Source organism: Canis aureus, chromosome 23 (assembly GCF_053574225.1).
Source record: "Canis aureus isolate CA01 chromosome 23, VMU_Caureus_v.1.0, whole genome shotgun sequence".
Lineage (NCBI taxonomy): Eukaryota > Metazoa > Chordata > Mammalia > Carnivora > Canidae > Canis > Canis aureus.
The window spans coordinates 44853348-44954834 of NC_135633.1; the positions used below are offsets into that span (position 1 = coordinate 44853348).

Genomic DNA, 101487 nt, shown 5'->3' on the forward strand with positions numbered 1-101487 from the left:
TATCTCTCTTAGAGGGTGTGAATGGGGAAGAACGAATTTAACATTTATTACTCACCAACTCTGTGCTGGGGGCCATGGTAGGCACCTTGCAGACATCTTTTTAAATATCTTCTTTTAACATAGACTTCATTTTTTAGAATGGTTGTGGGTTCCCAGCAATATTGAGCAAAAGGCACAGGGTTTTCCCACACACTTCCTGCCTCAACCCATGCTTAGCCTTCCCTATTACCCCCACCTTCCCTAATATCCCCTGCCATTATGGTACAGGTGTTACAACTGATGAACCTACACTGACATATCATCACCCAAAGTCCATAGTTTGCATTACAGTTACAGTTCACGTTTGGTGTTGTACATTCTATGGGTTTAGACAAATATAAAATGATGTATATCTACCAAAACAGTATCATATAGAGTAGTTTCATTGTCCTAAAAATCCTTTGTACTCACTAACTCCTCATAATCCCTGATCTTTTTTTTAATTATCCCCATAGTTTTGTCTTTCCCAGCAATTCATTTTGTTGGAATCATACAATATGTAGATTTTCAGATTGGCTTCTTTCACTTAGTACTATGCATTTAAATTTCTTCCATATCTTTTCATTGATTGCTAACTCATTTCCTTTTAATGCTGAATAATATTCCATTGTTTGGATGTACCATAGTTTATTTACTCACTAACTTACTGAAGGACATTTTGGTTGCTTTCAAGTTTGGACAATTATGAATAAAACTGCTATAAATATTCATGTGCAGGTTTTTGCCTGGATGGAAGTTTTCAAGTCCTTTGGGTAAATAACTAAGAGCATAATTGCTGTCGCTGTGGGAAGAGTATTTTTTTTAGTCTTAGTAAGGTATAATTGACAAATAAGATTATAAGATATTTAATGTGTGCCATATGTTTAGGTTTTAAAAAATCTTTTTGAATTTATTGAGATTTGTTTTATGTCCTAGCATGAAATCAATTTTGAAGAATGTTCCATTTGTTATGTTTAGTTTTGTAAGAAACTGCCAAACTATCTTCCTGAGGGGCTGTATCATTTTGCATCCCTACCAGTAATGAATGAATGTTCCTGTTGCTTCACATTCAGCATTTTGTGGTCAGCATTCCAGTCTTTGGTCATTGTGTAGTGGTATCTCATTGTTTTAATTTACATTTCCCTGATGACATATGATGTGGAGCATCTTTTCATGTGCTTATTTTCCATCTGTATTTCTTCTTTGATGAGATGTCTATTGAGGTCTCTCGCTCATTTTTTATTTATTTTTATTTTTTTTTATTTTTATTTTTTAGATTTTATTTATTTATTCATGATAGTCACACAGAGAGAGAGAGGCAGAGACACAGGCAGAGGGAGAAGCAGGCTCCATGCACCGGGAGCCCGACGTGGGATTCGATCCCGGGTCTCCAGGATCATGCCCTGGGCCAAAGGCAGGCGCCAAACCGCTGCGCCACCCAGGGATCCCTCTCGCTCATTTTTTAATCAGGCTGTTCGTTTTCTTATTGTTGAGTTTTAAAATTTCTTTGTAGGAGTACCTGTGTGGCTCAGTGGTTGAGCATCTGCCTTTGGCTCATGCCAAAGGTTGTGACTCTGGGGTCCTGAGGTCCTCTGCCTATGTCTCTGCCTCTCTCTGTGTCTCTCATGAATAAATAAATAAAATCTTTAAAAAAAAAGAAAAAAATTTTTGTATATTTTGGATAACAGTCCTTCATCAGTTATGTCTTTTGCAAAAATATTTTTCCAGTCTGTGCTTTCTGTTCTTGTTCACTTGACAGCATCTTTCATAGAGCAAGAATTTTTCATTTTTCATTTTTGAGTCCAGCTTAGCAGTTATTTCCATCATGGATTGTGACTTCGGTGTTGTATTGAAAAAGTCACCATCAAACCCACAATTGTCTGGGTTTGTTCTTGTGTGATCCTCTAAATCTTCTTAACAATCCCTCAATCCCCATTTTACAGATCTGGGCATAGGGATGGTAAGTGATTCTTCAATGTAATAAGTTAGTAAGTCGTGGGACTGGATTCAAACACAGGATGCTCTCTCTTTACAGCTGCTGCCTCAAGAGCAACTCTCAATGGCGATCAGATTGGCTCTTGTCCAGGGTTGGATGAGGTCTCTGTCAACACTGAGATTCTAGGTCACAGATTAGAGCACACAGAAAAACGAGTACTCCCTTCGCCTTTTTGACTCAAAGACCTGCTGTTGAATTTTATCTTCATGCGCCTGAAGGGTACTCCCGTGTCATTTTCATTCATCCTTACAGACAGCTCACAGAGCATGATGACCTCTAAGATTTTGGCTGAACTGGGCAACTGAATCCCTCATTTTTGCTGGTAGGATTTGAGAGAATTTGGGGGAGATGGTGCATGACCAAATGGAGAATTAGTGAGTTTTTATGATGTTGTTATAAACTTTATGATGTGAATTGATTGTTTCATGTAGCCTCATAAAACAAGTCAGAGATGGTGGAGGGTGATTACATCACTCCCTCTGCCCTCCCAACAGAGATGAAGCCTTCTTTAGGGCTCAAGAGCTTTCCTGATGCCCCACTCAGGCCAGCCCAGTTTCAGATCTTAATATGTTCCTGTAATAGGTGTGGAAAAAAATGAGGAAGAAGGGAGGAAACCCATTGGCCCAACTTGTTGCAATGCCATTCCTGGCAAAGATAAATGGCTAATGTCACAGGGAGAGCACCAAAACTTACAGAAACAGGTCTGTTTGGCCTGCATAGTAAATAAATAAGCCAGTTGCACATTTCTTGGATGGCCGGCAAAAAGTTTTGTTGTCATAGCAACTCCCCTCAGCATGTGCTTTGCTTATACAAGTTACAGCCTCTGTCCCAACCCCAAGCTACCTAAGGAGGAGGAGCTGGGCCTTGTTCATTCCTTATTTATAATTAGCTTCAAGTGAGGGGGAGGGACAGGCAGGGTTGCCTCCTGAGCAGGCTGCTTGCTTGAGTTACATCCACAAATGCCTCGGAAGCAGCAGGCTGACTGCATCGTTCTCTTCACATTCCTGGGTCTGTCTGGGCTGGTTGGTGCAGTTACCAGAACATACCACATTGGGATTGTGGAAGAATACTGGAACTATGTACCCCAAGGGAAGAATGTTGTTACTGGGGGAAGTTTTTCAGAAGACAAGTGAGTAAAGTTGGGGTTCCCACAGACTCCTGGGTTTGGTTTCTTTTTGATTCTACATGGAGAGGGTTATAGTCCTTGGGTCACTATAGTGGGGGTGACCTGATCTAAACCAAGTGGAGGGGTTTGTGTTTGTTTGGAGAGCCCACACAAGGGTGGGCATGTAATGTGGAAGAGAGATATTCTTGGCCCTACGTATTTGTTGAGCCATCTATGCACAGCCTTGTCTGTAAAGTGCTTTATACACAGCCAGGTGCCTTGAATAATAGCTTACTCTATAAAAGGACAATTTTCACTGAGCACCAGTAGGGACTTCTAGGGGGTTCTGGACTTAGTTTGTTTTTTAAAATACAAAACAAAAAACAAAACAAAACAAAACAAAACAAAAACCCCAAAAATGTAACTCTTGGGATGAGCATTTGAGAATTTTCAAGAATTCTTTACTGTTAAAAACCACTGTTTTCTCAGTTTTATTTTTGGAATGGAACTTCATAATTGGAAATAAGTATGCTGTAAGTAGTTATGTTTTGTTTTGGTTTAGCAATGCTTAAAGGGGGAACAGTTATAATAGATTTGACCGGTATTTCAACAGTTTTCCCAAGTACTCTTAGAAATGGCTTTTTCACTGGTAAGAAGATTGTTTCAACCACAATTTATTCAATCTGAGGGCAATGTTCTAGTCCCCAGGCCCATGGCATAGCTGGGTGAGATGGTGTCAGAGTGTTGTATGTCTCTGCTTTTTATTTTTTTTGCAGAAAACAACTCTTGCTCTCCCTTTCTCCCTCAGGGTCCAGTGTCTTATATCCCTTATTTGTTCCCTGGAGCTCGTACTAAAATCACCTCCTGGCGCCAGAAGCTGTAATGCATACTTCCAATTTTGTGGTTCTTAGAACATCTTTTGAGATGTTCTGGCAGCTACTATCAGATATTTGGATATCCTGGCTTCTTTCTGATAGACAGAACCCAGTTCATTCAACATCCAAGTTCCATTTTCTAAAAACAACGTTAGTTGCTAAGATTCAGGAATACCATGGGGTTTTCCAATGAGTCTTTAAGGATCCCACTGCCGTAGGGGAAGACCAAAGACCCAGTTGGCTTAGACACATAGTTTCCAGATTTCTAACAATACAAAGCTGGCATAGTCATGTTTGGTTATAGAAGGATGAAAATAGTGCCAGCCAGGCTGCCAAGAAACACTTCCTTAAGCTTTGTACCAGGAAACTTAATGTCCAGGGGGCACTTTCTGAAGAGAGCTCTGGACTTCTTTCGATCTCATATGTGACAAATGGAATGGGATTAAGAGGCTACCCTAACTGCCAGCATCATTCCCTAAGATTGAGTTCTGCTGTCCTCAAAAAGGGCTCAATAGAAAATAGTCATTGTGGGCAGCTACTGAACAAAAGACTGTTCAAGATGTGTATGCTGAGCATAATGAATAGTCTTTAAGCACAATGTGATATTGACTGCCTTTCCACATGGTTGAGTAAAAAGCTTAGAAGTCTATCTTTCTCCTAAAATGTCAGCATAGCTGTTTGTGAGCATTTATTCCGACCCAGGAGTTCCACCAGAGACTTTCAGTTCATTATTGTTTGCAGATGATCTTATTCCCACTTTACAAACCAGGAACTAGGGATCCCTGGGTGGCGCAGCGGTTTGGCGCCTGCCTTTGGCCCAGGGCACGATCCTGGAGACCCGGGATCGAATCCCACGTCGGGCTCCCGGTGCATGGAGCCTGCTTCTCTCTCTGCCTGTGTCTCTGCCTCTCTCTCTCTCTCTCTGTGACTATCATACATAAATAAAAAATTAAAAAAAAAAAACCCAGGAACTAAGACCCCCGAGATTAAGCACTTGTTGGAGTTTACAGAATAAAGGCAGCACCAAAATCACATTGCTACAGAGCCTGGGTTTTTTTTGCCATGTAACCTGTTTCTTGATGAAGGCGATGCTTTCCCACTGAATTAAACTCAGCTTTGATGGAAGCCAAGGGTTCTAGTAAAAAGAACTTTCTAGAAAGTCCCAATTCTTACCAAAGGTAGGTTTAGTCTCATGGGTCACTCTTCCCAGAAAGACGTTGGAATGATCCCTGGTGTCAGTGGCCAGACTGGTTACCTGGGTTCATTAAAAAACCCAAAGTATTTTAAATACTCAAATGCTACAATGCTTTTTCCACAAAGCTGAGTGAAGGAAGAAATTAGGGACTGTTAATTGTTTCAGCCAGAAGATGGTGCTTTGAAGAACATACAATAAAGTGTCTGAAAATATTTATGGTGAAAAAGAAAAAAAAAAAGAATAGGCATGACTAAGACACAGTTTGGTGTCAGCTTAGAATAGGGTGGTTTAATAAATGCTGTGGTCCCACCTGAGAGGACTCTTGCCCTGTAGGCACAGCTGGGGTTCTAGACATCATGCCCATAATGCCCAAGTCCCCAAATGTTTCCTTCCAGTGTGTAAAGGGATGGTGTTTGTGCAGGGATGCCTCCTGACTCTTAAAAGGGAAGCCTGGGTTATTTAGTGCATATTGGCTTTTATTAGCAATCATGTCTGGCAGTGCTACTGGTGCGGCAGGTGGTTCAGGGCAAGTCCCTAAGAAGGCACATTTGTAGTGGGCTGCTGACTCTTACTTGAAGAATACAGGACACAAGTCATGATTCACATGTGTCACAGCTGCCACAGGTGTCACAGGTGAAGATGCCACAATTGTGGGACTTATGGAGTTCAGTATGTGTAGTCTATCATGTGCCTTTTCCCCAGTAGCAAGGAATCATCTTGGATAATGTGACCATGCCTCTCATTAAGCCTCTGGGACTTCTTTTTTTTTTTTTTTTTTTTTTTTGCCTCTGGGACTTCTGAGGACAGGCTGCTGTTGAAGATATTCAGACCCAAACAACTGCCCGATATTTAGAGAGCCAGGTACCTAGTATCTCACTATGAGTGGGAAGAGCCTGAAATAGGAATCAAGAGAACTGATTTCAGTCCTTGCTCTGCCCTCAACTTGCTATGAAACCTTGAACATCTCATGCAGTGTCTCTGAACATCAATTTCCTTAATTTGTATTACAAGGGAGTTGAACTATAATCCCTAAAGTCACTTGAGAAGCATCATTCCAAGGATTCAAAAAACATTTTTGAAACAGAATGAAAAACTTACCTGATTCTCCAGTTCTAGAAAGATTTTTACAATGGTATGAGAGAGATGATTTGTAAATGTTCAGTCTAGGAATCCAACTTGGAGAAGATCTGAGAGTGGGGATATATGACAAATTTTGAAGTATTCTATATTTTTCTTTGCCAGTCCATTTTTCTCCTGTTCTTTAAGAATTATCTCCAATTCTTCATGCAAAAAGCATTTTCCCACAACTCTGGCTTATTCTGATCTGTTTCCTTCCTCACTGTTCATGGAGCTTGGCATCTTCCTTAAGCCTTAGACACAGCATTTTCCTCTCTCTACATTACTGTGTGGGTATTTGAGGTACACTGGTTGCCTCAGCAGCTGAAAGATAATCACTGTGTTGGCAGAGAGGGAGGCCCAGAGTATATTTAATCATGCCCTCTACCTGAGCTTTGACTGTGCCGATAATCCATGGAAGACTGAACACAAAGGTTTTCATTTAGAATCATTAAAAACCAATCACTTTGTCAATTTAGTTTTTCCTGTTGCCTAATCTTTGACTATGAGAATGGCAAAAATGAGGGGAACAGAATGGTGAGTGCCAAAGTTTCCGTGATGTAAAAATCTTGGAAACCAAAATTAGGCAGTGCCAAGAGCCTAATAAATCCAGATTCACACAGATTAGATAGGAAATAAATTGAGATCATTTTGCCAAGACTCCATAGCAGTCAGATGGTACAATTTGATTTTCCATCTTGGTACTTTTGCTTAATCACAGAGCTTAGAAATAGAATTTAAACTGTAAACACTAACATTTCCTAGAAAGCATGAAATTTAGGCATTATATCCTATTTAGAAATATTTTACCCAGATGAATATATTCCCCCATTCCCTACTGGGCCTAATGGGGACACTGGGCTCCTTTGATTTGCCTGGGGATGCTGTCAGCATTTGATCCATTCATGCCTATCCTGTTCTGGCTCATAAAGTGCTTAATTAAGGTGTGCCTGTGCTTCGGTGGTAAAGCCTAGTCTTTAATGGAACCAGAGTGCTGGGGTCACCTTATTTAAAGCTACAATTCTCATCAAAGACCTCATTAGGCAACCAACACACATGCAGGATTTTTCTTCCCAGTGAAATGCAGAGTTTTCACATGTGCTAACTAGAAACACCCTTGGACATGAGTGAGGCCAACCATTGCTCAAACCCCAAGTTTTAGGTCTGTTAAGGAGTTTACTTAACCATATCACTGTGTCAGCCCAGTTGATGGCAAAGGATTTTGGGTACCCCCTTGAAGCGGACCCTAGGATGGGCATAAGGGAGAGACCTATATATCTGTTTGGAACAATAACGGATTGAAGGGAAGCAGGTAGGGGAAGACAGAGTCTTCTGTAGGCTTTTAAATAAAGGGAAGGGTATCATCTCGTTTAGGCTTGATCTTAGAGGGTGACTTTCAAATTCCATCTTCTGTTGGATCAGCAGAGAAATCATGTGTTGGGTCTGATGCCATATGAATATCTCGGGGCTGCTGTTATTCCTCAGATTAGATAGTGATTGATTTGGGCTGCCTGGCAAGTGGAGACCAGAATAGAACAGCTTAAACAAGCTTCTGTATTCTCTCATAAAGGAATCCCAGAGATGAACAGTCCCAGGCTGGTGAGACAGGTAGTATGATAGGTTTTCGGGGGACTTCCATATTTTTGACCTATGATCCTTAGCATGTGACTTCACTCCTCAAGGAAGTTTATGGTCACAGTATGGCTGCTAGAACTTCAGCCCTCATGTCTATGTGCCAAGAAGTAAGAGGAAGGGAGAAGGTAGAAAGGTCTAAGTCCTGCGGCATTAGCCCATTGGCCTTCTAAAGGGCTCTCACGGAAACCCCCTACAACCAATTCTATGTATATCTCTCTGGATAATCAAAGCAACAAAAAGGAGGGGGTGGAAATATAGTCTTTTTGTGTTTTTGTTTCTGAGAAAAGTGGAATCTGATTCTGTTACTAAGAAAGAAGGGAACGTGAATATTGCAAGACAGCAGGCAGTCCCTCCCACCTTCCCCTACCTCAGTTCTCCCTGTTTCTCAACCTTCACAAACACCCTCTTAGTCTCCCTCTTCCTTTTTCCACCTCTAGAGAGTGGAGCCCCAAGTCCTAGTTAGTGGGATTTAAGAGAACTCACAGGCAGAATAACAGCTAAGTATCCCTGCGTCCTCACTCACTCTTGTTCCAGGCATTGTCATAAAAGCTTTCCATGCCAGGCAGGGGGTGAGAGATGTCCTGTCCCTGGGCAGGGGGGCCAGCAGGCCCAACGTGGGTTTCCTCAGCCAAGTGTAGCCCAGCAGTGGTCTAACAGAGATGCTACGGCAGCCTGATTGGCTAAGGAATGTAGGTGGGGGGCATCTCACATCAACTGACAAGCTTACAATTCTTGTTCTACCAACTGGGTAAGTAATTGAATCTCTTTTTGCCTCAATAAGCTCATGAGTAAAATGAGGATAATGATAGTACTTGCTTTGGGGATTTAAGAGTTTCCAGGGGCTGCCGTAACAAATTACCACAAACTGGGCAGCTTAAAACAACAGAAATTTATTCTGTTCCAGTTCTGGAGGCAGAAGCTTGAAATGAAGAGGTCGGCAGGGCCACATTCCCTCTTGGAGGCTTTAAGGGGGAATCTGTTTACTGACTCTTCCAGCTTCTGGTAGAAGCTGCTGGCAATCCTTGGTTCTGGTGGCATTGCTCTGGTGTCTGCCTGTATTTTCCTATCACCTTTTCTATGTGTGTCTGATCTTTTTCCTCATCTCAAAATCCTTAACTTAATAACATCTGCAGACCCTTTTTCCAAATAAGGGGATTAGGACTGGGAATTATCTTTGGAAGTCATTATCAGCCCACCCTCTGAGGGGATCAGGCGGCTCAGATGACACAGGATCTGTAAATGTGCCCAGATGCAGTGCCTGGCTCTGGGTTAGCATGCCAGAAATGTTAGTCATCATAATAGCTTTCCTATCACGAGGGGTCTCTGGACAGCAGGAGCTCTGTGGGAAAGAGACCACAAATGGTCACATTTCCATCTTTCTTTTTTTTTTCTTTCTTTTTTTTTTTTTTTTTTTTTACATTTCCATCTTTCTAATTAGAGCTTTGCCATAACTCCCACTGACTGAGCACTCACTCTCCCAGACGCTGTTCATGGGGCTTCCCACCGTCTTATTTACTCCTCATGATGGCCCTGTCATGGTCACCAGTTTTTAGCCAAGGAAACGGAGTTCAGAGATGTTACTTCTCCAGGATCTCACAGCATCAAGTAAGGAAGCTGGGATTCAAGTTCATTCTCTTTTCTATTTACTGTGTAAATTTGTTTTTAACCCCCCTGTGTGGGTTCTTATGGGCTTTTGTAGACATGAAGTGGGAGAAGGAAGAACTCAAGACCTGAGTGGTGCCAGGGGAATCAGGGCAAGAGACTGTGTAGAGGGATGCATTGCTTGGATGGCTTAAAATATATCAATCTAATTAGGGAGGGCATGGCTATGCCCAAGTACAACAGGTAATCACCGTCTCCGCCCTCTTTTTTCCAAGTAGCCCTTGCCCCAATCTAATCCTATTTTCTCAATGTCCCTTCTCAAGCTCAGGCAACAATGTGGCTTGTCCTTCTTGTGACCATGATGGTCTCACACATTTGCTCTGACCATAGCCTCTGCTGCTGCTTGCCTTCACACCATCTCACCTCTATACACTCAGACCTGCAGGATCTATATGGTGCAGTTGTCACAATATGGAAAACTTGGTGCTGCTATTTACTCTCCAATGTGATTGTTTTGTCTTCCCAGCCAGATGGTAAATCTCCTGAGTGCAGGGATTGACATTCATACATCTCGGCCCCATTTTCTAGTTTAAGGTCCCATATAGTGTAGAGGTTTAATAATTGCTCAGTGGTTGAATGGATGAGGAAAAGATCTGACTGAAAGATTCAGGTTGTGGGGGACAGCGGTGCTGGTGAGGTGCACACCCACTGTGAGCCACCAACTCCTTGGAATCTGACCCTGAAACCCATCTCTGCACTGGTTAGATGATTCTCATGGGAAGATTTCTTCTAACAATGGTCAGTCTCACCTGCTCTCAGGAGGCATCTTCCTTCATGGTATTGCCCTTGGCCTTGACAATGTAAATGTTCTACATCCTCATTCTGTCTTTAAAGCAGTTTCTAATATGGAAACTTTCCAGCCCAACTGGATTTCTTTACAGCATAAAATAGATACCTCCTCAGTTTGAGTCAAAATATTAGAATGTTGGTTGCGGTTGAACTTGAGGGGTACTGATTGCTCAGTCCCTCACAGGGGGGCAAGCCTGTGGCTACACTATAAATACTATGAAGCCCATGAACACAGGCATTCTAACAAGTGCTCTACAGCTATGTCAGAAGCTTTCTGTGGATGCCTTCCTTGAAGTCACCCACTTTTATTTCTTGGGCAAGGGTTGCATTTTCCAGTACTCACAGGAGATGGGGCTTCTGTCCCACTGTTACAAATGCATCATGTGTTCTTAGGAGTGATTTGCTGCGGAGACACTAAAAAGATGGATTTCTCTTACTTTCACCTATCCCTGTCTTTTCCGCTTTGGATAGTTCCTATGGTTTCAAATAGTGACTATGTTCTAGTTTCAAATAGCTACTATGGCTTTTGTTTTGTACTGAGTACTATGGAAAAGTGATTTCCTGACTTGCATGTACATTCAGCATTGTATTAGTTAGACCTGATTAGGTTGTGCTCTAGCAACAAACAACCCCTAGATATCAGAGCCCTATTTTTCACCCACCCAGGTTCATAGAGGGTCACATGACTCCAAGACAACTGGCCTTTTGAGACAACTATTAAACCAGGCTGCTGGGATCTTGAAGCTTCACTAACTTCACTGGAGGCTTTCCCTGAACCATAGGATGTTATGGGGTCTTGTAATGGCAATTAAATGTCCTGGCCCAGAAGTGACACATGTCGCTTGCCAAAATCCCATGGCTCCATCTATCTGCGAAAGCTCTTTGTTCTCCTTTCTGCTGGGAGGAAAGAAGAATCAGCATGGGTAAGCACAGGGAAACTCTCTGTAAGAATTATTTGGTGAATTTAGGGAAAATACAAATGCCATGCCAGAATGTCTGATTCAGTTGCCTGGGGCCTGGGAACATAAATCTTTGGCAAATGTCCCAAATAATTCTGATCTGGCCAATACATGGGTGGACATTTGGGAACATTTGTTTTAGACAATCTAATCTCTCGGGGTGACTATTGGCCGTCTATGTGGTAAGACTGAGACTCGTCCAGGAATGTGCAAAACAAGTCAATATATATAACTCAATGCTAACATATGCAGCATATGTAATAAGTGCTGTGGGAAGTCAACAAATATTTCTCTCCTTCTGATATGCTTGCCTCTTTGGGTGGCTCTGCCAGACAACTCATGTGTGATAAGGAACTCTTACTCAGCATGCATTTGCATGTGTGTTTATACATGCGTGCATGCGCGCACATATGCTGGGAGCTCAGAGCAGAGTGGTGCGGTGGAGACTCAGATGTCCATCTTTCCTGCAGAGCCATTAGAATGACAAGGCACTCCCTATGAATAACCTCATTTTAGTTTTTTATCCATCAGGCTGAGCCTAGAGAGACACCAGTGATTTTGAATCTAATCCTTCCCTTGTCATTGCCTTACCGAGTGGCCCAGCATCAGCTCTAAAGTCAGGTAACTCTGCTTGCTCTGGGGCTGCTTAGCCAGCCTGAGGATGACTCAGTTCTTCCTCTGCTTCTTCCTCCTCCTCCTTCTGAACAGCCTGTTCAATTAGGATTGTATTCAACTGCTAGTTAACAGAAGCCTGGAAAACACTGGCTCAAATGTATTTTTTGACTTATGCAAAAAGAAAGTCAGAGGTTGGCAATCTTCAGTGGCCCAGATTCCTTTGGCTTTCCACTTAACCATCCATAGGGTATAACCCTCTTCCCCCTTCTCTCAAGATGGCTGCTGAAGCTCATCATCAGATCTCCATTTCAGGCATGAATAAGGGGAAGAGCAAAAAACTACAAGGGTCTCTGCCAGCTGAGTCCAGACAAGTACCACTGAATGACACATGCATATATCCCATTGGCTAAAAGTGTGTTTCATGACCATCCAGGCCTCAAGTGAGGGTAAGAAACATAAGAGCTTCTATTAAGAAGCCTCAGTGTCAAGCTTCTGGACTTTTTATCCCATTGCACAGGGAAGTTTAGGCTTCTGCTTCACAGAGCAGAAGAGGCAAACTCTTGTTCCCGGGCAGACACACACAGGCTCAGTGGATATACAGAGGGAGGAGGTGGGGTGTGCACACACCCAAATATGCCCCAAGTCCTCAGTTCCGACACCTGAAAGTGGACTTGTCAAGCCAGAGGTTGAGCAGTGATTCTCTTCCCTCCAACTCAGGCCACAGGCACTATGCTACCTCCTCAGGGCGCCCAGCCCTGCACGGAGGAAAACTCACCCGAACAGCACGCTTTGCGGAGGGAGCTATGCTTTCAGAGGGAGAAGGCACACAACAAGAGAAATTTGGCCACTCAGTTGTCAAACAGCCTGGACCTTCTTTTCTAAATAAGATGTGAGCTTGTTTTTTATTGTGAAAGTAAATGAGGTACAGAATAAAACACTCCCAAGGACAGAAGAGGGTGAACTTCTCATTCCTTCTTGCTCCTGCCTGTGGCCTCAAGCCCATGACCCAGAGGTTATACTCTTATAGTTTCCATGGCCAGTTTCCAAATGTCTTATTTTCTTTGCATATATGTATATAAGCACATTGTTGAAAAAACACGGAAATGGGGCAGCCCCGGGGGTCCAGGGGCTTAGCATTGCCTGCGGCCCAGGGTGTGATCCTGGAGACCAGAGATCAAGTCCCGCATTGGGGTCCCTGCATGGAGCCTTCTTCTCCCTCTCCCTCTGCCTGTGTCTCTGCCTCTCTTTCTGTGTTTCTCATGAATAAATAAATAAAATCTTAAAAAAAAAACCCACAGAAATGGAATCATACTTTATATGCTAATCTGCAATTTGCAATTTTCCATGTAGTGTCTTGGTGATTGTACCATATTGTCACCTATAGAACTACCTCATTCTGTTGTGTGGCTATGTGGTATGAGGGTACCATAATTTACTTATCCAGCCACCAGTTGAAGAGAATTTTGGTCTTTCCAGGTTTTTGCTACCAAAATCATTTTTAATACTTCAACCCTTTTGTCAGGATTCCTGTCTTGTAAGTCCTATTATCTGGGTGCTGAATCTAGCAGGTTGGAAAGAAAGAGCTTTGCTACCTCTGGGAAGACTAGTACTGTGGTTCCTGGCTCCTCTGAGGGGAGCCTCAGCCCATGGTTTTCCCATTTGTTTTAGGAACCTCCTGCTTACTGACTCCACTCCAAGGGCAGGGCCAGGGTTGACACATGTGGGTGGCTGAGCAGCCAGTAATCTGGTGCTCTGGGAAAATAAATAATATTGGGGCTCCTTCAACTGATATTTGGAAAAATACTTGTTCAACTCTTATTTGGAGACAAGGCTGAGCCCTGAGGAGAGAAGGTGGCCTGGTGGTGGCAGTTTTTACCATCTCCTTGGTCACAAGAAGAAGCGATTTACTCTACAGCTCACTGGAACAATCCTTCTTGGAAGAGATTACAGTGACTACTTGCACACATCCCCTGAGGTCTCCTTCTTCCACCTCTCAAACCCCATTTGAGGAAGCTAATCCTTTCCAACCATATACAGTACTTGCCCTCAGAGAAGTTCCGGAAGTTGCGATTTTCTCCACTCCCAAAGTCATTTCCAGTTAATTTTATCCTCCCAGCAATGCCATCCAGCTCCCCGGTGATGTTGCAATGCCTTTTAGAGCTAAGGCCTAGCGGCTCCACATCTTAGTCTGGCTTAGCTGAGGACCCCCGGAAGTTCCCCTGTTTCTAAGGCCAAGGCCAGTCTCTTTAAAAGGGGCTTTATCGCTGACAAGGTTGACCATTGCCTGTGGTGGTCTGGAGTAGGCTGGATGCCCCAGCTGGTTCGAGCAAGGAAGTAATGATGTGAAGAAATCACTTCACAATTTGATTTTAAAACCATGCTACGTATGCTTAAATGTTTTTCTTTTAAATTTTGTTATACTGTGAGCTTCTGTTTATAAATTACAAAAAAGTAAGGCAGCTGCAAACCCTGTTTGTTAGCAAGGTCCCCGGGAGCAAGAAAAAAGTCTTTGGAAGGCAGGTCCAGCAATCAAATCTCATAAGGTCACAGGTTGGGTTTCAGGGAGGATCATTGGATATTTTCCAGTGTCCACCAGCTCTACCCTGGACCTAGCCATCATCAGATATAATGTCTTCTGTAGTTTGGTTACAAAGGGGACCTGACAAATGAACAGGAGTTCATTCCCTGTCTATTGCTGCTACGACACAACAACTTGGTGTATGGTCTTCCAGTACTGGTAGTACTATGTCATCCAGTTGTAGAGAAGGCCACACCCAGAGACCTCAAAGTAAGATGTTACCTGGCTGCCTGTGTAGAGGAAAGAGAGCAACTATGCACCAAGTATGCCTCCAACCCCACATCCACAGTAGACAACCTGAGTGTTTAATTCTTCCCTCTGACTGAACTCAAACTTGACTTTTTTTTCTAAGCAGTCACTACCAACCAGTCAGATTTGATGCACAAGTTAAAACCTATTTACCATCCTGGGCCTAGAAAATATTCAAAGTTGGGTATGACAACACAGACTTTTCTGCAAATATAGTCTGCAAAATTATCACTTGCCAATCTGGGATCAAATTCAAGGCTTTTCTTTTTCTTTATTCCAAAGTCACTAAGCACCAACACTTCCAGGCACTCAGCACTACAATAAAAAAGGTATTTGAGGGATTTTTGTCTTCAATTAGCTCACAAACCAGAGATATACATACCTTACTGTAACACGTTTTGGCAAGTATGTTATTAGTGCTTGATCTGTGTGCGTACGGAAGGGGAAAGGAGGAAGAGTTTGAACTGATCTGGAAGGGTGCTTGGCAGATAGAGAATGAGGGATACCATCTTGACACAGGAAAAGAATGTGTGCAAGTCTTGGAATGCTGAAAGGATGCAGCATGTTCTGGGAAGGCTGAGCATGATGCCTGATGGAAGGGTGAGGCCATGGGAGGTAGGCAAAGAGGGTATGAGGAAATGAGCCTGGAGAGATGTACCAAAGCTGGGCTAGATGCACCAAAGAAGATTGCTCCTGATCTGACTTGAGCACTGGATCCCTGTCCCCTGCTTGACCCAGGCACCCTCTCCTCCATCTGCCTGCACTTCTATCTTCTGCTCCATGGTGGGCTGCTTGTCTGGCCACTTGACACACTGCTCTTTTCATCCTGAAAAGTCTGTAGGGTGGGCAAAGCTGCCATTCATACTAGAGACTGCTGGGGAGCCTTGTAGCAGGAACTTCTTAGGAGCTTGTATCTGAGTCACTGGTATACAAACATTGGATAATCTCTTTGAGGAAATGAGGATGAGGCCCTGAAAATATCTTGTCTTTGGCTTTTTGATCTATAGTGCTTCCCCCAACCTTACTGAAGCAAACATAAATCCATTAGTCAATACAGAGCCTCTCAGACCTGGTGTGATTCTAGCAACTCAAATGGCACTTAATCATATACTGCTGTATGTCATTACCTAATTTTCCCACTAGGTCATAAACTCTTTTGTAGCCTTGTATAGCATGTAGCAAAGTGCTGGGATCGTGATAAAATACATGCTAAGTGTTTGTTGAATGAAAACGTGAAGGGGAATGTGTTGAATGAAAAGGGGTAAATGGACAGTGAGACTTTAGAGTATTCTGTTTAGCTTTGGTTTTGTTGTGAATACTCCTTGTGTCTTTTGGCTTGCCACTTAACTCTCTTAGCCTCAGGTTCCTTACCAATAAATTGAAGATAATCTCACCATCTCTACTGAGGTTACAGGGTTATTTCCAACACCAAATAAGAAATCATACATGCTAGCACTTTATGAACTGTTACAGTAAGCTATTAGGATTTTCTCTTAATGTCATATAATTATAAAATATTTCCTTCTTACTTTTAGGCTTGCAACCTTATTTCTCGAAAGAGGGCCCAACAGGATAGGTGGTCTTTACAAAAAGGCTGTTTACAGACATTATACAGATGAGACGTATTCCACAGAGATTCCCAAACCTCCCTGGCTCGGATTCCTGGGCCCTATCTTGAGGGCTGAAGTGGGTGATGTGATTGTCATTCATTTGAAGAACTTTGCTTCCCGACCCTACTCTTTGCATCCACATGGTGTTTTCTACAACAAAGATTCAGAAGGTAAATATCAATCCTCTATTATTGGTGTCTTGTCTCTATTTCATAAGGCAATTGTCAGCTACAGTTAAAGGGATCTAAGAGACAATGATTACAGATTTTCCTTTGTCTTTTCCCCATATCCTTCTCTCCTCATCTCCATCTGTTCCCCTGATAGAGAAAACTTCAACAACACTATCAACCACCTTGATCTAATTGGCATCTACAGAACATTCCAACTAATACACCTTCTTTTCAAGATTGTGTGGAACACTCCTCAGGATAGACAATAGACTGTGCATAAAATAAATCTAAAATTTAAAAGAATGGATAGGATGCAAAGTATATTCTCCAATCACAAAGGAATTCAATTTAATATAATCAGTAAAAGAAATCTTGCAAATTCTTGCAAACATTTGGAAATGAATAGGGCACTTCTAAATAACCTATCGGTCAAAGAAGAAATCACAAGATAAATTGTAAAATATTTTGAATTGAATAAAAATGGAGACAATCATACCGAAATTTATGGTATACAGCTAAAGAAGTAATTAAGAGGAGATTTAGAGCTTTGCATACTTATGTGAAGAGAGAAGAAAAGTCTCACACCAGTAACATAAGTTTCTACCTTAAGAAACTAGAAAGCAAAGAGGAAACGAAACCTAACGCAAGCAGAAAGAAGGAAATAATAGGATTGGAGCAGAAATTCAAAGAAGGAGAAAACAAATAATATAAAATAGATTAAACCAAAATTTGGCTCTTTGAAAATTAAAAATTTCCTTTGAAGAAAAGTCCAAGCTCAAATTATTTCATTTATAAATTCTATAAATGACTAAAATAATAATAATTCCAATCCTTTGCAAAATCTTTTGGGAAATAGAGGAATATTTCCAAATTCATCCTATGAGGCGAACGTTAAGACCAAAGCCAGATAGGGATCCCTGGGTGGTGCAGCGGTTTGGCGCCTGCCTTTGGCCCAGGGCGCGATCCTGGAGACCCGAGATCGAATCCCACGTCGGGCTCCCGGTGCATGGAGCCTGCTTCTCCCTCTGCCTGTGTCTCTGCCTCTCTCTCTCTCTCTCTCTCTCTCTCTCTGTGTGACTATCATAAATAAATAAATTAAAAAAATTAAAAAAAAAAAAAGACCAAAGCCAGATAAAGACATCACAACAAAACTACAGACCAGTATTCCTCATAAATGTAGACAAAATATTAGCAAAAAATTCCTAACAAAATATTAGCAAACAGAATTATAAGGAGAGCTATATACCAGGCGAATTATACACCATGACCTAATGGAATTTATCCTATGATTGGAAGGTTAGTTTAACACTAAAAAATAAATGCATCCTGGGGAGCCTTACCCAACTCCTTATTTTTCCGCTTAGGTCATGATCTTGGAGTTTTTGAGACTGATCTCTGGATCAGGCTCCACTCTGAGCATGGGTCCTGCTTAAGATTCTCTCCCCCTCTGCCCCTCTCGCCCACTGACAAGCTTTCTCTCTTTCTCAAAAATATGTAAATAAGTAAAACTAAATGAATGTAATGCAACATATTAATAGAATAAAGGACAAAAACCACATGACCATCTCAAAGGGTACAGAAGGGCATTTAACAAAATCTAGTATTTATCAAATTAAAAATTTCCAACTAACTAGGAATAGACAGGAAATTCCTTATCTTTCTAAAGGTTATCTAAGAAAAATCCACAGCTAATGCCATGCTTAATAGGACAGAGACTGAATGATCTCTTCATAAGATTAAGAGCAAGGCAAGAATGTCTGCTCTCACCACTATCGTTAAATATTATTCTGAAGATTCTAGCCAGTGCTAGACAATCTGCTAGCAAAAAACTCACTCAGCCTTTATTTATCTAGAACATCTTTACTAACCTTCCTTTTTGGAGGGATAGTTTGCTGGATAGGGTATTCTCCGTTTGCATTCCCCCCAGTCGCCCCAGCACTTTGAATGTATTATCTCACTGTCTTCTTGTCTCCATTCAGATGGGAAGTTGACTGTTAATCATGTCAATGCTCCCACAAATGTGATGAGTCTTTTTTCGCCCGCTTCCAATATTACCTCTTTGCCTTTTTTTCCTAACAATTTGACAACAATGTATCTATGTATAGATTCTTTGTATTTATCTTACTTGTGGTTCATTATGCTACTTTGGTGTGTGGATTAATGTTTTTCATTAAGTTTGGAAAACTTTGGGCCATTATTTCTTTAAACATTTTTTTCCTGTCCCGTTTTCTTTCTTTTCTCCTTTGGCAGGTTTCTATTGCACCTGTTAATAGACTTGATGTTGACCCACAGGCCTCTGAGATTATGCTTATTTTCTTCAAGCTTTCCCCCCCTTTTTCAGATAGCATAGTTCTATTGATCTATATTCAAGTTCACTGATTCTTTTGCCATCTTGAATTTGTTGTCAAGACTCTCTAGTGAATATTTTATATCATTTATTGCACTTTTCAATGCCAAAACTTCAACTTTGTTCTTTTTTATAATTTCTACCTCCTTGTTGAGATTTTTTCATTTGTTGAATCATTTTGTCCAATTTCTCTTTAATTATTTAAACATGATTTGTTTTAATTGCTTGAACATTTTTTTAAAAGATTTTATTTATTTATTCATGAGAATACATAGAGAGGAGAGAGATAGGCAGAGACACAGGCAGAGGGAGAAGCAGGCTCCATGCAGGGAGCCCAACATGGGACTCGATCCCAGGTCTCCAGGATCACACCCTGGGTTGAAGGCGGCGCTAAACCACTGAGCCACCCGGTCTGCCCTGCTTAAACATTTTTATAATAGCTGCTTTAAAGTCTATTTGTTAAATTTCACATCTAGAGACACTTTATGATAATGTGTATTGACTTTTCTTTGAGAATGGGTCATACTTTCTTGTTTCTTTATATGTCTCATTTTGTTGTTCTTGTTAAAAACTGGAAATTTTTGAGCATATGTTGAAACAACTCTGGATTCAGGTCCTTCCCTCATCCAAGGTTGTTTTTTTCTTGCTTTGATTTTTTAAAAAGGATTTTATTTATTTATTCATGAGACACACACAGAGACAGGCAGAGACATAGGCAGAGGGAGAAGCAGGCTCCCTGTGGGGAACCCGATACAGGACTTGATCTTGGACCCTGGGGTTCACACTCTGAGCCAAAGGCAGATTCTCAACCAGGCATCCCTTGGTTTGCTCTTTTGTTTAGTAACTTGCCTGGGCTAAATCCGTGAAATCTGTTTTCCCTGTAGTGCGAGGCTGCCAAGGTTTCTGCTCTTTTTTCTTCCTTGTGTTTATTTTGAAGGCTGGCTGCTAAGGGGTCAGCTCTAAATCTGATTAGCTTTGAAGTCAGCAGATGCTTGGACAGAGGTTGTGCTTAAGTATCATTAACTCCTCAGTTCTTTGGAGTTGGAATTGTGGGTAGATAGAGAACCCACTCAAAGTTTAGGTGGTTCTTGTCTGCCTTGGATTTTAGTTTTTGTTGGGCCCTTTGCTTCTCCTCTTTGCAAGCACACAGCATTAAAGTCAGCAGGAAAAGGCAAATAATTGATGTTCAGTAATTTTTCAAGCATAAACATTACTGGATGAATTTATTTAATTTCCAGGGCAATGGAATGGTTGGTATTTTTCAATTTCATTCAACTTTATGTTACTTTTGGGGGAGAGGATTTGCTGATGCCTTCGCTCTCTTTCGATGAATTTTTCTCTTCACTACCATTCCAAGTTTGCTAATCTGAAAGCCCCTGCTCAGTTCAACTTAGTGTTTACTATGAACTAGACTTATTGCTGGATACTGGGGCTGCAAAAATGAGTAAATACATAGTTGTTGCTTCCAAGATTTCACCTGAGAAGTGGTAGAGAATGAACTCAGAAGTTGGTAGGTAGAATTAACATTGATTAAACAGTCCCCAATTTGCTAATCCCTATGCTAGAGCTCTTACATACAATATCTCACTTAGTAATGGAATTAGTTGGTGCTTTTTTGATCTCCATATGAAATATAGTTATGTATTAGGACTATTTAAAAATAAATTTTATTGTTTTTTTTTAATTCAGAAAAGCATAAAGGGGTAAATGCCTCACATTCTGATTCCCTATATATCCACTAAAATGAGCTCAAAACAAAAGATTAAACAAAAAGTAGTATATGAACATAGAAAATTTTAAGAGTACAAAGATGTATAATAAGGAAAGTAAAAATTCTTCATACTTGTCTCTTACCAGAAAAGCAATTGCCTTTAAAAATGTCTCATAAATTTCTCTTAGAAAAATTCCTGTACCTATATGTGAATGTGTGTGGTTATGTGTATGTATATACTTGTTCATTTGTAAAAAAAAAAGAGATTATACTCTAAGGTTGTTATGTAGTCTCTTTTTTCATTTTTACTTCATGTTGGAGATTTTCTCACATTAGCACACATAGACCTTCTTTTAAAGTTGTGCAATATTCTATTGTATGAATGTACCAGTTTAGTACATTGATGATTATTGATGATTAATGATGATCATTTAGGTAGCTTTCAGTTTGGGGTTGATACCAGCAATTCTATAGTGAATTTTCCAGTACATTTATTTTGGAAAACATTTTCAAGAATGTTAAATTCTTAAAAGTAAAATTGCTGGTTATATTCATTTTCTTTCTTTTCTTTTCTTTTCTTTCTTTCTTTCTTTCTTCTTTCTTTCTTTCTTTCTTTCTTTCTTTCTTTCTTTCTTTCTTTCTTTCTTTCTTCTCTTAGGAATTGGCAAATTGTCCTCCAAAAAATTGCACATTTAGTATTCCACCTTTTGTTCATGAACTGGCCTGTTTCTCCTACAACTTCAACAATCCTCAATAGTCTCAAATCTGATGGGGTGAAAACTTGTATATTTTGATTTATAAAAGCCCACACATTCTAGAATACCAAATGAATGTTTTAAAAATATTCTCATATTGTTAATGTTACCATTGCTCAAAACCCTTGTCAAATCAAAATCCCTTCCTAAGAATAACTTTCAGAACAACTTAAAAAGCAACCCACCCCGAAATCACTTTTTACTTTATATCCACGTTTTATTTTGCATCCTAAATCATCTACCTCATCTTCAGTGGTGACACCAAGGATTTGTTTGGGGACTCCAGCCTTTCCTTTCAATAATAGCCATCAACACCCGCCAATAATAATGAGCAAAAACAAAGCACATAAATAAATTGTGAATAAAAGAGTCTCTAGAAAAATTGGTGTTTGTATTGATTTATATCATATAAGCAAAACAAAATGAGTGAACTCATCTTCATGAGTTGAAGCTTCTAGACAAATCCACTACCCACCCATCCTCCGCCAGCTACCGATACTCAGTCTCTCCATTTATAAGCTCAAAAGCTTCCAAGCCATGCATATTATTCACAGGACCTTGGTGTATGGTGTCATGTACAGTTGTGCCAGTCATTTATTATTTTATTCAACACATATGTGCTGAACATCTACAATACCAAGCACTGGGGTAGATCTTGCATATAAAATGAGCAGAAAGAAATCTGGTTTTGTGGAAATTACAGTCTAATGTGAGAGACAGACATTAATCAAACAATTATATACATAGTGTTATGCATATTTATCTAAAATCTTGGGCAGGTGCTATGAATGAATAATAACTGATGTTTTCTGCAAACTTACTATATACCAAGTGCTGTGATAAATGTATCATAGATCTTATGTCATGTAAGCCTCAGCAACTCTATGAGATAGGTGTGATAATTATCATGAAGCCAAGCCTCCTAAAAGAGAAGGAAATTGCCCAAGTCACAGCTAACAAGTGATAGAGATAGGATTTGATTCCAGGCAGTCTAACTTCAATGGCTGTGAACTTAGCTACTCCCTGGCTCTACCGCCCTAATTTGTGTGAATGCGTTTTAGAAAATTGATCTAGTCCAAGGGATTCAGGATTGTAGGTTTGTTGAATAAATTGGTGAACAAGTGAAAGAATGAAGAATGAACTTGGAGTGTATCCACATCCATCTCCTTGGACCCTCATTCTCCAGCCTTCTTCCCAGTGCTATCCAACTCCTCCCAGTCCTTCCAGGCCCCTACCTTCATCTAGGTGGTTATCAAATTAGTTTTAGCAGTAGACTTTCCTTAATTGAAAAATATGATGCAGGGCAGCCCTGGTGGCGCGGCAGTTTGGTGCTGCCTGCGGCCTGGGCTGTGATCCTGGGGACCCTGGATCAAGTCCCACGTCGGGCTTCCTGCATGGGGCCTGCTTCTCCCTCTGCCTGTGTCTCTGCCCCCCCACCTCCCGTGTCTCTATGAATAAATAAACAAAATCTTAAAAAAAAAAAAGAAAAATATGATTCAATCTTACTTCACAAAACAGAAAGAGAATGCCATGCCTATGTGCCCCTATCCTCTCTGTGGGACCCCCTCACCTAGTAAAACCCATTATGTTCAACACATCACCCTATTTTACTCTCCAGTTGTCCCATGTGCTAATAATTGCTATTCTGATCTGCTCAAACAAAACTGTAGTATCTCTGGAGGAAACCTGAAAGTCTTACTCTTCCTTCCTATCTTTCATGAGAACTCAAACAGGTACTGAATCTATAATAAGTGCCCAAGAATTTCATTATTTCTTCTACTGTTTCTATCCTTCTTCTTTTTTTTTTTTTTTTAAAGACTTTATTTATTTGAGAGAGAGAGAGAGAAAGCACAGGTGTGGGAAAGGGGCAGAAGGAGAGGGAGAAGTAGACTCCCCACTGAGCAGAGAGCCCAATGTGGGGCTCAATCCCAGGACTCTGAGATCATGACCTGAGCCAAAGTCAGATGCTTAACTGACTGAGCCATCCAGGGGCCCCTCTCCTTTCCTTCTTGAATTGATGTTAAGTAAGGTGGATTCAAATCTTCCTGATTGGTTACAAGAAGCCTATCAGAAGGGGTCCTTATGAACATTTATTAAGCATCCGGTTTTGTGCAGGATGCTTTGTGTACATTGTATAAGCTAGTTTTCACAACCCTGTGGGGTAGGTATCAAAGTTCTAGCTTCACTGGTAGAAAGCCAAGGTATTGAGAATTTAAGTAATTTGTCTCAATCCCGCAGGAAATAAATTTTGAATCATATATGTTTGATTCCAAAGCTCTACACTGACCAGTATAGCATGCAATCTCTGTATGTTAACTATGCTTTATCGTTTCTTGAAAGGAGCTCTATACCCAGATGGAACATCCGGAAGGAATAAGAATGATGATATGGTTCCTCCTGGCAAAAACTACACCTATGTCTGGCCAGTAAGAGAAGAATATGCCCCTGCTCCAGCAGACGCCAACTGTCTGACCTGGGTGTACCATTCACACATTGATGCTCCTAAGGATATCTGCTCTGGGTTAATTGGCCCGCTCCTGGTGTGCAAGGAAGGTAAGGAGCCCCTCCCTCCCAATACACACACACACAGACACACACAGAAGCTTATTCCCAGATGTGTTAAAAAGTGTTTTGCTTACCTCCCTTGTTCCATATGGAAGATGTCTCTCCTTCCAAGCATTCTGTAAGATTAGAAAGATTTTTCTAACATGGAAGATCCATCTGACACCACAAAAGGGTCAATAATTCAGACTTCTGTCAAAGAACCATCATCGTATTCCGAAGCTTATATGCTTTAAAAAAACCAAACCAGGGCCCTACCATATTGATAGCCACTCATGCCAGCTTGACACCACACATAAAGTAGAAAAATGTAGCCAAATGGCCAGGTTTACTTTTGCTTTAATATTTCACCCTCATGATCACTTTGTGATTTGTTCCCTATTAATCAAGGTAGTGTGTCTGTGCTGTCAGTAACACTGGCTCCCTTCAGGAGCAAGGTTTTCAAGTCTGGTTGTGAAGACTTCTGTTTTATGACTTTCCTCTTCTATGACTCTGTCATTTCTATTAAAATCCTTTGCTGCTGGGGATCCCTGGGTGGCGCAGCAGTTTAGCACCTGCCTTTGGCCCAGGGCGCGATCCTGGAGACCCGGGATCGAATCCCGCATCGGGCTCCTGGTGCATGGAGCCTGCTTCTCCCTCTGCCTATGTCACTGCCTCTCTCTCTCTCTCTCTGTGTGTGTGACTATCATAAATAAATTTAAAAAATTTTTTTAAAGTTCTTTTGCTGCTTTCATGTTGCAGTTACTTTTGTTCCTATAGTCTTTGGCAGATTTCAAACTTACCTAATACTATTGGCAAGAAGCAAAACTCATCTTGATTTAATTCACTTTGAACTTTTTCTCCACTCTTTTGGATGTCCCCCCTCCCTTGAATAGGTATCCTGAATAAATATACAGGCACAAGGACAGATGTGGACCGAGAGTTCATTATCATGTTTACTCTGGTGGATGAGAATCAAAGTTGGTACCTTGATGAAAATATCAGACATTTCTGCACCAACCCTGACTCAGTTGACAAAAAAGATGCTGTTTTCCAGAGAAGTAACAAAATGCATGGTGAGTGTCTGCCATGTTACCAAATATATATTGAATGCTTTTTTGTGGATCTGATACTATGAGGGATGAAAAAAAACCAGAAATGTCTAACCTGGCTTTCTACGATTTATAATTCAATGATAAGAATGGTTAGGAAGTGATATGAAACATCATACATGTCAGAATGTAAAACAATCTGAGAAGAGATGAAGCAAAATTGGGTATGACAAGCTATGGTATGGAAAATGGAAGGATTAATGTTATAACCAGGAAAGAATCAGGAGGTGAGCCTAGAGAGGATGAGTGGGTTTATATTGACACGAGAAAGGAGAATGAATCATCATTATGTAATAATCCAGTGGTTTGCAACCTTTTGCATTTATCCAGTAACCATTTTCTAAATGGCTGCTAAATTTCATAGTTTAAATACACATTTGTGAATTTTTTATGTTTCTCATTCTTTTTTAAAAATTAATTTTTAGAAATATTTTATTTATTTATTTATTTATTTATTTATTTATTTATTTATTTAAGAGAGAAAGAGAGAGAGCAGGAGCAGGGTGAGGAGCAGGCTCCCCACTGAACAAGGAGCCTGATGTAGGACTTGATCCCCGGACTCCAGGATCATGACCTAAGCTTAAGGCAGATGCTGACTGAGCCACCCAAGCACCCGAAATTAATTTTTTTGAAAAGAGAGACAGAGAGAAAGAGAATTTTAATCAGGCCCCATGCCCAGCACAGAGCCCGATGCAGGGCTCAATCTCATGAGCTGAGATGAAACCAAGAGTTGGATGCTTAACCGACTGAGCCATCCAGGTGCCTCTCCCAGAGATCTTTTCATCAACATTTATTGAGCATTTACTATGTGCCGGACCCCATATTTGAAAATATTGAATTTCTATAGTTATCCTTGCCATTGAGACAGACCACTTACCCATGTCTGTTTTGCAGAGTAGTGGCTTAATACAAAATTTTAGGACTTGAGAATTATTAGGTAGTCTCATTCCTCTGTTTACCCAGAAAGTTCTAATGAACATAAAAGACATCTTCAATGTAAACAAACACCTCATGTCATTCATTGATAATTTCCTCCATATCTGCTTGTCTCCCAGAATCATCCTAATCAAGGTAGCGTCAATGTAGTCATAAAGTCATAGAGAGGAGGAAAGAGCTAATGGTCATCTGACCTCCCCCATTTTACAGATGAAGAAACTGAAGTCTAAAGACCATCAATGATTTGTCTAAGGTCAAAGTGATCATTGGGCCGGAGTTTGCCTGAGAGAAGCTAAGAGGGAAGCCCCATATCAAATAAATGTTAGTTTGGTGGTGTTTGATTCCAAAGTGTGTTGAGGTGTGAGTGTCAGTATACTGACAATTTCCACTGCACTGCACACCCTCTCTGTTCTTTCTAGTAGTATTTCAGCAACTATGTGTGAGGCGGGTGTTTGGAAAATAGTTTAGAAGGGAAGAAGTAAAGGAGAAGGGAGGGACACAGGGAAGGAAGTGAAAGGTAGAATAAACAAAGACTTAAATTTGAAGCATTGCTGCGTCCAGTCCACTTTTATTCCTATGCTTTACAAAACGGTGGCAATGATCTCAAATCTTGCTGAAAACTACTAACTGTGATGGTTTACGACTCAGCTGCCCACATAATTCCTCTTACTCTTTCAAATGAAAATGGCCAACAAAAAGGAATCAATTACATAAGCAAATATAGACTGTATTTAAAATGAAGACTAGCCTGCGGGCACCTGGCTGGCTCAGTCGGTAGAGCATGCGACTCTTGATCTCAGAGTTGTTAAGTTTGAGCCCCACAGTGGTGTAGAGATGACTTAAAAATAAACTCTTAAAAAATAAAAAATATAGAGGTGGCTGGATGGCTCAGTTAAGTGTCCCGACTCTTTGTTTTAACTCAGGTCATGATCTCAGGATCGTGGGATTAAGCCCCTCATTGAGGTCCACACTCAGCTCAGAGTCGGCTTGATGTTTACTCTCTCTCTCCCTCCCTCTGACCTTCTTCCACTCACTCTCATAAAATAAATAAATAAGATCTTTTTAAAAAAATCAGCTGTATACAGAAATAGGTGTTTACAAACAATCTTTCTTTGAATTAGTAAAGGAGACCCAACCAAGAATTGAAAAAACATTAACTTAAAAAAAAACTAGTCAATAGAAGATGTTCAATCAGTATAAGATATATTAATAAATTCATTTAAGCTTACTAAAATTATTTAGAATCAACTGTGCTGTCTTAATAATTATTATCTTAGTAATAATTGCTTTTTTGAATTTAAAATGAATTTAAAATTTGAATTTCAATTTGAATTTAAGAAGTGATGTTATGACTCTTTAAAACCCTGAATCAAGTTCTCCTGCACTTGGTCAATTCCTGGCTCCCATTGAGATAATTCAAAAGACTAGGTTTCTGACTTCCAGCATAAGCTCAATCAAATAGATTCTGCCCCAGAAAGACCTAGTAAAAATGGGTTTTTTCCCTGCTTTTAAACTAAAAAAACTTTAGAGTAAACACGTCTCCTAGGTCCCTTCTAATCAGCATCTTTCATTTCCTTTTTTGCGGCTCACTTTAATTACTTAAATGAAGTAGCTACTATGTGCCAACTTTTCTGCTGGGTCCTGACAGCCCTGAAATGAAATGAGTAAGAGTAGATTTCTAATGTCAAGGGACAGAGTCTCCTATGGAAGTCAGGTATGAAAATGAAGGATCATGATAGAAAGGGGTTGAGCCACCTGGAAAGTCTGAGCAGTGCTCTTTTTACTCCTGATCTCATTATTGAGTTCACACAGCAGCTCCAAGGCTGCTTTCATGTGTGCTCATCTCCACGTTTATTGAGTGCTTTTCTCTTGAAAAACCTAATACCTTTCATTCTTTTCTGGAACTATAGTTTATGAAAGGAGCCATGGTTTCCTGCACAAAAAAATTACAACCAATGATCAGTGCTAATTTTTCAGCCATGCTAGAGTATGTGCTACCATTGCTTCTGGTCCTGCTCGCCTCTGCAGGAGAGTCTCTTCCACCAGTGTGTTTCTGTTTTTCAGCCCTCAATGGATATCTCTTTGGAAACCTCCCTGAGCCTGATATGTGTGTTGGTGAATCAGTGTCCTGGCACTTATTTGGGATGGGGAATGAGATAGACATCCATTCCATCTATTTCTATGGAAACACCTTCATCAGCAGAGGGCATCGGACTGATGTCGTCAACCTGTTCCCAGCCACCTTCCTGACAACAGAAATGGTGGTTGAGAATCCTGGGAAGTGGATGATAACTTGCCAAGTCAGTGATCACCTACAAGGTAAAAAGGGCAAAGACAAGCATGTAAATGTTTATTTTTATTTTATTTTTTTTTTAATTTTTATTTATGATAGTCACACAGAGAGAGAGAGAGAGAGAGAGAGGCAGAGACACAGGCAGAGGGAGAAGCAGGCTCCATGCACCGGGAGCCCGACGTGGGATTCGATCCCGGGTCTCCAGGATCGCGCCCTGGGCCAAAGGCAGGCGCCAAACCGCTGCGCCACCCAGGGATCCCTTGCATGTAAATGTTTAGAGTGGGACGATTATATCATGCTCTCAATGTTGCTCATTCAGCATCTGCTTTTAGATTGATTCTTGTGCTATATTTAATTAAATATTGAATATAGAGGAAGATGTACAATGCTTAATTACTTGGCATCCTATCAACAGATATTTATTGATCAATTCCATATGAAAAAGGTGGGAGATGAATGAAAGAAATAGTAAGACCATCAAGGAGCCTATGGTCCAGTAGCTAGACACAGACATTTACAAATGAATAAAATGTGAGGTGGAAAGATAATTGCTCTTTGTTTGCTATAGCCACTTCTCTGGGACAATCCGAGGTACTTCCTGAGGAGTTGGCTCCTAAGCTGAGTCTTGAAATATGGGTAGGAATTGAACAGATGAAGAAGGGAAGAAAGACTTTCCAGGCAGAGGAAGTACCAGGAACCAGGAAAAATACATGTACTATATAAGCAATTTTAAATAGAATAATAACATTTTAGCATTTGAGAGAAATTTATAGATAATCTGAACCAACCCCATATCCAATTCTTGAATTTCCTTTTGGATGTGTCTTTCAATTAATTGTAGCAGCCCATTTCCTCTCTGGGCTGCTCTGTTAGAATGTTCTTCCTTGTATTGAGACAAGATCCAATGATAGTTGCAAAATCCCATAGGTACATGATAAACATTATTTTACTTAAATGCCTGTTGAATGATTTAGTCTTGTTCCTTTGGGACCACATAAAATGGGTCCCTACTTAGCTGGACCACAGTCTTATACCAGAAGAGTGATAAGAGAGAAGCCTGCAGTCAGAGCCCAGTGGAAGGAGATTTGAAAGGCAAGGCTAAGGAGTCAGGACTGGAAGTCCATAATGAGTTCTTCTAGATTCTTAGGCATACCAGTGACATAATAGTGCAGCAATCTAGGAAGATGAATATGATACCTGTGTGCAGAAAGGATTTGACGGAGAGATTCTGGCTGCTGGATGCTAGTTAAGAAGCATTGACATTAGAGTTATGACATAGAAAAGGTCTGGCTTAAGATGGTGAAAACAAAATACAAAAAAAGTGTTAGAGGGATCCCTGGGTGGCGCAGCGGTTTGGCGCCTGCCTTTGGCCCAGGGCGTGATCCTGGAGGCCTGGGATCGAATCCCACGTCGGGCTCCCGGTGCATGGAGCCTGCTTCTCCCTCTGCCTGTGTCTCTGCCTCTCTCTCTCTCTGTATGACTATCATAAATAAATTTAAAAAAATGTTTAAAAAAAAAAGTGTTAGATACATTGACACAGAAGAAATAATGCATAATTAAATTTAAATACTGACTACATGTAGTCACCAGCAGGTACAGGGATGCAACTCTCCAGGACAGCTTTGATAACACATTCTTGTTCCCACCAATCTTAAGCAGCTAATCTTAACATTAGTCAGATAGGTTATTCCGATTAAATTCAACTCAACAAATGTTGAGTTGATCAGAAATATGTACCAGATACTATTATGGGAAGACAAAGATGATCAAGTCCTATTCTTATTTTCACCCAGTTTTACTGAAGTATAATTGACACATAGGAATTGCATATATTTAAGATGTGCAACTTGATGTTTTGATATATGCATACTATGAATTGATCACCACACTCAAGCTAATTAACATATCCATGACCTCACATAGTTAACTCTGTGTGTGTGTGTGCACGCAGGCACTCATACGTGCATGTGTGGTGGCACACATCCATGCTAGAAACACTTGAGATCTCAAGGAGCACAAAATTTCAGTTATACAAGATGAACGAGTTCTGGAGACCTAACGTATAGCATGGTGACTATGGTCAAAACTGTAGTGTCCTTGAAATTTCCTAGAAGGGTAGATATTAAGTGTTCTTGCCACAAGATCCTATTCTTACAGGGTCTCATGCTCTTAAAACTAGGAAGAAACTAGTTTTAAAATCAAGGCATTTGCAGCTATTTGAAGTCTCAAATTGAAGTAAGATGGCTAAGCATGGCCAGTGGTTGCAGACATAAGCTGGTGTTTGTACATTACTAAAATATAATATTTCCTATATTGTCCATATGCTCAGAAAAAATTATCATAAAAAATTAGAAAATACATTTAATTTTTAAATCAGCAATCCTGTTTTAGATTAATGGTGTATCCTCCTTCTATTTTCTAGACCTTTATACATAAGTGCATGTTATTTATAACATGAAATTAGTCTATTAATACATTGCCCCTTATCTTACTTTTCCCACTTATTAATATATCAGTAATATATTTTCATGTCAGTCAATATAGAGCTACTTCATCATTGTTAATCCTCCCGGGTTCCTTCCAAAGGCAATTATGACTTACCTAACCAATATTCTACTGCCTAACACTTGTATCTTCTCCCTTTTTTTGATTATCATAAACCATACTAAAAAACCTCAGTTTGCAGATACACTACACTTTTGTCTGGTCTTTCTTGAGGAAAACTCTTAGATTTAGAATTCTTGGGTCAAAGAGTCTGATTTTTCTCTAAAGCTATGGACAGGCTTGCATTGCCAAATTTCCTTTTACTCTTCACCCTTAGTGTGTGAGCATTTCTCATTCATCTGCCAACACTGAGAATTATTAGTGTTTCTAATCTTTACCAATCTGATAAATGAACAACAGTATCGCTTACTATTAAGGTTGAGCTCTTTTTTCATGTGTCTATAGGTTGACAAGTATTTAGATAGATTTTGTGAATAATGTATTGATGTCCTTTGTCCATTTTCCATTTTCTTGTCTGATTTCCTATGTGAGCATTTATACCCTGGCTTGTGGTTTTCTTCTGTTCTGCAGCTGGCATGTTGGGACAGTACAATGTTGGTAACTGCAAAGGTGATATTTCTCATCCCAAGATGAAGGGTCAGCAGAGACACTACTTTATAGCAGCCGAAAAAGTTCTTTGGGATTATGCTCCTCAAGGCTATAACAAATTCAGTGGTCTTCCCCTTAATGCCTCTGGCAGGTAAGCAATCTTTGCTGGTGTTTCTAAGACTCTCTTAGGAGAAGCATCTCTTAGACTTTTTCCTCTGACCTAACTTGAATTCCCAGCCCTTCTCCTATGAGGACATACTAGATGGCACGACACCACCACTAAGGGGTGGTAATGGACATATTGCTGAGAATTGGCAGAGTATTTATAGTTTCATGATTGGCTGGCTAAATCAAAGCACTAGATTCATTAATTCACCAAACATTTTCTTTAGCACGTACTATGTGCAAACTGCAGTTCTAAGTGCCATGAGTAGTACTAAGCTGACAGAGAATAGGATAAGGCCCTTGCACATGTAAAAGAGACACTTCTAAAGAGAGAATAAGACAGGGCTCTCTTTCAATGGAAGTAAACTGGCCAAGGAAAGTTTCCATTTTGGTTCAAGGACAGCCTCATAAGTTATGCCCCCTCTACGCAGAAGGTCCTTTCCTACCTATCCAGCAAAATGTTATTTTTCTTCAAAATCTAATTCTAATGTCATGCTTAAGTGAAGCCTCCCCTGACTCCTGAGTCATTGTTAATCATTTTGTCTCCATAGCATGTAGTATTTTTCAAACTGAATCTAACAATTCATTAAGTGGATATGGACTCTTATGACTTGTTATTATAGAATACTGTGCAATTATGCCTGTGAAAGCATTTTAAAATGTACAGTATGTGGGGCACTTTGGTGGCTCAGTTGGTTAAGCATCTGCCTTCAGTTCAGATCATGATCTTGAGGTCCCGGGATCGAGCTCCACGTTGGGCTCCCTGCTTAATGGGGAGTCTGCTTCCCCCTCTCCCTCTGTTCCTCTCCCCTTCTCATACTGTCTCCCTCATAAATAAATAAAAAATCTTTTAAAAGATAAAGAAAATGTACAGTATAATACTAAGAGTGATTGTTATTACCCTATGATCCCTTTTATAATCAAGATAATGTTTTAAAAATTCTTTGTAAAAAAGTAAAAATAAATAAAATAAATAAAAATTCTCTTTGTGATGGATAAGACACCTTCCATTTCTTTCATCATAAGTTCATTCATTCATTTTTTCCCACCAAACCAATGCCTTTGAATCCAGCCTAAAGGATTTATGTGAACCTTATTTGAACCTGCTTGATATTGACAGTCCCTATTGACCAGTATTTTTCCATAAACAGAATAATGAGAATTGGCATTGGGAATTTTGTCTTAGAAGCCTTCCAGATTCTGAAGCATCTTATGAAATATGGAATATTAAACTATCTTTAGCTGATACTTAATGTGATATATGAAAATACAACATTAAAAGTGACATGAGGGTTACAGGAAGGTCTAAACCAGCATTCCCACCCTCAGGTCAGAAAGAAACGGCATGCCCAGAAAAGAACTAACTTTGCAAGTTACAAATAAGATTAAAATGAGTTGTCCAGACAAGTGGGTTCTCTGGGCATTCAGAGAATGCTAAGACAGCCAGAGAACATTTCGCAGAGAAATGAAACTTAGTAGAGTCCTGAAGAATAGTGGAATTTATAGAAGTGAATAGTAAGGAGGGAGTGAGATCAAAATGATTGGAGTAGGGTATTTGCACAGGGGAGTGGATGTTTGCATAGAGCTATAGGGAGAGGATTGGGTAAACTGGGTATCAACCACAGAGATCCCATAATCCTTTTGAACTTTATCTGATTGGCAGTTTTAATTGAGTAAAAAGATGTTGGAGCAGGTAACTAGCTGTGGAAATTACCATCTTGATTAATGTTGTAGTAATGCATATGCTAAGGGAGAACCTGGACCAATCCAGGTGAGAGGGAGAGCGTAGAGTGTGCAGCTGGAGGCTCCGTAAAATGTTGCAAACACAGGGTGACGAGGGCAGGTATGGCAATAGTGGCAGTGGGGAGAAAGGCAAGGAAAAGGGGCAAAAGAGGCAAAAATTGTACAGAGAAGGAAGGCTGAACAAGATAAGGAGATGAGGAGAGAAAGAAGACAAAGTCAGCCTGTGAGACTGCAAGACTGGTGGCACCACGGGCAGAAATAAGGTTTCTAGAGATAATGCTAGTCAGAATTCATATCACTGTAGTTCACAACTTTAGACTCTGGTATTTCATGTATATGGTTTATACAATAACTCTCCATTGACTAAACTATTTGGTTAACTAGACACTCCATTCCTTAATCATGCCAGATATCAAAGAGCTTACTATATGCTGAGACTATTCATATTGACATCAGCAAGAGATAGAGGGATACTTATTCTGCAAAGAAACCAATTAGCTTTTTACTTTCCAGTTAGTTCTTTCCAGAACAGCATTCTGGAACTCCAGGGCTGGTAAGTAAAGAGTTCACTTGTGCTTTCTTTGGTTGCTGGACCTCTGGAGAAGACAAGTATGGTGGCTAAGAAAGGAATGAGCTTGACCATCATCCAAGGTCTTTCAAGGCTGCCTGACTATTCCTGGAAACTTGGTTGAAGACTGGGCCATCTTTCCTGGGGAGATGGGTGGGTGAATGAGCTAAAGCTAATACAAGGAAGCTCCATAATTAAGGCATCTGGTGGATATGTAGAGTTGTGCTCTCAGTCAGGTTCCTATTCTTTACACAGTGACTCCGAGCTCTACTTCACACAAGGGGACAACAGAATTGGAGGAAAATATTGGAAGGCTCAGTATATGGAGTATGTTGATGCAACTTTTACTCGAAGAAAGAGACTCTCTGAGGCAGAAGCCCATCTTGGAATTCTTGGTAGAATAAAACCATCTGTCATGTTTTGAATGGGGGGAGATGCTTTAGTGGGGCATATATGTACATGGAATGACTCCTCTCCTCCTGCCTATATTCACTTCCCTCTGCCCCTTTTCATCCTCTTCTCCCTCCTCCTCTTGATATTTTTCAGGCCCCGTCATCAGGGCAGAGGTGGGTGATACTCTGTTAGTGACCTTTGCCAACAAAGCCGACAAAGTCTACAGTATTTTGCCCCATGGTGTGATCTATGACAAGGCGTCTGATGCAGCCCCAAACATAGATGGTGAGTCTCAGCCTAGTCTCCGGGAGGAAAGAGGATGGGGGAACAGAAGACTTGGAATCAGATAGATTTGATTCAAATGCTGGCCCCTTTTACTACCAGCCCTGGGAACTTATGTGAGCTTGTGCCTTACTCTTCTCCCTACTAATGCAGATAGTTACACTCACCTCACAGGGCTTCAGAAGGAACTGGAGAGAATTTAGGGCAGGGTTTGCTCCACAGTAGGCACTTAGGAAGTGTTCATTCCAAAAAAAAAAAAAAGGAAATGTTAATTCCTTTCCTTTTCCTTCAATAATGTAATAAATGTCAAAGTGAGCTACTTTCACGGTTACCTCCGCTTCCCTAAGTCGGAGAGTTTTTCAGCCACAGGTTGCAAGGGATTCTGTGGGTGGAGGCTGAGAATAAAATCTGATTTGGTTAACATCAAAATCCTACACATAGTCTTTGCTTTGTCTCTGTGAACAAATATTTATTTATAATCAGTCTTATGCACTTACCATCATATTTGGCCTCTCTCTATCACAGAGTGGGTAGCACAGACTCTGTACATGTAAGAAGGAAGCTGCACCCAGTGGCTGCAGGAACTGTCCTTCCCCTCATGATACTGCTCTTTGGAACCTCTTAGTCTCCTTGGAAGTCTTTCCTATCACTGCAACAGACATGAGTGTCTGGGATACTTCATGCCCAAGGATGGAGCTAGGCCCAGTCCAGAGCAGGCTTTGAGATGATGGTAAGGCAACAGAGTAGGAAAGAATGGAGGGAGAACTCCCCCACCCCCACCCCCACCACCAGACCCATCATCATCCCTCCTCCTGCAGCAACATCTCTTTCACCTGTACTTTCTCCTTGGTCAAAATGCTCACAATGACTTTGTGTGTGTGTGTGTGTGTGTGTGTGTGTGTGTGTGCAGGAAGACCACCAGTGACAGCCCAAATGTCTATATTTTCTATTGTTTAACTTAGCAAATTTACTGGGCACCTTTTTGCAAAGCTCTGGACAAGGAGTCAAGAGTTTCTGGCCTCAGTCTGGCTGGAGACCCTCAACGAGTTCATCTGGCAATATAGTGTGCAGGTCCAGTGCCAAGTCTTTAGAATCAGACAGCCCTGAGTTTGAATCCTAGATCTGCCACTTACCACCTTTATCACCTTGTGTCTTCACTTACCTCCTCTATCTTATGGTTATTTGGGTTATTTCCTGGTTCAACTAGATTTCAAACTCTTTAAAGATAGGGCTCTTGCTTAACTTTTTGGGGTATCCTCCTCAGTGCTGATATAATGTATTCCACATCTGAAGGCACTCAATGATACTTGACTGATTTACATTTAATTGTGAGAAAGGTAATTATCACTCTTTATATTTGCTAAGCCCAGTATTTGAGTAGGAAATAGTATTTATGGAGACACTAAACGTAATCTCTGAAGAAGATAATTCTTTGATATAAGCTTCTATCTCATGAAACAGCCGACTGTGGCAGTGACCTCCCTGGTAGGGTACCTAAGTGGAAACAATTGTCCTTCTACAAAATACATCATGAGAGAGAGACCCTAGAGCTGGAAGATCCAGTCTGACAAATTTGATGTTCTTGGTCTTGCATTGAGAGTAACTGGATTTTTTTATCTGCTCAGGATTTCTGAAGCCAGGGGCGCATGTTAAGCCAGGTGAAACTTTCACATACAAGTGGACGGTGCCTGAGAGTGTAAGCCCGACAGCTGGTGATCCCCCCTGTCTGACCTATCTTTACTTCTCAGCGGTTGAACCAATCCAGGACACCAGCTCTGGCCTTGTGGGGCCTTTACTAGTCTGTAAAAAGGGCGTACTCAATGCTGATGGGACACAGGTAGGCCGTCAAAGGTCACTAAATTCTCCTCAGGGTTGTATGTGGGTAAGAGCAGTAATATGGCAAGGAATCAGGAAGTAATAAAGTGTCAGTTATGAAAAGTGGTTTTTCCTCCTTCCTCTTAAAATTGACTTAAAATACATAATGAGCATTTTATTCTATTTTTTTTTTATAAATTTAAGATCTGAACTTAAATTTAACGTGATTTTAATGTAACTTTAAGATCCGAAAGTTACAGATGCCTCCCCTCCCCTCCGAAACCCAGCATTTCTGCTTGTTGAGGCTGGAATTTGGTAGGTGCTTGTCCCTGTGCATTGCTTTGATTCTAGAAATCTTCAGAGATCTACATGGACTATGAATTGGGACCCTTTCTTCTTAGACAAGTTTTCTCAAATTGGCCACATGTTAGAATCATGTAGGGGACCTTTTAAACATCTTCCATTCTGGTGCTCCAGACCGATTAAATCAGAACCTCCATGCGTTTTCCAGTGGTTGAGAACCACTGTAACTTACCACTGCAAACCGCAAGTGAATCGCCGTGGACAAAGACACAAGAAAGCATATAGATAAATTCCTGCAAGTCCCGACTTGGAGGCTTTGCTGGTTGCACTGACTCATGTGGCAGAGCACACCATTTCAGGCTATGTCTATATGATATTAAATATATTGATGAAAGTAGGAAGACTGAATCATGTTAACCATTTTGATTTACTTCACCAATCAGAAATAGTAAGACTATTTATTTACATGGTATATTTTATAATGTTTGGCATTGTAAGCACCCACTTCTGGGCTCCAGGGAATTTCTAGGTAGAGGACACAAAGTGTCGTGATCCACTATAGATTTTCATTCCCCAGCATGAGGGTCCAATCTGAGAAATGTCTATTAGAGGTTCAGTATGTCCCTGGCACTCCAAATGGCTCCTCAATAATGCACGTGTACTAAGATTGAACAGTTACACTGTACCCTCAACCACCATATAAAGCAAAATAGAATGACTATCCCTATTTTAAAATTAAAGAAACTGGGCAGCCCCGGTGGCTCAGCGGTTTAACGCTGCCTTCCGCCCAGGGCATGATCCTGGGGACCTGGGATTGACTCCCTCATCGGGCTCCCTGCGTGGAGCCTGCTTCTCCCTCTGCCTGTGTCTCTGCTTCTCTCTCTCTCTCTCTCTGTCTCTCATGAATAAATAAATAAAATCTTAAAAAAAAAAAAAAAAAAAACTAAAGAAACTAATGCCCAGAGACATTGAATGAGATCCCGAGTAGTAAGTAGTGGAACTCAGCAGTAACAGGACTTTGAGCTTCCAACTTTGTTTGTTTTTCTAATATACTACCCTGCTTCCTAGAGCTAAATAAATACCTGAGCCCAGGAAATTGAATGCCAGAAAACTTCTGAAAGGTACTTCTGATTTTTCCCTGATTGTATCCATTTAATGGTAACTTGGACACTTGCTAGAAGCACCTCATAGTATGGGAAAGTTGTTGCCTGAACCGAACACCACTCATGGTCAGTCCATTTACATGAAGTTCATGAAAAAATTAATAGTAACCCGAAATACCCCACATTTGGGATTTCTAGAGAGAAATCCATTTGGCCAAAGTTATTTTCTTTTTTTCCAGTTATTTTTTAGAATTTAAATTCAATTTGCCAACATATAATATAACATCCAGTGTTCATCACGTTGTACACTTTCCTTAATGCCCATCACCCAATTACCCCATCCTCCTACCCACCTCTCCTTCAGCAACCCTCAGTTTGTTTCCCAGAGTTAAGAGTTTCTCATGGTTTGTCTTCCTCTCTGATTTTTCCCCATTCCATTTCCCCTGCTTCCCTTATTTTCAATGCAAAAAAATACTAATGAAACATAAACTAAACCAGGCCCTCTATAGGTCAAAGCTTAGGTCTCTCCAGCAGTTAGAGAACACCAAAGAGGTATTTGCCTCTCTTTCCAAAAAATTCTCCCAGAGGTGAATGGATGTCATAGAATCTAACCAGGTACTTTGCTAAAAGTCATGCCTTCTCCAATGGCCACTTAATCAGAATTCCCTTCACCCAGATTCCTCAAATATAAACATTTCTCCTCATTTGCTTTATTTGCTTTCTCTTTATTTTTCTGTTGTTTTCTTTTTCCTGACCTGTTTGAGGTAGGTTATAGATCTAATGTCTCTTTGGTGTGTTTCCCAAAAGCAAGGTCACTCTCTGACATAAACACAACATAATTATCCAGGTCAGGAAATTAGTCTTGATACTGTACTATTTTCAAATTCAAGCACCTTGAAAATTTTGCTGTCTTTCTAATAGCCTTCATAACAAAAGGAATATATGTTTTGCCTGGTCCAAGCTCTGATCTAGATCATGCATCATCCCCTCTTTGTGCCCCTATTTCTCCTGTGATCTCGTTCATCACAGGAAAACAATTGTGACTGTTCTAAAATGCAAATAAGATGAAGTAATATCCACGTTAAACATCCTCCAGTGGCTTCCTATCACACTTGGAATAAAAATCTACATTTCTTAGCCTAGACCTATATGCCCAGCCTCTGACTCCAACTTTGATAGAACTCCCATACTCCCTCGTACCTACTTCTTCATCCTTATAAGCCTTGCTGTTTCTTGAACAGGCCAACCTTATCCTTGTCTTAGGGCCTCTTTACTAGGCTCCCTCTGCTTGGAATGCCTTCCCCTGACCTTTGCATGGCTGACTCTTCCTGTCACCTCCTTAGAAAAGCCTTTCCTGATCACCAAGCTAAAGTCATACTCTATTACATCACCTGATTTTAATATCATTTACTACTGTAGGACATTTTCTTTGTTTATTTTTATATGTCTGGTATGTTTCTTTTAACAAGAATATAAGTAACATGGAGCAGGAAAGTTGTCTGTCTTATCTTCATTTCCCAGAACAATGCCTGGTACACACTCAACTGATATTTATGGTTAAATAAATGAAATACAGGATAAGCACTTCTATCTTCAAAATCATATTAAGAAGTTTAGGTAGCAGAAAATGTCACATTACACAACTCAAACATTAAATGTGTGGCCTGCAAGTAGACACTAAAAATTCCAGGACAACCTTATTTGCAAAATTCATTTCCCATATCCACATTTAAACACTCAGAGTTGTGCGATGGATCATGGTTCAGACCTCCCAGTTTCCTTGCTGCTATGGGAGCCTAAAACATACTGTTGTATGTAAGTGCTCTTCATAAAAGAGCTTTGTACTGTGGATACTAACCCTCACTAAGATGCATCCTATGCACAAGTGGCAGGGTGGATTAATCCAAGTTCTCCAGAGAAAGAGACCCATGAGGATGTACATATAAACACAAACAGACTTATTATAAGGAGTTGGCTTACATGGTTATGAAGGCTGACAAATTTCAGGATCTGCAGAGAGTTGGCAAGCAAGAGACCCAGGAGACAGAAAAGTCCAGCAGGCTCAGGATCCAAGAAGAGCCTATGTTTGAGTTTGAATATGAAGGCAGAAAAAAGTCAGTGTCCCATTTCAAAGGCAGGAGGAAATCCCTTTTACCTGTGGAAGGATCAGACATTTTGTTCCATTGAGACCTTCAACTGATTGGATGTGGCCCACCCACACTGGGAGAGCAATCTGCTTTATCCATCTATCAACTCCAAATGTTAATCTCATCCAAACACATCTTCATAGAAACACCCAGCACAATGTTTGACCTATTATTTGGGCACTGGAGCCCAGTCAAGTTGACACATAAAATTAACCATCACACAGGGTCCTATCACCTACTTTCCAACCTTTTCCTGGGTTAATTTCCCACCCACATAGACCCAGTTACCTTCCAAGTGAGGTTCTTCAACTCAACACCTTTTAGCAGTTCCTTCTTGTCTTATGGACAGTTGCAATCATAGCTAATAATCACAATCAACATTGAGCACTTTGGATTTTCCAGATGCTGTGTTGAGTGCTTTACCTATATTATCTAATTTAAACTTCACCAAAAAATAGGAAGTGATAACTACTCTTACTCTCCTTTTTGCAAAGGAGGGATTTAGGGCTTAGAGAGAGTAAATCGCTTGCCCCAGTTTCCACAGTGAATTAAGCAGAATGACATTAGAACCCATAGCCCATAATCTTTTAAAATATATTTGACCTTTTATTACTCCCCCAGTTTTTATATTTTACTTTTAGGCCCTCATTGTTTCTTTTCATAGCCCATGATCTTAAACTACTGCCTTCTAAAACACCACATGATAAATCGGTAAGTGTATATAAGGAATGGTATGAGAATAGAGCAAAGAGTACCCACATCTTGGATGATACATCAGGAAAGCATCACAGAGGCAGGACAGCTAAACTGGCCTTTGAGGGTGGTGGTGTTCAAGTTGAATGCATGAAAGATGGAGGCCTGCAGAACATAGCAAGTTTAGATTGCTGCAAGGAGCTTGGCCTCACTTCAGTCAGAGTGCCAGGAGGGAAGGGCCAAGAGATCAGGCTGGGCAGGTAGGCAAGGACTAGATCACTCTGAGTTTAGATTGGATTGTCCAGTTTCAGAGAAAGAGAGATATGATCAGTGGCATTGCTGGGGGTCCCTCCAGAGCAGGCAGTAGGGTAAAGGGTGGGTTGGAGGGGAGCACATTAGAAACAGGAAGATGGCTGAGGGACAGGAAATACAGTCACTTCTCTGGTTCAGCTTTAAAGAAAACCATATTTCAGCAACGCAAGATGTGGTGTGGTCAGACATGCTCAAATAGATAGATTAGGAATACATACAGTGAGAAGTAATCCATGGTCCCCTCAATTTCAACTTATGTTAACACAATCTAGCAAAGCCCCATGGGTTATATGAACCCATTACTTCATTCAAAAACATGTAGAGCACCTGCTTTTCCAGGCATTTTTTTCAAACTGGGGACACACTCACAAAGCTACAATGCAGTGGGACAATAAAAAAAATAAGTTCATAAATAAAATATAATTTTCCATGGAGACTAGTGCTATGAAGAGTACAGTGGGGGGTGAGTGAGTAAGTTTGCAGGCAAGGTGGAAGCCAGACGACCGTTTTAGACAGGGTGGTCAGGGAAGGGCCCTCAAAGGAGGTGACATTTGTGCAAAGAACTGAATGGAGTAAGGGAGTGAGCCAGGCAAGACCTGGGAGGAACTTTTGGCAATGGGAATGGCACATGAAAAGTCCTTGAGGCAGGAGTGAAGCTGAGTGATCATAGAAGAGCAAAGGACCAGGGTAGCTGGAGTGAGCAAGGGATGAGGACAAGGAGATGAAGCTGGAGAGAGAGGCCAGGGCATGGAAGCCCTGGTAAGCAGACTAAGAGAGTGATGACTAGGTTGAAAACAGGAGTCCCACAGTGTAGGAAAGCTTCTGAGCAAGGACTTATCACCTCTGAGCAAGTCTCATGGGGAGGAAGAAGGATATAATGAGAAAGATGAAATTATATAGGGCATGAAAAGAATTTATCAGAATCAGGGTCAACATCCTGATCGATAAAAGTAAATCCATGTTTGTCCTCAGTTACTTCGGGTTAACTCTGAAAGTGAAGTTGAATTAAGAATTCCTCCAAGGTGTACTTTTTAATACATTCATTTCTTTCTTCCCTGTAGAAAGGAATAGATAAGGAATTTTACCTACTGTTCACAGTCTTTGATGAGAATCTGAGCAGGTACCTTGACGAAAACATTCAGAGGTTTACATGGCGCCCCTTCAGTGTTGACAAAGAGGACAAGGATTTTGTGAAGTCCAACCGAATGCATGGTATGAAAAATTACTTTCTCTTCTGTAAGGGAAAGGTGTAATTGCATTTGAAGTGGAAATGATTAGAGTGTTTTAACTATCTTAATTTTGTTTTCTTGGATATTGTTCTTGGTCTTGTAAATCTTTTCATGACGTCATCTCAGAAGGGATGGTGAAACCTCCCTATCTCCCAAGGATGTTGTGAAATTTAATTAACACTTCTGAAATACTTCATTAGCTTGAGATGAAGCAACACAAAATATGAACTTGCAAAGATCACAGTACATTATAAAAGTAGAAAATTACTGACAGAATGCCCTCCCTTGGGTTTGTAATCACATCATTAAGTCTGATAATCCAGTGATCATTAGAGATAAACATTAAACAGCAAAGCATCTCTTATCAAGTGACATGAAGGAATGTCTAAAGTGCTAATTTTTAAAACACTACCCATTCCTATCCCAGATCTTATTTAGAAGGAATTATTTAATTCCCCTTCTCCGTATCTCTTATATCTGTTGTAACAGTGGCAAACCACCTTGTAATTGGTGTGACTAACACAGGATTCTCCTTGGTCTTGGGCACATTACCCAAAGTGACAGAATAATTAGCGAGAGTTCAAACTCAAACAATTATAAGAGTGCTGTCAACAAAGGGGCTAAACCAAGCACTCTAAGATAACAGGAGCCAAATTGCTTGCTTTAGGACCAAGGATAACAACTATTTATTGCCTTTGAGACATTACATGGAAATAACAAAATAGTCCCTACTCTCCCTTCCCCACAAGGAAGTCCAAAAAACTCCAAAGTTCCAAGTGACCCACAGCAGCCAGCTCACAGATCCCTATAGTCCCAAGTGTTCTATGCCAAAATCTCCTTTTGGACCAATGAAGAGCACAGAGTAACTCATTTTCAATACCATCTTCTACAAAATTGTGGTTATAACTAAATAATAAAATTTGTTTCTAACCTTCCTAGTAGCCAAAAAAAAAAAAAAAAAAAAAAAAAAGGAGAGGTGGGGGAGGAAATAAAGTAGAAATGAGGAAACATAGCAATTTCTTCATGGGAAACTCAATTGCAAAAGGAATTTATTGTAAGAGAGGCCTGTAAAGAGAAAGCATTAAACCCTAATGGATCTCATCACATCCATCCCCACCCTGGTTTGACAATGTGAAATACACTCTCATATTTTGGACAAGAAGAGTATGCCACCTTTAAAACAAAATGCAGGGAAAGAAATGTATTTTAATTTAAATTTTACATTAATTATAAATTAAATGCTATCTCTAGGCTTGCTTACCTGGAGTAAAAGGAAGAATGATGGCAACAGTACCAAAGAGAAAGTGCCTTACACAGTAGACAGTGCTTTACATTACTTTAGAGATAAACATTAGTCTATATTCAAAGGTGTTTGTTGATCTCTTTCCCTAGGGGGTATCCCCAACAGATCCCCAACGGCTTGTGAGCTGTCTTTGGGGATATTTTACGACAAAAAAAGAGGCCTACCTACAGTAGTTCTTGGCCTTGTCAACAAATATGGACTGTGTACACAAGAAGGCAGAACAGTGTAACTTCTTTACCTTATCATGGGCTTTGGCTACCTTTACCTGACACTATAACCAGCAATGACATCATTCTTTCTATAAATTTTTAGAGTACTATTAAAAAGCAAAACAAAACAGAAAACAAAAGTGTTTGTTGAATTCATGATGGATGGTCCAGAAAGAGAGGATTTGAACTAGAGTTCCAAAGCAAGAGAAGATTCTCTACCAGTCAGTCAAGGACTAAGTTATTAGCACCCCAATTTACAAAATCTCTCTAAAATTCAATGGGCAAGATTTATATAATTTGCAAAAAAGATAATTTATATAATTATCAAAGAGTTTTTTCAGAAGATACCATGTTCTTCTCAGAAGCCTCTAGGCTTCTTAGACTTTCTATTGAAAGTCCCAGATATTTGAGTAAAATTACCCAGTACTACTGGTTCTGCAAACACAGAAATAAAAAGTAATTTTATCTGATAATGGGATCATAAAAGAAGATCATTCATATGTATGATAGTTGTTCTTTTTAACTATGGGCACTAGTAAGGAGTAGGGTGTGGATAGAATTTTTATCTCTCCAAGGGACATCAAGCATGAGGCATAATTATGTATAGTCCCTCCTCAAACAGTGCTATTCGGTTAATATATTTATCCCTTATAGAGTGAGAATGTGGTTTCTAAATTCTTTTCAAGGCACTGTTCCAGGTAGTCACTATCAGTGGATTGAAGTTGATATAAAAGAGGAAACCAACTTTTGTTTCTGGAGATACAGGTCTTCATTATTAAGTCATCATTATTCAAAGTCCCTTCAGTTATTTTATCGAGGTAGGGAAATAAAAGTTATCAAAAGACAAAATTATTTCCTCAAAGACTAACCTCTCATAGACTTAGCACCCCTCTCCCCTGCAAAAAATCCCTCTCCACTGACCAGATGTGCAAATACAATGTCAATCAATTGCAAATCATTACAGGCATGAAATCAGTAAAGGGATATCTGGCAACTTCTGGAATCAAATGCAAATCCCTTGGCAGATGAAGATCTAACAAAATTAAATGATTTAACAATCTGAGGGAGAGACACTTAAGGGAGATAATAGGATAATAACCTCAAAAAATGATTTTCAAATCAAGAATTCTAGAGCAGGCTTTGGGGAAATGAATGAAGTTCATAAATATTTTTACAAGGATGATGCTTTAAAAAATCTGCAAAACTAAAATGTGAATTGCAGGATATCATATTACACTATCAAACAATTTTGTCAGAAAAAATTATGCCAGAAAACAACCTGATTTATTCCTTATTGATTCTTAGAACTTGTGCCCTTGCATATACATTGTTAAGTGTAACATCACAATTTTAGTGTGTTTTCATTATTCATTGTTCAATTTAGTCTCCAGTTGGATTGGTTCACTGTGTGACTTTTCTCCATTACTATTTTCTCTCTTGTAGTTAGAAGCTTCTGTAAACAGTTTGAACTTGAACACTTGAACAGCCTGCCCCCCCCCCACACACACACACTGATAATCCTCAACGAAAATGGTGCGTCTTCAGTACCTACGAAATTATAGTGGGCTCTATCTTTTTCCTTTCCTTAGCGATCAATGGCTATATGTATGGCAACCAACCAGGCCTAAGCATGTGCAAAAAAGATAGAGTTTCCTGGCATATGATTGGAATGGGCACCGACACTGATATGCATGGAGTTTATTTTCAAGGGAACACCATTCACCTACGAGGGACTCATCGCGACACCCTAGCCCTGTTTCCGCATACCTCTACAACGGTGTTCATGCAGCCGGACCACGCAGGTAAACTTGGCAGGACCATCTCAGGTGACCAAACTCCTATCTTTAGGCATATACTCTAGAAGAAATTGGTTGTATTTGAGCATTCCAAGGCCTGTAGCAGGACAAATAGCCTTGGTTCCAATCAGACAATCCCAACTATTTTATTCCAGACACACAATATAAAGAATAGAGGAGAAGTATCTAAAATGGCACAAAGGAGAAATGGAAGTTCTCTAAATGACCTTCTCATACAAATCTTAGGAGAGTGCTCTTAATTCATTCCCAGGAATGATTCAGCCCCAAGAAAGAGGATATTTCTTATTCCCTTTAAGCACCAACATTTGCACCACACACGGACAGCCCATAGATGCTTTCTGGTTATGGACATGACCTGGTTTCCCTTCTCTAGAGACTGATAGTAGCCTTTTGATAAGTTGTTTGGAGACTTCTCCATTTTCATTTTGTTGGGCACCTCTGGTTTCCCTAGAGGGTAAACTATATTAAGCTGCATTGGGTCTGAAGTCCAGGGAGGGCTCATTGAAGTGTCAGTACTCATTCCTTCTCTTAGAGATTTCCAAGCTAATTAGATAATTGGGAAATTTTTATAAAACATATGAAGCAATATGTGGCAGCATATGCTACCTGCCACATGAAAAATAAGGATTGCAGATGTTATGGGCATTCAAAATATTTCTCCAACCCAACTTTTTTTTATTAGTCTTAAAAAGAAACTGTTATGGGCCATGTGGGTGACTCAGTTAAGCATCCAACTGTTGATTTTGGCTCAGGTCATGATCTCAGGGTTGTGAGATCCAGCCCTTTTCTTGAAAGGGAGTCAGCTTGAGATTCTCTCTCTCCCTCTCCCTCTGCCTCTCCCCTCACATGCTCTCACTTGCTCTCTCTTTCCCGCTCTCAAATAAATAAATCTTTAAAAAAAAAGAAACCAATATTCTACCCAAGAGGAGTATTTACTTGCTGATTCTGTATCCTTTATGAATTGATGTTTAATTAATTCTCCACTTCACACTAGAAATGCAGTTTTGATGCCTCTCAGTGTCATTGGTTAAAAACTTAAGGCTTAGGCTTCAAACTGTGGAAGGAGCCTTGGTGTCTATTGAAAGATGAATGGATAAAGAAGATGTGGTCTATGTATACAATGGAATATTACTCAGCCATTAGAAACGACAAATACCCACCATTTGCTTCAATGTGGATGGAACTGGAGGGGATTATGCTGAGTGAAATAAGTCAATCGGAAAAAGACAAACATTATATGGTCTCATTCATTTGGGGAATATAAAAAATAGTGAAAGGGAATAAAGGGGAAAGGAGAAAAATGAGTGGGGAAATATCAGAAAGGGAGACAGAACATGAAAGACTCCTAACTCTGGGAAACAAACTAGGGGTGGTGGAAGGGGAGGTGGGGGGGGGGGTGACTGGGTGATGGGCACTGAGGTGGGCACTTGACAGGATGAGCACTGGGTGTTATTCTATATGTTGGCAAATTGAACACCAATAAAAAATAAATTTATAAAAAAAATAAAAAAATAAGGCTTGGGCTTCAAAACTTTTGTCCAAGAACTGCCTGAAACTAGGAGCTCCATTAACTCCTGCCTTAGAGACTCTGAGTACTTAACCTTTCTACATTAGTCTAATTGATCAATTATGAATCACCCTAACCAAGGTATGCCTTAAGCACGATGATTTTTTTTAAAAATATGTTCTTTAAGACCAAAGATGGGAGAGAAGGGAAACAGCCAGTTTTAATCCATAGAAACAGGCATTCAAAGCTACAGTTGGCTGGAATAATTTTAGGAACATGGGTAACTATTCCAGCACTTTGTGTATTACATATGTACCCTACAAGCTTCTAAGGAGCTTATGACAATGTTTACCAGTTTACATTTGGTGTTGAGTATAAATCTGTGACCGCTTAATAGCTTGGTCATTTTACCAATTCCTGTCCCATATCTATAGGCCAAAAAAAAGTTCCCCAAATGTGAGTAGATCCTAGGCTTCAACTCAAATATTTTTCTTTGTTTTTGTTTTTTAACCACTTTATTAAATAGATAATTAATATATATTTGTTTTGAACATCCTTTCAGGTGTCTGTTGACCATCTATATGTCTTCTTTGGAGAAATGTCTGTTTATATATTTTTTTAAATTTATTTTTTATTGATGTTCAATTTACCAACATACAGAATAACCCCCAGTGCCCGTCACCCATTCACTCCCACCCCCCGCCCTCCTCCCCTTCTACCACCCCTAGTTCGTTACCCAGAGTTAGCAGTCTTTACGTTCTGTCTCCCTTTCTGATATTTCCCACACATTTCTTCTCCCTTCCCTTATATTCCCTTTCACTATTATTTATATTCCCCAAATGAATGAGAACATATAATGTTTGTCCTTCTCCAACTGACTTACTTCACTCAGCATAATACCCTCCAGTTCCATCCACGTTGAAGCAAATGGTGGGTATTTGTCATTTCTTTTTTTTTTTCTTTTTCTTTTTTTTTTAAGATTTTATTTTTTATTTATTCATAGAGGCAGAGACAGAGAGAGAGAGGCAGTGACACAGGCAGAGGAAGAAGCAGGCACCACACAGAGAGCCTGACGTGGGACTCGATCCCCGGTCTCCAGGATCACGCCCCGGGCTGCAGGCGGCGCTAAACCACTGCGCCACCGGGGCTGCCCGTATTTGTCATTTCTAATAGCTGAGTAATATTCCATTGTATACATAAACCACATCTTCTTTATCCATTCATCTTTCGATGGACACTGAGGCTCCTTCCACAGTTTGGCTATTGTGGCCATTGCTGCTATAAACATTGGGGTGCAGGTGTCCCGGCGTTTCATTGCATCTGTATCTTTGGGGTAAATCCCCAGCAGTGCAATTGCTGGGTCATGGGGCATATTTTTAACTCTTTGAGGAACCTCCACACAGTTTTCCAGAGTGGCTGCACCAGTTCACATTCCCACCAACAGTGTATGAGGGTTCCCTTTTTTCCGCATCCTCTCCAACATTTCTTGTTTCCTGCCTTGTTAATTTGCTCCATTCTCACTGGTGTGAGGTGGTATCTCATTGTGGTTTTGATTTGTATTTCCCTGATGGCAAGTGAGGCAGAGCATTTTCTCATGTGCGTGTTGGCCATGTCTATGTCTTCCTCTGTGAGATTTCTCTTCATGTCTTTTGCCCATTTCATGATTGGATTGTTTGTTTCTTTGGTGTTGAGTTTAAGAAGTTCTTTATAGATCTTGGAAACTAGCCCTTTATCTGATACGTCATTTGCAAATATCTTCTCCCATTCTGTAGGTTGTCTTTTAGTTTTGTTGACTGTATCCTTTGCTGTGCAAAAGCTTCTTATCTTGATGAAGTCCCAATAGTTCATTTTTGCTTTTGTTTCTTTTGCCTTCGTGGATGTATTTTGCAAGAAGTTACTATGGCCGAGTTCAAAAAGGGTGTTGCCTGTGTTCTTCTCTAGGATTTTGATGAACTCTTGTCTCACATTTAGATCTTTCATCCATTTTGAGTTTATCTTTGTGTCTGGTGAAAGAGAGTGGTCTAGTTTCATTCTTCTGCATGTGGATGTCCAATTTTCCCAGCACCATTTATTGAAGAGCCTGTCTTTCTTCCAATGGGTAGTCTCTCCTCCTTTATCGAATATTAGTTTACCATAAAGTTCAGGGTCCACTTCTGGGTTCTCTATTCTGTTCCATTGATCTATGTGTCTGTTTTTGTGCCAGTACCACACTGTCTTGATGACCACAGCTTTGTAGTACAACCTGAAATCTGGCATTGTGATGCCCCCAAATATGGTTTTCTTTTTAAAAATTCCCCTGGCTAATCGGGGTCTTTTCTGATTCCACACAAATCTTAAAATAATTTGTTCTAACTCTCTGAAGAAAGTCCATGGTATTTTCATAGGGATTGCATTAAACATGTAAATTTCCCTGGGTAACATTGACATTTTCACAATATTAATTCTGCCAATCCATGAGCATGGAATATTTTTCCATCTCTTTGTGTCTTCCTCAATTTCTTTCAGAAGTATTCTATAGTTTTGAGGGTATAGATCCTTTACATCTTTGGTTAGGTTTATTCCTAGGTATCTTATGCTTTTGGGTGCAATTGTAAATGGGATTGACTCCTTAATTTCTCTTTCTTCAGTCTCATTGTTAGTGTATAGAAATACCATTGATTTCTGGGCATTGATTTTGTATCCTGCCATGCTACAAAATTGCTGTATGAGTTCTAGCAATCTTGGGGTGGAGGCTTTTGGGTTTTCTATGTAGAGTATCATGTCATCAGCGAAGAGGGAGAGTTTGACTTCTTCTTTGCCAATTTGAATGCCTTTAATGTCTTTTTGTTGTCTGATTGCTGAGGCTAGGACTTCCAGTACTATGTTAAATAGCAGTGGTGAGAGTGGACATCCCTGTCTTGTTCCTGATCTTAGGGGAAAGGCTCCCAGTGCTTCCCCATTGAGAATGATATTTGCTGTGGGCTTTTCGTAGATGGCTTTTAAGATGTTGAGGAATGTTCCCTCTATCCCTACACCCTGAAGAGTTTTGATCAGGAATGGATGCTGTATTTTGTCAAATGCTTTCTCTGCATCTAATGAGAGGATCATATGGTTCTTGGTTTTTCTCTTGCTGATATGATGAATCACATTGATTGTTTTACGGGTGTTGAACCAGCCTTGTGTCCCGGGGATAAATCCTACTTGGTCTTGGTGAATAATTTTCTTAATGTACTGTTGGATCCTATTGGCCAGTATCTTGTTGAGAATTTTTGCATCCATGTTCATCAGGGATATTGGTCTGTAATTCTCCTTTTTGGTGGGATCTTTGTCTGGTTTTGGAATTAAGGTGATGTTGGCCTCATAGAACGAATTTGGAAGTACTCCATCTCTTTCTATCTTTCCAAACAGCTTTAGTAGAATAGGTACTGTTTCTTCTTTAAACGTTTGATAGAATTCCCCTGGGAAGCCATGTGGCCCTGGACTCTTGTGTCTTGGGAGGTTTTTGATGACTGCTTCAATTTCCTCCCTGGTTATTGGCCTGTTCAGGTTTTCTATTTCTTCCTGTTCCAGTTTTGGTAGTTTGTGGCTTTCTAGGAATGCGTCCATTTCTTCTAGATTGCCTAATTTATTGGCGTATAGCTGTTCATAATATGTTTTTAAAATCGTTTGTATTTCCTTGGTGTTGGTAGTGATCTCTCCTTTCTCATTCATGATTTTATTAATTTGAGTCTTCTCTCTCTTCTTTTTAATAAGGCTGGCTAATGGTTTATCTATCTTATTAATTCTTTCAAAGAACCAACTCCTGGTTCTGTTGATCTGTTCCACAGTTCTTCTGGTCTCGATTTCGTTGGGTTCTGCTCGAATCTTTATTAACTCCCTTCTTCTCCTGGGTGTAGGATCTATTTGCTGTTTTTTCTCTAGCTCCTTTATGTGTAAGGTTAGCTTTTGTATTTGAGTTCTTTCCAGTTTTTGAATGGATGCTTGTATTGCGATGTATTTCCCCCTTAAGACTGCTTTTGCTGCATCCCAAAGATTTTGAATGGTTGTATCTTTATTCTCATTAGTTTCCATGAATCTTTTTAATTCTTCCTTAATTTCCTGGTTGACCCTTTCATCTTTTAGCAGGATGGTCCTTAACCTCCACGTGTTTGAGGTCCTTCCAAACTTCTTGTTGTGATTTAGCTCTAATTTCAAGGCATTATGGTCTGAGAATATGCAGGGGACAATCCCAATCTTTTGTTATCGGTTCAGACCCGATTTGTGACCCAATATGTGGTCTATTCTGGAGAAAGATCCATGTGCACTTGAGAAGAATGTGTATTCAGTTGAGTTTGGATGTAAAGTTCTGTAGATATCTGTGAAATCCATCTGGTCCAGTGTATCATTTAAAGCTCTCGTTTCTTTGGAAATGTTGTGCTTAGAAGACCTATCGAGTATAGAAAGAGCTAGATTGAAGCCACCAAGTATAAGTGTATTATTATCTAAGTATTTCTTCACTTTGGTTAATAATTGATTTATATATTTGGCAGCTCCCACATTCGGGGCATATATATTGAGGATTGTTAAGTCCTCTTGTTGAATAGATCCTTTAAGTATGATATAGTGTCCCTCTTCATCTCTCACTACAGTCTTTGGGGTAAATTTTAGTTTATCTGATATAAGGATGGCTACCCCTGCTTTCTTTTGAGGACCATTCAAATGGTAAATGGTTCTCCAACCTTTTATTTTCAGGCTGTAGGTGTCCTTCTGTCTAAAATGAGTCTCTTGTAGACAGCAAATAGATGGGTCCTGCTTTTTTATCCAGTCTGAAACCCTGCGCCTTTTGATGGGGTCATTAAGCCCGTTCACATTCAGAGTTACTATTGAGAGATAGGAGTTTAGTGTCATCATGATATCTCTTCAGTCCTTGTTTTTGTGGATTGTTCCACTGGACTTCTTCTTAAAGGGGAATTTTAAGAGTCCCCCTTAAAATTTCTTGTAGAGCTGGTTTGGAGGTCACATATTCTTTTAGTTGCTGCCTGTCTTGGAAGCTCTTTATCTCTCCTTCCATTTTGAATGAGAGCCTTGCTGGATAAAGGATTCTTGGTTGCATGTTCTTCTCATTTAGGACCCTGAATATATCCTGCCAGCCCTTTCTGGCCTGCCAGGTCTCTGTGGAGAGGTCTGCTGTTACCCTAATACTCCTCCCCATAAAAGTCAGGGATTTCTTGTCTCTTGCTGCTTTAAGGATCTTCTCTTTATCTTTGGAATTTGCAAGCTTCACTATTAGATGTCGAGGTGTTGAATGGTTTTTATTGATTTTAGGGGGGGAATCTCTCTATTTCCTGGATCTGAATGCCTGTTTCCCTTCCCAGATTAGGAAAGTTTTCAGCTAGAATTTGTTCAAATACATATTCTGGCCCTCTGGCCCTTTCGGCGCCCTCGGGAACACCAATTAAATGTAGGTTTTTCTTCCTCAGGCTGTCGTTTATTTCCCTTAATCTATCTTCATGGTCTTTTCATTGTTTGTCTCTTTTTTCCTCAGCTTCCCTCTTTGCCATCAACTTGTCTTCTATGTCACTCACTCGTTCTTCCACCTCGTTAACCCTCGTCGTTAGGACTTCTAGTTTGGATTGCATCTCATTCAATTGATTTTTAATTTCTACCTGATTAGCTCTAAGTTCTGCAGTCATGAAGTCTCTTGAGTCCTTTATGCTTTTTTCTAGAGCCTCCAGTAGCTGTATAATAGTGCTTCTGAATTGGCTTTCTGACATTGAATTGTAATCCAGATTTTGTAACTCTGTGGGAGAGAGGACTGTTTCTGATTCTTTCTTTTGACGTGAGGTTTTCCTTCTAGTCATTTTGCTCAGTGCAGAGTGGCCAAAAGCAAGTTGTATTGGGAAAAGGAGAAAAAGAGAGGAGAGAAAGAAGGAAAGAAAAGAGAAAGAGAAAAAAAAAGGAAGAAAAAGAAGAAGAAAAAGAGAAAGAAAAAGAAAGAAAGGGAAAAAAACGCGTGGGGGAAGGAAACAAATCAAAAAGCAAAACAAAACAAAACAAAACAACAACAAAAAAAAAGAAAGAAAGAAAGAACCAAGGGGGAGTATCTTCTGATTCTGTGCACTTTAAGTCCCTTGACTTCCCCTGGAACCTGTCCGTCTAGCTGGTCTTCTGGGGGAGGGGCCTGTTGTGCTGATTTCCAGGTGTTAGCACTTGGGGGAGCTGCTGTGCCCCTGCCTGTTGCAGGGCTCAGTGGGGGTTGTTTACCCCGTGAGGCCCCAGGAGGAACAACCGCAGTGTCAGGGCCAGCCCTAGAGCCCTGGAGTCAGCCCCCGCAGTAGCTCCGGAGCTCTCCGTCTGCAGGGCCTGGAGGCTCCAGGGCGGGGCCGCTGATCCGCTCAGCTCCGGGCAGGAGCGTCCTCGCTGTCCTGGGCCCTCCCGGCCTCTGCCTGTCCCGGGGGGAGGCCGGATCCCGGGCTGTGTCCCGGCGCCCTGTGCTCCAGGGCCCGCGCTGTTGGATTCGCGCTCCCGCCCCGCAGCCCCCTCCGCGGAGCCGCCCCCGAGCCCCCCGAGCTGCTCCCCCCCCGCAGCCCCCTCCGCGGAGCCGCCCCCGAGCCCCCCGAGCTGCTCCCGCCCCGCAGCCCCCTCCGCGGAGCCGCCCCCGAGCCCCCCGAGCTGCTCCGGGTCCCGCCGTGCGCGCTGCAGCCTTAGGGAGCTCGGGGCGCTCTCCCGGGGCGCAGGTGTCTGTCAGTGTCCCCGGGAGCCCGAGGGCATCCCCGCCCTCCTGGGTCCTGCTCCACCTCCCCGCGAGCCCCTTTCCCCCGGGAAGGTCGGTGCAGCTCCTGCTCCTCCGGGACGGGGCTCTCCTGTCCTGGGGACACTCGCCCCGGCCTCAGCCCGGCTCCTCGCGGGGCCCCTCCCCCTTGGAGGCCTTTTGTTCCTTTATTTCTTTTTCCCCGTCTTCCTACCTGATAGAAGCGCGAATTCTTCTCACTGTAGTGTTCCAGCTGGTCTCTCTTTAAATCTCAGGCCGAATTCATAGATTTTCAGGATAATTGGAAGGTTTTCTAGGTAATTTGATGGAGACAGGTGATTTGGAGACCCTACTCTTCCGCCGTCTTGCCCCTCCCCGGTTTATATTTTTGCCCATTCTTTAATTGGATTATTTATTTTTAGGGTATTGAGTTGTATCATTTCCTTATATATTGGATATGTCATTAGAAAATATCTTCTCCCAGGACAAACATTATATGGTTTCATTCATTGGGGGGGGGGGTATAAAAAATAGTGAATGCGATTAAAGGGGAAAGGAGAAAAAATGAGTGGGAAATACCAGAGAAGGTGACAGAACATGAAAGACTCCTAACTCTGGGAAACGAACAAGGGGTGGTGGAAAAGGAGATGGGTGGGTGGGGGATAGGCTGACTGGGTGCCGGACACTGAAGGGGGCACTGGACAGGATGAGCACTGGGTGTTATGCCATATGTTGGCAAATTGAACTCCAATAAAAAAATATACCAAAAAAAAAGAAAATGTCTTCTCCCATTCAATAGGTTAAGTATTATTGTTTTAGTTTTATTGTTTCTTTCACTGTACAGAAACTTCATTTTGATGTAGTCTTGGTAGTTTGTTTTTGCTTTTATTTCCCTTGCCTCAGGAGACATATCTAGAAAAATGTTGCAATGGCTAATGTCAGAGATATTAACTGCCTGTGCTCTCTTCAAGGATTTTTATGGGTTTAGATCCTACATTTAGGTCTTTAATCCATTTTGAGTTTATTTTTGTGTATGGTATAAGAAAGTGGTCCAGTTTCATTCTTTTGCGTGTTGCTGTCCAATTTTCATAACACTATTTGTTGAAGAGACTGTCTCTTTCCCATTGCATAATCATTTCTCCTTTGTTGAAAATTGACTGACCATATAATTGTGGGTTTATTTCTGGGTTTTATGTTCTATTCCATTGATTGATGTGTCTATTTTTATGCCAGTACTATACTGTTTTATTTACTACTGCTTTGTAATATAACTTGAAATCTGGGATTGAGATGCCTTCAATTTTTTCTTTTCAAGATTGCTTTGGCTATTTGAGGTCTTTTGTGGTTTCATATAAATTTTAGGATTGTTTGTGCTAGTTCTGTGAAAAATGCTGTTGGTCTTTTGATACAGGTTGCATTAAATCTAGATTGCTTAGAGTGATATAGACCTTTTAACGATATTTGTTGTTCCAACCCATGAGCATGGAATGTCTTTCCATTTCTTTGTATCATCTTGAATTTCTTTTATCAGTGTTTGATAGTCTTCAGAGTACAGGTATTTCACCTCTTTGGTTAAGTTTATTCCTAGATAATTTATTGTTTTTAGTGCATCTGTAAATGGGATTGTTTTCTTAATTTCCCTTTCTTCTGCTTCATTATTAGTGTATAGGAATGCAACAGATTTCTCTACATTGATTTTGCATCTTGAGACTTTACTGAATTCATTTATCAGTTCAAATAGTTTTTTGGTAGAATCTTAGGGTTTGCAAACCAAAACTACAATGAGATGTCACCTCACATCTATCAGAATGGCTAAAATAAAAAACATAAGAAACAAAAAGATTTGGCAAAGGTATGGAGAAAAAGGAACCTTAATGCACAGTTGGTGGGAATGCAAATTGGTGCAACCACTCTGGAAAACAGTATGGAGTTTCCTCAAAAAATTAAAAATAGAACTACCCTAAGATCCAGGAATTACACTACTGAGAATTTACCCCCAAAATACAAAAACACAAATTCAAAGGGATACATACACCTCTGTGTTTATAGCAGCATTATTTATAATATCCAAGATATGGAAGCAGCTCAAATGTGAATAAAGAAAATGTGGTAATATATACCATGGGATATTATTTAGTCATAAAAAGAATGAAATCTTGCCATTTACAACATGGACAGAGCTATAGAGAGCATAATGCTAAGTGAAATAAGTTAGTCAAGAGAAAGACAAATACCATATGATTTCACTCATATGTAGAATTTAAGAAACAAAACAAATGAGCAAAGGAAAAAAAAGGAAAGGATAACAAAAAGAGAGAGAGAGAGGAGAAAGAGAGAAAGAGAGAAATCAAGAAACAGATTCTTAGCTATAGGGCACAAACTGATGGTTACCAGAGGGGATGAAAACAAACAAAGAAAAAAGATAGAAAAAATAAGCAGATATTTATGCATGAAAAGAAAGAACAAATAGATGAGTCGGGAGTTAAGCATATATCCGTGAAGCCATCACCACAATCAAGGCCTTAAATTCCTCTTTGTTCTTAGAGAGGATAATTCCTTGGCTAGCAAAGAACATGATGAACACATGAATAACGGGCTGACTAGCAAACAACATACAGAGGGAGCTCTTTCCACGTCTGCCTTCAGAATGTCTTCTGTGTGGTTTCACAAAGAGACTTCCCCGCGAGGGTCCTGGTCAGTGCTGAGGCAGCTAAAGAACCCACTGAACCAATGAGTTTTTGTCATTCTCAAGGGGTAATTTGGCAATATTTAGATATGCATAATATGATAAAAGCTATCACTGTGCATTGTAGATGATAATGAGAATAATCACTCCTTGCTTGTCTCTAAGAACAGAGTCTACGAAAGGGAGGATTTATTGACCCAGTAATTCCACTGTCAGTTAATAACTTCCAATAATTTTATGTGATTTTATGGTGAGTTCAATTAAGATATAGCTACCTGATGCCAATCTAGAAAATTGCATCAGTTTATAAAAGTACATGATGTGATTGTTGGCATTGTATAGAGAAATCTAGTTGATTTTCTTTTTCTTTTCATCTGGTATAATGCAGACCTACCATTGGTAATGAGAACCTCCTTTGTTCCAAGGCTTAATAAAGTAATATGCCTTGCTTTAGTAATAATACCTTATGTGTATATTTCACTTTATATGGTTTATGAAACCCTTTAGGGCAAAACACATGGTTTCAGAAATGCGCCCTTATTTCATCTTTGTTTAGACTATTAATCTTATGGGTAATTAGTTCATTTTAAACTGGGCTGGGCTAAGATAATCATACGTATCAGTGATTTTCCAGGAGCAACTCTATTCTAACATGTGTGTACAATAGGGAAGACCCAGAGGAATTATTTCTTGGTAGCAACTTTGCAAGTTTTCATTTTCGATTACAGATGAATTTCAGGTGGTATTTTCTTCCCTGGTAAGTAAAAATATTCAAAGTAATTTATTCCTCTTGGAGTCCAGCTTTAAAATACTATATAAACCTGGTATTTTAAAAATCCACCTTACCGGTTATTTATTTGGGAACAAAGTGCTATAGATTGCTAGCAAACCAAAGCTACCAAAACTATCGAGTTCCGCACACAATGCCAAGTCATTCCTCTTTCAGGTATTTTCAGGGTGTTTTGTTACACCATGCACCACTTCGTGAGAGGCATGAATCAAATATATGAGGTCAACAGCTGTGGCAACAAGGACCCTTCTGAGCAGCCGTACGGGATGATAAGAACCTTTTACATCGCTGCTGAAGAGGTAGAATGGGATTATGCCCCTAACAAAAACTGGGAGTTCGAAAAGCAGCACTTGGACGCAGGAGGGGAAAGGTACCATGGGCCGAGCCACCAAGTCTCTTGGGTGGGATTGCACATGCTCTGTAGACATTTGTCAAGTGTGAAAACTTAACATTGCCCTGGTTTTGTATGCACAATTTTGGCAGAGACTGTTAGGATCAGCACAAGAGATGAAGGAAGCTGCCCATCTGCATCTGAGAGGGGAATCTGAAGTCACTTGGGGGCACGCCAGGCAGGTTCAATGCATCCTCACCCGTAGGGTGGCAGGTTTCATGTATGGCTGTCCTGAGAATGTGTGTGCCTTTGAGCAAGCACCTAGCATGAAAGGATTAGGGAAAGAGGCAGATTCCGGTGACAGGGGGACTGTGAAGACAAAATGGTACAGAGGGAGGCAGAGATGAGGTGTTACAGTGAGGTGAGCAGATGGGGTGCTGTAGATTGAGGACTGTAGGAAAAGAGCATCCATCCAGATGGAGGACAACCTAGGAGAGTGTAGGAGGCATTGTTTTGGCAGAGAATTGAGATGGAAAGAGCTGGTCTCTCTACTAGGCCCTGTACCCAGAAAGTCCCCAAGAGTGACCCTCCCATGAGAGTACTGTCAGCCAGTGCTAAGCACCAAAGAGTCAGCAAGGCTAGAGCCTGGTGCAGATATGTGAGCACTGGTCCCACACCCATACCTCCCCTTCCACCTGCGTAAACTGGGGTAGAGTCATACAGGTAGAGAGGCATCTGCCAGGGGCTGACCTATAGACTTCCTCCACTAAACAACAACATGCTGTGTGGATATTCCCTGTCCCCACATACAGACCAGGAGACTCAGTGCAGAGTTAAGGCTAACCCCAAGTCATGGGCACTGGAATTGAATAGACCTCTTACAGGACAAATCTGTGTTCTCAACACCAAGACATGTTAATTTGCATGTCTTTGGTCCTCTTTGTTCTGTATTATCAGCTCCAGCCACCACCGCTGCCCCCCATACTAATTCTCTCTGGCCATATTCACACAAATCCTCTATACTCAACTATTCCTAATCTTCACATGTCTTTTTTTTTCTCATCTTAATTGTTGGCCTGTTTTGAGGGTGTAGACTCCTGGAAAAGGGTATAACAGCGTCACCTTATGGATAAATGAAGAAACAAAAATCACTCCTTCATTTTAAAAAGATTTGCCTCAGGGACAGGATGATTTAAAATTTATTCCATGCCCCACCAGTCCATTTATTAAACCAGACATTCCTCTTCTGCAAAAGCAGTGCTATTGATACAAGCTAAAGACGGATACTGGGGCCATGGAAGATGAAATGAATGCTAATTCAGCCTTTTCTAAAATGATTATTTTTACTACAAGGCTGTTAGAACTAAAGAAATAATTGCGTAATAATCTTGTTCTATGCATATTCCTAGCTGTGAGAGTATAAGAAACATAGCTATCATAACTTTTCTTGGAACTCAGTGTGATTTCTGTTTTCAGGTCACCATCTCTCTGAGCTGGCAGGATGCTCTAGCCTCAGTCTTCTGGGACTGTTTCCCGGGTGAAACAGAGAGATGGGGTGCTGGGGTGTTTGTACTCTACCCTGCCACTCTGGATATTGCCCATAAATAAATGAAAGCAAAGTAAAATGAAAACGTGTTCACATATTCAATGTACCACCAATCTGTAGATAAAAACTCAGTACAGATGGAGATGACCAGTCCTCCTACTGGCACATCTGTGGTACCTCTGCAGGTGGGAGCCCAAGGACAAATGCCCCTTCTGCTCCCAATTGTTATGACTCTACCTTTTGAGACAAAGCTATGGCATGGGGCACATCTGATTTTCATTTTTTAAAAAAGATTTTATTTGTTTATTCATGAGAGACACAGAGAGAGGCAGAGACACCGGCAGAGGGAGAAACAGGCTCCCTGTGGGAAGCCTGATAAGGGACTTGATCCCAGGACCCAAGGATCACAACCTGAGCGGAAGGCAGATGCTCAACCACTGAGCCACCCAAGTGTCCCACATCTGGTTTTCAAACTACCTGTTGGTATGGGTCATCTCTGAGATATTTATTGTCCCAGTTAGCACAGACTCTCTGCCTCAACTTGGGATCCAGATACCCAGGGCTTTCTCAGAACACACTGAAAAGGCCTCAGGATCCCAGAAAAGCAACCAATGGGACCCATCAGTGCAATGCCAGGGTTTGTGCCAGGGAGAAAATGTGAAAACAGAGATAAATTAAGTTGCTCTAGGGAAATAAAGCTGTATTCTTAGTACTCCAGGGCTTGTGGACTGATATGCATTTAATTTAACCAACTTGGGATTTGAGACAACAACTGCCATGTATTGAGCAGCCACCATGCTCCGGGCATTCTGCTAGGGTCTTTAAGACCCTATCTGATAATGACCCTCACAATACACTTGACCTATCTGGTAAGCCTTGGCCCAGCAAATCACATGACCTGCCATCACAAGATGGTGATAGAGCAAGCACTTACATGGTGCTCAGTATGTGTGTGGCACAGTGCTTTACTGATCTTAACCCATAGAATCTTTGCACCAATTTAGGGAGGCAGATACATTGTGATCACTCCACTTTGCGAATAGGAAAGCTGATAAACAGTAACGTGTGGTTCCAGAGGTGTTGGGGTCACTATTACACATGTTACTAGGACTATTTGAAAGTGAAAGTAGAAGAAAAATCCTCTTCCCCTGGAGAGCATATGGTCTAGGTCAAAGATATACAGATGTTTGTTAGGCACCTATTGTGTGCTAGGCATTGTACCAAGTGCTGGTAAAATGGTGCTAACAAGGGCAGGCAAGGCCCTTTCCCACAGAATTCATGGCTCATGGGGAAGACATTAGAACAAGCATATGAGCAAGGCCATCACCATGAAAGGGGAAATGCAGGGCCCAGAGGAAGTTCACAGCAGGTGCACATGGCCCCAGCTGGGGGAGAACTTCGGGAGGAGTACACCAGTACACCATCAGGGAAAGCTTCTTAAGAGAAAGTGCCCTTAGCACAGGGAATAACAATGCATGGAAAGCCTGGAGGTGGGGAGGGCATGTGGAGTTCAAGAGAGAATGTTTATATGACCAGAGCGCAGAGTGTATGGGTGCCAGTGATAGGAAACAAGGTTTGGGAGGTTGGCAGATGCAGATAGTGAAGGAGCGATAGACTTTTTTCCCATTGTTTTGTGATCATCTGTCTTGGTGATGAATTAAATAGAGGTTGATCCTCATTATTTGCAGATTCCATGTTTGTGAATTTGCCTACTCACTGAAATTTGTTTGTAACACCAAAATCAATTTTTGTGGTCATTTACAGGAATGCATAAAGCAGCTGAGAATTTGTGTCACCCAATGCACACATTCCCAGCTGAGGTTAGACAAACAAGGCATCCCTGTCTTTTTTTTTAAAGATTATTATTTTTTATCAATTTGAAAAAGAGAGAGAGAGAGAGAGAGAGCGTGAGTGGAGGGACACACAGAATCCCTCTGCCTTCTTGTTTCAGCTTTACTGTAAACAAACATCCTCTTTGTGGTCTATTTAGTGCCACTTGTGTGTGTGTGTGTGTGTGTGTGTGTGTGTGTGTGTATGTGTGCTTTTTGTTGGTGACTTAACTGTTAAAATGCCCCCCAGAGTAGTGTTGCCTAGTGTTCTCAAGTGCAAAAAGGCTGTGATGTGACTTACAGAGGAAGTACATGCACTAGATAAGCTTCATTCAGGCATGAATTATAGTGCTATTGGCCATGAGTTCAAAGTTAATGAATTAGCTATAGATATTGAATAAGATATCTTTAAACAGAAACATACATAAACCAAGGATATTTATCTGTCGATGAAAATATTGTGACTGGAGGTTTGAAGAAACTGGGGGGTTTTGAGGGTTAGGGGAGGTGAGTTTTCCTCTACCGTTCAAATTCTTCTGGTTGGTCTAAGAATAAAATTGATGTGAGAAATCAAATTTGCTTACACAGGGAGAATCAACATAAACATGAGAGGTTCCAAAGACAGTCAAAATGAGATATATATGTCATCCTGAACTAAGAAAGGGGAAGGAATCTGGGACTTCAAAGGAAAGGAAAACAATTCATAGGAAGATGAAAAAGAGTATATGTTAGGTAAACAGATGTTGGCTGGGCCACTCAGAAAAAATGGGACAGAGAGAAGAATTTTAACAGACTTCGCTAAATTCCTCACTATCTCCCACCCCTATTTTATAATATACTATAGTTACCCCTGGTAATAGCCCCTTCCTGGAGCAGGTCCTCTACCCAAACTCTTTTAGGCAGTTGAGGGAAGGTCAAAGTTTATTCCTGAAACTTTTGGGTCTTGATTGTTTTCAGCTCAAAATGATCCACATGCCAAAGTGGCACATCTTGGGGCCATTCGTTGTCAACATCTACAAAACCTAACCTTGTATTTCCCCTAGGAACAATGGTTCAGTATTCATTATTTCAGTGTTCGAGGTGACTTTCTAGAACATGACTCCTGTGAATAACAAGAATCAACTATGCCTATATTTGTATATGAGTATATGCACAATATACAACCCAGACTCTTTCTTGAGATCTTTAAAGTGGAAAAGTAGAACAAGGTATGGAATGATACATACGATATCTGAAAGAATTCAGGGTGGTAGAGTGTGAGTGTGTGCCTGTGTGCATGCACGTGCATGTGTGTGAGGTTAGTTGGTCCCAAGAAGCAATGTGCCATCTCATGGGAGTCTCTAAATAATGTTGGCCCCATTCAGCACCCAACAGGGCTTTGCAGTGAGGGTCCCCAAGAAGTAAGACCTGGGCCAGTGCTGGCCTGCCCCAGTCAGAACCCCCTGAGGTGCTTTCAAATACAGATTCCCGGCCCCACTTCCAGAGAGCCTGGTGCAAAAGTCCAGCTCCACAGGGAGATCCTGATGGTGCCAGATTTGGGAAACACTGCTCTGGAGTACCTCGGAATCACTCCGAAGCACTCAAGTTTTCTCTATGTCCTGGCAACTTTAATTTCTGATGTTTCTGATTTACAGACATGGAGATATATTTATGAACCACACTGAAAACTGGATTGGCTCTCAGTACAAGAAGGTAGTTTACAGAGAATACACTGATGGAGAATTCGTGGAGATCAAGGCTCGACCACCACGAGAGAAGCACTTGGAACTCCTGGGTAGGGCACAGATTGCAGCCGTGCACTGCCAGCCCCAAGGGTGCATGAACATGCACACATATACTGTCACACTTACACCTAAGAAGAGGCAGCAGGGACAGAGTAGCCTGACTGCATTCATCCAAGTGTGACATCTTCCTGCCATCCCTTGTCAAGGGAGCATGCTGTGTGCTCAGCTCATTCAAACAACCAGATATTAGTCAACCAGATAACCAGATAACATGCAAACAGCAATCCATAACATCAGGTTGTCTAACCAACGTCTGTTGCCCTGAAGTTCCTTTTCCCCCTCTGCTGAGTGAGACATTTTAACTTGGAATAATTTGATGCCTCAGAAGGGCAGGCAAAGTATTTGCATAACTCCTTCAAGGTCCTGGATTATCCATGCACAGAGCCGTAAAAACACACCATAAAAATAATACAAGTAAAAGAGAAATCCCTTACAAGAGAGGAGCACTAAGGGTGGAAGGGGCATGCACTGAGCACTGAGGGTGTAAGGCATTTGGGACCTCCTGAACTTGGCCTTCTCAGAATCTCCTGGGCCTGTCTGATGCCCTGGGCTGCCTGACCTGACAATCAGATAAGCTCCTCTGGCTTTCCTTCCCTGCTTTCCCCTTGGGAGTAGCCAAATCTGATCTCATCCTGAAGATGAGATCTTTAGGCAGAGGGCTAATCTAGATGACTTTCTGAAATCCATTGCCTTTTTTTTTTTCTGTCCTCATTTTTAAATGTACAAGGTGACTTATATAAGTAGTATGACTTTACACAGTCCTTCTTAATATTAAAGAAGGCACCAGGACAGCTAAGTTGACAAATTATTAAATGCCCCCATCCACCTTTCCTGCACCCTCACTGTCTATTAACACTGGCATGCAAGCTTGATTGTGACATTTAGAGTCAGCCCCAGTGGGAACATTCCTTCTTTTGAGCTGTATATGTCAAGCAAGCTCCAGAAAAAAAGATACTGGTCCTGCCAACAGGGTGGATTGCCCCTCAAAAAGCCCTGATTTGGGTCCGCTCAGTAAAATGACACAAAGGAGTGACTCCTTCAGAGATAAGCCCAGCAGTGCTTCCCCCAGGAGAGCATAGGCCCATCCACTCATTTTTCTGAAGCTCAGGGACAAGCCTGTGCTCCTGAAGTTCCAAATGGCACAGGCCAGGCACATCTTTGTTCTTTCCTACTCCCACTGACATAGCAGGCCTCGAATCAGAAGACATTCACTCTTACTAGTACAACAAGTCATGTGGAATTGAAATGGTAATGAATTACAAAATAATGATTTTAATATATGTATACACATGCACCTATCTGTAACTATATCCAAATTTGCTGTTTAAAAACATGCATTCTTTTCTAGCTTTATCATTAAAAACAAAATAGTAGGGTTTTTTTTTTAGACACTTCCTGGATCATACTAAATATTTTCTTCCAAAGATAAAAATAGCCCAATAAATTTTAGATTCATTTAGGACTTTAGTGGTCTTCTCAGAAAAACAATTATTTTTTTTATTTTTATTTTTTTATAAATTTATGTTTTATTGGTGTTCAATTTGCCAACATATAGAATAACACCCAGTGCTCATCCCGTCAAGTGCCCCCCTCAGTGCCTGTCACCCACTCACCCCCACCCCCCGCCCACCTTCCCTTCCACCACCCCTAGTTCGTTTCCCAGAGTTAGGAGTCTTTCATGTTCTGTCTCCCTTTCTGATATTTCCCACTCATATAGAAAAACAATTATAACCATAGTTTGATTCAGTGAAGAGGGGATAGGTGTAGTCAGACCACCTACTGTGAGTCTATCTCTCTATGAATGTAGAATGCTGTGAACACCCAAGAATGCAAATAAATCCCCAGGGACCATAAGATCAGGTCTGAGGAGATTCCAAAATGGGAACCTGCTTCCATCCTCCTTGAAACAATGCTGCATGAAGACCTGTGTATATGGTACTCTGTCAATGTGGTACTCTGTGTATATGGTGCTCTGTCAATCTGAGCTAACTATATTTGTGCCACTCCTGATGCACTGATTGGTGAGAAATACCTGGTGTAGGCAAGAGGCACCCCGGATCATGCTGGCACAGGGCTTTCCAGCAGGATGTGAACCAATTTTCAGTGTCACAGAGGCTGATGGCTTCTAACAGAAATGCATATGTATGATTGCTGAGGAGCACATGTCTCATCAAGGTATCCAAGTACTGAGAAATAGCACTGGATGTGCATTAGTGAAATCACTGTATTGATCATAAATCATCACATAGATATTTTAATTTTATTCTTATCTTTCAAAACCCTTTTATGTTCAATATTTCATTGGATCTTCATTATGGTTATTATCATTAATATATCCACATACCAGATAATGAACAATTTCAGACTTACCAAAGGTTACATACAGAAGGATTACAAGTAGAAGCCACCATATCGTGTGGATATGGCTTTTCCCAGAGAATGTCTCAGCAGCAGTAAAATTTAAGCATTTACTGAGTACTTAGTATATTTCAATACATTGAAATAAGTACTTTACATACATTATCTTATTCAGTCCTCACTATATCCCTATGAGAAAGGTGATATTAAACTCATTTCATAGGTGAGGAAATTAAGAAGCAGACAGGTTACTTGACTTATCCAAGGCCTCTTTAATAACTGAAGGAAGCAGAACTTGAACCCAGGTTGGTCCAATTGCCAACACTACATGAGTATTTAATATTACTTATATTGCCCTCTAAAGGAAGTACGCTAATGAAAAAGCTAACCTTTGTTTTATTTTGCTAAAACCCACATACATATATATTACATCAGTGTTGAAAAGAGCAGTGATAATGCACACAGGCTTGTGTTTTGCCTTTAGGCCCAATGGTTCATGCTGAAGTGGGTGACTCCATCCTGATCATATTTAAGAACAAAGCCAAGCGGCCCTACTCCATCTCAGCCCATGGTATTGAAGACATGGATAGTGGGAAGCAACTCCATGTGCCCATCACAAAGCCAGGTAAGTTACGCCAGAGATCTATTCCATGCTGATAAGGACACTGGACTCTCTTTTGATCTTTTCTGATCTTTGAAGACTCTTGGAAAGTTCATCTTAATGTCAATACATTCCAGCCATTGCCTAATAACTCCTAATATGAGCTCATCATTTATCCAATGACCAAGTGGTTATGGTGTTTCTAGGCTTAATAGAGACCTAAAAGTGTAGTGAGACATAATAATAGCTAATACATATTGAATGTCCATCTTTTGCCAGGTGCTATGCTTTATATTTTTTAATAATCTCATTTTCCTCATAATAACCCAAAAAGGTAAAGATTAAACATTAACATATGTCATTGACTCTGATATTATTGATTAGAATACCCATCATTATTTTTATGTCACTAAAAGAAAGACCACATTGTCAGTTAAACCTTAACATGCTACTGATTGAAAGATGCATCTTGATTTCAGTTATGTTAAAATGTGAAAAGTGAACATCCTATAATTGAAATATGGTATTGTTTTTTCCATTTAATAAATGACTAAAGAACAGAGGGGTAAAGAACTTTACCAGGTCATACATTAGTAATGGTGGAACTTCAACTTGTTGGACTTTAGAACCTATGCTCTTAGCCATACATTTCTCTCAAGTTGTTCAAAATTAGTTTGGAAGAAAAAAAGATAAGACTAATCATTTCAGTAGTAATGTGAATTATACATAATGAAATTCTAAGTGGTGAAGGGTTTTAAGAATGTATCTGGGAGTGTTCATAAAAGTTTCAGAGAAAGAAAATCCATGAGGATTGATTGATTGATTTGGAACAAATAAAGAAAGGAGTAATTAGGGAAAGTTAGCATTGAAGGGAGAGAAAATATCATAACTTAAAGAGCTTCACATAACATTTACACAGTTGAGATGTGGTTGTAGTAAATGTCAAGAGTCTCTATGAACTTCAGTTATGAAATTGAGAGCAATCATAGGTATAATTACAAAGGAATTATATTCCATTTTACTTCATATGTGTATATATATGAATATATATGAACATATTTATGAATTCATATGTATATATGACTAAATATTATAGTAATTACAATAAAGGTCTTATAAACTTTTAAAATTTTAAAGATGCATAGAAGGAAGAAAAGAAAGCAATCTAATGGATCGCTAGAAAAAGTTAGCAAGGTATTCCTACAAGGATGGGACTGAGGAAAGGAAATCTTCACTGGCCCAATTCCAACCTCTCCTGCTGCTTCATACCCTACGTATCCCTAATTCAGAAGCCTGTGCTTTGCTGCTTCAAGAAATTTCTCATGAACGTTTTAAATGTCTATAGACATTTAGATACTTAAACATATTTTGGAATTTCCCTACAATGATCTATTACACAGCCATTAAATGATATTTAAGAAGGTTTTAATGACATGGGGAAAACTTGTGGCATCATATTAAGCAAAATACAAGTATAGAACAAAGATTAAAATGAAAATAAGCCAAAATGCTAATAATGGTTATATCTTTGGGGTAGTATTTTAAGTAATAACAGTGATACTCCTTCCAACTTCTTCACATTGTTTCTACTTTCAACATTTTCTGTAATGGATGTCTTGCTTTTATGAAGAGGGAGATTGTTTTAAATGGGTCAAAAAAGCAATTAGAGTTATTCATTTTTTTAAAGTCATTCATTTTTTTTTTAAAGTCATTCATTTTTGATAGTTAAAAGCAACTCTGGAAGGGGGAAGAAAAGTGTCAATCAGGCATGAGGAAGGGTTCTAACAAGGCTGTGGGCCAGCTGGGGTGAGCCCCACAGGCTGCTGTGCCCTGATGGTGAGGACTGGCAAGGGACATAGCTCTTCTGTGCTGACTGCCCTTCTTAGGGCCCTTGATGGAGTTTGGGGGGTGGGGTGGGCAGGTAGAGGGAACAATGATCAGAATGTGGCAAAGGGGCATTTTTCTCACTGGAACTCTGAAGGAGAGAATCCCCACAAGGATCTCTGACAAAGATGAAAGGCTTGGAAGAGCCCAGAGATTGAGGGTAGGAGCAAGAAATTAGTCTTGTACACAAAATCCAGAAAAGTTGAAGAAGAATGGTTAATCCAGGCATGCATGAGATTAGAAAAGCAAACCCTCTCAAATTTCTTCCCCTTCTTCTTTTCCATGATGCCACTGAACGAACATGTACGGAACATCTTTTATTTAGAGCTGTGCTCTCCACTGGGGTGAATAATGGATCATCCCAACTTTAATAACACCACCCCTTAGCCATTTGCATTTAGGAAGCTACGTATCAGCAATTTATTTTGATGTTAACAAGGAAGAGGGGCACTATAATGACAGGTAATGGAAACTAGACCTAAGTATATTAGGTCAAGTTAGTATATTGCTAACCTACTGGTGTATGAGCAAATGGAACAAGTTACATGTAAGCATCTTTTTTGTTTTGCCTTGTGGATTGCCTTCAGCTATAAGCTATATGTCCTGATGAGGTTGGGATGAGATCTAGATAGTCCAAAAGGAGATAATGTGGCTTTTATTTGAAACTTTTACAATGTGATTATTTTGCTAATTTGTGTAAATTTATCTGTGACACTTCTGCAAGACTCTGGGTCAGCCACAGGGAAAGCATAAATGTGATACCTGGCATTCATTTGTTATTAGCATATATAGAAATGAACATTCATGAACCGCCTTCATGAGAGGCACTAATGTAGGTATTTTATTTTATTTAATCTTTACAACAATCTGAAGAGTGGGATGACTAACCTACTTTACAAGTAAGGAGACTAAAAGTCAGTGAAGTTAAGCAGTTTGTCAAAAGTTAGGTAAATAGGAAGTGACAGGGTTGAGATTTGGAACTCAGTCTCTCTGATTTTCTCTGGTTCTAAGTAGATGTCACTTATCTGCACATTAGAATCACCTGAGAAGCTTTAAAAAAACACTGATGCCCTAGTCCTACGTTCCAGATATTTTAATTTCTTTGGCTTGAGATGAGACCTCAGCAGTAAAAGCTTACAAAGCTCCCTGATGGTTCAATCAGAAATCAGGTTTGAGTCCCACAGTAACTCAAGTGTGCTCAAGCCCACCTCTTGGGAGGGAGATATCAAATGTGAGGAGAAAAAATAGTGAGGAATACAGTAAGTCTTTATGTCTTGAATAAACATCTGTTGATAATAGAAAGGGCACATTAGAAAGAAAGTTGTAGTCTGGAATGAAAAATCTGCCATTTTGCAAATTCAGAAAATCAAGATGTAAGGTTAATCAGGACATTTTTAATGAATAACTCTCCCCAGCAATAAACATTAACCAAAATATATAACGATCTGTTTGTTATTTCTTCAGGTAAAACATCTAAAACAGAAGTAACACTAGTAAATTCTATTTCTTCTCCTTTTTTTCAGGAGAAATAAATACTTACAGGTGGAATGTCCCTAAAAGGTCTGGTCCAGGACCAAATGACCCAAATTGTATTCCATGGGTTTACTATTCAACAGTAAACTTTGTGAAGGTAAGATTGAGAGAGCAACCAAAATGCTTAAAGTAATATGACTTTAAATTAATTATTCAAGTTATCACATTGGTGAGTATATGTGAAGGGTGTAATGGTTGAGAGCAAGGATCTCAAACTATGGCCACACATATTTGTTAATATTGTCTATGGTTGAATTGAGTGGTATTAAGAAAACAGAATTCAACGGAGTGAATTTTAAAGATCTTATTGGCTTTACTCAACAATTCGTGTCTTGGGCAGCTCCTCATCTAGCAGATAGGAAGGTTCTCTGAAGAACTGTACAAAATGAGAGACTTTTATAGGCAGAAGGGGGCAAAACAAGGAAGTTACTAGCAAAGAGTGGATTATTTATGGCAAGGTCACCTTCTTTTTGGGGGTCTATCAAGCAGATTAACTCACTAATGCTAATGATTGACTAGTTTAAGATTCCATTCCTGCAAGAGAAACTGTAATTAATCTAGGAATTAAGTCTTGGTTTGATGATGCGAGCTTAGTATAGGTGACTTCATTTTGGATCCATTGTCTCTCTTTTTAAACAATTTCCCCCCTTTTGATCAGACTCTCATTATGACTGAGAGATGTGCTAAAAAAAAATTTAAGGCATTAGCACCTCTCCCAGCTACTGCTCTGAAACTCTCACAATTTTTTTGTTGTTGTTGTTGATCCTCTGTGTGGTATTCACAGGTCATGATGTTTTTTGTTGAAACTCTGTGGTATTCGTAGGTCACAATACCATGTTCACATTTCTTAGGTTAGTCATTCTCTCTTTTCTTTTTTCTTCTGGTATTCCAGTCTTAGCAAGATCATTTAGCAGCTATGAGCATGCATTTCAAGCTTTTGAAGGAATACAGTGCACCGGGGAGACTACTGTGATAATCCCCACTGTCTGGTGTGCATTTTGGAGCCATTATCCCCAAAGCACAAACCAATCCAAATCAAATAAGGCAAAGAAAGTCTACATTGAAGGAGTCATTTTCTTAAGCCAAGTGGCTTAATCAGGTTTTGTGTGTCTCAGCCTCAACTTCCCCACAAATGCTATTGAGGTGCAAGTGGTGTTGGCCACAGTACAGATTCTTCTTTGTTCAGCTAGAAGATAATAAAAGGCTATCCTATGATGCAGAACAATTTTTGCCTTGCAAAGATGGGTACTGCTATTAGATCTTTTTGTGATTGGGACAGGTCTGATTCAAATAATCATAAGAATGTAGAAGTGTAAATATACCATAACTTGCATAGGCATTTGTGTTTAACTAGACAAAGTACAGTCATAATTGGAGAAAGGTAAAAACAAGACATGGATATTCTGACCATAAAAATTGGGCTTTGTAATTGACTCCTAAATGGTAATGTGAAGGGTCGATTAAGAATAGAAGAAAAAGGGGATCCCTGGGTGGCGCAGCGGTTTGGTGCCTGCCTTTGGCCCAGGGTGTGATCCTGGAGACCCGGGATCGAGTCCCACGTTGGCTCCCGGTGCATGGAGCCTGCTTCTCCCTCTACCTGTGTCTCTGCCTCTCTCTCTCTCTCTCTCTCTGTGTATGACTATCATAAATAAAAAAAAGAAAAATAAGAATAGAAGAAAAATTGCTCAGAAGGAGGACCACAGGGTCTTTAGCATCATGGACAGAAGATTTGATAACAAATCTAGCGGTCTGAAAGGTTACTCCTCCTTAACCAGGGCCTGGGAGATATGGTTGATAGTGTTATCTTTCCAGACCAATGCCAGAATAAAGGAAAGAAAGAGAAGAAGGAAGGTTTCATTTTTAGTTAAAGTATGAAGCTTTGGTGTGGTATCTTGGATGGAAGCAATCTATCTCAATGTAGGCTATTTCTTTTCCTAGTCCATTTGATTGGAAAATCTCCAATGTTAATACAGGATGAGATGTCAGGTGGAGCCTTCTTCAGCCTTGAGACATACTCAAGATCTAGTTTACAGAAGTATCAGTGGTCAGGACCACTTGATAAGGCCCTTCCCATGAGTTTCACTCTTACAAAAATATCAGAGAAAAATAACTCTCTGTGAATAATAAAATACTTTAAAATTGTCCATAATTAAAGATCTAATAGGAATTCATTATCATGGAATTCACAAGGAAATTTGGTTATTTCTGTAACATGAACATTTTAAAATAATAACTGGAATTATGATTGATAACATTATATTAGGATATATCAAATTTCTAGGAATTTTATACAATTTCTAAAACATTTATAATATATATCTATATAAATATAAGGATATACTTCTTATTTCACAATGTTTCCCATGTAATTCAACATCAAATATACTTAGTTTAACATCTCTCTTTTAATAAGGAGAGAGAACAAATCTTTTTTTAAAAAAAGATTTATTTATTTATTTATTTGAGAAAGAGAGAGAGTGAAGGGGGGGGGCAGAGGGAATCCCAAGAAGTCTCCTTGCCAAGTTCAGAGCCTGAGGCAGGGCTTAATCTCATAACCCTGAGATCACAACCAGGGCTGAAACCAAGAGTTGGATGCTCAACTGACTGAGCCACCCAGGTGCTCTGAGAACAAATCTTTTGAAATCTTCCAGGGACCCTCTCAAAATATTCCAAAGTTGGTCCAAGGCCATAAAGACTTCATTTAGAATCTGCTTTTTGGGAAGTTTCTCAAAAATATCAAAAGATTTTAAAACACTTGGCCAAATAAGATCATAGGTCTCTGTGAAACAGTAAATAGTTATCCATGTAACCATAGTGATAAAGGCTTTACAAGGCAAATACAGAATGTTAAATAGTTCTAAAATAGTTTTAGCTCTTTTAGTGGAGAAGACTCAGTTCTCTTAAGTAAACAAAGACTTGATAAAGATGATATGAAACAGAAAATTATTTTGATAAGACAGAATTTTTGTTTTCTAGGCAGATTACTTAAAAGGTAACACATACACACACACACACACATACACACACACAAACTTTTATTATCTTTTGTCAAGAGTGAACCAATTATCCAAGAAAACTTTGTCTTTTTAACAGAGAAGAAATCAAATTCTAACTTTATACCAGTGTACTTTAAAAAAAAAGTATAATTAACATACTATTAGTTATAAGGATACAACATATTGACTCAACAATTCTATATATCACTCAATACTCACCACAATAAGTGTTAGTCATTGTCACCCTACAACATTATTACAATATTATTGACAATATTTCCTATGCTGTGCTTTTCATTCCCTAAATTAATTTATTGTATAACTAGAAGTTAGTACCCTATAATCTCCTTTATCTATTTAACCCACTCACCTACCCACTGCCTCTTTGGCAACCACCAGTTTGTTCTCTGTATTTAAGACTCTTGGTTTTGTTTGTTTGCTTGTTTGTTCTTTGTTTCTTTCTCTGTTCATTTTTAGGTTTTAGATTTTTTTCACTTTTTAGAAGTGAAATCATATGGTAATTTCCCTGTCTGATATATTTCACTTAGTGTACTATCCTCTAGGTCCATCCATGCTGTCACAAAGTCTCACAAATTCTTTTTTATAGATAATAATCATATATATATATACATTATAACATGATGGGTAATTGTCATATATATGTTATATATATTCATATATATATATATATCACTTCTTCTATATCCATTTCTCTATAAATGAACACTTGGGTTGCTTCCATATCTTGACTATTGTAATGATGCTGCAATAAACATAGGGATTCATATATCTTTTTGAATTAGTGGTTTTATTTTCCTTGGGTAATACCCAGTAGTTACTGGATCATATAGCATTTCTTTTTTTTAATTTTTTAGAAGATTTTATTTATTTATTTATTTATTTGAGAGAGAGAGAGAGACAGAAATGGTGAGAGAGAGCATGAGCAGGGAGGAGAGGGAGAAGTAGGTCCCCTGATGAGCAAGGAGCCCCAAGTGGGGCTCTATCCCAGGACCTGGGGATCATGACCTAAGCCGGAGGCAGATGCCAACCAACTGAGCCACCGGGGCTCCCCTGTTTTTAATTTTTTGAGTAATCTCCTTGCTGTTTTCCACAGTGGCTACACCAATTTACATTCCCATCATCAGTGAAAGAGGATTCCTTTTTCTCCACATCCTCACCAATATTTGTTATTTCTTATCTTTTTTATTCTAGTTCTTCTGATGAGTGGAAGGTGATATTTCATTGTGGTTTTGATTTGCATTTCCCTGATGACTAGTAAATTTGATCATCTTTTCATGTGTCTGTAGGTCATCTGTATATCTTCTTTGGAAAAATACCTATTCAAATCCCCTGCCCATTTTTAAATTTGGCTACTTGTGTTTTTTTGGTGTTGAATTTTATAAGTGCTTTATATATTTTTAATATTAATCGCTAATTGAAAAATCACTTGCAAGTATCTTCTCCCATTCATTAGGTTGCCTTTTCATTTTGTTACTGGTTTTGTTCATTGTCCAAAAGATTTTTAGTTTGGTGTAGTCACAATTGTTTATTTTTTGCTTTTGTTCCCTTGCCTGAGGAGATATATTTAGAAAAATGTTGCTAAGGCAGATGTCAAAGAGAGTCCTATCTGTTTTCTTCTAGGCATTTTATGGATTCAGGTATCACTTAGGTCTCTAATATATTTCCGTTCATTTTTGTGTATGGTGTAAGAAAGTGGCCCACTCAGTTTCATTCTTTTGCATTCAATTAGCTGTCCAATTTTCCCAGCATATTGAAGAGACTGTCTTTTCCTCACTGTATATTCTTGTCTCCTTTGCCATAGATTAATTAACTGTGTAATCATGAGTTTATTTCTAGTCTCTCTATTCTGTTCTATTGATCTGTGTGTCTATTTGTGTACCAGTATCATACTATTTTGATTACTACAGCTTTATAGTATATCAAGAAATCTGGGATTGTGATACCTACAGTTTTGTTCTTTCTCAACATTGCTTTGAAAATTTGCAATCTTGTGGTTACATACAAATTTTAGTATTATTACTTCTACCTCTGTAAAAAGTGCTGTTGGTATTTTGATAGAGATTGCATTGAATCTGTAGATTGCTTTGGGTAGTATAGACATTTTAACAACATTTATTCTTCCGATCCATAAGCATGGAATATCTTTCCATTGGTTTGTGTCATCTTCAGTTCCTTTCATCAATGCTTTATAGTTTTCAGAGTGCAGGTCTTACACCTCTTTGGTTAATTTTAGTTCTAAATATTTTGCTCTTTTGGGGGATTCCTGGGTGGCTCAGTGGCTTAGTGCCTGCCTTTGGCCCAGGGAGCGATCCTGGAGTCCAAGGATGGAGTCCGACCATCAGGCTCCCTGCATGGAGCCTGCTTCTCCCTCCTCCTGTGTCTCTGCCTCTCTCTCTTTCTCTCTCTCTATGTCTATCATAAATAAATAAATAAATCATAAATAAATAAATAAATAAATATTTTGCTCTTTTGGATGCAATTATAAAAGAATTATTTTCTTACTTTCTCTTTCTATACATCACTATTAGTGTATAGAAATGCAACAGTTTTCTGTACATTTATTTTGTATTCTGAAACTTTACTGAATTCATTTATAAGTTCTAATTGTTCTCTGGTGGGGTCTTTCAGGTTTTCTTTAGGACATGATGCTATCATCTTGTCATCTGCAATTAGTGACAGTTTTACATCTTCCTTACCAATTTGGATGACTTTTTTTTTTTTCCTCATCTCTTTGCTATGGCTAGGACTTCTGGTACTATGTTGAATAGAAATGGTGAGAGTGGACATTTTTGTCTTGTTCCTGATCACAGGTGAATCTCTCAGTTTTTTCACCATTGAAGATGATGTTAGCTGTGGGATTTTCATATATGGACTTTAATATGTTGAGATATATTCCTCCTAGACTCATTTTGTTGAGAGTTTTGATCATAAATGCATGTTGTATCTTGTCAATTGCTTTTTATGCATCTATTGAGATGATCATATGATTTTTATCTTTTCTCTTGTAATATGATATATCACATCGGTTTGCAAATATTGAACCACCCTTAAATCCCTAGAATAAATCCTGCTTGAATGTGATGAATGAATTTAACTGTAATGCTAAATTCTGTTTGCTAATATGTTGTTAAGGATTTTTGTATCTATGTTTATTAGAGATATTGGCTTATAGTTTGGGTTTTGATTTGTTTTTGTAGTGTCTTTATCTGTTTTGGTATCAGGATAACATGCTGATCTTTCCCCATCTATGAACCCATAGCAGCCTTAGACAGACCCTTCAATGGCACAGGGACCAAAGCCTGCCCAGTGCATCCACAGCAGGCAAAACAGATCATTATAACTCACTGCTCTGAAGGTAAGCACATCTTTGCCACAACAGTATGAGGCACACAACCCACATAAGGGACACCTCTGTATCACCTAGTTCTGGTGACCAGAGTGCAATGTGCTACAGGGTGCCACAGGACCTCTTCTACTAAGGCTAATACTTTCAAGAGCAGGAGATGTGGTTGATCTCCCTAATACATAAAAACAAACATAGAGAGACAAAATGAAGAGAGAGGGGAATATGTCTCAAATGAAAGTATAAGACACAATCACAGCAAAAGAGCTGAATGAAATGGAGATAAGCAATATGCCTAATAAACAATTCAAACTAATGGTCATAAAGATACTGGACTTAAGAGTTGATGAACTCAACAAACACTTCAACAAAGAGATAGAAAATACAAAACAAAAAACAAAAAACAAAACAAAACAAAAAACCAAACAAACCCAACCCAGTCAGAGATGAAGAATTCAATAACTGAAATTTAAAAAGCACACTACAGGGAGTCAACAGCAGATTATAGAATGCAGAAGAATGGATCAGTGATCTGGAAGACAGGATAATGGAAAGCAACCAAATAGAGAAATTAAAAAAAATAAAATCAAAAGAATAATTTAAAAATGAGGATACATAAAAGGAACTCAGTGACAATATCAAACATAATACCACTCACATTATAGGGGCCCCAGAGAAGATAGAGAAAGAGGAGAATAAAACTTAATTGAAGAAATAATAGCTGAAAACTTCCCAAATCTGGGGAAAAAAACAGATGTCCTGAGTCAGGAAGCACAGAAAGCTTCTAATAAGATTAACTCAAGGATATGCACACTAAGACACATAATAATTAAGATGGCAAAAAGTAATGATAAAGAGAGGATTTTAATAGCAGCAAGAGAAAAGAAAACAGTTACGTGCAAGGGAAACCTCATAAGGCTATCAGCTGATTTTTCAACAAGAACTTTCCAAGTCAGAAGGGAGTGACATAATATATTCAAAGTGTTGAAAGGCAAAAACCTGCAACCAAGAATACACTATGCAGTAAAGTTATCATTTATCATTCACAATAGGAAGAGAGATAAAGTGTTTTCCAGAAAAACAAAAGTTAAGTTTATCACCATTAAACCAGCCTTAGAAGAAATGTTAAAGGAAATTCTTTGAATGAAAAAAAGGCCATAGCAAGAAGAAAATTATGAAAGAATTTCACAGGCAAAAGCAAACATATAGCACAGGTAGTAGATTAATCACTTATAAAGCCAGTATGAAGGTTAAAACACAGAAGTAGTAAAAATCAATTATATCTACAAAAATTAGTCAAAGGAAACACAAGATAAAAAGATACAAAATATGAGATCACATGCATAAAATGTGGAAAGAAGTAGAAATTTAGTGCTTTTATAATATGTTTGAGCTTAAGCAACCTTTAACAACATAAACTGCTATACACATAAGATATAACATATAAATCGAATGGTAACCACAAATCAGAAACTTATAATAGATACACAAACAATGAAGAGAGAGGAATCCAAGCATAACACTAAAGAAAGCCATCAAACTGCAAGGGAAGAGAGCAAGAGAAGAAAGAATAGAGAAAATCCTAAAAACAAGCAGAAGACAATTAACAAAAGGGCAATAAATATATACTATCAATAATACTTCAAATATAAATGTAACAAATGCTACAATTAAAAGACATAGGGTGACTGAATGGTTAAAAATGCAGGACCCATCTATGTGCTACATATAAGACATTCACTTCACATATAAAGATACATACAGACTGAAAACAAAGAGCTAGAAAAATATAACAAGCAAACGGAAGTGAAAAAAAAGGGCAGGGTAGCAATACTTATATCAGACATATAGACTTTAAAAGAAAGGCTATGGCAAGAGGCAAAGAAAGGCATTACACAATGATAAAGGAAACAACAAGAGGATAAAATAATTGTAAATATCTATGCACCCAACATAGAGTACCTAAATAAATAAAGCAACAGACATAAAAGGAGAAATTGACATAATACAATAATAGTAGGGGACTTAAAAGAATGGATAGATCCAGACAGAAAATCAACAAGGAAACAATGGCTTTGACCTAACTGATATGTACAGAACATTTCATCCCCAAACAGCAGAATACACATTCTTTTCAAGTGCACATGGAACATTTTCCAGGACAGATCACGTTAGGCCACAAAACTTGTCTCAATAAATTTAAGAAGATTGAAATCATATCAAGCATCCTTTCTGACCACAACTATATGAAACTAGAAGCCAAGAACAGGAAAAAATCCTGAAAAGAGGCTAAACAACATGCTACCAAACGATAAATGGGTCCATCAAGAAATCAAAGGGAAAACAGAAACAATACATGGAGACAAAAGAAAATGAAAATACAATGGCCCCAAATCTTTGGGATGCAGCCATAGCAGTTTTAAGAGAGAAGTTTATGGCAATACCTCAAGAAGCAAGATAAATCTCAAATAATCTAGCGTACAGCTACAGGAGCTAGAAAATGAAGAACAGGGCCCAACAATAGTAGAAGAAAAGAAATAATAAAGGTCAGAGCAGAAAGAAGTGAAACAGAGACTAAAAAAAAAATAGATTAAAAAATACAGTAGACAAAATCAACAAACCCTTGAGCTGGTTCTTTGAAAAGATCAACAAAATTGATAAACCTTTAGACACATTAAGAAAAAAAGAGAGAGGACTCAAATAAAAATCAGAAATGAAAAAGGAGAAATAAACACTGACACCACAGAACTATAAAGGATTACATGAGAATTTATGAAAAATTATTGAACAAATTGGATGACCTAGAAGAAATGGATAAGTTCCCAGAAACATATAATATTCAAAAACTGGAAAAAAAAATAAAAGCAATAAAACAAACAAACAAAATATTCAAAAACTAAATCAGGAAAAAATAGCAAATTTTAACAGACCAATTGTTGGTAATGAAATTGAATCAGTAATCAAAATACTCCCACAAACAAGAGTTGAGGATCAGATTACTTCACAGGTAAATTCTATGATACATTTAAATAAGAATTAATATCTATTCTTCTCAAGCTATTCCAAAAATAAAAGTGGAAGGAAAACTTCCAAATTCATTCCATGAGGCCAGTGGAATTTCCCATATATCATATATTATATATCATATTTCCCATATATCAATGTACTCTCACTATTAAAATATTTTTAAATTTAAATTTATTATAGTCTTAGCCAGCTTTACCCACATAAAATTTCTTTCCCAAAATTCCTTCTTACAAACCTTCTACAACTTCCTTTCTTACCTCCAAATTTTGTCCTTGTTTTTCCTCATCCTAGTTTGAAATAACCAGCACCACCTAGGGCAAAATTACTTTCTTTTCTCTCAACAAAATGTATCCCCATTTCTCAGACCTTCTTTTATAAAAAACACACAGTCTAGTTTCCTTGCAAACAGAGTTGTGTCCCTTATTGTTTCTAGAAGCTTGCATATATTGAATTTTTAAAAATATTTTATTTATTCATGAAAGACACACACAGAGGCAGAGACACAGGCAGAGGGAGAAGCAGGCTCCATGCAGGGAGACTGATGGGGGACTCTATCCCAGGACCCCGGGATCATGCCCTGGGCCAAAGGCAGGCACTCAACTGCTGAGCCACGCAGGCATCCTGCATATATATTGAATTTTTAACACCTTAATTCCTAGTGAAAAAATTTAAAAAGCAAACAATTGTTAACTGTCTTCTACACTAGCATTGTGGTTTGCCAAATTTATACATACATTTTATGATTTGTGGAAATATGTTCTTCCTCACAGTAAATTTTTCATGTGGCATAAAACTTGTTTACTAATAGACCCAAATGTCTCAAATTTCCTGGTAATGAGAAATTAAAAAAAAAAAAGTAAGTAAACCCATGTTCAGTAATTAGCATTTCAGTATTTTATCTTATCTGGAAATGATCTAGATATTAAATTACTATTTATCATTTCATTTCACTTAGCAAAACTCAAAGGTTTTAAGTTACCAAAAAGATGTGGAAAGACTATTTAAGTAGACATTCCGTAAAATACCATTATTGTTGAAGGTATGAAACCACAAAGGCCCTGAATAGCCAAAGAAAATTTGAAAAAGAAGAGCAAACCTGGAGGTATCACAATTCCAGACTTCAAGCTATATTACAAAGCTGTGATCATTAAGACAGTATGGTACTGGCACAAATATAGACACATAGATCAGAGGATGGAATAAAAATACACAAATGAACCCACAACTATATGGTCAACTAATCTCTGACAAGGAAAGAATATCTAGTGGAAAAAAGACAGTCTCTTCAACAAATGGTGTTGGGAAAACTGGACAGTGATAAAAATAAAACTGGAAACTTTATTACATCATATACAAAATAAATTCAAAATGGATGAAAATGAGACAACCACCAAAATCCTAGAGGAGAACACAGGCAGCAGCCTCTTTGACATTGTAGCAACTTCTTACTAGATTCATCTCTGGAGGCAAGGGAAACAAAAGCAAAAACGAACTATTGGGATTTCATTAAGATAAAAAGCTTCTGGGGGTGCCTAGGTAGCTTAGTTGGTTAAGCATCTGACTCTTGATTTTGGATCAGGTCATGATCTCAAGGTCGTGAGATCTACCCCCCCCAAAATCAGGTTCTTTGTTCAGCACAGAGTCTGCTTGAGATTCTCTCTCTCCCTCTGGCCCCACCATCCTCTTACATATATAAATTAATTGATTAATTTTAAAAATCTCTTTTAAAAAAATCTGCACAGCAAAGGAAATAATCAATAAAACCTTTAAAAGGCAACCAACAGAATAGAAGATATTTGCAAATTGACATCTCTGGGTTATACCCAAAATATATATAAAAGCTTATATAACCTAACACCCCAAAATTAAATAATCTAGTTAAGAAATGCTCAGAAGACATGAATAGACATTTTTCCATAAAAGATATCCAGATGGCCAACAGAAACATGAAAAGATGCTCAACATCACTCATCATCAGGGAATACAAATCAAAACCACAATAAGATTCCACCTCACTACCTGTCAGAATGGTTAAAATTAACAACACAGGAAACCACAGATGTTGGCAAGGATGAATAAAAAGGGAAACCTTTTTACACTGTTGGTGGGAATGCAAACTGGTACAGTCACTCTGGAAAACAAGATGGAAGTTCCTTAAAAAGTTAAAAATAGAACTACCCTAGGATCCAGCAATTGCGCTACTAGGTATTTACCCAAAGGATATAAAAATATAAATTCAAAGGGGTGCATGCACCCTGATGTTCATAGCACCATGATCAACAATAGCCAAACTTGAGCCAAGCTCAAGTTTCCATTGATTGATTAATGAAGAATAAATGATGTGTGTGTGTGTAATGGAATATTACTCAGTCATCAAAAAGAATGAAATCTTGTCATATGTAATGATGTGGATGGAGTTAGAGAGTATTATGTTAAGGGAAATAAGTCAGTCAGAGAAAGACAAATATCATATGATTTCACTCATATGTGGAATTTAAGAAACAAAAGAGATGAACAAAGGGGAAGGAGGATAAAGACAGAGGGAAGCCAACCGTAAGAGAACAAACTGAGGACTGATGGAGGGAAGTGGAGGTGATGGGTTAGATGGTGAGGGTTTATTAAGGAGGGCACTTGTGATGAGCACTGGGTATTATGTGTAAGTGATGAATCACTTAATTCTGCTCCTGAAACTAGTATTACACTGTATATTAACTAACTAGAATTTAAATAAAAACCTCAAACATTAAAAAAAGTTCACCTAAAAACTCTAAGTCCAGTTACATCTAATTAATTCACTTGTTTTCAACAATTATGTTTAGATTAATTATAAAAACTTCATCATAAAAGTTATTTTTCTTGCTGACAAAATTTTTAACAGCGGTAATATGACTTATTTGACCAATAAAGCCAGGTAGAATAAAAGTTGGATAATGCAAAGTAGGTTTGCATTACATAATTCTAAAGACATGTACATTTTTTAATTAAGCCATCAGACTTAAATTAGCTTTAATACTGAATATTTTTCCAGATCACATAAACCCAAAAAGCAATTGGGTTAGCTTCTATTGTATTTTTGAGAATTTTATAAATACTTAATTCATGTAAGTACTTAATTTTCTATAAGTCAGTTAGAGCTCTTTTACAAATTTATTTTGGCAATACCATCCCCAGGTAGAAAATATCACACATCTATCACACACACACACACACACACACACACAGAGAGAGAGAGAGAGAGAGAGAGAGAGAGAGAGACCTTACAGATTCTGTTCTAATATTTTGCAATGATTCAAGCACAATAATACAAAATCCACTAGTATAAAAGAAGTTGGATCCAAATCCTGTTTCTGGTAGATGGAAGAAGTTAAAGTTACCTATTAGGATGGTCAAAGTTTTTTATTAATATTTGTGGAGAAGACAATTATGATTTTTCATTTGCCCAAGTTCCAAAGAAAGTCTTCACCTCCTTGTTTTTCTTTGATAAGAATTACCTCCATGAAGTTTGTATTTCAAGGAGATGGCTAGATAAGAGTTCCTAGTGAACGGCGTAAAATATTTACAATCTCAAAGGCACAGGGAAAGAATGCAAGGTCTTCCAAAAATACATTTGTTTCCTAAGGCTAGAATTTTTACAATATTTACAAGGCTTTTGCAATTAATAGGGGAGGTTTGAGGGAGTGGTAAATAGAATAGGTAGATTCTGAATTGTTTCCAGAGCTGCATTTTTGGTTTTGTCAAGGTATGTGAGATAAAGGTAGTTGCTGTAATTCCTCTAAGAATTGGATTGCAGCCTAAATAATACCAAGAGGCTGATTTACTCACCTAACATCATTATCTTCAATTTGCTTTTTAAAATATATATCAGGAGAGGATTTCCAAGTAAGATGAAAATCAAAAGATTTCTGTGTCCTGGATTTAGAGCTGTTTGTCTCTGGAATGTTTTAGTAAATCCTTCTACAAATGTTTGAGATGTTTTTCTTTCCCTCTGGATACATAGTTTTATTTTTGCTTGGGGAAGGAGACCTAAAAAATGGTTCTACCAGGCTCTGAATATCAGCTTCCAATTTGGCCAACCTCCCACCACAGAACTACTTTAAAAATTCTTGTAAAAAAAAAAAAAATTCTTGTAAATATTTTGTCAGTTTTTAGCCATGAGAATATCTCTGGCAGTATTGATACCTCCCCCCACCCCATATATAAAAAACAGTCCCTGAAAGAGGGTAAAAATGTTACTACTTTCCTAAGATCCAAAGTCATACCCAAAGACTGCCAACAGAAAGAAATGACAACCTGCACGTCCCAGGCAGGTGGAAAGCCAAATTCTTAGGACATAAAACAAGGCAAGTGAGTAGGCAATAGCTATCCCTGGGAAAGAAATGATCAATAACCAATAGGTATGGATTTGGAAAGGAAAGGATACATGAAGTTTATTTTCCTCACTTGACTGGACACTACAGACAGAGGTTCAGGAAAGCTGACTCTGGTAAGGATTCTTACCCTTCTCTGGCTTCTGGTAGTTTTCTCAGGATCCCTCTCTGCAGGCTCCTACAGAGAGAGCCTTTATCTACTGGAATTTGGCAAGGTTTTAAATTCATTTTAATTTTCGTTTCCCCTGGTCTTTTAAAGGGAATAACACAGCAATACATAAAATCCATCAGAGTCTTGTCAACTCTGGGAGGGGGCCATAGGGGACCCTCCTCTGAAGGTAGATATGGGGGCATTTGAGTTAATATTGAAGGATATGCACAAAACCTTTGAGGACAGTCTTTCTCCTTATGTCCCAGTTGATTAAAAATGAGACATCAATTTCTAGGCCAGAGTTTTGATGATGGACCCCTAGGAGAGTGTGATGAGGAAGGCCTTGGTATTGTTTTAGATACCTTCCGCATCTTTAATTTTTCATTAGCCTTTTGTGAGGAAACTTTTAATGAAGTTATTTTGGAATCTTAAAGCTTTTTGGAAGTTTTTACATGACAGTTTAAATAGTCATCCCATTTTGTTTGCTTGATTTGGAAAGCCTTGTTTGTAAGTGCACTTCTTAAATAAAAAATCTTGTATCATTGGAATGTTCCCCATAATGACCATTGCAATTCTAGGTTGTCTTTAGTTAGATTTTGCGATTTGGGTACTATTTACAGCTTCTAGGACCATAGTTCTAAGACATAAAATAAGCAGATGTGCCAAAAGGGGGCATGCTCAACTCTTTGGAATTTGAGGATTTTTTTCTTTTAAAGCTAAACCCTTGGGTCTCTTGGAGCCAAACTAATACTTAGGGGGATGTGCTACTGGGTTGGGGATTATGTAGTGTTTTACAGTGTGCCTTGTTACACACATTTTCTTGAAGTTGGTGAGTGACCTAGTGTCAATCTAACCCATTCCATGTCCAACCTATTCTTAAAGTCTTAAAGTCAGGTATAGCAGATGCCCTAATAGCTTTTAAATGCTCAGCCCATGCCCACCAATTTTGCAGCTTTTGGCTTAACAATGGCCTTTACTTACACAAAAAAAGTTAAATAAAAATCTATTTTGGACCGAGCCCAGGTTTTAAGTCAGATCCTGTTTGACTCCAGCCAGTAGCAGTTCCCTATGTGGAATCTGAGGACTGAATCAAAGGTTGGGGATTCCAATCAAATGGGGAACTATGGAAAGCTAATTAGATTGAGAGCTTGACACAAAGAGTAGAGCTCCGAACCCAAGAAAAGCTTACCCACAGCCCTCAGAAACAGCAAGAAAGAGAATTCAAAGGGTCTGCCGGTATCATGCCTGTGTTTCTCATTGTCCCTAAAGCCATCAGGAATGTCCTTTGGATTCCATCACTGATACCAATTCTCTTAAAAAACAAAACTCGGGGCACCTGGGTGACTCAGTGGTTGAGCATCTGCCTTCAGCTCAGGGTGTGATCCTGGAGTCCTAGGATCGAGTCCTACATCGGGCTGCCTGCATGGAGCCTGCTTCTCCTCCTCTGCCTATGTCTCTGCCTCTCTCCGTGTGTGTGTCTCTTGTGAATAAATAAATAAAATCTTAAAAAAAAAAAACTCAACTGAGTACATTTTCGGGTCCTTCAGGCTTTATTCAATTATTCATGAATCAAGCGGCATCCCACCTAGCAGATAGAAGAGAGCTTTAATGGAAGAGAGCTTCCATATGGAAGACTTTTGTAGCAGAAGGGGGGTGGAAAAAGAAAGTTATTAGTAAAAAATGGATTGTTTGTGGCAAGGTCACCTTCCTTTAGGGGATAGCAGAGGTCTATGAGGCAGATTATCTCACTAGTGATAACCAGGTAACTCCAGGTAACTCCAGATTAAGATTCCACTCCTGGGAGAAGTTGAAACTATAATTAAGTTAGATATTAAGTCTCGTTTTGGTGACATAGGCTTAGCATTAGTGACTCCATTTGGAGTCTATCATCTCTTTGTTAACAGTAGTCGTGACAGAAACAGTATGGCCAACAAAGAAAAAATATTTACTCTCTGGTGCTTTACCAAAAAATGTTTGCTGACCCTCAATCTAAAGTATGTGTTTTAAAAACCCAGATAAAATCGCAAAGTTTCAGTAATCGAATTTAGAATTTACAAGATAGCTGAAAGCAAAAGAGAATATGTAAATAGATAATCATAAAACAAAGAAAAAATATATTTTAATGTAACTTATATCATGGTTTTTGATGTGTGAATTCTATGATTTTTAAAGCACTACCATTACTATTCAGACTCAGGAAAGAAAGCAGACCCCAAACATAATAACTGAAACTACAAACTATTTGAGTGGCAAATAGACTAATTTTACTTAGCAATTAAAGATTCAATATTGAATTTGGGTCAGATATGTGTATGTAAAACAACTAGTCTCTAATTATATGTCATAAATCAAAATCCAAACTAAAGTCATATCTGATATATAATATAAACATTACCTATCATTTAAAAAAAGGTGAAGGATTATCTAATTTCCTCTTAAATATTAGATGCTGTGTTAACATCCTTGAGTTGTATTGGACAGTGCAAGGGTTCAGGGGAGAAATACAAGACATTTGAAAAAATAAAGTTATGTACTGGAATTATGAGCAACCTGCATTTGTTTATTTCTTTATACACCCCAATAAATATTTATTGAGCACTTGTAATATGTATAAATGACCCTACCAAGTTCTATGAGTGATATAAAGTAATGTAAATATTGTTTTGAAGGAATGTATCATCTTTGGGGAAAATAATACATGTGCACACCCATAATTATAAAACAACTCAGCATCTGGTGAGTTCAATAGGAGTACAGGGCTATATAGGAGGCATTTAGAAGAGAGTCTAAGAAGAGAGAACACTGCTAGTAAATGTTGAGCATCCTTCTGATTATCATATAAGGTACAAAAGGAAAGCAGTTTGGGGAGCTTAAGCTAGAAAAATCCATTGGGGGAGCACATGAGGGGCTTAAGGACCTATCTAGGATTTGTATTTTATCCATCAAGAATATCACTAGGAAGTCACTGAAGAGTGCTGGAATGGGAGTGATGAGATTAATCTGATGGTAGTCAAAAGGATAGGCTGGAGGTAAGGTAAGCCAGAGACCAGAGAGGAGCCAATTTCTAGTCCAGGGTAAGGCAGTAAGATCCTACACTAGATGTATGGCAAATGGAATGGAAAGAAAGTCACAGAATGAAGAGGCATTGTGAAGGGAAAAGAAATGCAAGATTTGACAGCAAACAGATAGGACAAGGTGAGGATAAGGGAAAGATTAAACACTGAAATAATTTTCTGACCTAAATGACAGAAAATAGCATAGTGCTATTAACAGAAATAGGGAGTTCAGGAGAAGACATGTTTTGAGGGAAATAAAATCCACTTAAAAATGCTCAGCAGATTGAATTGTTGCAGGATGCACATTCAGGTGGAATATCTAAATAAGCAGTTGGAAATGTAGGAATTTTCTTTCAGAAGAAAGCTTGGGGATGAACAATTTGACATGGAAGTCATCCATAGTCCTATATCATTTTCTAATTACCTTGTTCACTTTTACCCATAGAAAGTGGAATATAAGCATCTGTATATATATTGTCTCACTTGAAAAGCAAACAGGAAAATAGAAATAAGCATTCATTTATTCAAGAAATATTTATTGAGCATCTTCTATGTACTAGCCACTGGACTGTGCTCTGGAGACTCAGTGATGAGGTAGGGACACAGATTCAGTACTGCAAGAAGTGACTCTGTAGCTCACTTTTAGGAACATTCCTACATCTTCAGGGCTTCTTAGTAATTATTTTGTGGTAAGGGTGCCTGGGTGGTGCAGTCGGTTAAGTGGCTGACTCTTGGTTTTCACTCAGGTTGTGATCTTAGGGTCATGAGATTGAGCCCTGCACAGGGGATGCTCAGTGAGGAGTCTGCTTCTCTCTCTTCCTCTCCCTCTCTCTCTCCCTCTGCTCCTCTCCCACCAATGAATAAATAAATCTTCTAAAAAATTATTATTTTGTGGTCAACAGTCTTTTTATAATGACTTTCTTACTAGCACTTAATCTGTGTTATTAAATTATTTAAAGGCTTATCTAATTCAGTTTATTTTTCTTTCAGGATACATACAGTGGTTTGATGGGTCCTCTGATTATTTGCAGAGAAGGAGTGTTGAATGAGAAGGGAAGAAGAAGCGATGTTGATTATGAATTCGTTCTCTTGTTTTTGGTATTTAATGAGAATGAATCCTGGTATCTGGATGACAATATTAAAAAGTATCTCAATAAAGATCCACGATATTTTAAGCGCAGTGACGATTTTGAAGAAAGCAACAAAATGCATGGTATATCAGAGGTTTAAAAACATAAGCTGACATAAGCTCATAGAAATTCTTAAACTGTAGGAGGTCCCAGTCTCCTCTGAACCCTTCCTCAGTCACAGGGGCACCTGGCCTAATGAAAGTCCTCTAAAACTTTCCTTCCGAGGGAATGAACTAAGCCATTGGTTGACTGCCAGCAAGGTCCAGTGCAACTTGGGGGAGCTCTATCTCTGAAGGCTGGGATCCCTAAACCACAAATTAATTTAAATTAATTTAAAAATGAATGATATGACTTATTGGTATATTTCTATAAGAATACACCATATATCTAGCTAATCAAATTTAAGAGCCTGGCTTAACTGACTCTGGGACATGAAATATCATCACCAAATTTCTGTTTTAATGTGTTATTGTCTATGTTATTTATTTAATTCTATGTAATGTAAGGTAATTTTTCTAAGTGGGAATAATATGTTCTAATTGACACATTCGCACTCTCTCACCAAGATCTACTTCTGACCAAAAGTATACAAAAAAGATAGGCCTTGCCCAAGGTCACAAAGTTAGCTAATTGTTAACATTGATTGGAATATGTTGGCTGATTTCTAATTCAGCTACTCTTTCCCCTACAATTTTGCTTCCCTCTCCCCAAAGTTTCTTAGTATGCTCTCTATTTTTAATAAATGTAATTCATTTAATTGTGGCATGATGACCAGAATAAAAAGTTAGTAGAAAGCAGAGTGAGGGCAGCCCGGGTGGCTCAGTGGTTTAGCACTGCCTTCAGCCCAGGGTGTGGTCCTGGAGACCTGGGATCAAGTCCCACGTCAGGCTCCCTGCATGGAGCCTGCTTCTCCTTCTGCCTGTGTCTTTGCCTTTCTCTCTCTCTCTCTCTCTCTCTCTCTGTCTCTCATGAATAAATAAATTAAATCTTAAAAAAAAAAAAAAGAAAGCAGAATGAGAGTCCCCATCATGTCCACCGAGTTTGAGTTTGCTTTGGTCATGGCAAGGGCATGGGCTCATCCCATGTGAAGCTTTCCTTGTTTTGGCAATTCAGCCATACTGAATAACTTGCCCCAAACTAGTTCTCAGAAAGTGAAATGTTGAGGGAATAGCTTCTAATTCATTCAGTTTTGATTTATATAACCCTGATTCTCTGTGTCATCATTAACTTGTGTACAGAATGGTATAAATAATGGCTGCTTCAGAAATGAGCCTGTAACTCACTCTACAAAGAGAACATGCCAAACCAGCAAGCAAACAAAACACACTGCTACCAAAAATGTAGCTTTTAAAAATACACTGTGACTTCTTTTTTCTGGCTTTTATAAGGATTTCTTATTAACCTGGATTTTGGGTCTAGAATGGTGGGGACATTGGTGTAAGTTTGTTATGTGTTTATCAGGTAGATGAAAATATTGGTAACCTAAAGATCTTGAATCATTTCTAAAACCAGATTAAGTAATGACCACTAATAAAGAATATTTTCTTTTCACCTTCTTAGCTATCAATGGAAAGATTTTTGGGAATCTCCATGGCCTTATCATGAATGAAGATACGATGACAAACTGGTATCTGTTGGGAATAGGAAGTGAAGTGGACATACACACCATCCATTATCATGCTGAGAGTTTTCTTTTCAAGGTAAGTATAAGGAATATGCTTTGGAAAAGACTTTTTGAACTAAAAGATTCAATGTATGTTCACTGTGAAAAAAGATGGGTTTTAGCAATAAGGCTTATGAGGTTCATGTTAGAAAGTGGAAGAGAATAATGTGATTATACCCTTCCCCCAGTTGATATTTCTTAATATGTACATATATTTTGTTGTGCTTGTGAGAAACTTTCCAAGCCTCAGAAGAGAATTTTCTCATCAGAATTCTCATCAGACTACTCATCATTCTAATTTTTACCACTCTGGATTATGCTGTTAATACTGTATGTGAAAGCACATGTACTGGTTTTTCCTTTTTTCTTAAACTTCTTTTTTTCTTTTACTTTTGTTTTTTCCCTTTCTTTTCTATGTCATTAACTATCAGAATAGCCCTATCCAGTAAAGGAAATACTTTGAGCTCTGGCTTGGGCTCTCAAACTTTATCTTGTTTTGTTTTGTTTTTTGTTTGTTTGTTTGTTTGTTTGTTTGTGGTTGTTCGTTATTTTTTGTCTTTTGTTTTGTTTTGTCTTACGGAGTTGGGCTGGACCATGTATAGCCTTCTGCCTGTCTAGCCGCAAGCTATCTGGGTGGTACTGGCTGTACAGCATCACCCAGCTGTTTAAGAAACAGATCGCCAGGCCCTACACCAGTCCTGAGGAATCAGAATCCCAGGTATAAGGTCTAAATAGGCCATCATCCTGCAGCACCTGGGTGGTTCAGTCAGTTAGGGTTTGACTTCAGCTCAGGTCATGATCTTAGGGTCCTAGGATTAAGCCCCACTTCAGACTCTGTGCTCAGTGGGGAGTCTGCTTCTCCTGCCTCTGCACTTCTCCTGCTCATGCTCTCTTTCTCTCTCAAATAAAGAAAATCTTTAAAAAGAAAGAAGGAAAGAATGAATAGGCCATCATCCCAAAAGGCTTAGTGAAGCCTATAAGGAAAAAGAATAAAAAAGAATTCCAATGCAGTGGAAATAACTGCATTGTTCTTTTTTCCAGCTATACAGCAATAAATAGTAACTTTAATAAAACACCTAATATTTCCCCTCTGTGTATTTATTTAACATAGTTTAAGACACCAAGTACTAGCTTATAGTGGTTATAGTTTTATATATTAAATGGCTATGCTGCTTTTCCGAACTTGGCTTTTTCAACTCACATCTTTAAAAATATATTAAAAATGTATAAAATGTAATAAAACTGTAAAAATTATCCTATACACCTATACAATTATTTTGTATACATCTATAAACTTTAAAAATTAAAGTACAATTGACATTGAGTAAAAGTCCCTCTATTTAGTGTACAGTTCTGTTTTGGAAAACACATATGGTAGCATAATTAATGCTAATTAACATCTACATTACTCCCTCAAATGTCTTTGTTGCACTTTCTACAGTCAGCTACTTCCTTATGCTGATATATATATTTGCTATATTGATATATTTTCTCTCTATAGATTTGCCTTTCCTGAAATGTATAAATGGAATCATACCATCTACAGCATTCTGAAACGGGCTTGTTTCACTCAGTATAGGCATTTGAATTGTGTCCATCTTGTGTGTATCAGTATTTTGATCCATTTGATTATTGAGTAGTAGTCCAGTGTATGAATATACTGCAGTTTGTTAATCCATTTTCCCACTGAGGGATATGTGGGTTCTTTCTGGATTTTGGTTATTACAAATAAAATTATAAATATTGTGGACATATTTTCCTGTGAACACAAGTTTTCATTTCCCTTGAGAAAATACCTAAGGGGTTGGATTGCCAGACCATGTGATAAGTATATGCTTAACTTTTTAAGAAACTGCCAAAATATTTTCCACAGAGACAGTATCATTTTGCATTCCCACCAGAAAAATATAAGAGCATCACCTGTTCCACACCCACATCAACACTTGGTATCTTCCATTTTTATTTTATTTTTTTCTTTGCCATCTTATTAAGTGTACCGGTAGCTCATTGTTTTTTGTATACATTTTCCAAATGGCTAATGATATAAAGAGCATCTTCTCATGTGCTTATTTACCATCTGCCATCTGTAAATCTTCTTTGGTGAAGTGTCCAAATTTTATGTCCATTTTTAAATTTTGTTATTTATATCCTTATCTTTGAGTTTGTGGGCTTTCTACATACGAATAGTTTGCCAGCTATGTGATTGCAAATATTTGTTCCCAGTCTGTGGCTCATCTTTTTTATTCCTTTAATGTTATCTTCCAAAGAATAGAAAATTCTAATGAAGTATAGTTTATCATTTTTTTTCTTTTGTGCATCATGCTTTTGGTGTGAAAGTAAATTTTTGCCTAACTTAAGGTCACAAGGATTTTCTTCTAGCAGTTTTATAGTTTTAGGTGTTATATTTAGGCCTCTGATCCATTTTAACTTTTTTATATGGTTCAAGGCTTATTTCTTACATATGGGTGTCCAGTCATTCCAATACCATTCATTGAAAAGACTATTCTTTCTCCCCCTGTGTCAAAATCATATTGATCATATATAAGGTGGTCTATCTCTTGGATGTCTATTCTGTTACATTGATCTATGTATCTGTCCTTTTTTGAATACCATCCTGTCTTGATTACTTTAGTGTGAGAGTAAGTGTTTAAATCAAGCAAAGATTGTTTTAGCTATTCCAGATCTTTGCCTTCCCATATAAATTTTAGAAATGGCTTGTTAATTTCTATTAAAAATTCCTGTAGGATTTTGATTGGAATTGCTTGGAATCTGTACATGGGTTTGAGGACAATTAATATCTTAACAATATTAAGTCTTCCAATTCATGAACATGATATACCTCTCTATTTATGCAGATCTTCTTTGTTTCTGTCATCAGTATTTTGTAGTTTCAGCATACAGGGCTTGTATATATTTTGTTGGATTATTACCTAAGTAATATCATAGGTTTTGGTGATAGACTTTATTTCAATTTCTAATTGTTCATCGCCAATATATAGAAATATAATTGATTTTTTATACAATTAATCTCATATCCTACAACTCTGATAAATAGTTCTAGTAGCTTTTTTATGGATTTTGGGTGATGGTTTCCTACATAGACAATCTTCTTTTCTGTGAATTGAGATGGTTTTATTTCTTTATTTTCAATCTGTATGTCTTTTATTTCTTTTTCTTGCCTTAGTGCAGTGGCTGGGACTTCTAGTATAATTCTTAAATATGAATGGTGAAAATGAATATCCTTGCCTTAGTCTTAGGGTGGAAAGCATTCAGTTATTTATCACTGAATATAAAGTTAGCTGTAGTTTTTTTGTAGATCCTATTAATAAGTGGAAGAAGTTTCCACTCTTAGTTTGCTGATGGTTTTAATCATGAACAGATGTTAAATTCTATCAAATTCTTTGTCTGCATCTATTGGGATGAACACATTTTTCTTCTTTAGTTTTTGGATGATTTTCTTTAGTAAACTGATGATTTACATAGATTGATTTTCTTTTTTTAAAAAAAACTTACTTGAGAGAGAGCATGAGCATAAATAGGGGGGATGGGCATAGGAGCATAGAAGAAGACTCCCACTGAGCTAGAAGCCCAATGTGGGGCTTAATCCTAGGACTCCTGAGATCATGACCTGAGCCAAAGGCAGATGCTCAACCAAATGAGCCACCCAGACATCCCCATAGTTTGATTTTCAAATATTGAACCAATTTTCAATCTCAGGATAAATCTTACTCTGTCATAATGCATTATGCTTTTTATGTATTGCTAGATTCAATTTGCTAGTATTTTTTAAAGGGTTTTACAATTATTTTCATGAGGAATATTGGTTGTAGCTTTCTCTTCTCATTAAGTCTTTGTATGATTTGGGTATCAGGGTAATGTCAGCCTCATAAGATGAGTTTGGAAGTGGTCTATCCTCTTCTATCTTTTGGAAGGGTTTGTTTTAATATTAGTATCATTTCTTCTTTTCAATAGTATCTTTATTTTAAATTTAAATACAATTTGCCAACATATACTATAACACCCAGTGCTCATCACATCAAGTGCCCTCCTTAGTGCCTGTCACCAGTTACCCCATCCCCCCACCTACCTCCCCTTCTGCAACCCTTTGTTGCCCAGAGTTAGTCTCTCATGGTTTGTCTCCCTCTCTAATTTTTCCCCACTCAGTTACCCTTCTTTCCCTTATAATCCCTTTCACTATTTCTTATATCTCACGTATGAGTGAAACCACATGAGGATTGTCCTTCTTTGATGGTATCATTTCTTCTTTAAATGTTGTAGAATTTGCCAAAGAAGCCATCTGGACCCAGAGTTTTAATTTGTCAGAAAGTCTTAATATAATTCCATTTTCTTTAATAGTAACCTGAATAGTGATCTTAGGTAGTTTTCATCTTAAGGAGTGAGTCCATACCATCTAAGTTGTAGAATTCACAGTTATTAAAAATATTCCTTTATTATCCTTTTCAACATCTATAAGGTCTATAGTGATGTCCCCTCTTTAATTCCTAATATTTGTAATTTGTGTCTTTTTTTTTTCTTGGTCAGTTTGTCTAGAGGTTTGTATTAGTTATTTATTGCTTTATAACAAATTACCCCTACACTTAGTTGCCTAAAACAACCAACACTAACTCACAATTTCTCAGGGTCAAAAATCTGGGAGTAGTTTAGCTCGTTGGTTCTGACTCAGCATTTCTCAGGAGGCTGCAATCAAGATGTCAGGTGGAGCTGTAGTCATCACGTTTGACTAGGGCTGGAGAATCACGTCCAAAATCATTCACAGGGCTGTTAAATGAAGGCTTCAGTTCTTCACCACATGGGTATGGCATAGAAGCTGACTTCTCGGGATCCCTGGGTGGCGCGGCGGTTTGGCGCCTGCCTTTGGCCCAAGGCGCGATCCTGGAGACCCGGGATCGAATCCCACATCGGGCTCCCGGTGCATGGAGCCTGCTTCTCCCTCTGCCTATGTTTCTGCCTCTCTCTCTCTGTATGACTATCATAAAAAAATAAAAAAAAAAGAAGCTGACTTCTACCAGGACGAATATTCCAAAAAAAGAGAGCAAGAGAGAGGGTCTAAGTCTTTCGGAAGTAGCATGCCATCACTTCTGCTATATGCTATTGGTCTCACAGATCAACTCTCAATGTAGAAGGGGACTCCAAAGGTTATGAATAGCAGGAGGCAGGGATCATTGGGGGCCATTGTGGAGGATGGTACCACCAGATTTATCGATCTTATTGACCTGTTCAAAGAACTAGCTTTTGTTTTCTTTGATTTATCTCTATTTTTTTTCTGTCCCCAGTTTTATTGATTTCTGCTCTTATCATTATTACCTTCTTTCTGCAGATAGATAAATCTTACCGAGAAGATGTGTACGATCTCTTTCCTGGGACATTCCAAACCATTGAGCTGTTTGCAGATCACCCAGGAACATGGCTGATACACTGTCATGTGTCTGACCACATCCATGCTGGCATGGAGACAACCTACACAGTCCTTCGGAACATAGGTACTGTTTTCTGTCAGTGATGATGGGTGATAGCACCAGGCTTCCTGTAGGCCCTGTAGGCACAAGAGCCCCCAAGGGCTCAGGGTCAAGCAAGAGAGACAGACATGTAAGTAGTAACTGTAATAGAATATGATACAAGCCAACAGAGAGTGCAGAGTACAGGGCTCAGTGGCAGCAGTAGGAGGTAATGATTAACAGTGTGGGATATGAGCAAACATTCTAGAGGCTATAATGCTTCAGATGGATCTTAATGGGTGAGTAGAAGCTTGAAAGGTAGATGGGGTAAGGACAGCATGTGTACTGGTATGAAGTAGAACAGTGAGAATTTAAGAAAGACCTGCAGATACAAATGGGATAAAGTCCTCATTGGTAAAATGACGTGACTCTTGAAATACCTCATGTCATGAAAAGAATCTACTTCTGTTGTTTATAAAACAATCAACTTGTCTTCCTTGTCCAGACAACAGGATCCCTTACTCTACCAAGTCTCCATCTGGAGGAGCGTCCCCCCAAGCCACAGTGCCCTCCAATGGTAATGATACCCTCCCTGAATCCCACAAGTGAATAGTCAATGTTCACTCCCTAGGAAAAGGCAGAGGACTGACACCTCACTCTTCTTTCCACAGAAGAACCTGGCAAGGAGCAGCTCTATTTCTTTGGCAAGAATCTGCATCCCAGGGGAGCAAAAGCAGCCTTGGTCATCCTCTTCATCATTGGACTCCTCTTCCTTATCTCCACGGTGATTCTTTCCCTCAGATTGCACTCTGCAAAGAAGCAGGTTGCATATCGGCAAGTTCAGTCCTGCGCACTCCCCACAGATGCTCTGTGAACCAACTGGTCTTCCTTAGCAGTGAAACTGGACAAGGCATCGTTAATCAAGAAAGGTTTACATTATATCTTGGATCAGGCTCTGATCCTCCAGAATACAATCAAAGCAATTTGCTTTTACTTATTTATTTTTCAATGGGCTGTGAATAATCCTCAGGTATAACATACAGAAAGAAGAACAGGTGTGACTGAGAAAACACAGTATGTTTTCTGAATGAATTTGCTGACACGGGGAAAACCTCTGAAAGATATCTTTATTTTCCATGTTTCATAATTCTCAGATTAGACGGTGGGTGCTTCCTTAACCAATCATCCACATTCCTAGATGGACGGCTTTGGGAAAGAGTTACACTGCCTCAGACACCTAACTGGAATGTTGCTGACTCTTCAACACAGTTGTGTAAGATGTTTCCCTTAGTCGCTCCAGAGAAAATAACTTTCTGAGGAGTTCATGGAAATGTCGAAATTAGTATCTGCTGATAAAATTTGATCAAATGAAGTTGTTGGAGGCTTCAGTCAGCTTTCTTGGCCTTTTCCACTTGAATACAAATAGCCTGTGCACTGTTTGCCATAGAAGGCAAAGTTATCAGCATTTAAAAAAAGATTGCTGCTATTTTTATGCAAATCTGTAGAGGTGCTTTAATGCTTACAACTCACTTCATGTTATGTTTTCACAATGTTTCCATGGCAACGTTTGTTGTTGTTGTTGTTGTTGTTGCTGTTTTCCAAAGTCACCTAGAAAATTTGTATTTGTATTTCAGGATGTGGAGGGCTGGAAGCTATAAAAGAGCAGGCTAAGTTCTCCCACTGTGAGGCAGAGACTCCCTAAAAGTTTAGTGGGAGCTTCAACGTGGGAAGGAAAGTTTGTAGGAGGCGAGTCTGGACTTGAGCCCTGAGTCTTATTTTTCACCTCACCTAGCAGGATATTTCCAAAGTCTGCATCTTCAAGGAGATAAAAACAGTCTCATCATGTGACTGGTTGGGAGAAGAGATCTCACAAAATTCTTGATTCCATGCTTCTTAAAGACAGCTCTTTATGGGAGGAGAAAAAACGAAAAAAGAAAAACCTAGAAAAAAGCTTTTAAATCATTAAATTGGCTTTGAAGATATACATTACAGTTTTCAAGGCTCACGTGTAAAAATAAAATATCGGACAACTAAACTCAACCCATTACAAGGCGATCCATACTCTGTATGTATGCCTAAACGTTAGGTTAAGATAGATAAAAGCAACTTTGCTTATTACTAGACTGAGAAATTGCCCTTAGCTCAGGGCAAGATGCCCTGCGATGCCAATGTCAATGCCAGATGAGTGATATCAGTACATTTGCCTTAGCAGATTCATTTGGATGTCCAGGTGAACAACTAGGACCTAAAAAAATACTCTGGTGGAGGGACCTTTCATACTTTCTCATCTTCATCTTGGTGAGGGGAAACGAGTAATTTGATAAAAGTTGTACTCTTACATAAAACAGGATGCCAATGCTAATAGTTCTGTTCTTAGTTTGCTTGAATGTCATATCGAACAGTGTACCCAAAAGATTTTGAATTCCAGCCTGCTTGCCACTGATAATGTGATTTTGTAGTATGTGCTCTACAGTTTTCATGCATGTGTAGGCTGTATAATTTCATAGTAATAATTGTGATAAATGCCTTATTTATAACTCACCTAGACAACAAATTATTCAGTTTTTTCCTTTTCTCTTAGTCTATTTTTTTAATGAAATGAAACCATAAAGTAGTTTGATTATACCATTTCTCTTTTTAATAAAGTTTCAAAGATCATAAGATGGCAGTTTGCGTTTTTTTTTTTTTTTTTTCACTAAATATTATGGATCACTAGACCTAGGGCAAGGGGTTCCTTAAAGGAGACTTGTCTTTTAGATATTTAGCAACTATCCTAGCTATACCTGCTAAAGGAAATGAAACAAAATAACTACATCTCTGCAAATGATAGGACCCTCCTTGAATATTGTTTCCTCAAATGTACCATACTCCTTTCCTTGCTTCAGTCCTTTAAGAAAATCAATTACATTTAGATACATCTCCTGTTACAATGGAAGAGGTGTCCCTATTCCTAGTAGGTGGGTCTCTTACTTGGCTCTGGACTTTATCTCTTCTTGCTTTCTCAAGGATATCAGTGGTACCCACCATTAGCAAACAAATAGAGACATCTGGGTGGCTCAGTGGTTGAGCATCTGCCTTCAGCTCAGGTCATGATCCTAGGGTCCTGGGCTTGAGCCCCTGGGATCCCTCCCCCTCTGCCTGCTGCTCTCCCTGTTTGTGTTCTCTCTCTCTCTCTCTCTCCTGTCAAATAAATAAATAAATATATTTAAAAAAAAAAAAAAACAACAACAGAAGACTGTTGTCATTAACTTCATAACCCTCTGTAACCCAGTTAGTTTCTCTGTTCCTTTGATAGCAGAATTTTCTGCCTGTATCATGCATGCTTCAACCTTTTCCAATGACTTCTAATCCAGCGTACCTCACTCCCACCTCCCAGTCTGCTGGGATGGGATCAACCACAATGCCATTTCCAATGGCTTCTTTCCCATCTTGATCTCACTTCACCTCTTTGTAACAATCGATAGCTTCTTCCTTTGAAACACCCTGTAGTTCCTTGGCTTTTCCACGTGATCCCTGCCAGCCCTCCTTCTTTGGTTGCTTTTTCTTTTCAGTCTCTTGCTAGCTCTTTGTGTCCCATCTCACTGAAGTGTTGACATGCCTCAGGGCTTGACACTGGGCCCTCTTCTCTTTTCTGCTCTCTGAGGTAGGCTGAATAATGTCCCCAACGATTTTGTGTCCTAATTGCTGAACCCATGTCACTTTAGATGGCAAAAAAGACTTTGCAGGTATGATTAAGTAAAGGATCCTGAGATAGATGACTCAGATTGTCCATAAATGAAAGTCACAGCACCCGTCTAAAAGACAGCCAGAGGGAGATGTGACTATGGAAGAAGGCCAAGTGATAAGTGAAGTAGGACACTATGCTGCTGGCTTTGGAGATGAAGGAAGGGGCCACAAGCCAAGGAATGCTGCTCTAAAACCTGGGAAAGGCAAGGGAACAGATTCTCCCCCAGAGCCTCCAGAGAGAGCTTGGCCCTGCCAGCATCTCGTATACCAGTAAACATGATTTTGGATTTAAGAGTTCCAGAACTGTTAAGAGAATAAATGGGAGTCATCACATTTGTGGTCATTTGTTACAGCCTCCTCCCTACATTGTTTTATCCAAATTCGTGAATCTAAAAACCGTCTTTAGGCTAACACATTAAAAATGTGTTTAGACTGCAGGCCACAAATCCTGCTTAAGCAGGGTCACTGCATCAGTCTCCCAACCATCCTCTCTGCTGTCACTATTGTCCCTTCCCACCACTCTACACAGCTGCAGCAGTGTTCTTCCAAATCTGATCACATCACCTCCCTGGTGAATACCTTTCAACGTCTTCCATTTCACTTTTAATTCTATCCAAACTCCTTACCTTGGTCTCAGGCCCAGCCTGATTTGGCCCATGACTGCGTCTCTGACTTCATCTCAAACTCTTCCGTGCTTTAATTTTGATCAGTTCTTGTGCCCTGCTAGTTCCTTCCTGCCTCAGGACCTTTGCATGTGCTACTTTTTAAGCCTGAAATACTCTCTTCCTCTCTAGCACCCTCCCCCCCCTTCTTAACTTTCCTAGCTCATCTGTGAGCTCCTCAGACTGCCCTCTCTAAAGCAGATCCCTCCCCTATGTCCACTATTTTCCTTTGTAGCACTTCTCATGGGACATGACCATTTTATCTTTGTTAGTTTGATTTTCTTCTGCCTCTTTGTCTGCAGTGTAGGAATCATTAAAGCAAAGACTCCTGACCTGCTTTGCTCATTGCTGCATCTCCAGCACAGACCAAGTGCAGATATATAATTGTTCAGCAATATTACTTGAATAAATGTATAAACAGAACAGACAGTGTAGTAGGCTTGACTATTCTCACTTTGAGTATTTCGGCTGCAAAAAGTCTCATGTTCAAATGTCAATGTCATGAGTCTGAAACAAACAAAAAAAAAACATTCTGGGACAGTGGCTGTGAGAACAGCTACTCTGGCTTCCTTCTCATAAATGACACTGGACCAAGGGTAGGGGCTGGAGGGACATGAGAGGAGCATGTGTTATTCAACCCCTAAATGCACCTTACAATTAGAAAAAAAAGCAATGTCATCAAAAATAAGGAAAGTCTAAGAAACTGTTGCAGCTAGGAGGGCCTCCTAAAAATTAAGGAGATATGAATAAACTAGATTTTCATTAATATTAATGTACCAGCATTGGCTCATTAATTGTAACAAATGTATTATACCAATATGTTAACAAGAGGGGAAAATAGGCTCAAGAGTGGGAGTATATGGGAACTCTCTGTATCATCTGTTCAATTTTTCTGCATATCCAAAACTATTCTAAAAATTAAAGTCTATTTTTTTAAGAGGAGGGGATGGGGGGAAGGAGAGAGAGAGTCTTAAGTGGGCTCCATGCCCAGTGCGGAGCCTGACTTGGGGCTCTATCTCATAACCTTGAGATGATGACCTGAGCCGAAATCTAGAACCCAGATGCCCCAAAGTCTATTTTTTTTTTTTTAAGTCAATGTTACATATACTCTTATGTGACACCTTAAGCTTCTGAGATTGGTAATGACAGCTACCAAAGGTTCAGTGCCCAGGACGTGGCATGCACTATTACATACATGTAATCCTCAGAACAGCCCCATGAGGTAGGTGGTATTATCTGTATTCAACAAATAAGGAAATTGAGACTTAGAGATTTCCAGTGATATGTCCTTGGTCACACGGCAAATCTGGGTGGCAAATCCTAGAGCTGAACCCAGGCTCTTGCTTTCTTATTGTGTCCGGAAAAAAACCTGGCACATGTTAGACTGATGTGATTTTTTTTTTTTTTTTTTGGTAGGAAATATGGCTCCCTTCGTCACCCTCCTCTGTCATTCATCTCTACCAAAGACAGAGCACCAGTTTGGGTTCCTGTTATACTTCATGTGCAACATTTCAACAGCCTTTCACCTGGCCTCCCTGCCTCCACTCTGCATTCCCCATCCATTTTATACAGGGCTGGAAGATTAAGCCTTTTAAAGCCCAACACTATTTGTATCCCTCCCCTCCCCAAACTGCCTAATGCCCAGGGGAAAAAAAACGTTCAGACTACCTTCTCTGGCCCAACCCCTTCATCTTTGACTCCCTCACCTTCATCTTCATCTATACCAGTGTCAGATTTCTGTACTTCCCACGTCCTAACAAGTTCTCTTTCTTGCCTCTATTTTGAATTCCACAAACGTGCGTTGACTCCCTGCTAAAGTTTAAAAACTCTGCCAGGGCCGAGGGCAATTTACGCAAAAGGCAGGGGGCCTGGCTAATCAACCTGAGGAACCCATGGGGGAGATCGTGAAGCTTGGTGAGGCAGGCAGTGGCCACGCTAAGAAATTTGGATTTTATCCTAAAAGCAACACACACTTTATGTAGGGCAGTGACACCATCCGATTGGAGCTTTTCAAAGCTCCCTCTGGCCGCTGTGGGAGAAAAGTGGCTTATACGCCTATGCCTATGCGATCCACCGCTGTATGCGGTTAAGAGAAAGGATGAGCACTGGGTGTTCTACTATATGTTGGCAAGTCGAAGTCCAATAAAAGAATATACAGAGAGAAAGAGAAAGGGAAAGGACGGTGGCCTAAATCCCAGTGCTGGCGGTGCATGTGGAGAAAAACCATCACCTTTTCACTTGGCGAGGACCAAGTGAATTTGGAAATTCACTTTCCAAACTATGGCAGCTGGGAGAACTGGAAGCTTAAAGACGACGCTGGAGGCTCTGGCTTGGGTGGATGGCGGCGCTTTCCGCCAGCTGGGGAGGACCGGAGTTCAGCCGGAGAGGAAGATAAGGCCTGCGTTCCTGGGTCCTCGGAGTCCGAAGTCCTGGGAGCCACCCGGGCGGAGGGCGGTGTGAACTGCTGGCTGAGCGATCGGAGGCTAGGACAGGTGGAGACGTGCGCGAGGGACCTGAGCGCAGCCGGGGGGCGGGGGGGCGGCCCGGGTGGGAAGGGCGGGGGCGGCAGCGCAGCCCGAGGGCCCTCCCGCCTGCGGGTTCTGCCCGCCGCAGCATCTCCTCGCGCTTCTCAGGCTCCACCTCCTGGAGGCGGGTCGGCAGCGGCGGTCGGCAGCGCCCACAGGCAGCACGCGCGGACGGCGGAGGCTGGAGGCTCGGCCCCCCGGGCGCGGTCGCCGAGGCGCGGAGGGTGCAGAGTCCCGTCCTCCACGCCGGCCGCTGGGCTCCGGGGCAGCCGTGGCCCTTGGCAGCGTCTGCAGCTCCTCTTAAGCGGAGTCCACCGTGCAGAGCTGCGGGGAAACCGCGGCCCAGCAAGGCGGGCGGGAGGGG

At 39.5% G+C, this 101487-nt stretch overlaps 1 protein-coding gene across 1 annotated transcript; it reads left to right on the forward strand.

Moving 5' to 3' along the window:
• Window positions 1-2966: 2966 nt before the first annotated feature.
• Window positions 2967-96856, forward strand: HEPHL1 (hephaestin like 1). Its single transcript, XM_077867469.1, has 20 exons — window positions 2967-3143; window positions 16328-16572; window positions 23726-23938; window positions 24823-25002; window positions 28039-28293; window positions 31343-31511; window positions 34092-34231; window positions 34383-34514; window positions 36137-36348; window positions 41946-42096; window positions 45215-45427; window positions 57291-57504; window positions 62475-62614; window positions 65467-65607; window positions 68991-69097; window positions 86952-87174; window positions 88652-88791; window positions 94093-94255; window positions 94716-94787; window positions 94882-96856. Exons 1-20 carry the CDS (start codon window positions 2974-2976, stop codon window positions 95082-95084), a joined length of 3483 nt encoding a protein of 1160 aa, XP_077723595.1. The 5' UTR covers window positions 2967-2973; the 3' UTR covers window positions 95085-96856.
• Window positions 96857-101487: the final 4631 nt, after the last annotated feature.

Coding starts and splice junctions, on each gene's coding strand:
- HEPHL1 (XM_077867469.1), top strand. CDS start 2,974: ATGCCTCGGAAGCAGCAGGCTGACTGCATCGTTCTCTTCACATTCCTG. Junction 3,144..16,327: donor GGAAGTTTTTCAGAAGACAA/GTGAGTAAAGTT, acceptor TCTTACTTTTAG/GCTTGCAACCTTATTTCTCG. Junction 34,515..36,136: donor TGCAGCCCCAAACATAGATG/GTGAGTCTCAGC, acceptor TTATCTGCTCAG/GATTTCTGAAGCCAGGGGCG.